General features: G+C 39.3%; 2 protein-coding genes and 2 long non-coding RNA genes across 8 annotated transcripts; all 4 read left to right on the forward strand.

Annotated features, from left to right (window-relative positions):
• Positions 1–39,706: 39,706 nt before the first annotated feature.
• LOC148041228 (uncharacterized) lies at positions 39,707–44,584 on the forward strand. The gene is made up of 3 exons (XR_015692345.1): positions 39,707–39,841; positions 44,113–44,262; positions 44,349–44,584. It is a non-coding gene; the product is annotated as an uncharacterized LOC148041228 (long non-coding RNA).
• A 27,896-nt stretch (positions 44,585–72,480) lies between these two features.
• Positions 72,481–75,396, forward strand: LOC148041229 (uncharacterized). Of its 3 annotated transcripts, none has more exons than XR_015692349.1 (6): positions 72,481–74,195; positions 74,311–74,398; positions 74,508–74,590; positions 74,706–74,791; positions 74,895–75,218; positions 75,315–75,396. It is a non-coding gene; the product is annotated as an uncharacterized LOC148041229 (long non-coding RNA). The 3 variants fall into 3 exon arrangements; XR_015692348.1 differs by having other exon boundaries at positions 74,900–75,218; XR_015692347.1 differs by having other exon boundaries at positions 74,706–75,218.
• Positions 75,397–75,546: 150 nt separating this feature from the next.
• Positions 75,547–82,800, forward strand: LOC148041230 (uncharacterized). 3 transcript variants are annotated; one of them, XM_087687749.1, is made up of 5 exons: positions 77,163–77,285; positions 77,383–77,741; positions 81,095–82,125; positions 82,222–82,323; positions 82,416–82,800. In XM_087687749.1, the coding sequence occupies exons 3-5, from the start codon at positions 81,112–81,114 to the stop codon at positions 82,470–82,472; spliced, it is 1,173 nt and encodes a 390-aa protein (XP_087543875.1). In that variant the 5' UTR covers positions 77,163–77,285; positions 77,383–77,741; positions 81,095–81,111; the 3' UTR covers positions 82,473–82,800. The 3 variants fall into 3 exon arrangements, with proteins under 3 accessions (XP_087543864.1, XP_087543875.1, XP_087543884.1); XM_087687738.1 differs by lacking the exons at positions 77,163–77,285; positions 77,383–77,741 and adding an exon at positions 75,547–75,778; XM_087687758.1 differs by lacking the exons at positions 77,163–77,285; positions 77,383–77,741 and adding an exon at positions 80,628–80,989.
• On the forward strand, positions 77,845–79,791 carry LOC148041231 (uncharacterized). The gene is made up of 3 exons (XM_087687725.1): positions 77,845–78,552; positions 78,638–79,242; positions 79,332–79,791. The coding sequence occupies exons 1-3, from the start codon at positions 77,847–77,849 to the stop codon at positions 79,524–79,526; spliced, it is 1,506 nt and encodes a 501-aa protein (XP_087543851.1). The 5' UTR covers positions 77,845–77,846; the 3' UTR covers positions 79,527–79,791.
• Positions 82,801–144,179: the final 61,379 nt, after the last annotated feature.

Genomic DNA, 144,179 nt, shown 5'->3' on the forward strand with positions numbered 1-144,179 from the left:
GTGGAGAAGAAGAAGGAGGATGAGAGCTCGCTCAACGCGATCTAAGTACGAAAGTGGGAGCCGCGAAAGGGGAAAAGAAGCCGACTAAATCAAGTGGAACTATTAATGTCTCAACTCTTGCGGATCAAAGTCAGGTTTTTCTAAGACCCGAGATGTATGGTAAATTATAAGTTCGAAAAGATAGTTTAAATGCAATAGCATCCTAAGATTGCAAACCAATTTTTAATGTGCAAGGATGATAGAGTACATTAGAGTAACAGTTAGATCATGCACATGTCGATATGTGTTAACTTGCACACACAATGGGATTGCACGATAAACATTAGTAGAATAGTAGTTCTAAAAGAAATTCCGTTTAGAGATCCTTGTCCGAACTCTAGCCGATAGATGAAGACTAGATAACCTATGGCTAATCAAGTTGGAATCTCGTTAATGTACTCTTGGTGATGTACTAGCAATATGGGTTAGCACTTGGTGACCTGTAATATTAGATAGCTACTCTAGGAATTGGGTTGATCTTCTACCCTAAATAGGTAGCCAGAATTAATAAAGGTCAAGATGAAATCACTTAGATCATTTAAAGGATCTAGAAGGAATTTGTTAAATTGTCATTGCAAAGCCCTAGCCCAAGGGGGAGAGCGGACTTTATGGCAGTTGATTTATGCTAATCATGTTGCTTGGAATTGTTGAAATGGTTTTAACGAAGGTTGATCTTGTTAAAGATGGATTGTTGACCCAAGTTATGCTTGGTTGTTTGAAAAGGTTGTAAAAGTGTTTTGAAACATCCAAGTTAAATTCTGGTTGTGCATGCAATGGGATTGCGATGCCTTGAAGCAAGAGGTTGTGCATTCAACTGTTTGTTAATGTGGTTTTGGATGTTAACCCAAGTGGGGTGTGGTTGATGATTTCATCACCGGGTTTGTGATGACTGATTGCCATGGAAACAAAAGGGATGTTTTCCCTAGTATTTGTTATTAAGCTGGTTGCTTCAATTGTGGTTGATTTCCTAAGGGCATAATTAAGGAAGGATGGTGCTAGCTACCCCCCGCGAACCACCAAACCCTAACCAAGGGGGTTATGAACTCGTGCTGGGAATGTGGACCAAACCCGCTGTGAGAGATCTCTCCGTGGAAATTACTTGGCGTAGGAGGATGCTTGGGTGCCAGTGGGGGCTCTGGCCATAAATCCCAATGCTTCCGAACCCTACACAAGTATTCTATGTGACTCGAGATGGAATCTCAAGGCCTTGATACTAGTTACAAGGCGGAATCTTGGTAGGATAAACCTTCGGGTTTTGTTGCCGAGAGATAGAAGGATTTTTTCTGCGGCGGAGGCAGAAAGGAACACTTAATTCTCCTGTATGGGCGGAAGACAAACATTAATCTGAAGATTAGTTAAGGAAGTGTTTGATCTTCTTTTATCTTGTCTTCGTGTCAGTGGCCTAAATTATGTAAAGGAACCTGTGATTAACGGGTTAATTAAGAAAGTTGCTTTTATGTGTCAAACATAATGTGGTAGGTAATTAGATAACTAAAACAACCCCCGAGGGAAGTGTGGTGGATGTGACCAATGGGTCTATCCTACGGAAGGGTGGTCTCGGTTAGCCGAGAGCTTTCCTCAAAGAAAATGTTATCGAGGAATATTAGGAAAAGTCAAACGATGACCCTAGACAATGTTGGTTAGAACCTTGATTCATATAGTTTTACGGGACCAGAATGGGACTATGTACTACGGGCAGAGAGGTCGAGCGATGCATCCCTCTCGTTTCCCATTCTCTTTGAACCAAGTGCGATATGAGTCTACTTTGGCACAGTTGCGCTTGCGCAAAGTGAAGCAGTTGTAGAACGACGCTAGAAGTGATGCCAGGAGGCATATTTCACGGTGGATTCCGTGCCATGGTGGATTCGGTGAGGTTTTACGGTGGATTCCGTAAACTTTGTTGACCGTGGCTTATACACAAAGTGGATTCTTTGTGCGAGAAGTCGATGGGGATGCCTATCCTTTTCGGGCGTTTCGTTAATTTAGTGTGTACATGGGTGATTCTGCAAAATACATATTAAATTAATAAACATTTATGAGTTTAGAGTGCGCACTCATGATAAATTAAGGTTAGGATTGATTTCTAACCAGTTGATTTATTTATGTAGCTGAAGATTGGTAGGTATTCACTTTTGTCGGTTTAATTGTATTATTTTACTAACGATTGTGAATGCTTCAGTTGATGTGTAGAGATAGCAGCAGTGGCGGAGGAAAGCATTGGAGGATAGCATGTATTCGAGTTATCATTTATATTTTGATGGGCACATATCTTAGGCATGGCACCTATATTTTGTCGTGCCTATTTATTAAGGCGTTGGATATTTATTTATTATTTATGTATGCGCATGGGTGCAAGATTATGATATTTGTATTTGGACATTGTATTGGGTATGCTTGACTCTTTGGGCGCCCACCCATTAGCTTTATTTCTATTTCGCACTAAAGCAAACTCCAAAGCCAAAAGCGTGCTATTTTGTAATTTGGGCTATTATTTGAGCTTGAAGATGATTAATATATAAAATACATGCTTTGTGGAGTGCTCACACAAGGCATGGGGGGAGATTGCTGTCACAACTCTATAGAAACAGAATTTGTATCCTTTTTCATTAATTTGTCTATATAATGATTTATTAAATTTATTTCCTTTGCACTAATTAGATATAAAGAAAAGTGCATTGGAGCTGGCCACCACTGATGAGTGGTCACAGGTTATGGTGGACCCACACGGTGGGTTAGAGAAAAGATAGTTCACACTTCCACCTATATGACCCGATTGGGCGCCTATGACTAGAACTCACGCATATCAGGGTTAGACTCGCACACAGAAAGGATTGATGCCTTGAAGTGTGGGCTAGATCCACCAGAACACACAGTTACAATCAACAAGATGGCATGATCATGAAATGCTTGTATAATGTGCATGTGTGGGCTGAAAGCTTGAAATGCACATTTCTTTGCATAGGAAAGTCACATGAAGATTCGGATACCATTTTTGCGATGTACACGAAAAAAGCTTTCATATGATACCCATATTGGGGGGGTCCCTAAATTTTAGGAGATCCCTAAATTTTAAGAGGCCCCTAAATTTTAGGAGCCTCGAATTAGCCTAAAAATGCTAGTCCTAAAAAATAGGGATGTCATTCTAAAAATAGTAAGTTCTGTACTCTGACTGTGCTTACTAAATTTGGTTGTTTCTATTCTTGACAGTATTCAACCCAAAAAGGAAGGCCATAGAGAAGAGACAAGTGTCAAGACACTTGTCACACAAGTTTCCAAGTGTCCCACCACTTGTCACATCTCATGACATGTGGCTGGACACTTGTCTTGTGCTACTCCATTTTCCCCTTTTGTACTAGCTCTTCCCTCTCCTATAAATAAGAGCTCATTTTTCTTTATTCAACATCATTTTTCTTTGCTGTAAAATCATGTACAGCACCCACAGATAGCCAGAAACTGGCCCCATCCATCCCCATCATCATCTCCCACTTCTCCATGATCAAATTCCTCCATATTCCCTCTTCTATCACTGTTGTTTTACAAGACAGCAAGCCTGTAAATTCATTACAGCACCTCCTTCTTGAGCTCTTTCTTCCATTTTAGCTACAAGAAGAAAACCCTATCCATGTACTGCTGATCAACGATGGAGAAAGGCTGAATTTCCCTTTTTCTTCTCTCATTTATCATTGCATAATAGATAATGCATGTGTGTTTGTACATCTTTGCATGATCTTGTGAGAGTGAGAATTACTTCTTCTCACTCTTAGGTTGATTGTAACTGAGCTCTTCCCTAAGGGACTTGGGTTGAGCAGAAATACATTCCTTCGGGGGGGGGTTGCCCATCTTCAACCCTCAATCTTGTCTCCATTACTTTTACATTTTCATGGCTGTAATTTTGTGAGTAATTTTCATTTTCAGCTTTAAGTGTTCATTCTCTTTTATATTAAATCTCGAAAACAAGTGAATATCATAATTGTTAAGCATACTACGTTGTTTGGGGCACTTACAGTGGTATCAGAGCTTTGGCTCGGTCCTCACCCCCAACACTGGTAGTGCTTACAACTATAAGTTTGTTTGTTTCCAGCCCTTGCATTGAGTGCTTGAGCATATTTTTTTTCTTTAGTCTCAATGGATCAATCGAGTGCTATCCTTCAAGCCATTCAAAGTCTTAGAGAGGAGAATCAGCAAATTCGTGAGCAACTTCTCAAACTAGAAAAAGTTGAGAATCCCAAAGAATTCAAGGAAAGAAGCCCATCTACTTCAAGGAGACAAAGCCATACCAATGAAAGGAGCCGATCAAGAAGTCCAACTACTTCTAAGAGGCAGTCCCATTCTACTTCAAGACAAAGAAAGAGATCGCGTCGAAGCTCATCCTCTTCTTCAAAGTCATCTGGCGCCTATTCTGATGGATCCTCTTCTAGTAATGAAGAGTCACACCCTTCTCGTGGAAGACCTCATCATCGTCAAAGGCGTCGACATTCTTCACCCTCGTCTCCATCTTTATCCCCATCAAGCACTTCATCATCTTCAACCTCAAGATCCGAGCATGGACGAAGGCATAAGAAGAAGAAGAAGACTAAGTCACTATCTCAACTTGAAAAGAAGATCAAGTTCAGTATGTATGATGGTTCCTGAAATCCTGATCTTCTTCTGAAGTTTATTCGTCAATTTCAAATTTTGTATGGTCGTGACAAGTATAAAGAAAAAGAAAAGATTAAGTTTGCAGCTTTACATTTAACCGACTTAGCCCATACTTGGTGGACGGGGTTGGAATATGATCATGCTGCCCCAAAATCATGGCGGTCCTTTGTTCGCCTGATACAAAGCCAATTTCTTCCTGTTCATTTCAAAAGAGATGTAAAAATGGAATGGGATCGGCTTTGGCAAAAGAAAAATGAGTCACTTGGTGACTATACCAAGAGATTTTGGGAGCTACTTTTGAAGGTCCAACATTTCAAGAAGATCAGCAGTTCGGAAAAGCTTAGGAAGTTTCAAGGAGGTTTGCATTTTAAACTTCGTACTGCTCTTAATCATTATCATTGTTCTAGTCTCAGGGAACTCATTGACCATGCTGAGACATGGGAAATGGAGCACAATGGCAACAAATCATTCCAAAAGAATGATAAGAAGAGAGTAGCTGATGATGAGGAGTATTCAGCCCCAAATGAAGGACAAAAACAGTGGCAAAAGTAGCCATCAAATCAAAAGAAGATGAAGCCCTATGCACCTCCTAATGCTCCTCAATTTCGCTCCAATCTATACCCACAAGCAAAGCAGCTTTCCGAAGAAGAAAAGCAATGCTTCATGAAAGAAGGGAAGTGCTTTAAATGTGGAAAAACAGGCCACATAGCGAAGCAATGTCCAAACAAGGGACAAAGCAAGGTTTCTGACAACAAGCCTAAGTCGCCAGTGAAAATCAATGCTATTAGTGATGTAGTTGCAAACACAACTCACACTCCAGAGACGCGCAATTTATTAAAAGCTTGGGGACAGTTGCAAGGTAAGCAAGCACTATTCTTGATAGATCTTGGGACGAATGAAAATATCATTTCCTTGCAATTAGCTAAAGAGCTTGGATTAAAGAATGAAGAGATGGACACTCCGGCAGAAGTTCGCCAAGCTTTGAATGCTGATGAAGGTGACACAGTGAAGACTGTGATACCCTACATTGGCAAGCTTAAGTTTCAAATTCAAGGCTACAGTGACGAAGATACCTTCTGTATCGGAGACCTTGATGGTTGCGATGTGATTCTTTGCATGTCCTGGAATCATAGAGTAGATTCAACCATCTTCTCTCAGAAAAAGAAGGTAGAACTCACCAACAAAGGCAAGAAGTACGAGATCCAAGCTGGAGTTTCTGGAGACACCATACCTATGGTAAGCCATATGCAAGTCTCTAGAGCAATTAAGGATTGTGTTCAATGTTGTCTGCTTTATGTCACTGATGTAAAAGATAATATGAATGCTGGAAACCAAGAGCAACTTCAGCTCTTGGAAAAGTATAAAGATTGTTTTTTGGAAGATCTTCCTTATCAGCTTCCCCCAGAAAGGCCAGAAGACCATCATATTGATATTATTCCGGGCAGTTCTCCTCCTAATATAGCACCATACCGTGTGAGCCGTCCTCAACAAGAAGAAATCAGAAAGCAAGTCAAAGACCTACTCAACCGTGGGCTAATTAGGCCAAGTAGCTCACCATTTTGTTCACCGGTTCTTCTTGTTCAAAAGAAAGATGGCACATTCAGGATGTGCATTGATTATCGAGCCCTCAACAAAATCACCGTGAAGAATCGGTTTCCTATTCCCAGAATTGACGACATTTTGGATCGTCTAGGAGGCTCAAAGGTTTTCAGCCGCATTGATCTAAAGAGTGGTTATCATCAAATTAGGGTAATACCACAAGATGTACACAAAACTGCTTTCCGCACTTCATACGGTCTTTATGAATTCTTGGTGGTTCCCTTCGGATTAACCAATGCACCAGCCACCTTTAATCGAATGATGGAGCACATCTTTAGAGAGCATCGACAATATGTCGGTACTTTCTTTGATGATATTCTTGTCTTTAGCAAGAATGAAGAGGAGCATCATCAACACTTGGAAATTGTTCTACAATTACTACAACAAAATCAACTCTTGGTAAATGGTAAAAAGAGTGAATTTTTCATGCATAAAATAAATTACCTTGGGCATGTCATCTCTTTTGAAGGGATTCAGATGGATCCTGAAAAGATCAGGATAATCCAAGAATGGCCTCATCTTCGTGATGTACATGAGGTGCGATCGTTTCTTGGCTTATGTTCTTATTACCGCCGCTTCATCAAGCATTTTGCACATATGGCCTCTCCACTTCATGACCTTATAAAGAAGAAGATCTCTTTCCAATGGAAGGAAAAAGAGAAGGCAGCCTTCACAAGGCTGAAAACAGCTCTTACTTCTGGACCTGTTCTTATCATTCCAGATCTGATAAAACCATTTGTGGTGGAAGCAGATGCTTGCGGTGATTGTATTGGGGCAGTGCTAAATCAAGAAGGCCATGCCGTAGCCTTTGAAAGCCGCTGTCTAAATGATGTGGAGAAAAGGTATGACATTTATGAAAAGGAGCTCTTAGCAGTGGTTCATGCTTTAAAGATATGGAAACATTATCTTTTAGGCAATGAATTCCTTATTAAAACCGATCATCAAAGCTTGAAGTATTTCAAGACTCAAAAGCATTTGCAGGAGAAACATGCAAGATGGGAAAATTTCTTGTCTATGTTTCATTTTCAAATTATGTACACTCCAGGGAAACAAAATGTAGTTGCTGATGCACTTTCTAGAGTGCCTCGCATTGCAACTATTACAGTGGCTCATCATGAAGATTTTCAAACGATGAAGAATACTTATGATGAAGATACTGATTTTGCAGCAATTTGGTCAAATTTACAGCAAGGAGGTTCTCATCCAGATTATTCCATCAAGGACGGTTACCTTCTCATGAACAATCGCCTTTGTGTCACTCTTCCTGTTCGACAAAAGGTGCTTAAAGAAAGTCATGAACCCCCTTATGCAGGGCATAGAGGGAGGGCAACCACTCTAAGTGCAATTGAGTGCTACTTTTATTGGCCAACATTACAAAAAGATACACATAACTTCATTGAAGCTTGTCTGGTATGTCAAAAATCCAAATATGATAGGCAGAAGATTCCAGGATTGTTGCAACCTCTTCTAGTGCCCAAAGATCCATGGGAATCTATCACAATGGATTTCATCTCAGGTATTCCAAGAACACCTCAAGGTCATGATATGATTTGGGTCATAATTGATAGATTCAGCAAACAATCACATTTTATTCCATGTCATAAAACATTGAAATCCGCACAAGCTACAAGACTTTTCATTCAACATATCTTCAGATTACATGGTATGCCTTCTGAGATCATTTCAGATAGAGACTCCAAATTCACAAGTAACTTTTGGCGTGCTTTATTTGAGAATTTGGGAACCACTTTAAAGTTCTCCTCAGCTTTTCATCCTCAAACTGACGGCCAAACAGAGGTGATGAATCTCACTCTTTTGGATATGTTGAAAGCTTATGTTAGTGAACATAAGTCACAATGGGAGAAATATCTTCCATTATTGGAGTTTGCTTACAACAATACAGTGCACTCATCCACAGGGAAAGCTCCAAATGAAGTAGTACAGGGTAAAGTGATTGCTCCTCCAATTATTTGCACTAAAGATAAGATTTTTGCTGCTGATGAGTTTGCTTCAGATTTAAAAACCACAATGGATCAAGTTCGAGCCACTATCAAAGTTGCCCAAGGGCGACAAAAGAAGCAAGCAGATAAACAAAGAAGACCTTTGACTTTTGAAAAAGGTCAATATGTCTTGCTAAAGTTTGATAAAAACAGGCTCAAACAAGGTTCTGGTCAAAATTCATCTTTTCCAAAGCTCTCCAGTAGATCCTTTGGACCCTTCAAAGTGATTGAGAAAATAAATGAAGTTTCTTATCGACTTGAGTTTCCTACTCATTGGAAAATACACAATGCTTTTCATGTAAGTTTGCTAAAACCTTACATAGGACCAGAACCAAAGGAACCCATTACTGAAGATCCCCCAGAAGTTGAAGAAACAGAGCAACTCTTGGAACCTGAAAAGATTTTGTTTCTCAAGGATCGAACCACGAGAAGTGGCCTTGTGACACGAAAATTCTTGCTAAAATTCAAGAATCTACCTCACCCACAATAGATGCACAGTGGGTAGATGAAAAATTCATGCAAGATTACCCAAATATTCTACAACAATATCAAGAAGCTTTTCAGCCGAGGACAGCTGAATAAAAGCCAGAGGGCTGTCACAACTCTATAGAAACAGAATTTGTATCCTTTTTCATTAATTTGTCTATATAATGATTTATTAAATTTATTTCCTTTGCACTAATTAGATATAAAGAAAAGTGCATTGGAGCTGGCCACTGATGAGTGGTCACAGGTCATGGTGGACCCACACGGTGGGTTAGAGAAAAGATAGTTCACACTTCCACCTATATGACCCGATTGGGCGCCTATGACTAGAACTCACGCATATCAGGGTTAGACTCGCACACAGAAAGGATTGATGCCTTGAAGTGTGGGCTAGATCCACCAGAACAGACAATTACAATCAACAAGATGGCATGATCATGAAATGCTTGTATAATGTGCATGTGTGGGCTGAAAGCTTGAAATGCACATTTCTTTGCATAGGAAAGTCACATGAAGATTCGGATACCATTTTTGCGATGTACACGGAAAAAGCTTTCATATGATACCCATATTGGGGGGGTCCTGAAATTTTAGGAGATCCCTAAATTTTAGGAGGTTCCTAAATTTTAGGAGCCTGGAATTAGCCTAGAAGTGCTAGTCCTAAAAAATAGGGATGTCATTCTAAAAATAGTAAGTTTTGTACTCTGACTGTGCTTACTAAATTTGGTTGTTTCTATTCTTGACAGTATTCAACCCAAAAAGGAAGGCCATAGAGAAGAGACAAGTGTCAAGACACTTGTCACACAAGTTTCCAAGTGTCCCACCACTTGTCACATCTCATGACATGTGGCTGGACACTTGTCTTGTGCTACTCCATTTTTCCCTTTTGTTCTAGCTCTCCCCTCTCCTATAAATAAGAGCTCATTTTTCTTCATTCAACATCATTTTTCTTTGCTGTAAAATCATGTACAAAACCCACAGATAGCCAAAAACTGGCCCCATCCATCCCCATCATCATCCCCCACTTCTCCATTATCAAATTCCTCCATATTCCCTCTTCTATCACTGTTGTTTTACAAGACAGCAAGCCTGTAAATTCATTACAGCACCTCCTTCTTGAGCTCTTTCTTCCATTTTAGCTACAAGAAGAAAACCCTATCCATGTATTGCTGATCAACGATGGAGAAAGGCTGAATTCCCCTTTTTCTTCTCTCATACTGTAAAGAAATCAGTTCTTATCATTGCATAATAGATAATGCATGTGTGTGTTTACATCTTTGCATGATCTTGTGAGAGTGAGAATTACTTCTTCTCACTCTCAGGTTGATTGTAACTGAGCTCTTCCCTAAGGGACTTGGGTTGAGCAGAAATACATTCATTTGGGGGGGGGGGGGGGGGGGGTTGCCTATCTTCAACCCTCAATCTTGTCTCCATTACTTTTACATTTTCATGGCTGTAATTTTGTAAGTAATTTTCATTTTTAGCTTTAAGTGTTCATTCTCTTTTATATTAAATCTTGAAAACAAGTGAATATCATAATTGTTAAGCATACTACGTTGTTCGGGGCGCTTACAATTGCACCTAATTGGTCTCTTGTTCATGTCGTGCATGATTTCTACCTTGAGTTTTGTGCAAAAAGTAGAGTTTTTTTGTTCTTGGGGACCTTCCGGCACTCACTACGCGAGCATACAGTATCCGATCTGTGCACGAGTGGTATCAGAGCAAAGCTGAGATCGAGAGCTTCCAATCGCTACCCATTTTGTGCGAAGGCGTAGCTCCTGGAACGATCGAGCTCTACAATTAGTTTCATCGCGAATGGTCAATAAGGGTGGATTCCTGGTGGTTAAGAACCTCTGTTTACAGTCTTTGATTGCAAAGGACCGGCCTGAGGAAGTGGAGGACCACTCCTACATCTTCTTCAACAAGTCGTTTTTTCTCAGACAAAACAGAGATAAGCTTCATCTTTAATCTTCAAAGTTTAAGCTAAAGCTTAAAACTAAGCTTTTAAAAAGCGTAGTGATTGAAATTTTCAAATCGGCGACATCAATATATCCTCGACGTGATTTTTGGTGCATAAAAAACGGCCCTCCCTAAAATTCATCGACTGTTAATAAGCTCAATTAGAGCTTAGTTACATAAGCCACAAGTAAAAAAATTTCAAAGTTTATCAAGTCTTGCAAGTTTCATTACTCTGCAAGTTCTGCAAGTCAGCACAGATCAAAACTGACTTATTCCAAAAACTCCCATAAGGACTGTTCCTGCGCAGAAGCACAGAATTGCAAAGTTGTTCCCTGGAAGACTCTGTTCGCATACGCAGACTTGCTGAACCAGTATTAGCACATGCAGAAGGTCATATGTAGATTTTACGAAGACTTCGAATCCTACAATCGCAAAAAATCGAAGACCGTGAAAGCCAAACAAAAATTTATAAGCCTTGTATACTCAACTTTGAGCTACGCTCATCCTGCTAATTGGATTTTGAGAGTGTGAGGTCTTTTGGATTTTTACAGGATGATGGAACAAAATATGGACGATTTAATGGCTAAAGGCAATCTTCCTGAACCTACGATGGAACAAAAATTGGATTTAATTATGATGCAACTTGATGAAGAACGAAGAGGCCGACAAGCTTTACAAGTTCAATTGGCCAATTTACAACGAATGACTACCGACAAAGATGGACCACAACCCGAAGATCTTATCCGACGTACCATAGATGCGACTCTCAAAGCTCAATCCATCCGCAAAGAAACAAAGGTAAGTAAAAGAAATTTCAAATTCCGTACTTTCAATGGAACTCGAGATGGAAAGACTGTTCTTGCATTCATCAGTCAGTTTGATGATTACTTTCATAAAGAGACATACGCTGAAAAAGACAAAATTAAATGTATCACTAATAATTTAGTGGATCGAGTATCTCTTTGGTGGACCGTGGTTCGTACGAGCATATATTATTCCACTACCTGGGAGAGTTTCAAAAACAAGTTTATACAGAATTTCCTTCCTCCACAATTCCATGAAAAAGCCATAAAGCAATGGGACCTTCTTCAGCAAAGAGATCGTGAGCCTATTTCCCAGTACACCGAACGCTTTTGGAATGCCTTACTGCAACTACGCATGCTTGAAGACGTACCTGAAGCGACTAACAAGCGCAAGTTTATGTCTGGATTACTTGGGCATTACTATGTTGAAGTCAATATGTTCAAGCTAGCAACCCTTGAAGATGCAATTTCTTTAGCTCATGACACTGAAGACAAGATTCGAGGAAGAGACAAGTGTCCACAACAATTTCAAGCAAATGGTAACTATGGTTCTAAGAAATTCAATTCAAAATTTAGAAGATTCAATTAAAGTCGATTTCCATCATCATCTTTCCATAAGTCTTGGACGAAACCACCTGCTCTACCATCAAATACCAATCAAAACCCTAAGCCATCCTCAGCCAAATCCTAATATTCCTAGACTTTCTGCCATTGCCAACAATGTATCTAAAGCCAAACCTATAGTGTGTTACAAATGCCATCAACCTGGACATCTAGCAGCCAATTGCCAATCGAAGAAGCCACCTATCCATATCAATTATCTTGGAGCAATGGAAGATGAAGAACATGAGAAAATGCCTGACTTTACGGAAGATGAGGATGACATTACTACTCCTTCGGATACTTTACCAGGTATGCTAACTCCACATTCTTTGTTGACAATGAAATGTTTAGTGAATGGAAAAGAAAAGATTATTTTGCATGATGATGGTAGTACACATGATTTTATTTTTGCAAAGTTAATGAAAGAATTGAAATTACAAACTGTACGCATTATCGCATTAAAGCAGCATTCTTAGGAACAAGGTATAATGGAACACAAGAGGTGCATGATTTAGAAATTCAAATTGGTGAATACATTGAAAGAAGGAATTTCCTAGTTGTACCTTTACAGTCCAATGATATTATCCTAGGTATGCCTTGGCGTCATCAGCATAATCTTGACATAGATTATTCCACGCATTCAATTAAAATTCATTTTCAAGGAAAACAAATTACATTGTATGGTATGCACGCATCTAATAATTTTCCACTGCTTACTCATACTCAAGCTAAATGTGCATTGCGTAAAAGTAGTAAATCTTATCTAATTTGGGTGAATGAACTTCAAGCTAAAGAAAAACATATGCACCCTAGGCATAAAGAATTCCTTGCACAATTTAAAGATTGTTTTGTTGAAGATTTACCACCTGGACTATCTCCTTCACATCCTGAAGACCACAAAATAGATTTAATTCCTGGTACACAACCACCTTGTAAAGCACCATATAGGCATAACCAGATTGAACAAAAAGAAATTTCAAAATCAAGTTGAGAAATTATTAAACAGAGGATTAATTAGACCTAGTAGTTCTCCATTTGGCACACTTGTTTTGTTGGTAAAGAATAATAATAATACTTATCACATGTGCATTGATTATCGTGCCCTAAATAAGATTGCTGTAAAGAATAGATATCCAATTTCTAGGGTAGATGATCTTATGGATAAACTACAAGGTTCTGCCATATTTAGTAAAATAGATCTTAAATCTAGTTATTATCAAGTGAGATTAGATAAATCAGATATATTCAAAACTGCATTTAGAACACAATTTAGACATTATGAATTTTTAGTGATGCCTTTTGGATTGACTAATGCACTTGCTACATTTAGTAGAATGATGAATCACATATTTTTGAAATATCGGCATTGTGTTATAGTATTCTTTCATGATATCTTGGTATTCAGTAAAAATGAAAAAGAGCATTATGAACATCTGTCTTTGGTTTTCAAGTTGTTGAAAGATAATCAATTGTATGCTAATCCAGAAAAGAGTGAGTTTTTTCAAATAGAAATTGAATATCTAGGTCATATTGTATCATCAGAAGGTATTAAGGTTGACCCTAAGAAGATAGAAGCAATATTAAACTAGCCTATACTCAAAAATGTGCATGAGTTATGCTCTTTTCTAGGTCTTGCTAGTTTTTACAGGAAGTTTGTGCGAAATTTTTCATTACTTGCTTTGCCTTTGACTAAACTTTTAAAGAAAGGTATTGTTTATCATTGGTTTGATAATCAACAGAAATCTTTTGATTTATTGAAACATGCATTAACCCATGCTCCTATATTACAACTACCTGATTTCAATAGACCATTCTTTTTAGTAGTTACTAATGCTAGCGGACTTGGAATAGGAGCTGTACTTATGCAAGATAATCATCCCATAGCCTATTGTAGCTATAAACTGAAACCATCCGAACTTAAATATTCTACTTATGATAAAGAATTATTAGCTGTTGTACAAGCTTTAAGACAATGGAAACATTACTTAATGGGTTCTGAGTTTATGATTAAGATTGACCAACAAAGCATTAGACATCTCCTTAGTCAACCCCAAATCTCTGACCGACATATCAAATGGGCAGCTTTTATTCAGAGTTTTCATCCCCTTATCCAATATCAACCAGGTAAAGAAAATGTAGTAGCTGATGCTTTAAGTAGAAGACCGACCATTCATAATATCTCTGTCATATCATTTGATTCTCTTATCCCTATGAAAGATACTTATCATCAGGACATTACTTTTCAATCTGATTGGAATAAATTAGTTGGAAATAACTCGATTCCTATTGATTCACTGTCTTACAATGATGGATTCATGTTTTATGAAAAGAGATTATGTGTTACAGTTCCATTTAGATCTTTTCTTTTAAATGAGATTCATTGTCCTCTATATCAAGGTCATAGAGGTATCATATCTACTTTGCATATATTGACTGAAGATTTTTATTGGCCACATATGGACACTGATGTATCTAACTTTGTTTCTGAATGTTTGGTTTGTCAAAGAGTTAACAGACATCATGGTAAACAGTATGGTTTACTTATGCCTTTATCTATTCCATCACGACCATGGAAACAGATTTCTATGGATTTTATTACTGGTTTACCTAATACTAAAGCTAACCATGGTATGATTTGGACTATTGTAGACAGGTTTAGTAAACAAGCATATTTCATTCCATGCAAGAAAACTTTAACAGCATCTCAAGTAGCACAATTGTTTTTGAAAACTGTTTTCACTAATCATGGTTTACCAAAAGTTATTATTTCTAATCGTGATTCTAGATTCTGTAATGCTTTTTGGATTACTTTGTTTGCTAACCTAGGAACAAAGATTGATTTTTCATCTGTATTTCATCCTGAAACTAATGGTCAAACAGAAGCCACTAACAGTACTATTTTAGATCTTTTACATGCTTACACTATTTCTAAACCACAGACATGGGATACACATCTACATTTACTTCAGTTTGCATATAGCAATACACCACACACAGCTACAAAGAAAGCACCGTTTGAAGTGATTTATGGTTATATACTGCCTACACTTGTTGCATCTTTATCAAATAGAATTCAGAGTGCTGATGATATTGCTAGCATGCACGTTACTATTTTTTATGAGATTAAAGACGTGATTGCCAAAGCCCAGCAATCATATACAAAACAAGCTAATAAGAAAAGACGGGCCATGAATTTCAAAGTTGATGACTATTTTTGGTTAACAATAGAAAAACGTAGATTACAAAGTGTAGATAAACACCCAGTTGTGAAATTAGCACTTAGATTCTATGGACCATTCAAGATCATTCACAAAATCAATGACAATGCATTTAAGTTAGAACTACCACCACATTGGAAAATTCAAAACACCTTTCACATTACTTTATTACGACTTAGAGGCCAATTACCTATATACCCTATTTATGAAAACCCACCTTTGTTAGATGAAGAGACTGAAATCCTTGAGCCTGAAGCTATCATAGATACTGACTTTATGATGACTAGAACTGGCCGTACATATTCTAGATGTTTGGTTAAATTTAAAAATCATCCTGTTGAAGAGGCCCAATGGATGCACGCTAGAGACTTAAATGCTTTCCCCACTCTGTTAGCTCCACATTGAGCTAATAGCAATTGAGGACAATTGCTATCCCACCCTGGGGGTATGATGCTAGGAGGCATATTTCACGGTGGATTCTGTGCTACGATGGATTCCGTGAGATTTTACGGTGGATTCTATAAACTTTGTTGACCGGGGCTCATACAAAAAGCGGATTCTTTGTGCGAGAACTGGGGACGCCTATCCTTTTCGTGTATTTCATTAATTTAGAGTGTACATGGGTGATTCTATAGCGGGTGATTCCGCAAAATACATATTAAATTAATAAACGTTTATGAGTTTAGAGTGCGCACTCGTGATAAATCAAGGTTAGGATTGATTTCTAACCAATTTATTTATTTATGTAGCTGAAGATTGGTACGTATTCACTTTTGTCGGTTTAATTGTATTATTTTACTAACGATTGTGAATGCTTCAATTGATGTGTAGAGATAGTAGCAATGGCGGAGGAAAGCATTGGAGGATAGTGTATATTCAAGTTATCATTATATTTTGATGGGCGCATACCTTAGGCATGGCGCCTATATTTTGTCGCGTCTATTTATTAAAGCGTTGGATATTTATTTATTATTTTTGTATGCGCATGGGCGCACGATTATGATATTTGTATTTGGACATTGTATTGGGTATGCCTGACTCTTTGGGTGCCCGCCCATTAGCTTTATTTCTATTTGGCACTAAAGCAAACTCAAAAGCCAAAAGCATGCTATTTTGTAATTTGGGCTATTATTTGAGCTTGAAGATGATTAATACATAAAATACATGCTTTGTGGAGCGCTCACACAAGGCATGGGGGGAGATTGCACCCAATTGGTCTCTTGTTCATGTTGTGCATGCTTTCTACCTTGAGTTTTGTGTAAAAAGTAGAGTTCTTTTGTTCTTGGGGGCCTTCCAACGCTCACTACGCGAGCATACAGCATCCGATCTGTGCACCAAGAAGGCTGTTAGGAAGTCCCGATTACAAGAAACCAAGAGTAGGTCGATCCTAGTGGGAATAGCTGGATAAGTTTCGTTGTAGGGCAGACTCGAGAGACCCTAGTTGGCAAACCCCGTGTCATTCCTTGGGAGTACCGGGCGGCGTCTTCTCGATTGATCTCTCAATGGGCTGCTATGACGTATCTCGAAATTTGAGGGGCGGGTACGTTACAAAAACTGTAGACAACTTCTAGATTATGATAACATGTAAAATAAAGCATGCAGCTTTCAGCTAATTTGAGAGGATTTTATGTAAAACAAGAGATTGGCGAAATCATGTGACGCGCGATCACTGTTTTCAAGCAATGAGCAATACTCAAAAGTGCGAGATGAAGAATGAGTGATCTAGATGAATTCTAGGCAGGTGTCCTGATATTTTACCCCCCTTTTAGAGTCAATGGAGGCATCAGATTGGGGATTTGAGCAGCATAGAGGAAGCTGGAAGCTCTATCAAAATCTTTAAGAACTTGGCTTGAAACCTTCAAGCCTTCACTTATCTCTATCATCTCTCGAGTCTAAGCTCTTGAATCCCCATACATTCTTCTCTCTCAAACCCCTCTGATTGACTATGAAGTACCTCTTGAATCTTTAAACATTCACTATAATCTACTTATCTCTTGAAGACACATCTCTATCTATCTTGTCCAGTTTTCTTGCCAAACCCTTGTGGTGACCTTCAACCCTATGCACTGCAATCCCTAGGTCCTTACTACTAAGGATAATTTTGCTTTTGATGAGGGGCAGAAGCTCCTAGATAAAGCCATCATGGAACTGCCCGAGAAGAGGCAAGATATGGAAGATCCTCTAAGAAAGGATCGGAATGACCTGCTAAGAGATATAAGCCTCCCTAGACCACTCTGTGAGTTGGCAGATGTTGGAACTGCCCGAGAAGGGGCAAGATATGGAAGATCCTCTAAGAAAGGATCGGAATGACCTGCTAAGAGATATAGGCCTCCCTAGACCACTCTGTGAGTTGACAGATGTTGGGGGTAAAGGTGCCTCTGCCTAGCCGCCCGTGTATTACTACAATGATAGTCACCGCCACTGCACACTGCAGGTGGCGGGTGCCCGTCACCGTCACTTTATTCTTTATTCTTTTTAGTGACAGTTTGAATAAAGGAAGGCGCGGTCACACATTGTGACTATTGGAGTTCCCATTTCTAGTCTCTCCCTTTCTTGCTCTCCCACCATAGCTCTCGAGTCCAACCTTCGATCCATCGCTCCCTTTCAACTGGTATCAGAGCTTTTCTTTCTGACTCTTGAGCTTGGTTTATGGCATTCTCAGCATCCCATTGACTCCCTACTTGCATTGGGTCTGCTTCTCGGCAGCCATATCTGACTCCTTCGAGCTCGCGTCACTCCCCGGCTTCCCGAGCACCTTTTCGACATTATTGGACACCTTCTCAAGGCATTACATCAGAGGTATTTGATCATTTTCTTCAGGTTTTACTTCAGTTCTCAGGTCTCACGGGCTGTAAATAAGTTGTGAGCAGCCATAGCTCACACCTCTTGGAGCTTCCTTCACCTAGATCTTGCTTCCAGCCTATCAAGGCTTGCTGAGGCTTGGTGTAGGCCTTCTTTGGCCCTCATTTGTGCCCCCTTTGGGCCCCATTGTTGACACGTGGGACAGTAGACCCCCCAGTCAGCTCGTGCTTTTTTGCACCTGTTTCAAAATCTGGCCCAAAAATCACTCTTTTTGTCATATCTCGGGCATTTGGAACCCGATTCAGGCAAGATAAGAGTCTAAGTTGGGATTATGGCATGCTTCGGACGTGATGGTGATGTTGGATTTGCCAAATTTTGATGACAAAATCTTTTGCAATAGATTTCAAGTCTGAGACAACATGTATTTGTATGCCTATGCTTGTTTGGGCATGACTACATAACCGGTTTGATGCCTATTCCATCCCGATTGATTGGGGGATTGAAGCTACATGTAATGCTATGATTTTGAACTAATTTTGGGGCTGGAAATACATAGTTTATAACATAAATGCATGTTGAATACTCTTGGACTGAAGCTATCTTTCATGCTTTGACATATGCCTATTGGTTCCGGATGTATGTTTTGGGTTATGCTATGATGTATTGATCATCGAGGGACGACTTTGAGCTTGTCATTGAATCCGGATGATTTTGGAAGCTTGAGCATATTTCAGCCCACACTTATTGACATTGGCATATGCTTTGACAGTGATGCTTCTTGGGTTTATGCATACTCGTTGCCTACGGCTTGATGCTCATGTCACGGTTGATTCCCCTATGCATACGTTGAGCTTGAGTGCTCATTGAAGCTCCACCTTGGATGCATTTTGGATTATCTGGATTATTCTTGGATGTTATTGGCTTGTCAAAGTTTGGATTGGGATGTATTTGATGTCTTACATGCTTACAGATGCTACATACAGATGCTCTACCGCCTACATGTTCGGGATGTACTATTGATGTATTGTCTTGAACTTATATCATTGGCACTATGTCTTGCCTTGGCTTGCGCTCTTGACTTTGTACATATGACTTTTGTGCCTGTGGGAGCATTCTTGAATGCTTATCAGACATTGAGCAGGCGGTACTTTTATGCTTTGAGTCGTTACATACCATTGAGCAGTTATAGACACTTGAGACTTTGGGACTTATTACCTTTTGGGATGATACATCATATGTCTTGGTTCACTGTATGCTTATGAGCTAAGTATTAGTTTTGGATCCGTATCTTTATGAACTGACACCTACTTGTATCAAGTTTTGGTAGTGGCACGAACACTTTGCCTCGTTGACTGGGGGGTGTGCCTACTCACTGGCAGATATTTGTATGACATACTTGGATGTTGGATTCATGTTTATCGACCGTCATATGCTTATGCTATGCCCGCATGATGCCGGCTTTGGTCTTGACAATATCTGATTACCTTGGGATCAGATTTTGGCACTGTTAGCTCTCTTTTACTGAAATTTGAAATTTATTATAGCAAGCATAGATGTATGGACTGACATGGATTTTTCATGCTGAAACACTCTAAAATGATGTACTTTCACTAGTACTTGGTGGGTAGTAGCTTTGGTTCCACTTTCTTTGCCATCTTTCCTTGATTTTGGTGATTTTTTGGTTATTTTTTGCAGTAAACAACAAGCAATTTTGAACTATCTACAGTCTTCCAGCCTGCATTCTGGAGAGTTCATCCACTGATCATGCTATTTTCAACATCACTAAGCTTGATGGTACGAATTACTCTTATTGTAAGAGCCAGATTGGTGCATAAATCGTAGATCAAACCTTTGAGGTTATGCGGTCATCCACCTGCAACTATGCCAGATGAGGAATGGCTTGAGCTTGATGAGTTATGCAAGTCCACTATTGTATTGTCTCTCACAGAACAAGTTCACTATAATGTCTTTGAGGAAGAACAGAGTGCATGGCAGTTGTGGGAAAAAATAAAAAAACTCTATGACAAGAAAATTCCAGCGAGTTAGATGTATTTGGTTGAAGCAGCTTATGGATCTGCGCATGAAGGAGAATGTGACTATGTCTGCTCACTTGAGCTAGTTCCATGCTATACTCAAGAACTTGACTTCACAGGACATCGCTTTTACAGAGGATGTCACTCCTCTTTTCTTGCTTGGTACTCTTAATGAGTCATGGGATGTATTCCACACTGCATTATGTGCCTCTACGGCTACCTTGAAATTATCTAATGTTGAGAGTGCTCTTCTGCAAGAAGAGGTTAACCGTAAGAATTTGGATATCTCTTGTGTGTCGCATGCTATGACAGTTAGAGGCGGGAATGATGGATATGGAAAGCATGGCAGTGGCAGTGGCTGTGGACAGGATTCTCAAAAATCTTGGTCCAAGTCTCGTGGAAAGTCACGTAGAAAATCCCATGGCAGGAATGCAGATATTACTTGTCACCATTGTGGGAAAAAGGGCCATATTAGGCCACAATGCCATGAATTGCGCAATGAAAGGCCCAAAGATAAGGGAAAAGACGAAGTGCAGGATAAGTCTTCTAATCGCAGCATAGTGCCTACTGTTACAACTATATATATCATCTCTCACTTGACTTGGGTCTCACCTATATATACTAACTCTATATCAATATGAATCATTCTTTGGGAGCATGTCTTGTGTATCTCTCTCGTACTCTCTCTCTCTCTCTCAACATGGTATCAGAGCTATGGATGCGTAGCAACAACAAGGAAGATAAGTTGTTTCATTGTTTATACTTGATTGAATTATTTGCACAAGTGATGATTCGATACATGAACTTGTTCAAATTAGAAGTCTGGAATCCTGTCAAAATCGCTTGTCAATCGGAGTTCTGGATCAAAAGTAATGATAGTTCAAGATTCAAGACAGCAATTCTGCTCGAATCTGCGATTCTTTATTTAAAACTGTAATTCTAATTACAATTCGTTAATCCCCAATTACAGTTTGTTAATCGCTCGTCTTCGTTAATGATGTTGATTACGACAAGCAAACATCTTGCTATTTTTAGCGATGTTTTATTATCGTTCACGTTCTTTGCTCGACCGAAATAGCACTTTTCTTATATGCATCATCTCGTCTTGCACATTACGCATCTCTATTTCGGGCTTTCTTTTTAGTCTCTCAATACTTTTCGTCGTTCTTACGTGCATCTTCCTATTTTGATTGTCATGCGTCTCAACTACACTCGTCTTGATCATGGTTTGCACATTCTGTGATCTCATCTTATTTGTTTTCTCTCAACATACAGGCATGGCCAATTGCGTAATTGTTAATGGATATCTGTCTGGCCAACGTTCGGTTCCCTTCTTCCAAGGACAAGGCTTTCCTGGGTGGAAAGCAAAGATGATGCTAATTCTTGAAGGTGACAAATTATTTGATATTGTTTTGGGCGACCTCTCTTGCCCAGTTCAACCTATTGATGTGATGAATAACAATTCTGTGATTACTGATGGTCCATTATTTGAACAATGGAAAATTGATCATACTGATTGGATTCTTCGTGACAAAGCGGCTCGTCGTTATATATTGTCTGCACTTCCTGACTCACTTATGTTGGATGTCTTTCATCTGGAAACCTCTCATGCTATTTGGGAGTATCTTATCTCAACGTTTGAGAAGAAATCGGTCACCGAAATTTTATATCTCCAAACTTGTTTGAAGAATCTTCAATATAAGTTTGGTACTTCTATGCACTCTTATATTGAGGCTTTTAAAGACATTATCAATCAGATTGGTGCTGCCAGTGCTCCTGTTGCTAAAAATCAGATTGTTACTTAACTTTTTCATCAAAGATCCTTTATATGACAATATCATCACTATTTTGTCTAACAAGGATGATATCCAATTTGACAAACCATGTATATCTCTTATTGAATATTCTCAACGTCATGAGCATCATTTGGAAAAATCCGATGCTGTTTTGGTCACTCGCGAACAAAGGGATTTTGATGCTGCTTTTGTTGCTCGCAAGCGTCCCGCTTCACGTTTTCAGCAGGGTGGATGCCCTAATCAAGCTAGTAAATCTTCTCGTCTTGCTTATCCTAACAAACATTGTTCTTATTGTGATAAGAAAGGCCATGTGGCTTCTGATTGCTGGGCACGTCAATATGATGAGGAGCATGGAGTTACTACAAAGCAACCTCGCTCGTCCAAAAGTTTTCCTCCTTGTGATTATTGTGCACATACAGATCATCCATCTCGACATTGTTATAAACGCAGATATGATGAAGAACTTTCTCGAGCTTATATTGTTCAACAAACTATAACTGATGATGATCATACTCATTAGGAGCTCAATTTCGTCCATCATGATATCTCTCCAGAAAAGGTATTTCATGTTCATGATGGTTCTCTATTCATTGTTGATTCAGGTGCCACTGGAAACATGACATACCAATCCCAGTGGCTTCACAATTATTATTCTCTTCCTGTCAAGAAGTTTGTTTACCTTGCAGACGATACGACTTGTCAAGTCAAAGGAGTGGGTGATTTATATCTGGGGACTGTTTCATCCACTAGAATATTAAGAGGAGTTCTTCATGTTCCAGATTTGCAAAGAAATCTTCTTTCTGTTGCTCGTCTAGTTGATCTTGGTTTGTTTGTTGGCTTTGATCATAATCAATGTCGTATAGAGAAAGACGGGCATATTATAGCAGTGGCTCCTCAACATGGTAATCTATTTGAGCTATCATTGAACGATAGAGTTGCAAATGTTGTTACTGCCCCTGGAGATGCAAATTGCAAATTATGGCATATTTTGCCAAAATTATTGATCTTCATTGTCATGGTCTTGTGCAAGGTATGGATCTTAGATTTCTCACGGTACACACATGTCTATCTTCTTCGACATTAGTCTGAGGCTTTATCTATATTTAAACAATATAAGATAAGTGTGGAGCTTCAAACTGGATTCTCTATGAAGACGCTTCGCAGTGACAATGGCGGTGAATATGTATCCAATCTATTTGATGACTTCTCTAAGGATCAAGGTATTCATCATGAGTTTGCAGTTTCTTATTCTCCTCAGCAAAATGGTGTTGCTGAGCGCAAAAATCGCACTATTCTTCATGCTATACGTTGCATGCTTATACACTCTGGTTTGTCTCGAAAGTTTTGGACTGAAGCACTTCTAACAGCTGATTTTATTCAAAATCATCTTCCAACTACTACACCTGCTGGTAAAATTCCTATAACAATTTAGATAAGGAAGACACCTTCAATCCCTCACTTTCACACATTTGGCTGCATTGCTTATATTCATGTGGCCAAGGACACTCGACATAAGTTGGATCCTCCAGGTTTGAAGGTTATTTTTCTAGGTTATTCAGATCATTCCAAAGGTTACAAATTTTATGATCCTTCTTCTCAAAAGGTTATCATTAGTCGTGATGCTATATTTGATGAGAAGACTATGGGTGGCACATGGTCGTCAGATGTTTCAGATGATACACAGTCTTTGCTTAGTGCATTTCCTTACTTGCTTTGTGATTCTACTAATTCTGATGATCATAAACCTCCTTCACCTCCAAAGAAGATTGATGAAAATTTGGAGATTTATGTCGATCTTCCTATTGAGATAGAGCATGGATTCTATTCTATTGAATATGATGTCTTTGATGATGCTATGTCTGTCCAAGAGGATCCAATATCGTATATGGAAGCTATCAATTCGTCTCAAAGGGATCAATGGCAAGAAGCTATGCAAGCTGAGTACGATTCTTTAATCTCCAAAGGTACATGGATTCTTATTGAACTCCCCCCAAATCGTGTTCCTATCAAATGTAAATGGGTTTATAAAACCAAAACCAAAGCTGATGGCTCATTTGATAAGTTCAAAGCACGACTGGTTGCAAAAGGTTACTCACAGATTGCAAGAGTAGATTATCAAGAAACATTTTCTTCCGTTGTGCGCTCCACAACTGTTCGTATGATTTTGGCTTTTGCAACACTATTTGATCTAGAAATTCACCAAATGGATGTTAAAACGGCTTTTCTCAATGGGGATCTTGAAGAAGAAATCTATATGGAGCAACCTGAAGGTTTTATGATTGCAAGAAAGGAGCATCTTGTATGCTAGCTTCATCGTGCATTATATGGATTGAAGCAAGCCTCTCGTGCTTGGTATATTAAGATTGATCAGTTCCTCACATCTAAAGGTTTTGTTGCATGTTTTGCTGACCCAAATCTTTACATCAAAAGGGAGGACAAATATTTTATTATTCTTGCTCTATATGTTGATGATACTATTCTTGTGTCAAATAATATTGCTTTCTTGGATGCTATGAAGAAGCTTTTATCGACTGCATTTGAAATGGTGGATCTTGGTGAGATACATTCTTGTTTGGGTATTCAAGTTCAACGACACTGACAACAAGGCATTCTTCTTCTTCGCCAGACAAAGTTTATTAATGATATTTTTAAGAAGTTTGGGTTGACAAATGCGCACTCTGCCAACACTCCCATTCTTTCAAGCTCTACCAAGGGTACATCTACAACACGCAATGCAGAATCGGCCATTCATCAACCTTTTGCTAATCTTGTTGGTTGTCTTTAATTTATTGGCTTAAACACAAGATCAGATATTTTATTTGCAGCTAACTTTTTGGGACAGTATCTTTCTTCCCCTTCCACTATTCATTGGAGTGCTGCAAAACGTATTCTTAAGTACCTCAAGGGTACTAAGGAATTTGGTCTTATTTATCATCGTCGAGAGGATCTTCTTTATCTTCTTCAACTTCTCTTGACCTTATTGGATATACAAATGCTGATTGGGCAAGTTCACACTTATCCATGCGATCTATAAGTGGGAATTGTTTCTTTGTAAATGGATGTTTGGTTTCTTGGTCCAGCAAGAAACAACGATGTGTTGCGGTTTCTACAACTGAAGCCGAATATGTTGCTGCATCATTAGTAGCTCGCGAGCTAGTTTGGCTTCGACAACTACTTGTAGATTTGGGACATCCTTCATCACCTAGTACACCTCTTCGATGCGATAACCAAAGTGCTATTAGTCTTACCAAAGACTATATACAACATAGTAAATCAAAGCATATTGCTATTCATTATCATTATGTTCGACATGAAGTCAAGAAATGTTCCATTATGGTGGAGCATTGTCCCAGTGATCAAATGGTTGCAGACACCTTCACAAAAGCTCTTAGTGAAGCTCGCTTTAGCTCATTAAGACATGCAGTTGGTATTGTTCCAAGTTCTTGTCTCACTGATTGAGGCATGTATCATTGTATTCAAGAAAACTTTATAGTAAATCATTTTTGTATCGTAGGTATGTGTAGGGGCTCGGGTTTTTCCCTTGTTATCCCCAATGGCTTTTTCACTCGCAGCCAGAGACCTTTGTTTGAGTGGGGATGTTACAACTATATATATCATCTCTCACTTGACTTGGGTCTCACCTATATATACTAACTCTATATCAATATGAATCATTCTTTGGGAGCATGTCTTGTGTATCTCTCTCGTACTCTCTCTCTCTCTCTCTCAACACCTACAAAGTCCAGTGTTAAAATTGAGGAGATCAATGTTATGCAACCTGAGGATGTTAATGATGATGATTATATCCTTGCAGCTTTTTCTAGTGCTTTGGAGATGATAGAGATATATTCTATGTATGCACAATGTTGGCTCTTGGACTCAGGTGCATCCTTTCATGTGACACCTTGCCGAGAGTGGTTTCATTCATACCATACTGTTTTGGGTACTGTGCGCTTGGGTAATGATAGCTCTCTTGATATTGTGGACATTGGTGATGTTAGGCTGCAGTTTCCTTCTAGCAGCAGTTTTGTTATGCAGGATGTACGTCATGTACCTGCTTTGACACACAGTCTCATGTCAGGTGGACTGCTTGATGACGCAGGATATCATGTATGTTTTGGAGACTCTGCATGGAAGATCACTCGTGGTAGACTTGTGATTGCGAAAGGTGCCAAGGTTGGTAGTCTCTACCCCTTGATTGTATCAGCTTTTTCCCTTGATCATGTTTTGTCTATGGGTTCTATCCCACATGTATCTCTTTGGCATGCCCGTTTGGGCCATATGTCTTTGAAGGAAATGAAAATGCTTTCTGGTTTGCAGTACTTACCGCCCCTTGATTATGCATGTTTTGATTCATGTGACCATTGTCTTTATGGCAAGCAGACTAGGTCTATGCATAACAAGTCTGGTAGGCGACGCATGAGTGAGCCCTTGGCATTAGTACATTTGGATGTCTGTGGGCCCATGCCTTGTCAGTCTATGGGTGGTGCAAAGTATTTTGTTATGTTCATAGATGATTTTTCACGAAAATTTTGGGCTTATCCCATTAAGCTGAAATCCGATGTCTTGGCTGTGTTTTAGAGATGGCTTGCATTGGTTGAGACCCAGTCTGGGTGTATGCTAAAATGCCTAAGGACAGATAATGGGGGTGAGCATGTCTCACGTGCTTTTGAGTAGTTATGTGATGAGAGGGGTATTAAGCGTCAGTTGACTGCCCCCTACACCCCCTAGAATGGTTTGGCTAAGCGGATGAATAGAACCATCCAAGAGTGTGTACGGAGTATGCTTAGCCATGCAGGCCTACCACAGAGCTTTTGGGCTGAGGAAGTTAGTACAGTTGTGCATGTCATAAATAGATCACCCTCTAGCAGTTTGGATTTCCAGGTTGTAGAAGAGGTATGGACTGGAAAACCTCCCTCTTATGCGCATCTCAATGTCTTTGAATGTGGGGCATTTTGCCATGTGCCCAGGGACAAGAGAAGTTGGATCCCAAGAGTGTCCAATGCATTTTCCTTGGTTATGGGGATGTAGGCAAGATGGGTTACCGTCTCTGGGATCCGCAGGCATGGAAAGTCATCCGCAGTCATGATGTAGTCTTCCATGAAGACAAGATGCATCTGCAGCCTAAGAGAGTTGTTGAGATCCGCAGGGTCATATTTCAGGAGGAGCTGAGAGCTCCCGCACAGTCAGTTAGACAACCTACAGCTGTAGTAGATGCTCATGGTTAGGGCATTGGATAGGCAGCTGGGCAGGCAGCAAAGCCTGCCGTGAGATGGTTTACTAGAGATAGATGTCCACCTGATAGATTTCAGCCCTTGATGCATTATGGCTTTGTTACAGATGCAGGAGAGCCTTTCACATATGATGAGGCTATGTGTAGGCATGACAGTCACTCCTGGGGGAGGGCTATGCAGTCTCAGATAGACTTCCTGCATAAGAATGACACTTGGGATTTGGTTTCCTTGCCTATGGGCAAGAAGGCTTTGCCATGCAAGTGGGTGTACAAGATAAAAAGTACCCCTAGACACCCCAAGCATACAAGGCTAGATTGGTAGCAAAGGGTTTTAAGCAAGAGCATGGTGTAGACTTTGATGAGGTCTTTTCTCCTATGGTTAAGATGACCACCCTACACTTAGTCTTAGCTTTGGTTGCTTAGTTTGACTTGGATTTATACCAGATGGATGTCAAGACGGCTTTCTTACATGGGGACTTGCATGATGAGATTTATATGGAGCAGCCTAAGGGCTTTGTAGAACCTGGGATGGAGCACCTAGTGTGCAAATTGAAGAAAAGTCTTTATGGCTTGAAACAGGCACCTAGGGAGTGGTATCATAAGTTTGATGCCTTTATGCAGTCACAGGGCTACAACCGGAGTGCTATGGATCTGTGTCTTTATACGAAGAAACCCAGTGATGGTTCTTTATTGATTTTGGTACTCTATGTGGATGATATGCTGATAGTAGGGAAAGCTCATGATGAGCTAGATGCTCTTAAGGCTCAGCTCAAGAAGAGCTTTGAAAGATCTGGGACAAGCCGCTCATATACTGGGTATGTGCATTAGACGCGACAGGCATCAAGGGCTCCTCTACTTGTCACAGAGGGAGTACATTCATAAAGTCCTTGAGCGCTTCCGCATGTAGGACGTAAAGCTTATTGGCTATCCATTGCCTTCTTATGTGAAGATATCACAGGCTGATTGTCCGTAGACAGATGAGCAGAGGATCGAGATGGCCAAGTTTCCCTATGCATTCGCAGTGTGGGTAGTCTTATGTATGCCATGATAGCCACTCGTCTAGATATTGCCTTTGCAGTTGGTGTTGTGGCACGCTGTATGGCTACACCTGGCAAGAAGCATTGGGATGCCGTGAAGGGTATCATGAGGTACCTGAAGGGCACTGCAGATATGTGCATATGCTATGGTAGCTAAGATACAGGAGTCGTGGGGTACACTGACTCTGATTATGCAGGACATGCAGATAGTAGGAAGTCCACTTCCGGCTATGTATTCACCTATGCTGGAGGTGCTGTTTCTTGGATGTCGAGGTTGCAGAAATGCACGACCCTTTCTACTATAGAGGCCAAGTATGTTGCAGCCACTGAGGCTTGCAAGGAGGCCATTTGGTTGGGTCGTTTAGTTGCTGACCTTGGTATTGATGCTATCCCTACACTACATTTGGATTCTATGAGTGCTATTCAATTAGCCAAGAATCCGGTCTTCCATTGGAAGGAAAAACACATTGAGGTGAGGTATCACTTCATACGTGGGTTGTTGAGGACAAGTCTGTTGATCTTGTCAAGATCTCGACTGACCAGAATCCTGCAGATCTACTCATGAAAAGCCTCTCTACAAAGCGCTTTGCCTTCCTCAAGAGGTTGATGGGCGTGGGATGAGATGATGTCTTTCCTCATCCTGTTGTACATGTGTAGATGTTGTCGTGTCTTTTTCTTTTTCTTTTAACTCCTCACTAGGGAAGATTCACCTTTAAGTGGCAGGTTGTTGGGGATAAAGGTGTCTACTAGCCGCCCGTGTATTACTACACTAACAGGCACTGCCACTACACACTGCAGGTGGCAAGCGCCCGTCACCGTCACTTTATTCTTTATTCTTTTTAGTGATAGTTTGAATAAAGGATGGCCTACTCACACATTGTGACTATTGGAGTTTCCATTTCTAGTCTCTCCCTTTCTTGCTCTTGCTCTCCCGCCATAGCTCTCGAGTCCAACCTTCGATCCGTTGCTCCCCTTCAGCAGAAAGGAATGGCAAGGATAATATTAACCTTCTTACACTAATAAAGGTGGAAACGGAAGAGGTTAGGGACCCTAAGACATTGGAGCCATGTCATGTTGAATATGAAAATTTTAATGACCCAGTGCTAATCCAAAAGGAGAGGACTAAATTCCCTCCTCCTTATAGGGATCTCCCAATGTTTCGTGGACTGGTAAATAAGGATCCAATGGTGCACTTAAAAGAATACGGCCTAACTTGCCTTGCAAGGGGGTATGATGATATACATCGGATGCTCATATTCTCAAATACCTTGAAGGGAGAGGCTAAAAAACTGTAGTGGAGCCTCCCAAGAGGGTCGATTAAATCATTTGAGGAGCTGCATGATAAAATTTTAGATGAATATGAAAAGAAGGTGCCTATGACCTAGGTCTTAGGGTAGCTTATACAGGCTAGACAAGAGTCCTATCATTCTGTTAAACAATACGATAAAGCCTTTGATGATATTCTTAGGCTTTGGCCAAGGACTACTATGTTGCCAGGTGATGTGCTGTGTGTGAGCTCTTTATGAGAAGCTTAGAGATGAATATGCAAATCCAAGTGATGATGCGAGATCCTAAGTCATTTAATGAGGCCAAGAGGCATGCAATTGACTATGACCAATTTATTCAAAGATGTTGGGAAAAATTTTGGAGTTTTCCCCACTTGTTGCAAGTGCATCCAAGTATCCAACTTTTTCTCCAAGGAGAAAATTCATTTTCTAATATCAAGACAACCTTAGCAGGGGACCTTGGTAGCCAAAATCTCCAAGCAAAAAATGACAATTCGATGAGTAGTGATAATATGCATCTTGGGGATAAAAAGATCTCAAGCCGAGCGAGTCCTATCAAGGCTTGCAATGCTTCCATGAGAGGTAGTTGCAATGGCAACACTGATAGAACCAATGGGCCTACCAATGTGGATGTGTCCAATGAGCGGTTCCAATTTTTCTCTTAGTAAGGCTCTTGAGAGACCTTTCCAATTTAGTGATAAATCATGCTTTCGAGTAGATGCTATTCCTTTTAGTAAAAGCATGGGTCCTATGGTTAAGTAATTGGAGAGTGGACAAAGGAAAGGGAAGACATCTCACATGAAGAAGATGTACCATACCAACGCAAGGTCCACCTATGCTGAGTAGAAGCCCTAAGGATGTGAGACCATCTGGCTATAGTAATAGGTTTGTTTTGAGTCCAATGTTTTGAGTCCATTAGGCCAATGTGGCAAAATGAGGCAGTCTAAGAATATGAAATAGAAAATGAGATGGGTTTGGAGACCCAAAATTTCTAAATGTATAGTTGGTGTGTCAAGATGAAGGGCCAGGAGTTGCATGTGGACATGCTTTGATGGATTCCCAAGAGGATGTGACTAAAGCCCATAATGCTACATCTGACAATAGGGATTGTCCTGAGATGCATCTATGTGATGGGTCAAGGCTTGAAGCCTTGTCTAGTTTGGATCATATCATTGACATATGTAAGGGTCAAATTAGAGAAGAGTTGAATGATCATAAATCCATGATTCTCCCTGTAGGAGTTATTGGAAAGTTGGGACAAGCGATGTTTTTGAATGACAACCAAGAAAATAAGTTATATCAACCTAATGATGTCATTCATTCAGCTCATAGTACCCAAGAAGAGATGGCCATTATTATTGAGATATAAGTAGAAAGGCATCCGCTCGGATCTACAAAGGGAATAGATCAAGCTTGACTTGCACGAGTAGCATGGAGCAGCCAAATGAGCTACTTTTGTTAGGCCAAGAGGGCCAATTCCCTTGCAATGAAATTTGTTATTTCTTTAGGCCAAGAGGGCCATATATCTATTTGGTGGAGGTACGTTTAATGGTTTTCTATTTTAATGATTGCATCATACATGTTGACGTAGTCATTCGATTGAGCCTTTGCTATGGAGGAGCTTCTCGTGGCCATTCCAGGTGGTGTCATCCCCTTTCCACGTCTTTTCCCTTACACTGATAAAGATATATGTATATGCAAGGATTACTCTCATTTTGTTTGTTGGGGAGATCGGCAATCAAGGCATGAAGTCCCATGTATAGGTTAGTATGTCTTTGGGAGGTATTGTTGCCTCTTGCAAAGGCATTGTCAAGCATGGGGCATTTTTGAGTTGCATGAAGGAAAAAATGGGGACGCCATGTTTCACGTGACAAATGATGGAGGGAGAGGGAGTCATGGCACTTAAATGCACCCCCCTGATTTGATCTTGGCAACAAGATGAAGAATCTCTTCGCCCTCTATCGCATGTCTCCGCTCCTCCAATGGCTTCCCGGATTGAAAGATTCTATTTTAGTATTTCTCTCTCCTCCCTCTCTCTCCCCTAAGAGGCAATTCATGTGGAAGAAGCCCGATTGATGAATGCTTTGTCCGTACCTGATTGCTTCCAAATCGTGAAGATGGATTATTGGAGAAGGGCTGAGCATCGACGTGGGACTATTTTCCTATCATGAATCAGATTTTTAAAAACCCACAACAGGAAAAAACTAGTAACTCTCTTTTATGAAGGAAAATGACTCTTTTTTAATATTTTATTGGTCAAATGGTGTTCATATTGGATGAAATTTGGTAGGAATGTTGTTTGTTGTATGTTTGATGATTCTATGTCAGAAAAATTAGAATAAATAATGCCATAATACTGAAAATAACTTTCTAAGACTCCAAAAACACACATTTTAAAAAGAAAATGGGGTTTTTGTCATTTTGAGTTTGATTAAAAAAGATATGTGAGGGATGAAATGTAAAAAATGAGTGATTCTCAGTTTTCATAATTAAAAAAATGAGAAAAACTAGTAAATACTCTATTTTCTTGATAAATAAATAGCAAAAAATAGAAAAAAATAAGTTTTTGTGCTTCGCAAAATAAGAAAAAATATGGTTAATGTTCGTGCATGTTTGGTAAGGTTGAGGCGTATAGCCTCAATTCACCCTTGTTTATATGTTTTAGTTTTTTTAATTGCTTTATACATCGAAAAAGACAAAAAATAAAACCCTACACCTATGGAACGATGCAACACATAAGCGGTAGGGGAAAGAAGTGTTTTGGAAGCTTTTAAGTGCTAAAAATGAAGTAAAATATGATCTTTTGATTCTACATGTCATATATGACGATATTTTATTTAATTTTTAAGAGGCTAGTAGCACGAGGCAACTCGGTGCTAGCCTCTAGCAATGCAGCAACAATGAGTAGATTGAAAATTGTTAAAGGGCTGATTTTTACACTCCACTTTGCTGATTTTTAATGGTAAATGTTTGTGTACGATAAGCATCCACATTTGCATTTTACATGCCACATGGTATAAAATCCTAGATGCATAACACTTATATGCTGAACATTGACCAACGCTGAGAGTCTGAGAAAGTCCTTTGCTAAAGGTTAGATGAGCGGTTCCTTGGGGTACATTCACTGAGGAAATGTCAACTCTTGGATTGTTTGATAAATGAAAGAGTGGAGCTTGTATGCTTGTTCTTTATGTTGAAGTAGCGCATCTTGGGGCCAATCCCCTTGATGTAGGAGAGCTGCAGTGGGGCCACGGTGTTTCAACCAAGAGGTTGCCTCTTGTTTATGTGATACGAGGTGTTCTACCTGTATGTTATGGGATTTCCCTTTAAGGAGTAGGGGAAGGTAAAAGTTGGAGTAATTTCCTATTTCAAACACAACATCAATATTAGAGTTTAGTGTAGTGTGAGCCTTAGATGCTCATGGGCCGCGAGGCCATGTGGGGTGTCTTGTGTGTCTTAGAGGTCCGGCTAGTGCTAGAGTGCCAGTGTCAGGCCTGTTTTAGGTCCCAACACAACAATCTCTCTTGCTCTCTCTTGAAAATGCTTGCGAAGAATGCAACTTGGGTTTTCAGTGCTTTTTTTAAAAGATCGACATCGCTATTTGCGTCATAAATAGCATTGCAATTGCAATAGTCACAAATAGCATCGTAAAATAGATTGTGCAATGCAAATAGCGATGCCAGTATTTTACATCACAAGCCACCGTCGCTATTTTCCCATTCCATTGTAGTGGGTGTAAACTTGTGTGACCTTCTTTGTTAGTACCAACGATCTCATCTTCTAGTGTCCCATGTCCTTTTGACTTATATTATGATCAATATATTAATCTATCCTCTTCTTTTGAGTTGTTTTATGATCAATATCTGACATGGCTTTTTGTAAACAAGGAACATCATTTCACTTTCTTATAAAACCTTCAAGTCGCATGTCTTCAATAAGAGTTTGGATGTTTGTAACCATGTTTAGTTGGTAATATATTGTATATGTGTAACATAGGTCTATTGGGTGTGAGCAAATCACTGAATCTTTAATGATTTAATGATCCTTGGAGCCTCATAAAATGACATCACAACACATTTAACAAAGGAAAAATGAAAAATAAAATGAATGCCACTAAGTATATTATTGATCATGATGTGTTTAACGTTACATCAATCCTGAGAGATTTCATGGTAGCTTTTAAAACAAGATTTCTCAACCCATTTGATATCCAGATTTATATATAATCTGTATATATATATAGTTTGTGTGTGTGTGTGTGTGAAGAGAGAGAGAGAGAGAGAGAGAGAATCTATGTGTGTATGTGTAAAGAGAGTGAGAGAGTGAGAGAATATTCTAATATGTTTCCATGGAAGGATAGAGTATACAAAACTTATAAAGAAGCCATCTGAAGGAACTCTATACACAAATCAAAACCAAGGATGTATTTTCTTGTCAGGTCATGCTTTCCATACTGATGTCTTGTTTCACATTTGCTTGTGATACCATCTTGTGGATGCTTCCTTGGAGACATCTTAGTAGAATTTTTACAAGGAGAACTCATCACTACTTTGTAGTTTTTTCTATAGCTCTGGCGAAGTGAATTCTTAGAATAACTAGCATCCTCCTTTATTCCTCCTTCCCCTCCCATTCTCTTTGAGAACTCATAGTTCTTCTTCTTGAGTTATGCATGTAGGTGCTTGTCCTTCATACCTTCTCAATTTGTAACACATTTTGGGATGAAGCACATAGATGAGAGTTGTGGTTCATGGAGAGTTTCTACTTGCCTGGGAGGTGGATACTTTTGTTAATCACAACTCTAAGAATGGCAAGGTGGGGCTATTAGCCCCTAGACTAGATGGGTCCTTCTTCTTCTAGGATTTTCACATGGTGAATGGTTGGAGCATGTTTTAGAGGAGGTTTCCAAGTGGATAGAAGAGGGAGGATTGGAACCATTTTGAAATTGGTGGCCCAAATACATGATAGACATCAATTGGTAATGTGGTATAGAGTTTCCTCACCTATCCTCATTCATACCATAGCACAATAGCACCTACCATTGGATATGATTGAGTTGCCACTAGCCTAGGTTTTTGGATATTATCATGTCTCAAAGGCTTGCTTGATAGATGGCCTTGGGAGGCATACTCACTACTTTAGGGTGCGAGGATCACCCCTCTTCTATGTGCATTGGCCACCCTCGTGAGTGAAATGCACCCTCCAAAACAAATGTCAAGTGCCATTTCATGTCTCGGATTCTCCATTCTCTTTGTCTTTGACCAAGCTTAAAAGAAGACTCTTTGGAAACTATTAAGAGTTTCTCCATGACCATACACCTAGCATTATCAAATTTTAGCTGCTTTGGAAAATATTTAGAGTTTCTCTATGATTGTACAGCCAGGATTATCAAATTTTAATAGCCATGATTTTAGTGGAACACATGATTCTAGGACGCTAATTGACTAACATGAGCTATAGCTACCTCTTGTAGGTTACATCCACATCCCTCTTCTTTGAGAACATAAGATCTCCCCCTTCCAAATCAATAGCATGGAAAGGTGATTCCAAGAGGGTATCACACCTATTGGGAATACTCTATCAATGCCCATGGTGGGTATGAGGGAGAATGCACTCAATTACCTAGAGCTTACTATTCTATGAGCAAGATCATGTGACTATTTTTGCGGGTAAAGCCTTATGGGTGAGGGTCAATATACAGGTTTCTTGCATTAGAATTCTCAATCTATATGTACATATGGAAGTTTGCACACAAGATGTCTTCTGATTAAAGAGCATGGGTGGATTGCTTAAGGTGGACTCAAATTCTTAGAAGAGACTTCAACAACTTGGAGGTCTTTCAAGATTACTAAGCAAGATGCATGGACCTATTGGGCATAGTGGATGATGAGAAAGAGGCTTAGGAAGCTTCAATTTTTTCAATAGGAACTCATGATGTCTTGGTCATGTCTCTCATCATATGACTCATCCATTTAATGCTTTTGCACTAAGGGACAGTCAGTGTTTTTGGTCACAGCCAAGCAAGACAGTCATAAAGATCCTATTATAGAAAATTCTCCATTGCATCTAGAAGTAAACCCTATAGCTCATCTTGAAGAGTATATTTTCCCCTCGAATTTGAATTTTAAAAAATCGGAGCTACAATCTAAAAGTTATGCCCATTTTTGTACACTAGAGTCACTATGAATGGGGTGCAGACGACACAGAAATCCCATTGTAGAATATTTTGATCATTTTTTGTCACAAAGATTAATAGCTCATCTCAAACAGGGCTTTGTCCCCTCCGCTCTGAATCAAAAATCTCACCAATCAAAGTCTCCTATCAAAAGTTACACCCTATTTACTGACAGTAGGTCATGTGGACTACATCAAGATGGTTGGCCAGAAAGGCAAAGTAAGGCCCATGAGGAACTCCATAGTGAGATTAGAGACTCCAAGACCTCCGTAATGATGAACCAAGCTCCGCACAAGATTACCATGGTAATATGTAGGAGGAAATGCCCGATATGAATCCTTACAACCTACTCAACCACACCGTATGTCAGCATGAGCTCGTCACATGGAACAACATAATGACATGGTCACCAACCACTGCCAAATGATGTTCAGGTTTGATGAAGAAATTGATCAAATGGCCCTCTCAAACTCGAGGAATCAACAGACCTTGGAGTAGCTCACTACTCTTGTTGCTCAATTAGCTATAGCTTCATCCCAAGAGAAGGAAAATGGCTCTAGGCATGAATCTATATGTCCACTACCTCAAGAGTCATTGCATGGTCTAGAGGGTGTACTTGGTGCTAAGGGAATCTCCTCTTCTACCTATGAGATTGGTGAACCCTCTCATGCGCATGATGAGCCTCCGTTGAGCTCCCCCATCAGTGCCATGTAGCCAATACCCCACTGAGGCCCTCTTCCACCCTTGGTTGAAATTCCCCCACTCTCCCTAGGAGCCCCCATGCAACCTATATGAATCAGCCCCATCATGGATAGTATGGTACCAATGGCCAGCATGGGATAAATGCACTACATGGTATGTATGGATAGCAAGTGTAGCCAATACCCCACTGAGGCCCTCCTCCACCCTTGGTAGAAATTCCCCCACTCTCCCTAGGAGCCCCCATGCAACCTATATGAATCAGCCCCATCATGGACATTATGGTACCAATGGTCAGCATGGGATAAATGCACTACATGGTATGTATGGATTGCAAGGTATGTATGGCTATCATGGCATGCATGGACAACAAGGGTTTCATGGGCAGCAAGGGTCTCATGATCTACATGACAAGATTATCCTCACTAAGTACAATGGTCAATCTCCCTCACCGTCAGACTTGGAGGAATGGACGTCCAAGTTGGAGTCCTACTTCAATATCTACATCCGCACTAATGATCAAAAAATTATAATTACTTCTCTTCACTTGGAAGGATTTGCCTACACATGGTGGCACTACATCGATCCACAGAATCATCAATTCATTGACTGGGAAGATTTTAAAATGCATATGGTCCAAGTATTTGTGTCCCCTGTGAAAAAAGAGTGGTTGACAAGACAGTGGTACACTCTTAACCAACATAACCTCACTATATATCTGAGTACACAAATTAGTTTATGAACTTGATTGTGTATGTGGAGAGCATTAGCGATGATGCTAAATTACACAAGTATAACTCTGGGTTGGAACCAAGTGGCCTATCAGCAAATGTCATTGCCCAATACTACAAGAGAAAGGCCCTATAGATGCACATTTGTACACACGAAAAAGCGGGCACGTTTACAAGCGTGTGTATCAGCGCGTCTATTTATGCTAGTATACAGAATGCGTCTATATATCCGCGTTTATAAGCACGCCTATAGATGCGAAAATAAACGCACATATTTTTCATTTCCCATAAAGTCCCTAAATATGACCAAACCTCTTAACAGCTAGTATTTGTTTGAATACATTACCAACTTTACTTCTTTCTGAGTATTACAAATATACATCCAATCATTCAAAGCTAATTATATATGCTACAATGAATGATCAATCTCATCTTCAATGAGATCAGCCCTTACTAGACTACCTACCTCTAGGTCTATGTTACCAATAGGCAATGAAACAAATAAGTCTATCCCACTGTCAGAAGTATTGCTATGCTCAATTTCTTCATCATCATCTGCAACCATATTGTTATCCTCTTCTGTGCTTCCTTGAACATCCTCGTGGGGATCATCTTGCACTGCATCATGTATATCATCGATCATGGCATCATCATGTACATCATCATTAATTGTTGGATTGTCATCAACTATCTCTATGTTGGTAGCATTGCCATATATTGGTTTTGAACGATTAGATATGGGGATGACATGCCACTATCGATTATTATTTACCATTGGGTGATACACAACCTGTATTTAAAAAACAACCTACATTTAAACCACTTCACATCTAGCACATATATAAAAAATCGCATAAAGTCAAGCTTCAAAATATCTTGGATCAAGCCACAATAACCTTTCATGGTGCCATTGGTATCCTGGAAGTTTTCAAGGATACCATAATCCTGGGTATTTCTCTTCTCATCTATACGTTGAGTTCGAAAATGTTTGCCTTCACACCAAATAGCATTGAACAATGTGCACTAGTAGTACATTGTTGAGATCATATTAATGATTTAGTTAAAGATGAAACATATGAAATTATTATATCATATATAACTAAAGATAATTTAATTATAAGTATGTCTCACCTTTGATAAGCAACCTCGTGCGTATTCCCACTCTTGCGATATATCCATCGCCTCCTCTTTTTCCATATTCTCCATTTCTTCATGTAGCCAATCTATATCAATATGACGTGGAAGCGTACTTAAATGTTCTGGATATGGGACATTACGTCCATGTCTAGCACGAAATACTTGCCTTTCGCTTACTCTTCTTGCGCTTGCTTCTTTATATAGTGTCACCCATTTGCTCATTACTTCGCTGTTAAGCACACAAAATACATTTAACTTACGAAGTTCCTCTTTCATTAGCACTTTGCTCCTTCCTTTTCCTTGAGGTATTATAGAGGTCATCCTCAAATCTTCATCATCTTTCCATAGTCGTGGTAAAGAGGAGTCCACTTTAGTAAGATATTCAGAGATTTGTATAAGGGATGATTACACTGACCAACCCTCAACTATGCTTCCCTCGGGCCGTGTATTTTGCCTTACAAAATCTTTTAGGGTTTTCATAAAGCGCTCTAGAAAAAACATCCACCTTGCATGAACTACCCCACAAATTGCAATCTCGTCAATCAGATGTACGAGTAAGTGTACTTGAGTAGTCAAAATGGAGCGAGGAAAAGTTTCCTCCACCAAACAAACCACCTTAATGGACAATACTCGAGCCTCTTGCAATGTATTTGGATCGATTTTCTTCAAACTCACAGATCTACCAACATGCAATTGAGAACGATGATTAGTTTTGTCCATAAATTCAAGTGGGTTTACTATGTAATGTACGTAATATGTAAACTAAAAAATAAGTATAAAGTATACATACCTCGCGAGCTCACCCATCTTGTAAATGATATCACGCACATCTTTCGAAAAACAATGGGATATTCTAGTAGGAAGGATGAGCTGTATGTAAATATACATACATTCTTAATTAGTCTACATAGTTACTCCACTAATTAATATATTTATGGTTATGAAAATCCTTACCTGAATTTCATACATTGTTAATTAGTCCCATACTAGTAGAAGATGATGACATAATTACACATGGATCATAAGGACAAATGTAATTTCATTTGGTATATATGTCATATTCTCTAAATGCATGCATTGATACTTACAACATGGAGGCAAACATTTTGATATTGAAAGACTAGGAAAGTCATGTCATGTTGATCCAAAAACAACCATAAGCTAGCATCTAATCAGTTTAATTGTTACTACATGTCTATCAGCGCGTGCAATATGTATTATCTGCACATATACACACGCAATTACATGTGCTTACAGACGCACTACGCAAATTTAAAAATTTAAAAAAGGTTTTGGCTTTCTTTTCAAACCAGTGCTTTCTTGCGTTTTTTGCGCGTTTTTAGCAGTTCGAGCTCGACATCACTAATCATGTCTATCTATCACTTCATGAAGACAATGAGGGAAGGAAATAAGAGTAAAAAGAGGACAGGAGGAAGGAAGAGCCAAAGAGTAAAGAACAAGAGCCAAACAACAAGGAAGAGAAGAAGATTCAAGCAACTTACCAAGGGAAGGGAGAAGGAGGACAAGGAGCTTGCAACCTAGCCACCACCCGTCGGAACAAGCAAAGAAGGTGAGTTCTTCTTCTCTCTCTCAATCTTGTTTGCTTTCTCTGTCTATTTGTCTCTCTCTCTCTCTCTCTCTCTTTATATGCTATAGATTGTCATCTATGGAGGTTTTTTTGCACGTTTTTTAACCAAGTTTGAAAAAAATGATCCGACTGTGCGCGCTGTCGAAGGGTTTCGAAAGCAATGTCGTGACTTCAGAAGTCCTTGATAGATTTCAGGATAGAAGATCAAGCAAGTGAATGAAGTCCAATCTGTTATCACAGTTGGAAAGATAAAAAAATGTTCATGATCATATATAATTCTTTGTATTGAATGAACCAGTAATCCTTCAAAAACATAGAAGAGTTCTCTGTGCTCCTTGGTAGTTTAGATAGGCTTCAATTCCACGAATCTAACAAGTGCGATTATGAGTATGGAGAAGACAATACACCAATACATTAGAGAGAGTAGGAATGCCTTGAAGGTATATGTTTAATAGGTGGCGCAAAGCCTGTTGCGCAAAGGCCTCGTACTACTGCTGTTGGAGGTTATTAGTACATCATGTGGTGCTGTGAACATCCTCAGACCTTGCAGACATATTCAGACAAGTGTAATGCCCATGTTACAAGGCAAAGCCAATCATTCCGTTTGCAATGACCACGAATATGTTTCACAGGTCTGCCACTTCATTGACATATTCTCATCATCCTGAAATGTCTGCTAAATTTTCACCTAGCCCTGTGGTTTGCAATCGAGCTTGCAGAGCATTATCAATCCTCCACCATCTTCTTAAAATCAGATTACCATATTATGGGTTGTTTTTGCGGATTTGAAGATTACAGCAGATTACAAGTCTGTCGATGACATTGATTGGCTACGGATTTAAAGATTAGAGCGTTTTATCAGCAGAAATGGCAACCTTCCTCCATATCTCTGATAATTGTTGTTTCAATAGAGTTCCAACATATATTCCAACTGACCGAGCTGCCCTGAATTCTGCACATCAGGTCCCAGAATCCCTGATCGATCCTTCTTCGTCAACTTCTTCTTAGCTTGCCTGTGGATCCTTTCTCTGCTCTATGGAGAAATAACATGGAATAGGAGGTTGAGCAACGGCAAATCGTAAATGTCCTGGAATTCATCACGCTGCCAGTCGTGTCCTATCACTCTGCAAAAGAACTGTTGCTGGCCATGCTCAGAACCAAGGACTGAGCAGCAATTAGAGCATTCCCACACTGTCTTACATGATCGGTTCGTGTGAGGGACGGCTTCTTCTATCCATTCTTCATGTTGAGGAGAGAGATGGGGTTACGATCCTTGCTGTGCACATTATCATGGTGAGAGTGCAAGATCGTGTGCTCTGCCACTCAGGAACTGGAAGATTCAGGGTACAGGCACTATCGAATTTCCGCCAAGGAAGTATCAAAGAATGCAATCTGCATCAGAATGGAATCTGCATCTCATCGATGCAATAACAATCAGTTTTGCCCCTCCTCGTCGACAGAGTAATGTTTGCCCTCCAATTGACGACTTCCAGTTCAATTTCTGATACGTGCAGCTTAGGAAGCAGAGGACCCAATTGATTAATCTCTTGCACCTTGACAAGCTTCAATCCATGTCAGGATTGTCAAGCCACGAGAAACATCACAGTTATCATCATCGACAAAACTCGGATGTACTCGATGCAGATTAGATTCGCCACATATCAAGCGTGGATTCCAACATAGGATTCTTTTTGTGCTTGTTTCTGCAGAGACGAGCAAAAGAAGCTCCTGCCTGTCTCTCACTCCAGCTTTTCTTCCCTTAAACTTCAGACCAAACGACGATCACCCAAAACTTCTCCCCTCTCAGATGTTTATAGCTTTGTCATACTGACGGAATGCAATTCAGTGCTGTTCCATCTTTCGGTCCCTTCTGAGCTTCATAAATTGCTTTTTCCTCCCAGTTTTTCTCAACGCCTGCCCCTCTCTTATACGTGCAGTCCTTTGAGAGAAAGCAGAAGTTTTTTTTCCTGTGTTTGCTATTGCTGTAGCTTATTGTGAGGGAAAGTCCAATTGTCAATTCGCTCTGGGTATCCCTCCTTCCATACAGAAAATCGTCCTCTTTGTCCTCGACATCATGATTAGCAAGGATCCTCCCAATTCACATAAAGCCCTCTGTTTTCCTCCGGACCTCTAAAATTCCCGTAGGCCTCTCTATTTTTTTTCTCCTCACTTTTTGTTGCTGCCGTTGCTGTGATTCGTTTCCTCTTTTCCTCAGTCTCGACGACAATCACCATGTCCCTCTCAAAATAGTTTCCCCCCAAAAAGGCTCTTTAAAAAATTAGTCCTCTTTTACTTTTTCTTTTTTTTAATGCCCCCTTTGTCCTCTTCCCCAGCACAGATATAGGCATAATGGTAGGCACTGCCAGCCGATGGACATCAACTGGTCAGTTCTGCATAACAAAAAGCTGAGAATGCTGCTGTTAAACCAACAATTAAGAAAGACAGAGTTAAAGCTGTTCTTTCTCCGGCTACAGTACCAACAAGTACATACACTCCAGCTCCAATCGTTGATCCCACACCCATCTGCTAGCTTGTAGCCAACCCGCGAAATGCATTTCCATCATTCAATTTGGGATGGTGTCCATAAAGGTAAGCCAAAGAGATAGCCATTGCACTCCATGATACGACATTTCGAAACGGTAAGCCAATAAACATACTCTCTGCTTCTTGTATGGTCCCATGTGCTCCATACATACTCACAAGGCCATTACCAACAAAGACATCTGAAGTATAACCCCTCATACAAGCATCATGATGCAATGTCTAACCAATTTCCAGAAACCCAAGTAGAGACAATTGTCCCTTCCAAACAATAGCTTCTGCATCTGTAAGTGCACCACAGGCTTGAAGGGCAGTCATGTATGTCAACTCATCACGAATTATTTCTTCCTCTTGCTTCAAACCCCTCTTCACTATATTACCCACATAAAATAAAAGAGCAAACATAATGACTAAGTATGTACAAAGTATCAAATCACACACACAACTTTTGGGTGGTTTTCACACCTCAAATGCGCAGCAATACGACAGCGCGCGCGCCCAGATGACAGTGTAGACGTAGGTATAGACACGAAAATAGATGCGTTGACAGACACACATAGAGACGCAGATATAGACGCAGCATGTAATATATTTTATCTACACAGGGTAATATGATTTTTCTTGTATAGATGTGAAATCCTGGATCTTCCAGCACTGATCTTGAGTTGGAACGCATGAACAACACCTTAGCGAAGTTTTCATGAGGTGTTAGTAGCTTTTTTGGAGGTTTTCCAAACAAGGAGGAATTCATGGGGGAGATGACCAATTATCTTAATCGCCCTCCCACTGCAGAGGAGGTTTTTAGTGTCATGTATCGGACACCTATCACATCTTTGCCTAGCACTGCCGCACAAATACCAAACCTTGGCACACCTCTACTAACAGGTACTCCACGCACTATATTGCATACACATAGATCAGCTGATGCATAGGGATCAGCTGAAGTACATGGATTGGCCGAAGCACGTGCATCTGCAGAAGCACGTGCATCGAGTGAGGTAGAGGGTAGTGCTTGTCGAGGGAGGAGGGAGAGTCGTGCGGGAGGACGAGGAGGTCGAGGGCTTTGTGGGGGTTGCCTAAGAGGTGGCTCTCGATCACCCTCACCGGGAAATGAGAGAGGTGAGCCTCCACAAATGTACTACTTTGTCACTGATGTTGGTGGTATCTTGCATGACTCGGAGGGAAGGGAAGTGATAGCCTACTTGAGGAGTGTCGTGCATGCCACATACAAAGATTGCATGATTCCCTTCAACCACAAAAAAAAAGGTTTGTGCCAAGAGGTGTTGCATGCAGTACATAGAAGGTACCCTAAACCTGAGAATTCACGATTCTCAGATGATTGGGGACGGTCAAAGGTGAGAGATGCGCTTCATAACAAGAGGTCTCACCTTATGACACGCGCCAAGGAGTCACTATGGAGACAAGAGCAGGGGCACCCTGGATATGGCCAACCACCCAATTGCCACCATAGGGAGTGGAAAGAGGCCAAGAAGAGAGCATCAGAGAAAATGAAAAGTTGCCAGCATGCAGAGGCGCGACGTATCCAGATGGCAACCATGGGATCATCGCATTATGGATCGGGTGGCAGGTAGTCATGGGAGACTGAGTTTGTAAGTATTATTTGATTTCTTTTTTTAAAGTAAATTTTTTAATTTGTTTTACTTCATTATGTAGTGTGTTCTAATACGTTGTATGTTCAAATTGTTTTGTAGTATCATATCGTTGGTAGGATGCCTACTCCTAAAGAGGTAGGCTACCATCGAGGTCATAACTAGGCGTCCACTTGGCAACATTTCTACGAGGAGGGACTCATCACGGAGGAGCAATATAATCGTGCCATGAGGATTCCGCAACCAAAAGAGGTATATTTTATTTTTTATATGAAAAGTATAGGTAACTCTAATTTATTGTTTGTAATGGTATTTATATACCTTAATCCTTTGTGTAGGCGAACCCTGATGCAATTGAGGATAGCGAAGGGGGAACTAGTAGTAGCGGTGGCGGCAGCGGCAGCAGCACAGGAAGCAGTGGTGGTAGCAATGATGATGCCTCTTTTGAGGAGATGTAGAGGAGCCCCATGCATGCATGCCTCCCCTTGGCTTGTAGTTTTCATTTTTGATATGTATTACTTTTAGCTAGTGCTTGCGACCATGACCATGCTTGAGGTCACAAGTACTAGAACTCATCATGTAAAAATATTTCATCTATATATATGAAATTTCGTATTCTACATACATTGTTTTGTTTTCAGTACAAAAATCTTCGAAATAATCTTTCTCTGTTTTCCCTAAGCATACAATTTGATGTTGATGGGGGGAAAAAAACCAGAGAGCATGTGGCTTGCATAGACGCGCATTTATCCTGCAATTTAGATGCGCTGATAGATGCGTAAAACAGAGGTGTGAAAAAAAAACCAGAGAGCATGTGGCTTGTTCTTCACACCTGTGTTTTGCGCATCTATCACGCCTCTAAATTGCAAGATAAATGCACGTCTATGCTCGTCAAAAACTTGCATAGTAAATGCTTTTTTAGACGCTGTCGAAGGGTTTGTGAAAGCAATATCGCATCCACAGAGGACTTTGAATAATTTCAGGATAGAAGACCAATCAAGTGAATATTGTGTGTATGGTTCAGACTTCAAAATAAAGGGTGAAATCTTGTAAATTCAAGTATTTGTCCAGCTCATCTTATGAGATAATTGACAGCTGCAATTGAGGCTCCTATAACAGAAACACCAAGAAACAAGCCCGTTTTGTACCTATGATGGATGTCATGAATTTGTTAGAACCTCCATTATTGCTCTCTTATCCACTGTACAGGCTATAAAGGATGTGGTTGAGAAGTTGAACATGGATAAATACAGGATCTGAATACGTAGCTCAGAAGCTCCTAATTCACTCAAGAAGCCATGGCAATAACATTACAGAAATGCAGCAAAGTTCACTGCCAAAATTCAGTAGCACTTCTGTCTATGTTGAACTTAGCAATCTCTAGTTCACTGTTTGATCAAATCCAATCCTTGAATTAAAAGCAGTGTATAAACAAGCTGTTAATAGAAGAGATCCTTTCTAATTCAAAGACTGGCGGTTCCAGCCAAAGTATATGCAACACCGTGCATAAGGACAACTTTATTCTCAGATCAATCAATGACAATCTTCCCAACTAATTCCAAACTAACAGGAAGCCTCCTCCAATAATCGAAACACTATTTACTTTATTCAACTTTTCTTGCTCCGATTGAAAATGCTGAATACATTCTGTTTTCTTGGCAGGTCCGGTATGGACAAAATCTGTAAAGATGACAAGGAAAGACAATATTTTGCCAGTACTAGTCACAACTTCAGTGTTAGAAGCATTCTCTGCAATTCTTCCACATGCCTGTCTTTCTATAGGTATTCGGAATGAAGAACGAGACACTCTTCAGTAAATCGGGTTGATCAATGGTTCTTAATCAGTCATACAGGATCGCAAGTTGATCCATCGGATTGATAAGAACAACATCACTGTGATGTTAGAGAAGCTTTGCAGTAAAGGCGCCATCTACAAAAAATTCGATCCCCCATGGGAATCCCATTCCTGACGAGGTGATGCTTTCGTTTTTCTCCAGACTTCCCAATTTTGTAAACCTTCCTATTCATCTCGGTGCGGTGATGACCATTCTGTCCAGCCCTGGCCACAGTAAAGGAAACACGTGCAGGGTGCCAATGTCCTTATCAGTTTGATCAAAATCAGTTAATGCTTTGTGCGATTCATCCACAAAATTAGATTTAAAAAAAACTCTATTCTCTCTTCCTCAGTAGCGCCGAGAGCCAGTCCTTGCGCTCCAATCCATCTCTTGGGAAATTGATGCCTAGTACAGGCTCTGGGAGCTTAGGTGGAACCTCTTCTTTTCTGGATCGCATTCGTCGTAGAACTCCTCCACATCTAAAGTAAGAACTTTGATCAAGCCTGCCCGTCTACCTTTGTAATCCAGAAAGATATCCTCAATGCTTCTCGGAATGACGCTTGCTCCTCCACGAAGTCTGCTTGAATTTCAGCTTCTAGATCCTCAGCAACGTGTGAATGGCCTGGTTGGCTTCATCAAGAGCGCTCATGGCAGAGCGTATGCGTTTCTCTTCCCACTACTACTAAAGCTGTTCCCTTATTTTCTTGCTTTTGCTCTTCCTCCCTTGTTCTTCTGCGTTTTTCCCAATGTCTTCTCTCGTCGATCCTTATTACCTCTTCCTTCCTGGAAGGCACACGCCAAGAACTGGAGCAAAATCCTAAGAACCTTTCTGCTATCTGGATGACTGTTTACAATCAGTTACCAGAAAAATTCTGTCATCACGAGCATATCTCCTTCCCCGTGAAGCAGCAGAGTACAGTATTTTTTTCCGATTGAAAAAACTCTCTCCTTCTTTTTCTGTCCCCATACGCCTCTTTTTTCCCTCCCTCTTTAGCTCTTTTGAAAATCCCTCTTTAGCTTTCTTCATTAGTGTTTTCTTTTTCCCTTTTGTTTTCTTTTTATGAACCAGAAAAAGCCCACTTATTTAGCCACACTTTCCTCCCTTACACACACAGAAAAGCAGCGTCTTTTCCTCTTCACATTGCATATCCCTTCAACTCTAGGTCTCTTGCTTTGCTTCAAGCTTGGTAAAAGTACGAACACAAAGCATCTCAGAAAGTCCCCAAAGACTCACAAGAACATCTGCACTCCCATTGCAAAGTACCTCCCAGTCGGATCAATGGCAAATCAATAACAACCTGTTGTGTGAGCATCAAGTGTGTGTAATGTAGAAAGAGATGGATAAACAAGATATCCACCTTTCCATTCTCAGTTGTGAGGAAGAACAGTTCACCTCTTAAGGAACTTACGCTTGTTTCTTCTGTAAAATTGAATCATGAACCAACTGAAAGGAAAATGTTCAAGCAAAGCAAAGCACAACGTCTACGTCAAAGTATGTACAAAGTAACAAATCTCATGCACAACTTTTGGGTGGTTTTCACACCTCGAATGCGCAGCAATACGACAACGCGCAGTTACACGTGTGTATAGACGCACAATATGAATATATCCACTTTTTTATAAATATGATTATATATTTGCGTAGCGCGTCAATACGTGCATCTATATGCGCGTTTATATGAGCGTGTAACTCTGACTATAAGCGTGCTTTTAAATGCGAAATTTTAGACGCAGCAGTAGATGCAGTAATAAATGCGCCCGACATTTTTTAACACATTTCAAATATTGCGTCTACAAGCGCGTCTATGGAGCCTTTTTGTTGTAGTGCAAAAGCCTACCACATTATTTGAAGCACTTGAACTAGTTGAGAGATATGCAAGGAAGTACCGTAAGAATGAACATTTTCAGTAAGGTTCTAGATAGCCCTGCATCCCTTCAAGATCAACACTATATAGAGGTGGTTTTCAAGGCACTTCTACGCTTAATAATAGCTCTAGAATACCCACTTACCCACCTTCCATGCTCAAAGAAAGCATGGCACTTTTGGGACAGCATTTGGCTCTAATGTTGAGAATGAGTATGCTGAGAATAAATAGTCCGCTACATCACCTTCCAATGGCTCTAGCGGCAACACTTCATTTCTCTGGATGTTGTGAAGAAATAGAAGGAAAAATTCCTATGCTTTAAATGTGGGGATAAGTACATTGCTGACCATGCCCTCAAATACCCTTACAAGACAGCTAATGTCAAGGTTCATGGCATGTACATCATGTAAGATTGGCACAATGATTAGGATGACCTACCCACCGATCATGTTGAGCATGTTGAGTGAGGATGTAGATCATGAGTACTTCTGTGACCTAAAGGATGGGTTTCCTTTTGACTCGAGTGGCTATCTATGACATATACTTGATCTGACATCCCACCCACCTACCACCTCCTCTTTTTATATCTCCTTGGATGCTTGGATGGGTTCTCAAAGCCCCAACACCATGCGCATTCAAGGAAGTATCCATGGGAAGCATGTCTTCATCCTTGTGGACAGTGGTAGCACTCATAGTTTTGTCAATAAATCAACGGTTGAAATTCACCCCTACGGAATTATGCCACCCCTTGAAGGTCTAAGTAGCAAATAGAGAAGAGGAAGCCAGCACACATGTATGTCTTGCAATCCCCTTATGGTTGGCTGAAATTATGTGACTTCAGTTGACATAATTGCCCTAGACTCATGGGCCCCATTGATGTTGTCTTAGGCTATGATTGATTGAAATAATTGGGAAAATTTGCTATGGACTTCTCTCAGCTCCACTACATAGAGTTTTGATGCATAGACAACCCATCTGTCTAGAGGGAGTTCAAGATCATGCTGACTTTCAGCTCATTACAACAAATCAACTCAAACGGGAGTTTAAGAAATGCTCACAAATCTTTGACTTGCAATTAAATAAGCGCTTAAATAAGGGCTTAAATAAGGGCAACTCAGGTCAACCCTCTAAAATATCTAATGATTCAACTTTGCAAGCCCTACTTGAGGAGTATTTTGATCTATTTCAGATGCCTACTGTCCTTTTCTCTACGAGACAAGTGGGCCACCCACTTGATTTTGAGCCCCATTCCAAGCCAGTAAACAAGCCACCTTACAGAATCTCCAAGTGTGAACGTGAAGAGGTTGCTAAACAAGTCAAGGAGCTGTTGGAGATGGGTTTCATTGAACTGAGTTCTTCCCCTTATGCATCCATGTCCTATTAGTCCAAAAGAAATATGGCTCTTTCTGCATGTGCATCGACTACAGAGACTTCAATAAAATCACATTGATGAACCACTACCCCATCCCACGGTATCGTGACGTTGCGTGTCTACCACTACAAACCTGAGGGCAGAGTTTTTCACCAAGAATATGAAAACATTAGTGAGTGTCATTAAGATTTTATTTTTTGCTGAGTGTGTTTTTTTGTTTGCATTTTTGCATGACGCACGAGCACATGTAGAAGGGCTAGGCACATTTTTTTCAGTGCATTCATAAATTTTTGTGAGTATCGTTTGAATGATTGTATTACATGTTTTTTAAATAATTTGCAAACCCCATGAATGATTGGGCAAAAAATTCCATTTCAAAGCATATTTTTGTTAGGGCACAATGCATGGAAAAACATGTTCATAAGAAGATATCCATTTTGAAGGCTCAAAGACATTGAGGAACATGGGTTTTGCTGCTGAGAAGACTACACTAGAAGTGATTCTCTACTCTAGGAAGTCACCATCCATGGAAATGGAAACAAAGCCACTTCTAACAGTTGAGAACATGGAACAAGAAATACCTTCATCCTTTTATTATGAGACATGATGTATTGAAATTGAAGACCATTTTGTGTTACTCTCAGCCACCCATTACAACAAACCAAATTGACAACTTCTTTCATAATTCTGAAGGACCAATACAAGTCACTAATAGACCAGGGCATCAATCACTTAGAATAAATGGTTGTGATGATGGGGAAAGGATTGTAGTTATGTTTTACTACTCCTGATGATGGACTCCAGCTCTGAAATGATACTTACTGGCTGCTGCAAGGTATATGAATTGCGTGTGCTAAGTCAGTGACTTAGGTGCATGTGCTTGTAGACTGGACATGAACTTCAAACTCCCATTTCCAAGTAGAGACTCCAATCTAGCCGGTTTGTAGATATTGAAAACACTCCTATTCACAACCTTCTTATCTAGGTTAACTAATCAGTCCACGTAGAGGCAAGAGAGAACACACCCAACACACTGGAAAGAGGCATGTTGATTATTACTGACAAGGAGGGATTGATCTTTGATTACATATTTGATAGAGTGGGTTTTGATAGCAGTGAACACAGATAGAGCATTTAGTGCTTTAAACAAAGTGTCCTTTGAACTCCTGTTTGAGACTTACAATGTCTCTTCTCTAGGTCTTGGAAGAGATGGTGCTTTCAGCTATTTGCAAAACCAACGACTTGGGAACTGCGTACTGATGATCTTGTGGTTTCTTCATGATACACTACCACACATTCTATCCCAGTGGTTTTTGGAGTGCCAATGTTCAAAGCATATTGTAGGACTAATGTAGGCGGATTTCATGTGACTGACTATCTTAAAAAGCTTCTAACACTTCAATATCCTTACCATATTGCAAGTGTGACGTGGGAACAAGTTGAAGCTTTGAAGTTGGACCATTGCTACAATGTAGATGATTACGGTTCTCAACTTTCAATTTTCCAAATAGAAAATGCACTTGTTGAACAGACAATCAGACATTTCCCCTTCTGAAGAGCAACCAAGAGTGTGGTTGATGACATTACTGTTATTCACGGCATTAAAAAACAAGATGGCATAATCGTGGCATGACGACTGTGGCACAGAACATGCAGATTTGGCAAGCTTTTGATAACGTAATGCTTTAAAGTTGAAAACGTGAAAATTAGAAAAGCTAAGGCCCAAAAGCTTTAAGCTTTTTTAGAAAAGCTAAAAACATATCAACTTGGGAGGGCATAATGAAAACTATTTAAGAGGATGAGTATGAGGGGTTCTCCATATACTCCTTGATCTCTTCATGAAAACCTTATATGGGGGTGGCTTGAGTTTGAGATTATATCCTTAGCCCTCTTCGATCTTGACATCAAGTTGGGTGTGTAAGGCTAGAGGTTGAGCTTGTATCCCTCGCCTTCTTCGAACACCGTCATCAAATTTTGGAGAAGGCTTGAGGACAAGCTTAAAGCCCCTTTGCCTACATCGAAGTTATGTCATCGCAAGTCGCTATGAAGATTTGCTCTAGTTGAGCTTAAAGCTTCTTGCCTACTTTTGAAGATCGTCAACAAGTTCCATGAAGTGGCTTCTGAGTCGAGCTTCATGCTCCTCGCCTTCCTTGAAATTCTTCCATAAAATTTGGCATCCCACCTTCTTCTATTCTCTCTCAAATTGAAAATTTACCCTTGTCATTCCTAAAATCTCTTGTAATCAAATCTGAAAGTCTTATGAAATTGTATTTTGGCTATATCTTAAATCAAGAATTTATCTTTATATTTTAACATTCTTATGGATAAGTTTTATTTCATTAAATTCTCCCATCTCAAAGCGTACCAGCGGCAAGAGACTTTCACAAACCCCCACGCAAATCCCGTATGACAACGGATTGAAGACTTGTTGGATGAGTTGAAAGAGGTATGTTTTAATTTTTACTAAGATTGACTTATGCTCTAGCTACCATCAGATTCGTATGAGGGAGGGAGATGAGATCAAAATAGCCTTCAAGAATGATCATGGGCTTTATCATTTTCGAGTGATGCCTTTTGGGTTAACTAATGTTCCTGCCACATTTTAGAGCCTCATGAACAAAATTTTTCAACCCTTTATGTTCAAGTTTGTGCTTATTTTCTTTAACAGTCTTTGATGACAGCATCCTCATTTAAAGCAAGTCACCAAAGGAGCACTTGGCAGATAGGGGAGTTATGTATTGCCTAGCAAACAATTGACCAATCAAGTTGGGTCGACGAGGTTGCCCAGGATTTACTATCTTAATTTAAGGAACCTAAGGTGTTGGTTAATTTGGGTTAATAGGGTATAAACCCTAACCCAAGGATAACAGGGTAAACAAACAACAAAACCCTTGGGATCTTACCAAGTCGCAATTGATCCCGGATCGAATGCTGGATGCATTCAAAGAGAATGATTCACACCTTAGCAGTTGGCCAAACAAACGACCACTGGATTGATTGTGTTTGTATAGCTAGGAGCACTGTTTATACTTCTTTGCTCAATGAACTAAAGCTGGAAAAATAACTAATGCTTCAGGTTGAAGGCCTGGAGGGAGAGGCAACTTCAGTTACCCCTGAATGTCTGCCTGGGTGACCCTATCCACAAGGGGGTTGTTAGCCGCACCGAGTACGTGGACCGAACCCCCCGCCGCGAGAGGTCTCTCCATGGGAGATTGCGAGTAAAATTGGTATACACATACTCCGAAGAAGGTGCAATGTGTTAGGGGCTATCCCACTCCATCCACCAGAGCCAAAAGCTTGATGGGAAGGAGATGCAAATGAATGTGTATGACTAGGAGATGTTGGCCATCCTCCATGCTATCAAGAAATGGCACCGTTATTTGTATGGTAGCATCTTCCGAGTAAAAAGTGACCACTGAGTCGTCTAGTACTTCTTGACTCAGTCCACTTTGACTCCTAAGCAAAGGCGATGGATGGCAACGTTACAAAACTATGACTTTGACATTTATCACACTTGGGGTAAAGATAATATCGTGGTTGATTCACTCTCTCAAATGTGGGCATATAAAGCATCCTCTATTTTATAATTGCATAGTGATTGGATTGAAGAACTTCAAGAAGCTTATTTGTTAGATGATCACTTCAGCCACATCTTCCAAAAATTATAGCATAGGGTCATGGCTTAAAGCTCCCAATATCAACTCAAGAATGGTCTTATTTGGTCCCATGGCAAGATCATCATCCCACACACTTTCCCCTTCACACAAAAGATCATACAAGAGATACATTCTTGCCCCACTGCTGGTCACTCAAAACATATGAGAGGATTGCCAAGAGCTTTCATTGGAAAGGCTTATGGAGGAATTTCAAGGACTTTGTGACCAAATGTGTTCCATGCCAATAGAACACGGACAATGTACTCAGACCTGCTAGCCTCTTATAGCCCCTCCCTATTCCTAAAGGGAAATGGACTCATATCACAATGGACTTCATCATTGCCCCCATGTGACCAAGAAAGGGTGGAATGGTATATATGTGGTAGTTGATCGCCTCACCAAAGCTACCCACTTTATCCCCACTAAGACCCAATACACTGCCTCTTAGGTGCCACTCAATTTATGGAATATGTCTTCAAGTTAAATGGCTTACCACAAGTCATAATACATGATCGGGATGCTAAGTTTATGAGAAACTTTTAACAGAGATTTTTCATATCCATAGGTACCAAGCTTGCCCCATCCACTACATACCACCCTCAGACTAATGGCCAGACTAAAAGAGTGAACAAATGGCTTGAGAAATATTTGAGGCACTTTTGCCACGATGTACAACACAGTTGAGATATGTGGCTCCACTTAGCTGATTTTTCCTAAAATAACTTTACCCACTCTAGCATTGGAGTTTCCCCTTTTAAGGCCATTAGGATAAAAAAAAGTTAAAACAAAACTTTTGTTAATCAATGGATTAAGAAAAGGTCCAAATAGATTTTTCCACGTGGACAAAAATATGGTATTCTTGTCTCCTTTGCTTTTGAGATAGTAGAGTTCATTTTGTGGTTCTCCCCTTCTATTTAGCCGAAATCTTCAAACCCTGATAAGTTTTGGTAGTCCCAACAACCCCTATTAACTAATAAAAGCTTACAAAACCTCTGACAAAGACATGACAAAGTTATGTTAATTAAGACCATTTTGAGAATCAGGAGAATTTTCAAAGTTCTTGGCACTTGTAGTATTTTTAATCTATCTTCTTGACCTCTCTCTTTAGGTTTCTTTCTCTACACATTATGTGCATACTCATTGTCTTTTACATAGAGTCCACAAGGCGTTCTTCTTGGGAGAATTTTGAAAGTTCTTGGCGCTCATAGTATTTTTAATTTGTCTCCTTGACCTCTCTCTTTAGGTTTCTTTCTCTTCACATTGTCTACATACTCGTTGTCTTTTACATAGCATCCACAATACGTCCTTCTCATTCTATTAACTCTTGCACCATGTATAGCAAGAGCACAAATGAAGAATGGGAGCCCAAAACATTTACTATAAATGATTGGGCTACCATCTTGCAGGGGTTCTCACATAGTGAAAAAACAAAACAAGGGGATATCAAATATCATTGGAAGGGATGTATCTTTGCCTTCAAAACCATGCCTCAAGGCTAGTTTGCTTTGGTGCAACATGTTTACATGGCTAGAGATATGTACTTGGCTGCACAAGAACGTTTTTCCCAGCAAGCACAATGTAAGTTTGAGTTGCAAAATATACGTGAGTATATGGTTGTGTTTGAAGGATATGCTAAATAATGGATTGTTGGTTGTAGATATCTTTCCATCAATAAGTTTCGAGTGGCAACCTGTGGAGAGCCTCAGCGGAACATTCCATGCTATTCATAAAGAATTTACAGATATTATTTATGCTAATCAGACCATGATTTTTTTTTAATGAAAGTGGAATTTTTGTGTATTATGCACAATATGTGGTTCCTTCAAGAGCAAGTGTGTATGGATACCTTGAAGATCTGCAGTTACCAAGCCTCTCATCTTTGGTTTGGGAGATGCCTAATGAAGAAACAATGGAGAGTTTTAAACTCCAAATTTCTCAAGATATTCAAAAGGCTATGACTCCTGGAAGGATCTCAAGAGTACGCTTATCGTGGTTTTTACCATTGCATGTTTTTGTAGCTTGCTTTAAAACAATGTTTACAACAGACAAAGGTTTCATGGCTAAACAGAAAATTTTCAAAGGAACATTTGGACAATTTTTGGTCTATGTTGGAAAGTCAAGAAATCCGACCACAAAGGTGACTTTATAAGGTGGAATGTGTGCCCTAATTCATTGGGTTTATCCTATAATATATCTCGACAATCTCTTATCATAGGTTTTGATTATAGAAGATACAAACTTAGATTGGGTGCTTGGGTTCCTTTAGATTCAGATATTGATTGTAAGGCATTGAAATTTACACTGGAAGTTACCACACAAGAAGTAAAAGAGGTGAACATTACTTCAAAGTGGAGTTTTAAGGATGTAAGAGACACCTTGGAGTTTCTAAACAATGTTACTCCTGGATATAATTTCAAGGTAAATGGTGTTGTAATTGGAAAAAGAGCTAAGAGCTCTATATCATATATGAGTTGTTTGCATCCTAGTGTTGTGAGTTTCGAACCATAAATATGCATGTACAAATAATTTTGAATATTTCTTTTGCTCACAAATATTGCTGCCAGAAACATGGAATTATACACATTGAGAAGTACTATTTAAAAAAATATTGGTATAAGCTTTGCAATGATTCTATGAATAACAAACCGTTGTTTTTTGACCAAAATGATTTCATTATATCATGAGTTACTTACTTTAATAGGAAAGACTTGGTACAAGCTTTATAATTCTCTTTGATTCTATGAACAAAAAATCGTCTTTCATGGTTAAGATCAATATGACATATCATTACATTTTGCGTTAGAATATTGCACTACAAATGTATATACAAGGGGAATGTTAGTTCATTACAAATAGACAAATTGATAATTATAAGGTTATTCTTTAGCTTCTCTTTGATCTTTAGCTTCTCCTTGATTAATAGCTTCTCCATCCTTAAGACTTCTCTCCCTCTTTGGAAAAGTTTCTTCATCTTCCATACTTTCATCCGTCAATCCTAGTTTCCTCTTAGTAGGTATTTTCTTTCGTTGCTCGAAGAAATTAATTACCTCATGCACTCGTTTTTACTTAGGCTTTAAGAGAGATAGACTGAATTTCGATGGGGAAAGATTAGGCATGCCCTTCATTTTGTGTCTCTTTTGTTTGGACCTTGGAGACTTCTTTTTCTTGGTGATTGCCATTTTCTTGCCTTTGCCCTTCGTTGTTGCCTGTCCTTTGGAATTTTTAACTGGGAGAGGGGAATCTAGGTCCACCGGTGTAATTGCCCTATCTAAAACTAGTTCAATACACCTCTCCCATATCCACCACATGTATGCCTCAGGGTAGTCTCTACATTGTAACAAAGCACACAAGTTATTTGAAGTAGCAAGAGACTTTCACTATAAAAAGGATAAAGCACAAGAGACTTACATTCACCCCCTCTACATTCAGTAACTTTGAATATATTATCCTCAAATCATTTGAAACCACTCTCAAGTCACAACTATGTACGTCATTTTGCAATGGGACCTATTGAAGTAGAAACTTGAAAGGTCTCTAAGGATCAGCAATGCTTTCAAAGCTAGTGTCCAAGTGGGTAATAACAAGTCTAGCAACACTACACATATTAGCTTATTAGCAAATATTATAAACTTTATCTAATAAAGATAAAATAAAGAGTGTTTATTGACAATACATCTTTGATTGGCTATGGATTCCTGAAAGAGAACTCATAAAAATGACCTCTCTTGCAGGAATGTCGATATAGATTAGGCTTCAACGTCCTCTGCTAACCAAAACACAACTGAGCAATAATAACCCGAAAGACAAATCATCAAGAGATATAATGTTGAAGAAAGCACCTTTCGATATATGGAAAAAAATATGATGGTTTGTGATACTATTGAAGTTCTTAAAAAAGCTTGCAATATTTTAATCAGATTTTGAAAAAAAATTCACTAAGAGAAGTGGATTAAAAACAAATATACTCTTAGCAATATTAATTCTAAGAGAAGCAACATATGCCTTGTATACAAAGTAAAGAATGAATAAGAAAATGAGTACAATATAAGGACCCTTGGAAAAATTCATTATAAATAAAGAGAAGTGAAAGACGTTACCTCAAATAACAATAAACTACTAAATTTGTTAGTTGAATATCCTTTTTTTCAAATAGGATCTTATCCTCTAGAGAATTGCTGAGGTAGTCTTCTTTCTCAAGACTAACAGAAACATTCACGACCATTTGGCCATACACTTTCCCAATCCTCTCATAGTTCACTGGGCCAAGGGTCAAAATATTTATCTGCTAGATCAGATCCTCATTTTCTATTACCTCTTTCCTTTTCTCCTCCATGACAAATTCTTGCTCACTTGCAACCCTTGTAGGATACAAATGGGTAACCTCTTCAATCTTGGGTGTTGGTGGCTCTTTCTACTTTCTCCTAGGTGGAACATTAAGGATTTCAAATTCATTTTGATCAGTTGATGGAAGAGCCTTCAAAACTTTGTCAAACATATATCTAAGTCTGTTAACCATACTAAAGTCTTTATTCATTAATGTAATTTGATGTTCATGGGCAACTGCAATATAAGCATCATTCATAGAATCTATCAAAAAATCCTATGCAACCTCTTGCAAGCATAGGAGGGCAGACAGCTACCATCTCTTGTTGAGGCCATCCACAGAAGCAATAAGGGACAACCTATCAGATATCCCCTTGATAAGTCTAAAAAATAGAGCCTTAGGAATGCAGTGCCTAGTTGACTTTTGAGCTTTCCTAATCTTTGCAAAACACCTCTACATGTAAAACCATCTTGACTTTCTCTTTTTCCTCACATGGGCTTCCTTGGCAAGCTGAGAGTGAGGAGAAGCTGAGGGCTCAAACTAACCAAATGACTTGTTCTCTGAGGATTCACCTAAACATACTTTACCAGTTGTTGTAACAGGGACAACAATTTCTTCAACTGTCTCCTCAACAGTTAGTTCAGCACCTCGTTCAGAAGATTTCTTCACCAACACTTTCCTTGCTGTTTGTTTGGTCCGAGCCATTGAAACCAATAGGCATGATCATGAAGTTGAATACAAAAGCTACTTACTCCTCTCGCGCGATATGGAAGGTGAAATAATTATTGGCCCAATACAACATAATAGCGTGGATCTGAGGTTGATCCTTTGACCTTATCGCTTCTCGTATGGAAGCCGAAAGGATGCTATTCCTTGATCCCCTTCTCCTTACTTCGGATTTCCAATACAACGCGCTTATGAATATTTGACATCCTTATTTAATGTTATCACTTCGTATTGAAGCTGAGATAGTTGCAAGCCTTGGACTCGTCTTCCTAGCTTCGGACAAGTTTGCCCAATACAACGCGATTAGGCGAATTCGATTTCCTTCATTCCCCTTATCGCTTCGTATTGGGGACTTCCAACAAAATGCGAATGAATGAGCAGCAGGGATGTATGACACCTTTGTCGATCGGATACGTCAGTATCGTACAACAATCGTGACGGAAGGTTTTTTTGGGTGAATGGCAGTCGTGACGTAAGGTTTGAATTCACGCTCCCGCCATATGAGAAGTTCTTATATACTTGGGTTGCTAGTGTCCACGTGTCATGTTCTCATTTGCTGTGATATTAGGATTTTTGGAACATTCCCTCATGCCTATTTAAGTCCACTCAAAATTTTTTGCGCCTTTTTTCTCCAGATTTCCTCCCGTGCCAAACATCTTCCTCTCCACCCTACTTGAAACAACGTCACTTTCTACTTCTACTTCCCCTTGACTCCATCTATGTTTCCTTCTCCCCTCCGCTCCTTTCAAGTCCGAATTCTATGTCTCCATCTCCGTCCCCCTTTTAGTCACAGACGCGTTTCCGTCCATAATCCCGTTCCCTGGACGTCACCCACTCTATCAGCCCCACATCCTATACTCCATCCATAATCGACGTCACACCCCCCGTTCATAATATTGTTCCCAACCCGCACGTCATTTTGTCCACTTCACTGTAGAAATCACCACATCCACCCCTATGAAAGTGGTATTTGCTTCTCGTCCAAAGTTCTTCTACAATTTTTAAAGTCCTTCCACAAGGCGCGAGAAGGTGAATACGAAGGTGCTAACTTTTCTCTAATCGCATCGTATTAGCCAGTCCTTGCTCAAGGTTTTCTCACACATCTTTCTTTCTTTCGCGTTGTATGTGTAGAATTGCAACTGACTTGCAAACCGAAACGACACGATGGTGGAGTTTTGAGATTTGTAAATGCTTCTATTCGCATTGTATAATTTGATCTTCCAACATGGAGCAAGGGTTGTACTTTGAGATCTTTATACGTTTAGATTTGCGTTGTATAGGCAACTCGTCTATAGAGCTATTTATTCAAGAAGATGCCAGGAACTGAAATGTCACACATGTCTGCCTCCACATGTTTAAAGGGGAAAAGAGTCCTTGAGCCCACAATGACAAAGGAGTCAGTTTCTTCAAATGTTTCAATAGCATCTCATATGTTAGTGGCAAGTGAATGTTTAAGGAAGGCTTCAAAGAAGGGAAAGGCTTCAAAGTCTCCTATGAGAGTCCCAGGGCTTTCTCAAATTATAGATGTTACAGCCTCTAAGAAGCTCTTGGATTTTCTCGTAGAAAACCATATTGACATTACTTTCTATCCAACAACTAGGGAGATCAAGTTCTTGATTTCTCAAAGGACTTTTGCAGTGAAGATTTTGTAGAGTTTGAAGAGTTTGCATATCCTCTTGTTCAATTGGATTCCAAGGATTATGATCACACCCCTATTGGAAGGTCAAGCGCACGGAGAAGTCCTTGTTTACCAAGAAATGTGGTTATCAGATAGATTTTATGTAGCTAAGTTTTGCTCTTTACACCCCAAAAAATGCAGGCTTATACTTAAGTCTACTACATTCATTGTATTTGTCCTTGTGAAATACCCTCTAAAATCTAATGAAAAGCATAAAGAAACCTCAAAATTATCTATTTCTTGCCTTCTTAAAGAGATAGTCCTTCTTAAAGAGATAGTAGATGAAGTTGATGTTTGCAGAGATTCTATTTGAAAAAAGCACTATAGAGGTTGATGAGCTATCTGATAGTCCTTCAAGCCTTAAAGTTCCATCTTTGCCTACTTTCCCAATTATAGATAAGAAATACATATTATTGTCTGATCTCAAAACTCTTTTCAATGTAAGAAAATATTATTGCTTGATAGTTATTGCAGAGGCATCTGTAGATGCAAAAGGCATAGTGGATGTTGAAAATGAGTCCAAGGTGGACTTACTTAAATTAGATACTCAAATGTCCAATGATATGTTTATAGATGCATCAAATGATTTTTCCCTATGTTTAAGCAAGGTTAAAGATGCTGAGAGAGAGTTACTAGCTGTTGACAAAGAGTTTGACCAATTTCAAGAGAAGCTTGGAATCTCCAATTTCGAAAGGGAGGAGTCAGAATATGTAAAGGAGCTCAAGGATATCAAGGAGACATCAACTAGCTTATGGAATCCAAGCAAACTTGAGAGTGATGAAAATAAAATGGTAATGCATTCTTTTGTTTTTGTGAAATCACATACATATTTACATTTTTTTCATTCTGATTGTTACTTTTACAGTTGGATATTGCATATGAGGATAATTTCTTGGGAAGAGCCAAAAGATCGAGAGTTGGTGGTATTTCCCTAAAGGATGTTGCACTTGGGCATGACATATCGAGAATCGATCCCAATATTCTTTTTGTTTTGCATAGCACTTTCTAATTAGAGGAGGCCTCATGGTCAATTGTCTGTGTTTCTTGGATACTCAATTCTGCAATACAATGCCCACAAAGTTATGTTTTTGGAAAAGACAGTAGCCATCCGAATATTTGGTTATGATCCCGGCTTCTCTGCCTCTAGGGCTGGATACTTCCTTACATACTCATCTTATGTTTTAGCAGCAAACAAAACATATGTAAAATCCATAGATGGATACAATAGAAGAAAGTTTTTACATTATAGAGGAAAAATGCCCGAGGAAGAGGATGTAAAGGCTCTTAAAAGCTACCCATGTATATAACATTTTGAAAATAGTATCGGTATTTTAGATTCCACCACATTTATTGTGTTCTTTGAAGTTGTCTTCGAAAAACCCAATTGAATAACTCCTAAAGGGCATTGGTTTTTGTTGCTCCTCCTCCATGTCTAGTACTTTGAAAGAAACACATACGTGTTTGGTAGTGAGATTTCTCCATGCCTTGGCTATTGTAAGTTGCTAGGGGCCCTTGCTCTTTCACAAAATAAGGCCCATGAATAAGAAGAATATGTTGTGACAACCCAACAAGCAATAATCAGTTTAAATCATTAAACCTTGTTTTCAAAGCAAAAAGGTTCAAATTTATGTCCATCTTACCAAGTAGAAAGCAATATCCTTTTCTTCCCAAGCTTCCTTGATTGCTTAAATAAGATTCACAATTGAATGTTTATACTCTTCCAAATAGTTAGATGTTATCTTTTATTCCCTGAGAATTTTTAAAAATATGTCAAGGGTCTCCAAACCTCCATTCGTAGGAATGCAATTCATGGTGTGCTAGCCACATTTGTTGTGATTGCACACAACTCTCTCCAACACTCCCACAATGAGTTCATTTGTTTACCAATATGATTTCTTAGAAATCATCTATCTTTTGCACCCCCCACAAAGGCATCTGCTAAAACCTCTCTTATTTTCCCTGAGGCTTTTGGATCCTTTCTCAGGTGAACTTGACCTCCATGAAAACCCATTTTTGACAGTAAAGACTCACATTTATCAATGCAATCATCTGGCAAAGATACTGGTTTTATTGAGTATGCATAGTCAACATGCAATCTAAGCACTCTAAGCTTACATTTGATAGTTTTTAATTCAGCACTCATATGCCATTCAACATTAAAACTACCAACACCATCGACTATCAACATTTCACCTTCACTTTAAAACTTTATAATATCAGGAATACCTATATGAGAGAATAACCATTTCAAGATTTCATGACTTTCAGTTGGTACTTGGGCTGCACCAATCCACCAAAGCTCCATCTCAGATTGTATCTTAGATTGTTGTTCTTTCTCCCTGTTAGTACTGTAATCCAATGCCCTGTTCATGATACAGATGCTGACTCTTTCCATCTTTTGTCCCTTTTGAATCTGTGCTTCATCCAATTTTAGTGCAAACTTCAAAATACCACCACATTGTTGGATAGTAAATTAATACACATGGACCATTGCAATCTAGACTCTTTTAAGATCAATCTAAGTATTATTAGATGTTTTTTATTCAAAAAATGCCTTTGCTTTATATTTTTCATAGGGCATGGATCCTTCTATATGAATATACTCCCCAAAAATATCTGGAATCCTATGATTCATAGATATCCTAGCAATTGAAACTGCAAGAGGCTGAGGCAAACCAAATGCACTTATTCTATGACATTTAAGATTTGTAAACCATAAATTAGAGAGAGCACGATAACCTCTATGACTGATACCCATATTGTCACATGTCTCTACTATTTCATCTGGTTTAACTGTTCCTTTTAAATCTTTCACTAACTCTTTCAGAGTTTGGCTTCTCAAGTCTACATTTTCACATGATTTAAAAATCCTTATAATGTCCTTGTTTGTCATGGTTTCTTTAATAACCTTAATCCTCTCATCGTTCTCTCGAATATTAATACTTGAAATATTAGAGACACATATCTTTGCAAGATTTAGTCTCCTTTTCTTCAGGCGACTACACAAGTCCATTATATTTTTAAGTGGTCTTTTTCTCTGTCATCTAAATCCTATTGAAGTTTCTTTCAAGCGCAGTAATTTTTCTTGCAATGACTGATTAGAGTTTTCTAGATTATCAACCTTGTTTGTTAGCTCAGAAATAGTGTTTTTGTGCCAATGTTAATGCTTCCTTCATTTCATGCATTTGTTCTATAAATGTAAAAGGTGCATAATATAACCTCATGCAATAGCTAAGCATCCCATCACAACCATCTCCAACATACCTTATGAAGCTGTGAATATTGTAAAAAGGAGGATGCTTACTTGTAGAAGGGTTCGAAGGATAAATATTTCCATCCATCCATAAGTCTACATGCTTCTTTCCTTGTAATCGCAACCTATTAGCTTCATCATTTTCCAACAATGCTCGATGGTGTATACTCCTCCAAGATGAATAGAAATGATCTAACTAAATAGTAAGTTTATACTTGCATGGTGGGGCTACACTTGTATTGCTAGAAGAGGTATTGGTAAACATTTTGGTAGGGAATCCTAAATGGGACAATAATATCACAGAGAAGGAAATAAAAACCACAAGAAAGATAGGTGCAAAAAATGAACGTCCAAGAACACAAACGAGCGGCATTTTTTGGTGCAAAAATTCAAAAATACAAGATTTTACAATTTTCAAGAGAATAAGAGTGAGAAGGTAACACTTAACGTCCATTAAAGATTGAAGATATGTGATACCCGACCTCTTAAATGAATCATATATTCTCTCATTAATCACATCCAGATAGTCAAATTTTGAGGGTTTTTGTCTTCTAAACCTCTTCTAATTAGCAACTTAATCATTTTCTTATGAGTGCCATTTTGAAGCGTTTTTAGCTCTAATGCTTATACAGTTATAAGGTTCCCCTCCCCATAGTCTTATTCAATGATAAGATAAACCCTCAAAGTCAGGCCAAGTTGGATCGCATGCAAGCCCTACTTTAGCAATGAAAATTGAATCTTCAAAAGGCACAAATGCACATGAAACTCTATGCTAATGAAACAAAAAGGAATTTGGAATTCCAGGAAGGGTAATTGATCCTCTTGAAAGTGCCTTAGTCCTGCTACTCCACTCTCAAAGAGGGCAGTAGTAGCAAGTTGGCCCACTACTTTTATGGCCCCTACTAGATCCTGAAGAGAGTTGGTGACTTGGCCTATCGATTATTAGAGATTCTGCCTACCACCAAGATCCACAATGTATTTCACATTGTCGTAGCACGTAGGATTCAAGGTCACCACATGGGTTCGGTTAGAAAACTGGACAAGATAGATGGAGATGTGTCTTCAAAAGATAAGTAGATTACAGTGAATATTCAAAGCTTCAAGAGATAGTTCACAATAAATCACAGGGGTTTGAGGGAGAAGAATGTATGGGGGTTTAAGAGCTTAGACTCTAGAGATGGTAGAGGTAAGAGAAGGGTTGAAGGTTTTAAGCCAAGTTCTTGAAGATGTTGATAGAGCTTCCAACTACAATATGATGTCATATATCATAAACAACTATGCATCCCATCATTCATACATGATGCCATAGCATAAATCAACTTTGCATGATTACATTGAATGTAGACTATTAGGGACAAAAGATTATGAGTCAATTACAAGGCTTGTAGGGCAAAGAGACTTGCTTCAAGAGAGCTTCAAAATGAGTTTCTCATAAGGATAATTTACCACGACCAAGAAATAAGAGAAAAAGCTCCTCTTAATTCAACTCAAAGCATCTATGAATGATCTATAAACATTGCCCTACCATAAGGGCACATAATACTTGCATATTTTGACAAGATGTCTTCTGTAGAGTAAGAAATGAATTAAAAGAACAATGTTGTAGCCAATTCTCTGAATATGGCTGAAGATCAATCCCAAATAAGCCCGAATATCTTCCACACAGGGGATTCACTAGTAGTAATAAGGAGACGTCACCTACGTGCAAGAAATGGTACCATACGATAAACCCTAGTGGACCCCCCAGGATCTTCCACAATTCATCCATGATGATAGCATAAACTTCCTCTAACACGGTGTCAGTGCATTGGTGTTGAGAGTCCACCACGGGGGTAAGAGGTAGTAGAGTAAAGGTAGATTCAGGGAGAGGAGTAGATGGAAGAGAAGGGGTTCAGAGAAATTGAAGACGTAGAAGAATACTCCCAAAAAGAATTAGAAAATGTAGAAGAATACTAATGGAGATGAACCGTATCAATTTGTTTCTGCATTATGAGAAGATAAAACTCTAACAGACAAAAATGTGTATAAAAGAATACCTTTCTCTATGCTGCTCAAATCGCCAATCGGATGCTTCCATTGGCTCCAAAAGGGGGGTAAAATACCAAGACACCTGACTAAAATTCATCCAAATCACTCCTTCTTCATCTTCCACTTTGGAGTGTTGTTCATTGCCTAAAAATAGCGATCGCTCGTTGTGCGATTTTGCTAATCTCTCTTTTTACATAAAATCCTCTCGAATTAGTTGAAAGCTACATGCTTTCTTTTACATGTTATCATAATCTAGAAGTTGTCTACGGTTTTATGGAATTTTACAAGAAATAATATCTAAATTATAAAAAATTGGCTAAAACTTGTCCAAAAATCTAATATGTTTGAACCATGGACACTAACACTAATGTCTAAAATGGCATTGGCTCTCTAAATCAATAAGAAAGCCACACTCTAGATTTTTTTACAGGGTGTGCGTGTAGCGGCACGACATCCACCCCCTCCTAACTTACACATCCTCTAGCATGTGCCAAAGTCTTTACGGATCTGCAGTGTTAGAAGAAGTATCTTCTGCCATGTCAATGTCTTCATCTTCTACCTCTTCTTCTTCCTCTATGTCTTCATGCTCTTGAGTTATATCCAAGTCTTCTAACTCATATGTTGAACTTTATCTTCGTTTGAAGAGCTTGATTCTTTTTCCAGCTATGGGTATCTTCATGCGTGTTCCATCCAATTCAACCAATGAATATGTGGCATTGTCATGAATGACCTTTATCACATACAGGCCAAACCAAAGCTTTACCATCTTCCTAGAAGCACTGTATTGATTGTCTGGGCTGCTGTCATAGACAAGCACCTAGTCATTTTCTTGAATTACTCTTGGTCAAAGTCGATGTCGCTTATCAAATCTTCTTTTGTTTTTTAGTCTTGCTATCTTTAGCCTCTCAATAGCTGCTTGAACATCTTCAGGCCTTTTTTCTAGCTGCCATATGCGCAAAGTCAGCAACTCTTCTCTACTGATGCCTTCCTCCCAAGGTAGAAGACTCCATGTGAGAATAGATTCTTCAATTGGCATAATTGGTTGTGGTTTCAAGCCAAGTTCTTGAAGATGTTGATAGAGCTTCCAACTGCATGTTCTTAGCAAAGATTACAAGAGTATTATCTTATAAGTTTGAACTAAAATCAAGCTTGTTTTCTTCACTCTAAGAGCAATCACAAATTATAAAATCAAGTACAATATGCTGTCATGTATCATAAACAACTCTACATCCCATCATTCATACATGATGCCATAGCATGAATCAACTTTGCATGATTACATTCAATGTAGACTCTTAGGGACAAAAGCTTATGAGTCAATTACAAGGCTTGTAGGGCAAAGAGACTTGCTTCAAGAGAGCTTCAAATTGAGTTCTTGATAAGGATAAGTTACCATAGCCAATAAATAAGAGAAAAAGCTCCTCCTAATTCAACTTAAAGCATTCATGAATGATCTAAAAACATTGCCTTGCCATAGGGGTACATAATACTTGCATATTTTGACAAGATGTCTTCTGTAGAGTAAGAAATGAATTAAAAGAACAATGATGTAGCTAATTCTCTGAATATGGCTAAAGATATCAGCCCCATATTAGCCTAAATATCTTCCAAAATTCACCTCTGATGAGAGCATAAACTTCTCCTAACACGGTGTCAGTGCATTTGGTATCGAGAGTCCACTATGAGGGTACGAGACAATAGGGTGAAGGTAGATTCAGGGAGAGGAGTAGATAGAAGAGAAGGGATTCAAGAAAATTGAAGACATAGAAGAATACTCCCAAAAAGAATTAGAAAATGTAGAAGAATACTAATAGAGATGAAGCCTATCAGTTTATTCCTGCATTATGAGAAGATAAAACTCTAATAGACAAAAATGTGTATAAAATAATACCTTCCTCTATGCTGCTCAAATCGCCAATCTGATGCTTCCATTGGCTCCAAAAGGGGGATAAAATACCATGACACCTAGCCAGAATTCAGCCAGATCACTCCTTCTTCATCTCCCAGTTTGGAGTGCTATTCATTGCCTGAAAACAGTGATCGGGCGTCGCATGATTTCGCCAATCTTTCTTTTTACATAAAATCCTCTCAAATTAGCTAAAAGATACATGATTTCTTTTACATGTTATCATAATCTAGAAGTTGTCTACAGTTTTATGGATTTTTACAAGAGATAATATCTAAAATATAAAAAATTGGCTAAACTTGTCCAAAAATCTAATATTTTTGAACCATGGACACTAACACTAATGTCTAAAATGGCATTGGCTCTCTAAATCGATAAGAAAACCACACTCTAGATTTTTTTACATAATGTGCGCATAGCGGCATGACAACGTTAGCTAGCTGAAACCCTTCATGGACACCTTAGTGGACTATATGGAAGAACTTCCCCCCACATTGGGCAACGAGATAAGCACTTAAGGTCTCGATCCATCAAGGAGTATCTCATCAAATGGCAAGGCCTACCCCTAGAATAAGCCTCTTGGCTCCCAGCTACCATTGTCAATGAATTTTCTCACCTCCAAGAGGCCCAATGGACTGAAGACTAGCCAGTTATGCCCTCATTTGACCACCCTCTACCTGCAGACAGCCCATTATTTTAGAACAATTTTATACTTTCCCAAATCTTAGGCATGTGCATCTTACCTAGGTTGAAATTACTTGTCATAAGCTCTGTTTTGACATGCAAAACACCCCATTTGGAGCAACCTACCAAAATTTATGATAATTTTACCTCAACAGAGGCGGTCAATCATGGACAACATGCTATTCCAAGTCTTTATCCAACCATTTTCATTGTAATGTGGCTCCGAGTAGTACTCTGCACCCTTCCCTAAGCCCACCCATCACCCCCGTCCATTTCTCTTCATTTCTTAGGGCAAAAACCTTCAGGGTGGGGGGGAATGGACTCGAACCCAATGAATTGAAAAGTAATTGTAACAAGTGGGATACATAGAAACTAGGGGTTAGACACCCAGTCACACTGACCAAGGTACATAAGATGTAAGAGTCCCAGATTAGGGCAACCACTTATTATCATGAATATACTCTTCACCTTCATCTTCAGCTCCCATTGCTTCCTCCTTCCTTCTCTCCTCTTCTAGTCTTCTTTTCTCTTCTTCTTATTCTCTTTCTTTGTCTTTAGCTCTTCTCCTCTCTCCTCTTAGCTGCATTCATTACAATATCAATGATAATGAAATTCTTGAGGAGTTATGCATTTGGGAGGTAAGGTAAGATTTTTTCAATGATATGATAAATTCACAAACAATGACTTTTATAAATAGGAATCTAATGCAAGTAATCCATAGGTTTATACATAAGGAAATCATGAGATGGAATTTTAGATTCATATTTTGGTGAGAAAACTATACAAACTTAGATTTGTAGGAGGTATTTTAAAAACTTATTTCCAAAACACCCAAGTTTGTGAAGAAAAAGGGACAATTCAGTGTATGGTAGTATATCAATATAAGGGGTTTTTTTAATACCCCTTCAATGCAAGTGATTTTGTAAATTGCTTATTCTCTTCAAGGCATGTAATATAGAGGTCTCCTAGTTAGTAAAGCCTTTGGGGAGATAGATGATGAGGACTCAAATACTTGAGTTTTACCATGAATGAATAATTTTTTCTTATCTATTACACATGTCATACACACCATTCATGGTTAGTCATGACTTTGTAGGATAGAAATGCATCTAACTATAATGTAGAGCACACAATATGCTTTGATAACATGAATGAGTTATCATATAGTATTTTTGCTAATATGCTTTCATGAAATTCTGGCTTTTAAAAATCAAGGTACACTATTAGAACATTGTATTTGCTAAACTATGTGTCTCCTATCATGGTCCCAACTAAAGCTAGTAATTTAGAGAAGCCATTTACTTTGGATGAGATTGTGTTATCATTTTCAAAACTAAGAAAAGTAAAATGCCTTGGTTTGGATGAGAGCATGACAATGTGGCCAACCTTATTGCTTAGATAATTGTTCACACGATTGAATATGTCTTAGTTTGGATGAGAGTGTGACAACATGGCCAAACTTATTGCTTAGATCATTTGTTAACATGGTTGAAAATGTACTTTTTGACAAATTACATACTATATAAGATAGATTTTCACAATATAGATCAATCTATGATACCATCATCAATAACAATTTTTTGATGCCTAATATAATGAGAAATATAGTAATTCAAGTAGATTTGCAAAAGGCATTTGGATGACTGCAATGGGATTATCCTAAAAGATATGCCACAAGCATTGGATTTTGGAAGGAAAACGATCAATGTGCTTAGGTTATTATTTGAATGCACAAATCTGTTTCTTTATGACTTGCAAACTACATGTAGCACCTTCTATTCAAAGGCTAATGACAAATGGGTACCCCAGTAGCCCATAAATCTCTTGTAGTTTCTTTTAACCCTTAGTGATGCATAAGGTTACCTAGAATAGGTTAAGAAATAAAAGTTGAATGTATGTAGATTCATTATCTATATAGAGAGAAGGTATTATCCAAGTGGTTGCATGTTGTTTAATCTAAACATAATAGTGTTTTGTAAGGTCATAATATTTCTAGACACATTTATCCTAAAGAAAATAACATCAATTACACATAATATCCATGTTTCAAATTTTCATCTAAAATTTTATCCTTGCTATTACACATCCATAAAAATAATTTAGAAGGTTTAAATTATGAAGTGACTTAAGTTTTCACTGGGGTAAAAATATAGTTTGCAATTGCCAAGTGGCCAAATTTTTCCCAAGAGAAAATAGTGGCACCATATTCATCATTGCTAGAGATTAATCTCTCACACCTTGCGAACGTAAGAGGTTTCAAATTTTGGTTCATATAAATGAATGCTACTTATAGTAGGTGTGGGATAATTCAATGTCTGAACGGTCTCTTTGACTTGCACGATAATTGATTAGGATGCCATTTTTTGGATTTCTTGTATAGTACCGATTGTATAGTTGAGCTAATGAAAAGCACATGTCTCCTATGATAGTAGTAAATTAGCACATAAATTACCCCACGATGGAAATTTATATAGCAAACTTTGAGGGCACAAATTCAATATTAAGATAAAATGTGGAAGGTGTGTGGACCTAGTTTTATGGGAACTTTCAAAAGCTAAGAAAGAGTAGAATGATTAAAGGCAATCTTTATAGATCCAAACACTAGAAAGTGGAGGTGGATGTGGTTGGTGGAGATGCTAATAGCTCTTAAATCTTCTTTAAATGCTTATTGGTGTCATGTTGTTGTGATATAAAGTTGAATCCAATTCACATTACAACATTTGTAAAGGTTTATTTCTCTAATGTCCAACATGTATGAGACAGTGAAGATCTTTTTGGGGAAAGCACAAGCTCCTATTGCACTTCATGAGGGCTTCATTAGAGTTTGTCTCTTTTCCACTTTGTTTCATATAATGCAAAGTCTTGTAAGCACAATGTATCTTCGAAAAGGGTATCTACATGTGTTAAAAATAGTGTAAGAGTTTGTGTTACTTGCAAATGGATTTGGTTTTGGTCATGCATATGTCAAATAGATGTACATGTGTTAAAAATAGTGTAAGAGTTTGTGTTACTTGCAAATGGATTTGGTTTTGGTCATGCATATGTCAAATAGATGTAGGCATTCAATGTTCACAAAGTTTTAGAAAAAACACTTGTCCAAGTATTCAAGGAGTCCTTTAGCACTAGTGTAGTGTCACAAAAAATCAAGGGTTAGTGTTAAGAGAATTCTAAAAAGTAGAAAATTAAGAATTGATCTACAAAAAGAGAGGTGGCTTTCAAATGGTTAAATATGAGGTTTCATACCGGTTCTCACAAACATTTTCCATGAACACAGTACCATCCCTCTAATGATGAATATGGAAATTTATATTAAGTAAATCTCAACGTTTGAACAACTACTTTAGTATCATAGAAAACTAGTTATGGTGTCCTCGGAATTGTTAAATTTGAAAAAAAAACCTTGAAATTCTTGGAGCAAAGGTCTAGGGTTGTTTTAGTTATGATATAACTTAAAAACTTATAATATCTTTTCAAAAACCTAGAAATTTTCAAAGCTGAAAGTTTGTATTTTCACTCTCAAAAATGCTTTTCATGAATACTATTCTAGTTCCAGGTAATACATGACTAAGGCATTCTAGTACAAAGTTAGATATCTGTTTGCCCTCTCTCATAGGAACAAAAGCATACATATGTATACATTGGTCTCTTCTTACTTCTCTTTGACTTTATAAGGTATGTTGATAAGGCACACAAAATGTTTATGAAAAATCGAGCTTTACATTTAAAATAAATTGTGAATATTTCAAAAAGACCTTCAAAACTCGATGATAAAGATTGTAACTAATTTAACAATAATTTTAGTATAAGAATGGAAGTTACACGTAATGTGATGTAAAATAGCAAATACATGTAACGTGTGGCGAAATCCCTCTTTGTTCTAAAATTTGAGGTAAATTTTTTAAACTACCAAAAATATTTTTGTGGGCATCAAGGCATCTCTCTCTCTCTCTCTCTCTCTCTCTCTCTCTCTCTCTCTCTCTCAACATAGAATTGTGGGATATCCTTTAAAGGTAACTTGGGTCTACTCCTACCAGTTAGAAAATGCTATTCCTACCACTTAAAAAAATGTTGCCCTCACATACACACACTCTCTCTCTCTCTCTCTCACTCACTCACACACACACACACACACACTCTCTCTCTCTCTCTCTCTCTCTCTCTCTCTCTCTCTCAACATAGAATTGTGGGATATCCTTTAAAGATAACTTGGGTCTACTCCTACCACTTAGAAAATGCTATTCCTACCACTTAAAAAACTGTTGCCCTCACATACACACACACTCTCTCTCTCTCTCTCGCGTCTAATCAAATATGGTTGGCAAATAAATTATGAAGGCACACAGTGACACGAGGTCTTTTCAAAACGGACGTGCTGGAAACAAGGGTCCAAGGAGTTGGTACGCTGTCGATGAGCCTAATCGGAAGTACGAAGAGTGCGGTGTGGACACGAGAAGACGAGAGAGAGACAGAGAGAGAGAGAGAGAGAGAGAGAGATGGGGAGGTACAGCCCTACACTACCGCCATGTAACGTGTCGAAGCAGCGGTAGGAATTCACGAGTGGACAGCCATCCAAATGGCGTTGTGGGACAGACAGCCAATCATGGTCCGTGCCACTCCAAATCTGAGTATCTTGACTTCTTCTTCACCAGGTCATTAACGAATCCTTCACATCCGCTCGGGCGGTGATGTCGCCAACCTTTCTAACGCAACGTCCCACTTGGGCAGCGCGCTTCGTGTCAGCTGATGCATAACGTTTCTTATCAGATTAATGTCAGTTCATGCACTTACGAATACGCACTTTGCTTAGTGCTCATCACTAGGCTTCGTGTCATCTGCATAACCATTTACATTAACTTAAAGTTAAAGTATAAAGTAAATCATATCACCGAGAGGATAATCACTCCCATATCTAAAAATGACCAACATGATAGGTGTATGGCATAATGATAACCTATCCAAAAGGTAAAGGTTTAACCACTACATGATGCCATACTCATCATCCACAAGGCATGTAAGCCTAAAAGGTTGAACCATACATGATGTCATTTCCAACATCATCCTAGCACTTAATTTGATGTCACTAAAACTATATCTCAAATAGAAAGCCGGCCAAGTTGATACATGATGCCATCCTCAAGGTATGGACACCTCAAACATAGAAATATGTGATGCCATTCTCAATGGCATAATAAATCCTTTGTTGTTATCTTATGGAAGTGACAAGCTTTTACTCCAACTTCATCTCATGAAGGCTTTCATAGAGTGCTCTAGGATTATTCGATAGACCACACTTTAAAATCACTTGCCTCTCACCCAAAAATATGCACCTTCACTAAGCTTCTCTACTAAAAATTTTCATAACATCTTGCAAATGGACTATGTTGGATCATGAAGCTCTTCAAAGAGTTATGAGGCCTATCCCTTAAGTTCTCTTATATTTGCTATTATCTCATGCCTTTTTTATGTGCTTTTTGAAAGACTACATATGAAAGCAATTATTTGATCTCAACTTTCGTAATATGAATTGGAGTCATACATATATCCTCTCAATACTTGAAGCCAAAACAAAATTGGATATGCCCATGCATATTATGAAAGCGTTTATAATATGTCAAACTCGAAAGGAAAATATCTAATAAAGGGGAACTAAGAATGGTTTTGAGATTCCCTACAGGGATTGACATTCCCATACTTTATTACATGGATATTAGGTAAAGGTGCACAAAGGATGGATGAAGATAAACTAATGTTGCATGGTGTTGATTAGCAAATTTTAAATCATATTTCACTATTTACTGTGTTTATTATCTAATAATTATCTCTGTTTGTTGCTTATGATACATTGTGCCTTCCTTAAGATATTACATCCATCTTTGGTGGTTGCTCAAAATGTCAAATTAGTAAAGTGGAGTTTTGGTTAGATGTCTTTTATGGTCCAAGGAATTTATAACAGATTCCTACCTCACATCTTTTAAAGGAAATGTCTTATTCTAAAACACTTTAAGAGTTAATATTGTTCCGTTGATCTTTAAGTCTTGCTTCAAAGCATTTGAAGTCAAAGGGCCATGTGTTATGATGATGTTAAACTTTGAGTGCTTTACTATATGGAACCAAATTGTTTTTTGCTATGCTTTTCCTAGCTTACTATAAAGCCTCTGGTATACTTAGGACACTAATGAAATCACGGACTGTTGTATAACAAGCAACCAAGTGGGATACTACCTCAAAATAATCAATTGCTTGGTCTCGAAATAATAAATGATGGCCTTCTCTAATGGTTTAGTCTTGGACTCTAAATCTGTTTAAAAATCATGCTTTTGAATTTACAGAAACATGTTCATTACTAAGGGTTTGTTGGAATTGTTATCATGAGTAATCACCAACATTAGGAGAAATATGGACTCTCTTTTTTGCCCCTTAAGGAGTGAATAAACAAATATAAGCCTAACCAATGAGAGAAATGGGATTCCAGATTCATGTAACATGAATCTTCTAGCCATATCTTGGCCCAAATCTTCCCTCAGCAATAAAATAAGGGGAAATGCGGGGAATACAATGCAGACACTTCCTGGAAGTTTGTGACTCAAGTTTTCATTTTCTTTTTTTTTTAATGTTTGACTTTTCATTTCTCCTCTTTTCAGTTTCCCCCTCTCTCTTAGGCGGATCTCAAATTTATCATATCTCTTTTCCTGCTTCTTCTTTCATGACAAAATTTTACAGCCTCATTGTTGCTTGCCCTATCTGTAACCCTACGAAATTTCATTTCCTCTACACAAACGTAGAGTGAGTTTCACACGTTTTATGAGAGCAGAGCTTGTTCTACCAAAGCCTTGAGATTTTCTTCACAAAACTTTACAGGTATATTGTTCTCTTCCATGGATGTTCTATGCTAAAGTTTTATCTCGTTTGGACAAAACCTATGCAAGTTATGCGTATTCTCTAAGATGTAATTTCTTTTGTTTTGGTACTCTAGGAGTCTCTTACAGTCAAGAAAAATGATCTTTCGAACATTCAACTTCTTCTTGAACATCTTACGGTTTCTTTTGTAAACAAAGTTACAGGTATGTTGTCTTGTTTTTTTGCTACTCCATGGTTAATTTTTTTCTCATTTGGACAAAATGTATGCAACCTATATGCATACTGAGTTTTCCTTTGTTTTTTTACTCCCAGAGTCTTTGAGAGTGGAGAACAATGATTTTTTAAAAACTCAACTTCTTCAACATCTTTGGGCTTCTTTGCAAAGAGAGCCATAGGTATATTGCCACTTTTTTCTGTTGCTCCATGGTTAAGTTTCAACTCATTTGGAAAAAGCCTATGTAAGTTATATGTATGCTTTGACTCGATATTTCTTTTGTTTTTGCACTCTAGGAATTTGTCAGTGAAGGAACAATGGTCTTGTTATAAGCCAACTTCTTGTTCAACATCTCTAGGCTTCTTTGTGAAAAGAATTGCAGGTACAATGTTTTTTTTTAATTGCTCCATTTAAATTTCATTTCATTTGGAGAGAACATTTACAAATTATACACACGTTGATAAGTAACTTTTGTATTTGGTTAGTATAGATGTCTTCACGGAGGAAAAACATCAGTAACATACTTATAGTGGAGGTCTTCAATAGGAAAGATAGTGTCGGTTATTGGATTTGTGATAAGTACTATAAGTTGGATTGGATTTTGATGCACCCAAGTACTTGAGGGAGTTTCAAGGTCAGGCATAAGGATGTTGCAAACCCTAGCAAACATTGGAAATGTACAATTTTAGAGTTCAAAAAAGTGTTCAATGGAACAAGTACAGTAACAGAAGTGTTGATCCAACATGTTTATACGCACAAACAAATCTCTATACACGACAAAAACTATATGGCAAATTATAAACAAAACAGTAAGTTTTTAAATTTTATCATTGTTTATTATTTTGCATCAGAGTTTTTTTTCAAAATCTTTGTAGTGTTATAATTCAATCTTGTTTTACTGACAGCTCTATATCCATCAACTTTGCATGAATGGAAGAATGTGAAATGTTTGAGCGGCAAGATACATGCACTACAAGGGAATGGGGCAATAGCGACGCCGATTAGCGACGGCGGATATCGGCGTCGCTATAGGCGTCGCTATATGCGTCGCAATTGGCGTCGCTATATGCGTCGCTATTTGCGTTGCATTTGCGACGCAAATAGCGACGCATATAGCGACGCCAATTGCGACGCCGCAGGGAAAAAAAGCGCGGCCGAAACCAGAGCGCCGTTTTCATTTTGTTTTCTTCGCCTTTTGAGAGCGAGAGCGAGGGAGAGAGCGAGGGAGAGAGCCAAGGCTTTGTGAGAGAAGAGGAGGAAGAGACTTGCCGCCGCCGCCGCCGCCGCCACCGCCACCGTCGTTGTTCGTGAAGGAGAGGAGGAGCCCTCGTTGCAAAGAGAAGCCGCCCACGCTCGCCATATCTCATTGGTGAGTCTCCCTCTCTCTTTCTTTTACTTGTTGAAGGTTTAAATCGTTCTCTTTTGTTTGTTTAGGAGAGGAAATGAAAGAGAAGGAGAGGGAGAGGGAGAGAGGGAGAGGGAGAGAAAGAGAGGGAGAGTGCATTCTCTCTCTCTCTCCCTTTTGCTTGTTTAATGTTTAAATTACTTTCTTCTTTGCTTGTTTAGGAGAGGAAACGAGAGAGTAAGAGAGAAAGAGAGGGAGAGGGAGAGGGAGAGGGAGAGGGAGAGGGAGAGGGAAAGAAAGAGAAAGAGAAATAGAGGGAGAGGGAGAGGGAGGGGGAGGAAATAGGAGAGGGAGAGAAAGAGAAAGAGAGGGAGAAGGAGGGAGAGTGCATTCTCTCTCTCCCTCCCTCTCCCTTTTGCTTGTTTAATGTTTGAATCACTTTATTTTTTGCTTGTTTAGGAGAGGAAATGAGAGAGAAAGAGAGTGAGAGGGAGAGGAAGGGGAAGGAAATGAGAGAGGGATAGAAAGAGAAAGAGAGGGAGAGTGCATTGTATCTCTCCCTCTCCCTTTTGCTTGGAGGATGTTTAAATCACTTTATTTTTTGCTTGTTTAGGAAATGAGAGAGAAAGAGAGATAGAGAGGGAGAGGGAGAAAAAGAGAAAGAGAGGGAGAGGGAGAGGAAGAGGGAGAGGGAGGGGGAGGGGAAGGAAATGAGAGAGGGAGAGAAAGAGGGAGGGGGAGGGAGAGGGAGCGAGGGAGAGGGAGAGGGAGAAAGAGGGAGGGAGAGGGAGAGGGAGGGGGAGGGAGGAAATGAGAGAGGGAGAGAAAGAGAACGAGAGGGAGAGGGAGAGGGTGAGAGAAAGAGAGGAAGAGAGGGAGAGGGAGAGAAAGAGAGGGAGAGGGAAGGGAAGGAAATTTAAGATAATATACATATTGATAATGGTATGCAATGTGCTTTGCATACGGCCACGTACTTCATCAAAATGAACCCAAAATTATTGTTATAGAAGAAGAAACCCTTAAATTGAGTATATGATAATTTCTCTCAGGTCTTATGACTATGAGTAGAATTGATTGAAATAAATTTTATTACTATAGTTATAAAATTTCATAGATGGCGCGCATTAATTTTAAAATGGATTACTTATACTCAAAGCCGAGATATAACAAAAAATTATCTACCGGGACAAACAAATCGTTGAGCATGATACAAGGCCGAGATGTAACATCGGAAAATCTCTCGACTACTATATACAATGCAAGGTTTATGGTCAACTTGCAACTTGACGTACATCTCCATAAAGCTATCCATTTAAGCCTTGTTTGCTGTAATGTAGATAAGATGGCAAACGAAGAAGGTCCTATTGTTCAAGACCGCGAGTCGTATCTTAATCAACGTGTCCCATGTCCTTGCTCTCAATGCAAGTTGGCAATTAGACGAAAACGCCGATTGTCTATAGAACACGTACGACGATTTGGCGAGTTTCAATCTGAGATCATTGATCAGGCGATTGCAGACTTTCAGCAAACGGTAATTTGAAGTTAGCATTTTTCATGCATTGTACTCTCAAGCTAATTGAAAACCATACACAATAAGATTGGGCCTTGTTGGTAAATTTTGTATCCAGGGGGGTGATGTCTCGACCCAAGGGGGAGTGCACTCTTTGCGGTCAATTAGAAGAGTTCGTGGACGTGCGATGGATGGATTGCAGGAGCCAATCGACCACTCGCAAGGCCCATCTATACTGTCAATGCCATAGGAGACAGACAACCTTCCCGACTTGCCTACAATCTTGGAGCCTGAGATGGATGCAATGATCGATGCATTGATTCCCATGGATGTTGAGACATCTGACCCGCTTAGAGAGGAAGCATCCATACCATTATATGATGGGTGCCGAGTATCTCGGTTGAAGACATTGCTTGCACTCTTAAGTGTGCAAGCAAAATACGGTTGGAGCGATACGAGTGTGACTGAGTTATTCAGGTACCTTGCACACAGACTTCATTGTTTTTTTTTTAAAATAGTATTTTTTTAAAACAGTATTTTTTCAGGTTATTGAAATATCATATATTGCCACCTGCAAACACCATGCCTGAGTCTCGTAATGATGCGCGACATGTTTTACGGAAGCTTGGCATGGACTACAATAACATCCATGCATGTATCAACGACTGCATATTGTTTCGAGATGAATACGAGACTATGGAGACATGCCCAAAGTGTGGTGCTCACAGGTATCGACAGGACTTGCAAGGGCAGACCATCCCTCAAAAAGTCCTCAGACACTTTCCGCTCATCCCCCGCATAAACCACATGTTTCACACGTCTGCCATGGCAAGCTTGACAATGTGGCATGTGCAGAATAGGTCCACGGATGGAGTGCAACGAATATCAGCAGATTCGCGCGCATGGAGCCACATTGACTCTACCTTCCCAGGCTTTGCGCGAGAGCCAAGGAATCTTTGGCTCGGTCTCGCCATGGATGGTGTGAATCCATTCGGTCTGCGCTCGACTTCTTACAGTGTGTGGCCTATAGTGCTTGTCAACTACAACATTCCTCCATGGCTTTCTACGAAGAAAGGACATCTCATCCTTAGCTTGCTCATCCCGGGCCGCTACAAAGTAAAAAATATGGACGTGTATCTTCGTCCATTAGTCGATGAGCTTAAGATTTTGTGGGAGGAGGGGGTCACGGTGCAAGATATGAGCAGGCGTGATGGTCGGCGGTCAGCCAACATTCGAGCCATTCTCATGTGGACGATGCATGACTTTCCGGGATTGGGAGAGTGCTCAGGTGAGCAGACCTTTGTTGTCGCCGGTAATATCTATATTTTATTTCATTCAATCAAGTATTCACTAGGTCGTGGATCGCCTTGCAGGTTTCGTTACCTCAGGTTATCATGCATGTCCATTGTGTGGGCCACAGTTAGACTCCCGAAGGTCACGAACCATGAAGAAGATGGTATATCAAGGACACACCGCTTTCTTGCCGGAGGATCATGAACTCAGGGAAGGTTTTCTTGGACGACCTCTAGCACGTATGAACGCTGCAAGCTGGTACGAGCTGAAAATGGTAAACCCGGATTCACATCCAAATGGAATGCGGCGGTTCTCAGTTTTCTACGAGTTGCCATATTGGACCCACTTACAGGTCAACCACTTGTTGGATCCCATGCATATTTTCAAAAATGTGGGCAGCTTGCTATGGGACAACATCACAGGAAAGAGAGACACTATAGGGTCACGAATGGATTTAAAGGAGGTAGGTAAGATGGAGGCGCTTTGGCCGCAGTCGAGTGCTGAAGGGGGAGTGCAGCTTCCTCGCGCTCCCTGGGTTTTGTCTACCAAAGAAGAGCGCATTGTGAAGCAAGTAATCAAGTCTATCCGCACTCCGACGGGTATGATGCGTTCTCTCAGGTCCGCATTTTCTAAAGATGACCAGATTTCTGGGCTAAAATCCCATGATCGGTATAAGATATGTCAGGTTTGTGAACAGAATGGATTTTAATTAGCGTGGACATTTTGAAATTTGAAAAGTGACCATTATTCTTAATGCTTTCTCATTTGTGGCAGTTTGTCCTACCGATCGCGATCGCGGGATGCCTAACTCCAGAAATTCGCGGGGCCATTTACAAGCTATCGACTTTGGTGCAATGGATCTCACAGAAAGAGATTAAGACGTCCTCTATTGAATCCGCAAGGCGGGGAGCAGTTGAGATGGTCTGTCTCTTTGAGAAATACCTGCCCACTAGCATGCTCACGATATAAGTTCACCTTCTTGTGCATCTTGTGGATGAAGTGGAGATTGCTGGACCTGTCCATACGCGATGGATGTTCTTCTTGGAGCGCTTCATGAAAACCCTGAAAGGCTTTGTGCGACAACGAGCTCGTCCGGAAGGTAGCATGGCGGAAGGTTGGTTGGTGTCAGAGGCGTTAGTGCATATCTCACAATGGCTACCAACGGTGGAACCAGACAATGAAATGCTATGGACGCTGAAGGACGATGACAGGCTGACTGGAGATGTGGTGGTTGGAAATGGGGTAGAAAAAAGAATGGATGCCTCAATGGAAGAGAAGGTGAATCGCTTTTGTATGTTGCACCATGCCTCCATGGAGACGTGGCTCGCCAAGTACCAGATTGCAAGGCAAGATCGAGAGGAAGCACGAGCTGAATTCCGACGCAATATGCATCACCGACCGATTCGATATCCCGAAGGCATGGAGGAGATGCCGCGGTTTATGTCAACACGATGGTTGCATGGAGCCTTGACCGCAGCATCCAGCGAAGGGACAGAGGTCTCAATGGAGGAGTGGGAGTTCTCGAGGGGATGTAGTCCAAAGGTAATGAGGGGTTTAGAATGTGTCGTATCTAAATTTGCTTGCTACATCTAATTTGAGTGTTTCAATGTGCAGTACAAAATATATAGTGCAGCGTGGTCGCGCGGACGGCATTTTCGGGTGGAGCGTATTGACAAAATGCGCTCCACAATGGACTGTGGTGTCATGGCAAGGTTTGAGCAAGAGAGCCGGCGACGAGCAACGGATCCAAACACGGTTGTGGATGAGATGGAGTATTTTGGGAATTTGCAAAGTATTATTACGGTGGATTACCGTAGCTTCTCCATGATAATATTCGACGTGCAGTGGTTCAAAGTGGTACTTGGAGGAGCTGGCGCAACAGTTCGACGAGGTCCATCTGGATTTCTCGAAATAGATTCCGAAAAAAAATGGATGGATTTGCGCGACACCTTTGTGTTGCCGGCCCATTGTGAACAGGTGCAACTAGGCATTTGCTTGCTAATTGTAATACGACATGGTTTATGTCACAATGGTTTGAAGACGGTTTGTAAGTGTTTGTGAACATGTAATCTTCTATCCAAATCCCCGACAACCTCAATGGTGGTATGTTATACCTTCAACTCCTCGAGGTGCGAGAGTATACGATCAAAGCGATGTTCCAAGCATAGATGAAGAAAATATGCAAATAGAGGGATCAAAATTACAAGGGGTGGAGGCCACCGCAAGCTTGGAGCCTGCATCGGCTAACAATGATGGAAATACAGAAGTCGTAGAATTTTTTGAGAACGAGACAGACTCGTTGTTTTGTGGTGACATGTCTATCGACCTTCCAGTGTATGCAGAGTTGTGTCAGGAGATTAACATGGGACCATAGAATACTTCATTCTTGGAGAATTGTATTACTCAATTCGTTGTTTAGATCTTCCATAAAGGTAGATAAGATATGCATTTTAAGAGGGATTTTTCAAAAATGATTTTATTAATGTGCTTTGTATAGTTTAAATTGATTATTCTAACATTACTTTTTATATGTGCAGGTATCGACATTTTCAGGATGAGTCGAGGGATGAGCGATGAGGAGTTTCAGGAGATGATGGCACGTATGTCTCCAGATCAGCTCGCGAGATTCAGAGAGATAGCAGATCAGGAGCTGTCTCGTTCTTCGTCAGGGCGCTCTGCTAGATCAGCTTCGGCGCGATCAGATGCTTCAGCTTCGAGTAGACGATCTCGACGCTCGCGACTTGGGCCAGAGGGAGGGACTGCGACTACAGGAGGATCAGGGGGGTGCTGCTGTGGAGACACGGACGCGGTGTCTCCGTCTCGTCATTCAGCTGGAGCTCGGTCACCTCCAGGATTTGTCACACCTGTGGGGACGTCCACTCCAGTTACTCTGGCTTTTGCGCAGCCGTCGGCAGATGTCACGCCTTTTGGTGGCACTCCTTTTGGTGGCACCCCCTCTAGTGGCACTCATTTTGGTGGCACCCCTTTGTGTAGCACTCTGGGAGAGGGTACCCCCGTCGGTACACCGGATGTTCAGGGGTCTCCTGGATATGCCCAGGAGCGTGGACGGAGATGGGAGAGGGCCCATACAAGGCACACTCCTAGGGATTATGGATACCTAGTGGATGGCAGGTCAGGAGCCATCATCATGAATGATGAGGGGAGAAGGGTGATGGCTCGCATGAGGGAGTTGTGCCAACAAGTTTTTCGGCACAACGTCCTGGATCATTGGAGGAACATACCGGAGGGGAGCAAGGAGTACATAGTAGCATCCTTGCACGAGGAGTTCCCAGTGCCAGCCGCAGTGGATAGATTCTCTACGGGCTGGATGATGGATTGCATGCGTGCATACATGTCACATAGACGATCGGACGCACGCAAGGCAATCAAGAGTGGGGCTCCAAAGCCCGAGTGGTTAGATGCAGACGACTGGCACCGACTGAGGGAGGAGGCTACAAATTCGCCAGGACGTTGGAGTCAGCAGCGGGAGGCGGCGAGGGCACGAATCGAGGCCGGATCGGTACATCATCTTGGGAGTGGCGGCCACAGGACATATTTGGAGGACTTTGTAAGATTCTCTTTTGTTTTGCTTATTTGTTTTTTTGAGATATTCTTTGTACTAACAATCATGTTTCTAACAGTTAGCATTTTGTTTTCTTTGTAGCACTCCATTACAAATCGCTATCCGCAAGGCCTTGAGACTCGATATACGGAGAGGCACGGTCTCAGATCATTGATCGACCGATTGTATAGACGCGGCGGCCCAGTAAGTGACTCATCTTTCTTGTCCGTAGTTACCATGAGATATTTGAATGCATTATTGTATGGTGGATTGATATGTTGTTTCTTTTTCTGCAGAATCCGTTTGATGCTCCTTTACAGCGGGAAGAGCTTTCGGGGGACGACGATTTGTAGCTCACCCTTGGATCCTTAGAGCTCACATACCTTTAGTTTTTAGTCGCTCGATCTATGTAGACATTTTCTATGTATTAGTGATATTGTTTTATGATTGTACCAATCGCATTTTATGCGATATCATGTATTTATTTCATCCATCAGTTTTATGATTTCAGTATACATTCTTTTTGTTTGCAAACGCTTTGTATGAAGCAGTGCAGAAACTATTTTGTATGGCTCTCATACAGCACACAGTGCTATATGTGGCAGGGCAGCTTGCTGCCCTGCCACAAATTTTTTTTTCTCTCTGTTACCGTCGCTATTTGCGTCGCAAATTTACTGCACGCGTCGCTATTGCCATCACTATCAGCGTCGCAAATTCTCTGTAACCGTCGCTATATGCGTCGCTATTTGCGATGCATATAGCGACGCATATAGCGACGGTTATAGCGACGATTCTATGGCGTTGTCAATGACGACGCTTTTTGCAACGACGGGGGCAAATTTTGTTATTTGTATTTTCGTCGCTTTAAACGTCGCTATAAGGTCTATATCTTGTAGTGATGTTTGGCATGAAGACGTAGGTTCTTTGATTTATGATAATAACTTTGCAAGTCAACTTACAACTCAAAATATCTTTTTTTATAATTCATTGTATGTAGTAGAAAGCCAGAGATTGCAGCATGTCCCATTGCCACCACTATCTAGTGGTGAATGGTTGATTGGTAGCTTGGAGTTGTTAGGAGCATGTAAGTCGAAGATAAAATCTGACATCAATAGTGCTATGAAATCCACCATAGGCTCCAAAGATGTGCATCTTAGTTGGATTATTCTATTCTCATTGTTTGCACATTTGTTTGGTTCATGTGATGTTCTAAAGAAAACAAAGATTACTTATCAATGCAAGTGTCCATCCAAGGAATGGATGAGTCAGCTATTGGGTGAGTCTTGGCAAGTCAAAAGAACACATTTTGATGAGACGATTGAATGCAGGGTCAAGCAACCTGATCTCACTTTCATGTAAATCTGTTTTACTACTTTGAATGCCTTGATTTGATTGATATAGGTATTGCTTAGATGAATTGTTATGTTATTCACATTTACTTACCATTATTTTTATTGTTATTATAGGTATTTTATCACTAGACAAACTCTGTGCATTCGCTTTCGATATAGAAGATGGCAACTTTTGCGAGGGGAGTGGATCAGCTTGGATCAAGATACCCGAGATGAGACACATTTAGCTCTCATAGATGTGGTTATCTTGTGGAATCGTCATAATCCTTTTGTGGTCAGTGCAGAGAGCCATTGGCCCATTTCTTTTCTGAGACAAAAAATCCAATTAATGTCTAATGAGCCCCTCTGCAACTTCTATTTCAAGTTAGATAATAGAAAGGTTAGGATTCGTAGAGCGAGCAATCCATGACATGTAAACAATGTGCTTCTCCACATATCCTTGAGATAGTGGAATCCTTGTAAATTTTTTAATATAAAGAACGAATATAAAAAATTTTTAAACTTCTGAGTACTTTCAATTTAGATAATCTTAGTTTACTATGATCCAAGCCAGTGATGATACATACTGTAATTATTCAATCGTGCTAGTTAAAATCATAATTAAATTTCAAGCTAGAGTTCTATAATCTGTGCAATATTGTCTTTGCATAATGATATATTATAGCTCATCTCTTCTAGTTATTTATTAAAATTAAATATTAAATTGGATCCAAGGGATTTTAAAGGTCTTTCATATTTCTTTTCTTAAAAATTTTCTATATTTTCTGTATTGGACTTTCATATACTCACCGATCCAAGTATATTCAAGGATATAATAATGTAGAATGAAGCATTTGTGTGTATGAGTAATTTTAACGGTTACTTTAAAGTATTGAAATAAAGAAACTAAGGTAAGAGTTTTAATTTGAAACTTTAGTGTTAAAAAATAACCTTAATTTAAAACCCTAGATACATAAAAGCTATAACTCCAAACTCATTTTTACTTTCATTCTCTACTTCCCTACACTTGTGCTCTCCTCCCTTCTCTCTTTGTGTGCCATGGCTACCACTCCCGCCTTCGCTGCATGGATTAGCTCCATATGCTACGCACACATATAGGAGACCAAATATACCCTAGGTTTTGTGCGACCTTGAGTCTAGAGAGCTCGCTTTCCATTGTAGACCCTAGCTCTAGTATACTGGCATCATTTTGTGATGCGAAAAACCCTCTCACCTGCTCTATTCCGAACTCTACTCTCAGATGGGTCCCCATAGATTTCCTATATAGTTTACGTGTTGGATCAAGCCATGCAAAGGTAATAAATTGAGCCCTCGTGCATGTGGGATAGTATCTCCATGCCAGAAAAGTGCCCACCTCATCCCACGACCACGCCACGATGGATCTCATCGAGCGCGATGCAGCATTTGCCATATATGTTTTGTGCACTGAGGTGCAAGAGGACAGTGAGGAAGACATCGACACACCCTCTTAGCCACAGCTAGAGTATTTCGAGATGGAGCCTGAGGAGATCACACTCGATCCAAGAGTAGAGGCAGCACAAAGCTTAGCCATTGTGCACCCACCTCCTTTCCCTGTTGAGATGCCAACAAGCGATGAGCCACCCCTCACTTCTCTCCATGCTATCATCATCAAGGGGATGGAATATTTACTTATGTAGGATGTACTAGAAATTTTGGAGCTAAAGAAAGAAAAGCTATATTGTATCATGGTGTGTGATGCACCTGATGATTTTATAGATTTTGATATACAAGATGCGCCAGCACATGTTGATGAGGTGGCTCGATATGATGGCACGAGTGTCAATGACATCTCTGCCATTGTGAGCATCCAAGAGCCGATTGAGAATGCGGCACCACAGTATGAGATCTCACATGAGGAGTTCGAGCAGTTACATGAAAGCATTTTTGGACCTTGACTCGACTACATAGTACCTTTCCAAGAGAGAGATGAGGGTGGCCCAACTGCAGGAGCAGACCTGGATGCTCCATTACAACAACAGATAGATGATGCAGATAAGGTAATGTTATCGGATTAATGTTATTGAATTTGCATCAAAATTTACCAGTAGGGCCTCTAGAGCATTAGGAGTATGCACATCAAATTTTGCTAGGATCGGGCCCCCAGAGCTGCCCTAGTCGGAGGCATATAGATTCAAGCCCCCAGACGCGAGCCTTTGGCCAGGGCAGCTCTAGGGGCCCAATCCAGAAAAAATTTGATGTGTTTAACACTGAGTCTGACACCGAACTTGTGTGATGCAGGACATTGTCTATATAGATGAATTTTCATCTAGACAAGGTGGCCGATCTGGTAGCCAAGGAAGGGTGCAGGACTAGGCATTGAAGGAGTATATCGGCCAGCTTGTGAGCGACATTTTTGTATTCCCTAAGACATGCTCTCCAGCTTTTTCTAAGAACTTCTTAAAGTTGAGGGCACTAACAAAGGCTGGGCCCTTTAAGACCATCCCAACAAACTCTAGCTTGGAGAAAGTAGTGTTGCTTCGATGTTTGAAGCTCCTCTACTTATTCTCTAGTACTAGATCTGGGCTACTTTTTTCCATGGTGGCTTGTGGCATGGTTGCTCATGTTGAAGACCCTAAGGTCATTAGGTAAGAACTACTAGGGAAAAATGTGTTACTGCCTATGATCAAAAATAGCTCTGACCATGGAGAGTCTAGCTCAAAGAAGCCTAGGAGAAAGTAGATATACTTAGTGCCAAATGATATCTCATTACCAATGTAATGTAATTTGTAATCTTCTCTTTAAGTAATTGTTGAGATATTTGCAATCACACCTACTTTATTCCCTTTGTGAGAAGCACTGAGGGCTCAAGACCAGAATCCCATATGCACAGTAGGAGAAAGTACCACCACTCCAATCCTATAAAGCATTGTACTTGCACTCTTTTTCTAATGCAATGATAGTACTCTTTTCTTTCCAATAAAGTGTCATGTCAATGTCAATACACAAGATTGTGTTTATGAGTCCAAGTCTCAATCTTAGAACCTAATTCACTTGTGTAACAATTTGTCCTAGTCAGGGTCAATGCCTTCATGAGTTTCTTTTTCCTCTTTCAACCTCCATAGCTTCCCCATTTTCCATGCTCTAGATCCCGCGTATTTCACATGGTATCAGAGCTCAATTGAGCATGGCCCAACTCTCCTTTCACTCCTCTCAGCTCTTTTCCATCTCTACTCAACTCAGTTTGAGTACTGGACCCTATCTCCAACTTCATTTGCATTCCTACCTTCAATGAAGCTTCCATGGCAGCCATAGCCAGCAGCACCCTATCAACTTGAAGCTTTCATATCTCTCTCCACAGGCCAAATCTCTTTGAATTTCCTTCTAGAGAAGTGTTTCTATACTTCCAGAGCTTCTCCTTGGCACCTCAATCATTGAGATTGGTCAACTATAGCTTCAGTATTACCTCTTTTCAGAGTTGCTGCCATAATTGTGTTTGTGGACAGCACCTACTTACCTTTGTTGGAGCAACCATATCTCATCAACCAGGCCATATCTCTTTGAGCTTTCTTCTCGAGAGTTGTTTTTCAGGTCAAGGTGCAACTTTTTGGCATAAAAATCAAGGAGATTGATGCACACCATGCCCGAAATTTGCATTTTCCCAAATCTTAGCACAATTTTAATAGTAACCACTTTGAAGGCTTAGATCTCTCAGCTCAGGCAAAATGAATACAAACGCTCTTAGGGGGAGTTATATCCATTAGTGAGGGTCCTTGATCTCAAAGGGTTTGAGCAGATTTGATGTGTGGAGCTCGTGGGAGCTCATTTACCAGTCTCGCTGGTCCCTGTTTTGACAGGACAGCCATAGCCAAACCTCACCAAGCTTAAAAATCTCATCATTTTCTCTCTTCTGCCACTGGAACAACCCACTGCCACTCAGACCTGAAGGTCCCAGCATCAAATCAAGAAGGGTTTGATCTAGATTTGAAAGAACTTGAAGGATTTTTGCAAGTTTGAAAGACTCGTGAAAGAAACATAGTGTCTATTGGCACTCATTTTTAGTGATCTAAACACTTGTGTCTCTTGACACATCTCAACCAACTCTTCTACTGCTGGTCTCTCAAGTCGAACATGGGCAAAGATTCCCCAACTTCCCGTTTCAAAGGAGTTAGGATTCATACCTGGCAGACCCGCATCAAGTTGATCCTGATGAAGAAGGGCCTCTAGGCCATTACCACTGGAAAAAAAAAGAAGCCTCGTGATATGGATCTTGCTATCACTTTGGCAAAAGAATGATGATAAGGCTCAGGCCATACCACCATTCTAATAATTGCCTCATAGAATTGGAATCATTGATGCCGCCTCCATGATCAGTTGCCTTTTGAAAAGCACAACGAGCTTGCTAATGAGATCATTCCATATCTTGAGTTGACCATACTACCAAACTTCCTTGATCTACAAAGTATGGACCATGTGCTTCAAGTATATGTTGCACAAGAAGAGATATTAGAAACATAAAATAATTCCAAATGATGATATTTTTTTGTAATGGTGACAATACTGACCATGTAGTGTGTTGTACTATTTGTAGTCCATGCCTCCACTATGGACTTATGAAATTTAGCAACTATCTCTTTAAATGTATTGGCATCACCATCCCTAAACCTCAAATTTTGTAAGAGAGCTGCTAATTTATCTAGGTATATCCACACTTCTGCCTTAACAATCCTCATAATTCATCCCCCATTGCTCCAGTCTGGAATAGCAAGGTGCAACTTTTTCCATACTTCATACTTCTCTGGTTGTGTTACAAGTATATTGCCTTCCTCATCTCGAGGTGGAGATATAAAATTCCTAGCCTTGGGTCCACCAAAGCATGTTTTACAAGGGATATTTCCACTATTTCCCAATTTTTTCTTGTCCTTTTTTATTTCTACTTGGCCCCCGTGCAATCCAACTTCAAAGAGGACTGATTCTACCTTCTTGCATGTAGCATGAGCTTCTAACACAGATTGCATCTTGGATGCAAAGCATATATATTCATATACTAGCTTCTCAATTATTCTAACTAAACAATGCAATGTGCAAAAGTGAACCCTTGTTAGTGGTATTTCCAAAATAGGGCACCATTTTGGATCCACTGGAACTAGCATTCCATTTCTCATGACTTTTTTATCACGTGTTGGAGCACCTTGTTGTCCAACCTTGGCAAGCCATTCTTTCTTTCCATCTTTCCCTTTATTCCTAGTTTGCATGCAGTATATGCACGGAAATTTTGCACTCACTGCATTTGACAAACCAAACATACACTTCAATGTTTTTAAATCACTTTCAAGATGCCATTCAACTTAATAGTCCCGAAACCCTTCGATGTGTAAAATTGCTCCATTATTTTGTTGTTGAATAATACTAGGTATATTAGTGAGGTTTAAAAAAACTTTAAGTACTTCATGGCCCTTCTTTGGTACTTCAAATGCAGCAAGCCACCATATTTAATTCTCTAACTGTACACTGAAGTATAAAGGATGGTTTTCATCGATGTTGGGATCCAATGCTCGATTCATAAGTGTTATACTCACATGTTCAAGTTTTTTCCCCTTAATAATTTCACTCTCATCAAGTTTGAGGACATCTACATTCTTCCATAGACATATTGTAGAACATGACCATAGCAATTTGAACCCTACATATATCCAATACAACTGAAACTTCTTTGGAACCATACTTCAATATGTGTGTATTTTCTAGATGCGTTGGGTCACCAATTAGTTCTAAAACTTTCTCATTTAGTATTTTTCAAGCTTTCTTCAAGTGAAATGGTTTTGGCAGAGGCATTACTCGCTTAGTTTTGAAGACTTGCTTAAATCCTATATCCAATTGTTGATAGAGCACACTATATGACTCAGAACTCATTCCCACCTTGTCACATGACCCATGAGCATCTGTTAGCAGTAAACAAGTTGCTCACATCCCTAAGATGTTCACTTGCGATACCATCTACAATGTCCTTGAATTTACGATTTTCCAATGCATTTTTTACCATATCCTTGCTTAGGACTTTGGCAATCATATCATTCTCTACATCAAGGAATATATTTCTCATTGTAGCAGATTGAGCATATATCCGTCTATAATAGGTGAATTGGTTTAACTAATCGGATGTGCCGACGTGCTTCTTTGGTTTTGAAAGTGGGCCTAATCTCCAAAGTTTTTGTGAGCTTCCTCTTTATGTTTCGATTCTCCTTCTCCAAGTCCATAACTTTAGACTGTAACTCCATATTTTGCATGTGTGTAGCCTTCATAGCATCTTCAATGATAGACATTGCTTATTGTAGGCTTTGGTTCTCCCTATCCTTCTCAGCTAATAATCTATCATTTTCCATCAAAGATTGCATATTCCCTTGTAATCTTGTCTACATATTTGTCAAGGCTTGATGAACCCTTGCTAATTCTTATGTGACAAGTCTCCATGTCTATCCATACAATCCTTCATTGCCTTCACAAACAAACTTTACAAATGATGTAAGCCCTTCAAATTGTGGTGGCCTTTGAGTGACTGGATCGACTGGATAGATGCACCCATCAACCTAAAGGTCCACGTTTTTTACCCTATATTTCTTTCTTGTTGCATCCTGTATCTTATTGCATCATCCCTTTTTGTAGTTCTTTTGAACATTGGTGCATATTTATCCTCTAATTTAAAGTGAATATCTCTCTTTCTCTTGGTACATCCTGCAAAGAAAAATATATGCCAATTTTAACATTACACAATTACACCCATTTGATTAATAGTAAGCTAAGGAGTCGATGCCAATTTTCTGATCAATAGCAAGAACGTCTAAATATCTGGGAGCAGCAGGTCAGCATCAATCCAGCAGCATGGAACTAATTCTGGATTGTCTCAAATTACACAATTATACCTCTTTGATTCACTATATCTGTGTTCTTTTTTACCCAATTGGATATTTTCTCTTTCTCTTGATTTCAGTCATGATAGACTAATCAACCCCTAATGTGCCTATAAACTTAGCTTTTAATCTACCTCTAATCAACATCCAATCTTATATTCTAGTCTATCCAAAATATTCTCTCTCTCTCTCTCTCTCTCTCTCTCTCTCTCTCAAGAAGAATTGATTAAAGATATTTAAACACATTTATACAGAAGCTTAGCTAGTGGAGAATAATAACATCATCTTATCTTCTACCCTAATTTACTCTCTATCACTCTATCACTTATTTTCCTATTTCATCTCACACAAGCCTCTCTCTTCTCCCCCTCCCTCTCCCTTTTTCCCTCTCTCTCTTTCTCTCTCTCTCTCTCTCTCTCTCTCTCTCTCCATCTTTCTCTCTCTCTCTATGAATTGACACTTAAGGATTAAACAACAACTATGAAGAATAATAACATCATAGAGATTAAAAAAATAAAGATACCTCCATTATCAATTGATTGCTTGTAGTATAGAGTCTTGAAGAGGAAGATATCTTATAGCACAGTATTGAGGAGGGAGATTGCTTTAGCAGGGTAGAGAGTGTTGTTGATAGAGATTATTTGATTTCAGCAAATGCTATCAAAACCACTCATGATATTGCTTGTAGTAGGGTAGAGAGTGTTTTTTATAGTATTGAGTATTGCTTCAGAAGAATTCGTATGAAAAAAACCATATTCTGGAGGGAATGAGAAGAGTACACAAAATTTTGGACAAAACTAGAGCTTTGAGAGGGAATGAAGAAATGCCCAAAAATGGGCATATACTTGTCCAAAAATAATAAAAATTTACAAAGAAAATCTCGAGTCAAAAAGGTGTCTCTGGGTAAAAAGTAATCTTAAAATATGATGTGTACGTCATTTTATATCATTTTTTAAACTTCCGTCCCTTTAAGAAGTAAGAATGAGAATGATTGTAATATATTTTCATGTTGAAAAGTCATGAGGGCATTAAAGAGTCGTATATTAATGATTGGCTCCATTCTTACAAAAACTAGAATTGTATTTTTCTAGTTATGAGGATTTTGAGAAAAAGTGACCTTATCCTACAGTTTGAGAATCAAATAATAGGTGAAATTTATTGAAAATACAAATACGAGATTTTCTTGATTGTAGAAGATCTCTTATTCTAATATTATTTTGAAATCTCTTTTTAGAGAGAGAGAGGTGAGAGAAACCCCTTAAGGGGCAAAAAAGAGAGTCCATATTTCTCCTGATGTAAAGGATTAGTTCTCTATTATTCATCATTTCATAAGTATTACTAAACAAGATGTTTGTAGGGTTATTTTTGGGGGGGAAATAGCTAGTAGATAAGTTATAAAATCAAAGGAGGGAGGGGGAGGGAGACACACACACACACACACACACACACACACACACACACACACAGTGTGTGTGTGTGTGTGCATAAGAAGAAATATGGAAAACCCATAAGCAAAGAGTGGAAGCAAGATAGATGGAACCAAAATCTTATATAATGATAGACTTGGCTCATAGCTCAATGCAATGAAGTAATAGTTATCTATATTTCTACCTCTCAACTCTTCAATGCTATAAAGCGATTTATTTTATATGAAGTGTCTCATTGTCTATTGGTCACTAGTTGTGCCTCATTTTGCACCCACCATTTCTTAGTGTAACTCTTAGACATCATGTTGTCTAACATGTTATAAGAATGATGAGATATGATTAGCTATAGTTGGATAAGGCTCTCAATAGAGTGTGTCATTTATGTCCTCAATTCTAAAATGGAAAGCTATTGAGAGCTAGGCTCATACGTGAGATTGCTTTGCTTAGTCATGGAATCAATATGGGATTTAGTAAGCTTAGCCATCTAATCTCTCTTCCATATACTCTTTCCTTTAATCTTTTTATAACCTATTGGAATCTATTATCATAGTTAATTGAAAAGTGAACTCAAAGTCATGAACTAGCCCATCAACTTTTCCATTCTAATAAATTTTTATAACCTATTGGAATCTATTATCATAGTTAATTGAAAAGTGGACTCAAACCCATGAACTAGCCCATCAACTTTTCCATTCTAATAAAATTTTGTTAGCTCTCGAGCTTCCGATAGTCATCTATTCTATAATTCATGTTGATGATGAGCCTGGGAATACTATCCCTAATTAATAGCTTCCTAAGATATTATTGAGAAAGAGAACTAGATAAGAAGGAAAAGAGAAGGTAAAGGAAAAAGAATCCACCTCATACTGCCCTATGTTTTTAGCTTGAGCAATGACCATTTGTTGCCTTATTACTTTGCCAATAGTGATCCTAACTGTAACAATAGTCTAAGGAAAGAATAAGGACCAACTTTTATTCATTAAGTTCTTAATAACATCCCATCTAGATTAAGCCTAGACTAAAAATGAAGAAAGAAGCTTGTCTCAATTGCTCATTTTTTGGTGCGCAGATCGGTCGCAGATAGCTCACGTGGTGAATCCCGGAAGGTCCCCAAGAACAAAGTACTCTACTTTTTAGCACAAAAATCCATGTAAAAGCAAGCACGACATGAGGCAAGAGACAAATTGGGTTCAATCTCCCCCATGCCTTGTGTGAGCGCTTCACAAAGCATGTATTTAATGTATATTTCCAATCTTCATGCTAAAAAATAGCCCAATTACAAAAATATAACAAGCTTTTAGCTTTTGAGTTTGCTTTCTACCAAAAATAAGAAAATAAAGCTAATGGACGGTGCCCATAGAGTCTGGCACGCCCAATCTCAATGTCCAAATAGAAATAACATATCCAGGCACATAAGCGCATACAAAGTAATAATAAATAATCAATGTCTCTATAGACATAACAAAATATAGGCGTGGCGCCTATCAAAATATAGTCCAAAGGTCGAAAACCCGCTAGACTCCAATGCTTTCCTCCGCCACTGTTGCTATCTCTACACATCAACTGAAGCATTCACAATCGTTAGTAAAATAACACAATTAAACCGACAAAAGTGAATACCTAGCAGTCTTCAGCTACATAAATAAATCAACTGGTTAGAAATAAATCCTAACCTTAATTTATTACGAGTGCGCACTCTAAACTCATAAACGTTTATTAATTTAATATGCATTTTGCGGAATCACCCGCTATGGAATCACCCATGTACACACTAAATTAATGAAACGCCCGAAAAGGACAGGCGTCCCCATCAACTTCTCGCACAAAGAATCCTCTTTGCGTATGAGCCCCGGTCATCTAAGTTTACGGAATCCACCGTAAAACCTCACGGAATCCACCGTGGAATATGCCTCCTGGCATCATACCCCCGGGGTGGGATAGCAATTGACCTCAATTGCTATTAGCTCAATGTGGAGCTAACAGAGTGGGGAAAGCATTTAAGTCTCTAGCGTGCATCCATTGTGCTTCCTCTACAGGATGGTTCTTAAATTTTACTAGATATCTAGAATACCTTCGGCCAGTTCTAGTGGTCATGTAGTCAGTGTCTATAATGGCTTCTGGTTCAAGTATTTCAGTCTCTTCTTCTAGTAAAGGTGGGTTTTCATAGACAGGGTGGATAGGTAATTGTCCTCTAAATGGTCTCAATAAACTAATATGAAATGTATTATGAATTTTCCAATGTGATGGCAGTTCTAACTTGAATGCATTGTCATTAATCTTATGAATGATTCTAAATGGTCCGTAGAATCTAGGGGCTAATTTGACAACTGGATGTCTATCTACACTTTGCAGTCTACGTTTTTCTATTCTAAGCCAAACATAATCATCAACTTTGAAATTCATGGCTTGTCTTTTCTTGTTGGCTTGTTTGGTATATGATTGTTGGGCTTTAGCAATCATATCCTTGACCTCATCAAAAATAGTGTTATGCATAACAGCAATATCATCGGCACTTTGTATTTTATTAGACAAAGAGGCAACAGGTGTAGATAATCTATATCCATAAATAACTTCAAAAGGTGCTTTCTTTGTAGATGTGTGTGGTGTATTGTTATATGCAAACTGTAATAAATGCAAATGAGTATCCCATGTCTGAGGTTTAGAGATAGTGTATGCACGTAAAAGATCTAGAATGGTGCTATTTGTGGCTTCTGTTTGTCCATTTGTTTCTGGATGAAATGCAGATGAGAAATCAATCTTTGTGCCTAGATTTGCAAACAGTGTAATCCAAAAATTATTACAAAATCTAGAATCTCTATCTGAAATAATCACTTTCGGCAACCCATGGTTAGTAAAAACAGTTTTCAAAAATAACTGTGCTGCTTGTGATGCTGTTAAAGTTTTCTTACATGCAATGAAATATGCTTGCTTACTAAATCTATCTACAATTGTCCAAATCATGTCATGGTTAGATTTAGTATTTGGTAAGCCAGTAATGAAATCCATAGATATATGTTCCCAAGGTTTAGATGGAATAGATAAATGCATTAATAATCCATACTGTTTACCATGATGTCTCTTTATTCTTTGACAAATCAGACATTCAGAGACAAAATTAGATACATCTGCATCCATATGCGGCCAATAAAAATCTTCAGTTAACATGCGTAATGTAGAAATGATACCTCTATGACCTTGATATGGGGGACAATGAATTTCATTCAAGACAAAAGATCGGAAGGGAATAGTAACACACAGTCTCTTTTCAAAGAACATGAATCCATCATTATATGATAATGAATCAACAGGAATGAAATTATTTTGAACTAATTTTTGCCAATCAGAATGAAAAGTAATATCCTGGTGATATGTGTCTTTCATAGCAATTAAAGAATCAAAAGATATGATAGATATATTATGAATTGCAGGTCTTCTACTCAATGCATCAGCAACTACATTTTCTTTTCCAGGTTGGTATTGAATGATAGGATGGAAACTTTGAATGAATGAAGCCCATTTGATATGACGGTCAGAAATTTGGGGTTGGCTAAGTAGATGTCTAATGCTTTGCTGGTCGGTCTTTATCATGAATTCTGAACCCATTAAATAATGCTTCCATTGTTTTAATGCTTGGACAACTGCTAAGAGTTCCTTGTCATAAGTGGAATATTTAAGCTCAGAGGGTTTCAGCTTAGAACTAGAATATGCTATTGGATGGTTGTCTTGCATAAGCACGGCTCCTATTCCTGATCCGCTAGCATCGGTCACAACTAGAAAGAATGGTCTGTTAAAGTCAGGCAATTGTAGAACAGGGGCATTGGTCAATGCACGTTTGAGTAAATCAAAGGATTTCTGCTGGTTTTCAGTCCATTGATAAACAATGCCTTTCTTAAGAAGTTTGGTCAATGGTAAAGCAAGTAATGAGAAATTACGTACAAACTTCCTATAGAAACTAGCAAGACCAAGGAATGAGCGTAATTCATGTACATTTTTAGGAACAGGCCAATGCAATATTGCATCAATTTTCTTAGGATCAACTTTTATTCCTTCTTCTGATACAATATGACCTAGATATTCTATTTCTGTCTTAAAGAATTCACTCTTGTCAGGATTTGCAAACAATTGATTTTCTTTCAGTAATTGAAAAACTAATGATAAATGTTCATAATGCTCTTTTTCACTTTGACTGAACACTAAAATATCATCAAAGAAAACAATCACACGATATTGATATTTTAGAAAAATACGGTTCATCATTCTACTGAAAGTAGTAGGTGCATTAGTTAATCCAAATGGCATAACTAAGAATTCGTAATGGCCAAACTGTGTCCTGAATGCAGTCTTAAATATGTCGGATCTATCAAGCCTCACCTGATGATATCCAGACTTAAGGTCAATTTTACTAAATATAGAAGATCCTTGCAGTTTGTCCATAAGGTCATCAACTCTAGATATAGGATATCTATTCTTTACAGTGATCTTGTTTAATGCTCGGTAGTCATTACACATCCGATAAGTATTATTCTTTTTCTTGACTAGAAGCACAGGTGCACCGAATGGGGAACTGCTAGGTCGAATTAAACCTCTATTTAGTAATTCTTCTACTTGACTCTGGATTTCTTTTTGCTCTATTTGATTGTGCCTATATGGGGCTTTGCAAGGTGGTTGTGTGCCAGGTATTAGGTCAATCTTATGGTCTTCTGGACGTGATGGAGGTAAACCTGGTGGTAGGTCTTCTGCAAAACAGTCTTTAAAATATGCAAGAAATTCCTTATGCTGAGGGTGCATATGAGTTTCTTTTGCGTGCAATTCATTCACCCAAATGAGATATGATTTAGTATTCTTGCGTAGTGCACGTTTTGCTTGAGTATGCGAAAGCAGTGGAAACATATGAGATGCATGCATACCAAATAATGTAATAGATTTTCCTTGAAAATTTATATTCATTGTGTGTGTGGAATAATCTATATTGGGATTATGTTGGTGTCTCCATGGCATTCCTAGAATAATGTCGCTAGACTGTAGTGGGACAACTAAGAAATTTCTTCTTTCAATATATGGACCAATTTGAATTTCTAAATCTTGAACTTCTTGTGTGCCATTGTACCTAGTACCTAAAAATGCAGCTTTTATGCGATAGTGCGTAGGTACAGTATGCAATTTCAATTCCTTTACCAATTTTGCTGAAATACCATGCTTGAGTCTCGTGATGATGTGCGACATGTTTTACGAAAGCTTGGCATGGACTACAACAACATCCATGTATGTGTCAATGATTGTATGCTGTTTCGAGGGGAGTATGAGACTATGGAGATCTGTCTAAAGTGTGGTGCTCATAGGTATCGACATGACTTGCAATGGCAAACCATCCCCCAAAGAGTTCTTAGAAACTTTTCAATTATCCCCCTGTATATGTCACATGTTTCATACGCCAAGCATGGTGAGCTTGACAACATGGCATACACAGAATAGATTCATAGATGGAGTCCAACGAATATCAGTGGATTCACGTGCATGGAGACACATCAACTCTACATTTTCAAGCTTTGCACGAGAGCCAAGGAATTTCACATCAGCCCTTGCTATAGATGGCATGAACCCATTTTAGTCTCCGCTCAACTTCTTACAGTGTGTAGCATGTAGTCCTTGTTAACTACAACATCCCACCATGGCTTTCTATGAAGAAAGGAAACGTGATCCTTAGCTTGCTCATTCCTAGCCTGCTACAAAGTCAAAAATATGGACATCTATCTTTGCCTATTAGTCGATGACCTTAAGATTTTGTAGGAGGAGAGGATCACTCTGGAATATATGAGCAAGAATGATGATTGATGATCTACCAATATACAATCCATTCTCACGTGACCATGCATGACTTTCTAGGATTCGAAGAGTGCTCAGGTAAGTAGGCTTTTGTTATAGTTGGTAATATTTATCATAGCTCATTCAAGTTTGTGTTTACTAAATAGGGGTGTTGGGATAGGTCTGGTTACCTCAGGTTATCATGCATGTCCATTGTGTGGACCATTGTTAAACTTCCAAAGGTCACAATGTTGAGAGAGAGAGAGAGAGAGTACGAGAGAGATACACAAGACATGCTCCCAAAGAATGATTCATATTGATGTAGAGTTAGTATATATAGGTGAGACCCAAGTCAAGTGAGAGATGATATATATAGTTGTAACATCCCCACTCAAACAAAGGTCTCTGGCTCTGCAAGTGAAAAAACCCTTGGGGAGAACAAGGGAAAAACCCAAGCCCCTACTCATACCTACAATACAAAAATGATTTACTATAAAGTTTTCTTGAATACAATGATGCATGCCTCAATCAGTGAGACAAGAACTTGGAACAATACCAAGTGCATATCTTAATGAACTAAAGTGAGCTTTACTAAGAGCTTTTGTGAAGATGTTTGCAACCATTTGATCATTGGGACAATGCTCCACCATAATGGAACCTTTCTTGACTTCATATCGAACATAATGATAATGAATAGCAATATGCTTTGATTTACTATGTTGTATATAGTCTTTGGTAAGACTAATAGCACTTTGGTTGTCACATTGAAGAGGTGTACTAGATGATGAAGGATGTCCCAAATCTGCAAGTAGTTGTCGAAGCCAAACTAGCTCGCGAGCTGCTAATGATGCAGCAACATATTCGGCCTCATGTTAAGAGAGAGAGAGAGTATGAGAGAGATACACAAGACATGCTCCCAAATAATGATTCATATTGATGTAGAGTTAGTATATATAGGTGAGACCCAAGTCAAGTGAGCAATGATATATATAGTTGTAACACACAAAACATGAAGAAGATGATATATCAAGGACATGCCACTTTCTTTCCAGAGAGTCATGAATTGAGGGAAGGTTTTCTTGGACGACCTCCAGCACGAATAAACGCTCAAATTTGGTACGAGTTGAAAATGGTTCGCACGAAGTCACATCCAAACAAAATGCAACGGTTCTCGATTTTCTATGAGTTGCCATATTGGATCCACTTACAGATCAACCACTTGTTGGATCTTATGTATATTTTCAAGAATGTGGGTAGCTTACTATGGGACCACATTATAGAAAAGAAACATTGTAGAGGCACAAATGGATTTGAAGGAGGTAGGCAAGATGGAGGCACTTTGGCCACAGTCAAGGGCTGATGGTTTCTTGCAACTACCTCATGCTCCTTGGGTTTTCACTACAAGGAAACGCATGTATAGCGACGGCGGGTAGCGACGCAGGAATAGCGACGTCGCTATTTGCGTCGCTATTAGCGACGCTCCACAGGGAAAAAAAAGAGGGTTGAAACCCGAGCGCGTATCATTTCACACATTCGTGAGACATTTCGAGAGGGATACTTTCTTTAATATAATTTGTCTATATATATTGAGAGAGGGAGAGGAAATTAGAGAGAAAGAGAGGGAGAGGGAGAGGGAGGAAATGGGAGAGGGAGGGGGAGGGAGGGAGAGAGAGAAAGAGAGGGAGAGAGAGGAAATGAGAGAGGGAGAGGGAGAGAGAGAGAGAAAGAGAGAGAGAGGGAGAGGGAGGAAATGGAAGAGGGAGGGGGATGAAATGAGAGAATGAGAGGGAGGGAGAGTGTATTCTCTCTCTTTTTTATTTATTTTTTGTATAATTTGTGTATAATGAGATAGTGAGAGGAATTAAGAGAGAAGGAGAGGGAGAGGGAGAGGGAGAGATAGAAAGAGAGGGAAATTAAAGAGAGGGAGAGGGAGGAAATGGGAGAGGGAGGGGGAGGAAATGAGAGAGGGAGAAGGAGGAAGAGAGAAAGAAAGAGAGGGAGAGGGAGGGAGAGAGGAAATGGGAAAGGAAGCCGGAGGGAGGGAGAGAGAAAGAGAGGGGGAGGGAGAGGGAGAGGGAGGGAGAGGAAATGAGAGAGGGAGGAAATGAGAGAGGGAGAGGGAGGGAGAGAGAGAAAAAGAGAGGGAGAGGGAGAGGGGGAGGAAATGGGAAAGGAAGAAAGAGGGAGAGGGAGGGAGAGAGAAAGAGAGGGAGAGGGAGAGGGAGGGAGAGGAAATGAGAGAGGGAGAGGGAGACATTAAACATAATAGGGAAATGAGAGAGGGAGGGAGATATTAAACATAATAGGAAAATGAGAGAGGGAGAGGGAGAGGGAGACGAAAACATAATAGGGAAATGAGAGAGGGAGAGGGAGGGAGAAGAAAAGAGAGAAGGAGAGGAAGAGAGCAAAAGCGAATGAGAGAGGGAGAGGAGAGAGAAAAAAAGAGAGATTGAGAGGAGAGAGAAAAAGACATAAGATGTTAAGCATAATAGGAAAAGAGAGAAAGAGAGGGTGTAGGTGAGGGTGAGGGCGAGGAAGGGAGAGGAAATGAGAGAGGAAGAGGAAGAGAGAAAAGGAAATGAGAGAGGGAGAGGAGAGAGAAAAAGAGAGAAAGATCATTAAACCTAATGGGAAAAGAGAGAAAGAGAGGGTCAGGGTGAGGGAGGGAGAGGAAATGAGAGGGAGAGAGAAAGAAAGAAAGGGAAATGAGAGAGGGGGAGGAGAGAGAAAAAATGAGAGATGGAGAGGAGAGAGAAAAAGAGAAAAAAATCATTAAATCTAATAGAGAAAGAGAGAAAGAGAGGGTCAGGGTGAGGGAGGGACAGGAAATGAGAGAGGGAGAGAAAGAGAGAAAGTTAAATGAGAGAGAGAGAGGAGAGAGAAAAAAATGAGAGAGAGAGAGAGGAGAGAGAAAAAGAGAGAAAATTTATTAAACCTAATAGGGAAATTAGAGAGAAAGAGAGGGTCAAGGTGAGAGAGGGGGAGGAAATGAGAGAGGGAGAGAAAGAGAGAAAGGGAAATGAGAGAGAGAGAGGAGAGAGAAAAAGAAATGAGAGAGAGAGAGAGAGAGGAGAGAGAAAAAGAAATGAGAGAGAGAGAGAGGAGAGAGAAAAAGAGAAAAAGAGAAAAATCATTAAACCTAATAGGAAAATAGAGAAAGAAAGGGTCAGGCTGAGGGAGGGAGAGGAAATGAGAGAGGAGGATAAAGAGAGAAAGGGAAATGAGAGAGGGAGAGGAGAGAGAAAAAGAGAAAAAAATCATTAAACCTAATAGAGAAAGAGAGAAAGAGAGGGTGAGGGTAAGAGAGGGAAAGGAAATGAGAGAGGGAGAAAGAAAGAAAGGGAAATGAGAGATGGAGAGGAGAGATAAAAAGAAAGATAGAGAGAGAGGAGAGAGAAAAAGAGATAAAAATCATTAAACCTAATAGGAAAAGAGAGAAAGAGAGGGTCAGGGTGAGGGAGGGAGAGAAAATGAGAGAGGGAGAGAAACAGAGAAAAGTAAATAGGACCTTACAATAAGCTTAGGGTACTACGATAGTGTGTACTAAGAATGAGTCCACCTCATTAAGAATAGGATTGGCGATTCACCTCACTAAGAATGAATCCATGTACCTAGCACATACCATCATAGTACCCTCTTAGCATCATCCCCATAGCCTCATAGTACCCTAGAATGAAGCTTCCACTTGTGTTAGCACAAGGGTACCATCGTATTTTACCCTCTTAGCATCATCCCCATAGCCTCATAGTATCCTAGAATCAAGCTTCCACTTGTGTCAGCACAAGGGTACCATGGTATTTTACCGTTCGGCTCTCTATATTTGTATATGCATCTAGGTACAAAGGGTACAAATACATTATCCTAGAAACTACATTATACAAGCTTCCACTTGTGTTGGCACAAGGGTACCATCATATTTCACCCTCTCCCTCTCTATATTTTTGTATGCATCTACGTACAAAGGGTACAAATAAAAACAGACAGAAGAGAAGCCAAATAGACAAATGTAACAATATGTGGGTATAATAGTTAGTGTTACAACTTCTCTTCTTCTTTACTATCCATATTTGCTATTGTACCCAAGTATTATGAAGGTAGATAGATAGATAGAAAAATAAATAGATAGATAGATAGATAGATAGGTAGGTAGGTAGATAGATAGATTAATAGATAGATGGATAGATAGATAAAGAGATAGATAGAGACATAGAAATATAGTTACATAGATAGATCTAGTACCTTCTACCTATTACATAATATCATGGTATCCTAATATTTACTATCTATTCAATATCATTATGCTAGCAAAGTATTTACTATCTATTGCATAATATCATGCTAACCAAGTATTCACTATCTATTATATAGTATCATAGTACCCTAGTATGTACTACCTTGTACCTATTGTCAAGATTGTGGGAGAGAAGGAGTCTCACTTGTAGCTTTCTTGCTTGCACAATGGGGGAAGACACACAAGGGTGGAGACTGAAAAACAGTTTTCCTCTTCTTAGTTGTGTAAGCCAAAAGAACTCTCATACAAAGAAATAGAAGAACCCTATATATGGGTCTCAAACCAAAGACAACTAACTAAGGTGGCATACTAACTGAGCCACGAACTAGAGTAGATAAGGATAGCTGTCGTCTAGCTATTATTCATGGGCCGTGTACCAACCGCATCTGCAACTGACAAGTCGGTGACATAAATGCACAACGGTCACCCTGGCATATCACGAGTGGAGCTCAATATCTCAACACTCCCCCTCAAGCTCAATCCCAATTCCTGCACACCAAGCAGGTCTCTGAACTTGCGCAGCTTCTCTGCGCCCCATGCCTTCATAAATATGTCAGCTACCTGATCCTCTGTGCTGACATAAACTAGATCAATAAGACCTAGTAAAACCCTCTCCCGCACATAGTGATAATGCACCTCAATGTGCTTTGTTCTAGCATGATAGACTGGGTTATTTGCCAAGTGTATACTACTCATGTTGTCACAATAAATGACAACTGGCCCATCTGTAGACTGATGCATATCATAAAGTAGCTTATGCAGCCAAGCTACCTCACATGCAGCCATTGCTGCACCCTTGTACTCAGCCTCTGTGCTCGACAAGGCAACTGTAGGCTGTTTCTTGCTGCTCCAAGTGACTGCAGCACTCCCAAAAGAGAACACATATCCACTGGTAGATCGTCTATCAGAAATGCTACCAGCCCAATCAGCATCAGTGTATCCATGCAAGTGTATTTGAACCCCAGTCTCATAAAATAGTCCATACTGCAATGTGGACTTCACATACTTGAGTATGTGTCTAGCCGCATCCAAATGCGGTTTCCTTGGAGCCTGCATAAACTGACTTACCAATCCAACAGCATAGCTCAATTCTGGCCTAGTCATAGTCATATAAATCAAGCTTCCTACTATGCGTCTGTACATAGTAGGGTCTTCCAGAAGTTCACCTGCATCTGTGCTCAGCTTTACATTCTGCTCCAAAGGAACTGAAATAGGCTTACAGCCTGTCATCCCATATTTGGACAGCATGTCCAATCCATACTGCCTCTGCAAGAGTTGTATCCCACTTGGTAATCTAATCACCTCAATGCCCAAGAAATAACGCAGCTCTCCCAAATCCTTCATCTCAAACTTTTGCTTCAATAGCATTTTCACATGAAGGATATCTTCATCACTGTCACCTGTCATAATCAAATCATCAACATAAATGACAAGCAGCATAATACCTTTCTCTGTTTTTCTCACATAAAGTGAGAAATCTGCCTTGGAAATCTGAAAGCCAATAGTGACAAGATACTGCCCTATCTTGTCAGACCATGCTCTAGGTGCTTGCTTCAAGCTGCAAACAAACTCATGATGAACAGCATGCACATAACCTGGTGGCTGCTCCATATAGACCTCTTCTTGCAAATCACCATGCAAGAAGGCATTCTTTACATCCATCTGATGTAAAGACCATCCCTTTGATGCAGCCATAGCAATGATTGTTCTTACGGTTGCCATCCTTGCAACCGGACTGAACGTTTCTTCATAGTCAATGCCATATGTTTGTGCATACCCCTTGACTACTAATCTTGCCTTGTATCTGTTCACAGAACCATCTGCATTGTCCTTCACCTTGTAAACCCACTTACAGCCAATTGCATTCTTACCTTTAGGCAAAGGTACCAATTCCCATGTAGCATTTTCTTCCAAGGCATCCATTTCTTCATCCATGGCTTTCTCCCATTTTTCTTTTCCCATGGCTTGCTCAAAAGAAGTGGGTTCCGGTTCCTGTATCACTTTGACCATATATGCATAGTGAATGGCTGTAAATCCATCATATTTCAGCCTATCCACAGGATACCTAACTCTGGTTAACCTATGCAAAGTAGGTTCACTCCCAGGTGCTCTCAAAACATCCCTGGTCTTCCTTACTCCAGGTGTAACAATAGAAGGAATACCCAACTCATCATCAATGCTCTGTTCTGAGCCACTGGATTCACCATCCACATAAGAGTGACCTGCATTCACATCAAACATGGGCTGATCTACCTTCTCTTTTCCTTTTCGTGATACCTGCATACCATTATTTGCACTGCCTTGAGAAGATTCTCCTGATCTCAATCTGCTTGTCCATGGCAAAGAATGTGAACCACTGCTAGAGGACGCTCCAGGTCCACTAATATCTTGTGACTGCTGTTGAGAATTCTGTGCAACATTACCATTTTGTGCATCTACATTATCAATCACATTTACTGGTTTATACCAGCTACTCATCTCATAAAAAACAACATCTCTGCTCACGATAAACTTACGAGTAGAAGGGTTATAGCATCTATACCCTTTTTGCTGCAGAGAGTAACCAATAAAGATGCACTTCTCAGCTTTTGGATCCAACTTGGATCTCAACTCATCTGGCACATGTACATAGGCAATGCAACCAAAAATTTTCAAATGAGAAATATCTGGTTTCCTACCAGTATACCTCTCCTCTGGAGTCATCCCATGTATTGCTGCAGTGGGAGTCATGTTCATTATGTAGATTGTTGTAGCAACTGCTTCAGCCCAGTAAAAATCTGGCAAGTCTTTTTCGTTGAGCATGGCATGAGATACCTCTCCAATATGCATGTTTTTCCTTTCTGCAATTCCATTTTGTTGTGGGGTATGACTACATGAATATTGCTGCTTTATGCCATGCTCCTGCAAGAACCTTACAAACTCATTTGAGAGGTACTCTCCCCCTCCATCTGACCTTAGGCATTTTATTTGCAGACCTGTTTCTTTTTCAACCATAGCTGTAAGAGTTTTGAAATGCACAAACACTTCACTTTTCTTCTTCATAAAATACACCCAAACTTTTCTGCTATAGTCATCAATAAAAGTGACAAAATAATGACAGCCTCCAAGAGATGCAGCTTTAGTAGTCCACACATCAGAGTGGATTAATTCCAATGGCTTCTTACTCTCTTGAACATGTCTAGGAAATGGTTTCCTTGCCTGTTTTCTAAACTGACAGGCTTCACATACCTTATGCATTTCTGCAACCTTGAATTTAGGCAATCCTGCAACAATATTTTGGGCCTGCATTGATTTAAGTCGCTGTACATTAACATGACCGATGCGTTTATGCCAGATATCAATATCTGCAACTACACCGGTCCCATGTGCAAACATTGCTGCACTCAATTTAGACATGTCTGCATCCAACGTAAACATTCTGCCCTTCTTCTTTCCTTTTGCTATCAAGCGACCTTTATTTTTCATATCCTCAACAAAGCATCCATGAGGATTAAATCTGACCTGCAAGCCCTGCTCAACCATTTGACCAACAGAAACCAGATTCTTGGTGATATTCGGGACATGAAATACATCTGACAGGTATTTCTTTTTCCCATCCTGCATAGACAAATGAATTTTTCCAATCTGCACAATAGGATGTGCAGTATCATCACCAGTCTCCACAAATCCTGGTTTTTCCATTTTCCTTGCATCCTCCATCCATTCTGCATGACCTATCATGTGGTTTGATGCACCTGAGTCAACATACCACACTTTGTTGCTTTCTTCTGCACTTGTCACATAATTGTTCATGTGTTGCACCATAAACAAATGTTCATTTCTGTCATCACCATGTCTACTAGAAGATGCATAATTTCCTTATTGCAGTTTTCCATTCATGATGTCATTCTATTTTTTATAGCAGTCTTTAGCCATATGACCCATTTTACCACAGTAGTAGCATTCAACATTACTGTTTGCATTTTGGCCTCTTTGCCATCCACCACGACCTCTTTGGCTCCCCCTGCCTCTAGAGTTACCACGTCCTCCTCCATAGGACTGGTTTTCTTGAGTTTGCTGCATATTCTGATTTCTACCATGGCCTCCAAATCGGCCTCCAAATCGGCCTCCTCTACCTCTGCCTCTACCTCTTCCAGCATTTGAGTAGAAGACAGCTTCTTTTGAAGTTCCTCCTGAAGAAGATGCACCACCATTTCTCTGCTCCTCAGAAATTAGAAGAGCAATCAACTCCTCAAAATCAGGAAATCTTTCATGAAATGAAATGGATGTCCGAAACTGTGCATAATCCTTTCCTAGACCATTCAAGGTCACATAAACTAAATCATCATCTTCCACTGGCGACCCAATGGAAGCAAGTGCATCTGCAATCTTCTTCACCTTCATGTGGTAGTCATTGATGCTCATACTTTCTCTTTGCACATTGTGCAACTCTTGCTTGAGCTGCATTTTCCTGGCTTTCGTATTTGTGCTATACATTTTTGACAAAGTATCCCATGCCTCCTTTGGCGTACTTGCATCTTGAATATGCACAATCATAGAGTCTGAAATACTGATAGACAGCCAGTACATAACTTTCCTGGCTCTCTCATGCCATGCTTTGAATGCCTACATTTGCTGTTGATTGGGAACATCAGGAAGAATTGGTTCTTCTTCATTTCCTACAACAAATTTCCAATATCCTTTTCCCATAAGGAAATTCGTAATTCTAAACTTCCATGCCTGGAAGTTGTTCTTGTCAAGCTTTTCAGTGACAATCTGTGAAAGAGAATCAGACGCCATTACAGAACACTGCAAAAAACACAGCTTCACCCTCACAAGGGCAAATCTGCAAAACTGGCGAAAGTGGTATTTGACCACACAGTCACTTCCTAGTGACGATTTTGCATCAACAGGCCACAAGGATGATTTTGTAACTCCCAATGTCTCTGCGCACAGGCATACGATGCAATTTCTACAGTAACTTTTCACCGACATGTAGAACAGTGGTCGCACAGCATAAAACAGGGCTCTTGCTTCACCCCGAAGGGCATCTCAACCTGAGACAATGCACTCTTGCAATTTCCGGCTATGTTACCTACAGAGATCTGGTCCCAAAACAGAAAATGAAAGCAACGCTGCTCCTCTTACCAGAACATCGCTAGCTTGGCTTGCTTTCTTGAGCTCCTTACCACGAACAAGGCTCTGATACCATGTCAAGATTGTGGGAGAGAAGGAAGGATTCTCACTTGTAGCTTTCTTGCTTGCACAATGGGGGAAGACACACAAGGGTGGAGGCTGAAAAACAGTTTTCCTCTTCTTAGTTGTGTAAGCCAAAAGAACTCTCATACAAAGAAATAGAAGAACCCTATATATGGGTCTCAAACCAAAGACAACTAACTAAGGTGGCATACTAACTGAGCCACGAACTAGAGTAGATAAGGATAGCTGTCGTCTAGCTATTATTCATGGGCCGTGTACCAACCGCATCTGCAACTGACAAGTCGGTGACATAAATGCACAATGGTCACCCTGGCATATCACAAGTGGAGCTCGATATCTCAACACCTATTACATACTATCATAGTACCCTAGAACCTCACATCTACTACATAATGCTTAAGGTACCCTAACACCTGCTACATAGTATCATAGTACTGGGTACTTGGCACTATGATACTAGAGTACTAGGTGCTAGATACTAAGGTGCTATGATATTATGTGCTAGGTATTGAGTACTAGGTACTAAATACTAATGTTCTATGATACTATATGCTAGATACTAGTTACTAGGTACTAGGTACTAGGTACTATATGCTAGGTACAATGTAGCTGTGGTCATAGTCGTAGTCGTGGTTGTGGTCGTAGTCGTGGTCGTGGTCGTGGTCATGGTCGTGGTCGTGGTCGTAGTCGTGGTCGTAGTCGTAGTCGTAGTCGTGGTTGTAGAAAAAGAGAGAGATGGAAGGAGAGGATAACAATCTAAGAAAAAAAAGAATGATAACAAAAACAAATTGTTTGTTGTAACGTAGACAAAATGGAAAACGATGAAGGTCCTGTTGTTCAAGATCGCGAGGCTTATCTTAATTAGCGTGTCCCATATCCTTGCTCTCAATGCAAGCTGGTGATTAGATGAAAACATCGATTGTCTATAGAACACGTACGACAATTTGGCGAGTTTCAATTTGAGATCATTGTTCAAGCAATTGCGGATTTTCAGCAAACAGTAAGAAAAGTTAATATCAATCATGCATTGTACTCGCAAGCTAATTGAATACCATATACAATAAGATTGGGTCTCGTTGGCAAATTTTCTATCCAGGGAGTTGATGTCTCGTCCCAAGGAAGAGTGCACCCTTTGCAGCCAATTAGAAGATTTCGTGGGCATGCGATGGATGGAATGTAGGAGCCAATCCACCACTTGCAAGGTCAATCTATACCGTCAATGCCAGAGGAGACATGCAACCCTCCAGACCTACCTACAATCTTGGAGCCTGAGATGGAGGCAAGGATCGATGCATTGATTCCCATGGATGTTGAGACTTCTGATCCACTTAGAGAGGAAGCATCCATACCATTATATGATAGGTGCCGAGTATCTCGCCTGAAGACACTGCTTGCACTCTTAAGTGTGCAAGCAAAATATGGGTGGAGCGATACGAGTGTGACTGAGTTGTTCAGGTACCTTGTACATACGCTTCGTTGTTTTTTTTTTCGAAACTATTATTAAAAATATTTGTGCTTTTTCAAGGTGTTTATGATTTTTTTCAGGTTATTGAAATATCATATATTACCACCTGCAAATACCATGCCTGAGTCTTGTGATGATACACGATATATTTTACAAAAGCTTGGCATGGACTACAATAGCATCCATGCATGTATCAACGATTGCATACTGTTTCGAGGAGAATACAAGACTATGGAGACATGTCCAAAGTGTGGTGCTCACAGGTATCGACAGGACTTACAAGGGCAAACCATCCTTCAAAAAGTTCTCAGACACTTTTCGGCTATCCCCCGCATAAACCACATGTTTCGTACGTCCGGCATGGCGAGCTTGACAACGTGGCATGCACAGAATAGGTCCATGGATGGAGTTCAATAGATATTAGTGGATTCACGTGCATGGAGCCACATTGATTCTACCTTCCCAAGCTTTGCCCGAGAGCCAAGGAATCTTCGGCTCCGTCTTGCAATGGATGGCGTGAACCCATTCAGTCTGCACTCAACTTCTTACAGTGTGTGGCCTATAGTCCTTGTCAACTACAATATCCCTCCATGGATTTCTACGAAGAAATGACATCTCATCCTTAGCTTACTCGTCCCTGACCGCTACAAAGTCAAAAATATGGACGTGTATCTTCGTCCATTAGTCGATGAGCTTAAGATTTTATGGGAGGAGGGGGTCACCGTGCAAGATATGAGCAGGCCCAATGGTCGACGGTCAGTCAATATTCGAGCCATTCTCATGTGGACGATGCATGACTTTCTCGAAGTGCGAGAGTATATGATCAAAGTGATGTTCTGAGCATAGAAGAAGATAATATGCAAATAGAGGGATCAATATTGCAAGGGCTAGAGGCCACCGAAAGCTTGGAGCCAGCATCAGCTAACAATGATGGAAATACAGGAGTCCAAGAATTCTTTGAGAACGAGGTGGACTCATCCTTTTGTGGCGACATGTCTATCGATCTTCCAGTATATGTGGAGTTGTGTTAGGAGATTGACATGGGACCATAGGATACTTCATACTTAAAGCATCCACTTACTCAATTCGTTGACCAATCGCTTATAAGGGTACAAAGATATGCATTTTAAGTGAGATTTTTTTTAAGGGTTTATATTACTGTGCTTTGTATGATTTAAATTGATTATTCTAACATCATTTTTTGTCTCTATAAGTGACATTTTCAGGATGAGTCGAGGGATGAACGATGAGGAGTTACAAGATATCTTCACACGCATGTCTCTTGACTAGATTGCAAGATTCAAAGATATAGCAGACCAGGAGCTGTCTCGTCTTCGTCAGGGCTCTCTACTAGATCTACTTTAGTGTGATTGGATGCTTCAGCTTCGAGCAGATGAGCTCGATGCTCCAGACTTGGGCGAGAGGGAGGGAGTGCTTCAGGGTTAGGGGGATGCTGCAGAGATATAGATGCAGTGAGCCCGCGGTTGACACAGGATACATGTGCGATTCCTCGCTCTCATGGCCCTTCCAAGGAGTGTGGCTTAAGCTTAGGTGGATGCTATGGAGGCACAGACGTGATGTCTCCGTCTCATCATTCAGCTGGAGTTGTATCACCTCAGGGATTTGTTACACCTGTGGGGATGTCTACTCCAATTACTCCGGCTGTTAGCAAGTGACACTCCTATGGGTTCCACTCCGAGAGATATTACCCCAGTCGGTACCCCGGATGCATAGGGGTCTCCTGGATATGTCCAGGAGCATGGATGCAGATGGGAGAGGACCCATATTAGGAAGACTCTAGGGGGATATGGATATATAGTCGATGATAGGTCAGGAGCCATCATCATGAATGATGAGGGGAGGAGGGTGATGGCTTGCATGAAAGAGTTGTGCCAACATGTTTTTTGGCACAATGTCTTAGATCATTGGAAGAACATATCGGAGGGGAGCAAGGATTACATAGTAGCATCCTTGTATGAGGAGTTTCCGATTCTAGCCTCAATAGATATATTTTCTACGGTCTGGATGATGGATTGCATGCGTGCATATATGTCACACAGACGATCTGATGCACGCAAGGCAATCAAGAGTGGGGCTACAAAGCCCGAGTGGTTAGATGCAGACGACTGGCGCCGATTGAGGGAGGAGGCTACAGATTCTCCGGGACGTTGGAGTCAGTAGCGCGAGGCGGCGACGGAGTGGGTCATCATCTTGGGAGTGGTGGCCACATGACATATTTGGAGAACTTTGTAAGTTTTTCTTTTTTTTTACTTATTATTTGTATTTTTGTCGCTTTTAATGTCAGTGTAAGGCCTATATCTTGTAGTGTTTATCCACTAAAGAAGAGTGCATTGTGAAACAAATTATCAAGTCTATCCACACTCCGATGGATAGGATGCATTTCCTCAGATTCTCTTTTTCTAAAGACAACCAACAGTTGGGGCTAAAATCCCATGATTGGCATAAGATATGTCACGTTTGTACTGGCCTCAATTGTAAGTGGGATGTGTATTTTGTTATTTGGAGTCTAGTCAATGTTCATAATACTTCTTCATTCATGGAAATTTGTACTACCAATCGTGATCGTAGGATACATCACTCCAAAAATACATGGGGCGATTTACAGGTTGTCAAATTTAGTGCAATGGATCTCATAGAAGGAGATCAAGATACCCTCTATTGTCTGTCTCTTTGAGAAGTACCTGCCCACCAACATGCTCACGATACAAACCCACTTCCTAGTGCATCTTGTAGATGAAGCGGACATTGCATGACTAATTGTCCATATGCGATGGATATTCTTCTTAGAGCGCTTCATGAAAACCTTAAAAGGCTTTGTGTGGCAACGAGCTCAGCCAGATGGTAGCATGGCTGAAGGTTGTTAGCTGGTGTCAACAGAGGTGCTAGTGTATATGTCACAATGGCTACCAACAATGATGGATTCAAACAACAATATGCTATGGTCACTGAAGGACGATGATAGACTGACTGTAGATGTGGTGGTTGAAAATGGGGTAGAAAAAAGGATGGATGCTGCAATGGAGGAGAAAGTGAATCGTTTTTATATGTTGCACCATGTATCCATGGAGATGTGGCTCACTAGGAATGAGCAAGTCAAGAAAGATCGAGAAGAATCGCGATTGGAATTTTGACGTAGTACATGCCATCAATTGATTAAATATCTTGAGGGCATGGAGAAGATGATGTGATTTATGTCTATGTGATGGTTACATGGAGCTTTGATTACAGCCTCTCGCGAAGGGGTGGAGGTCTCTAGTAAGGACTGGAAATTCTCGAGGGGATGTAGTCCAAAGATGAATACAAGTTTTATAAGGTGTCATATCTAGATTTTATATGTAACAAATAATCTAACCATTCCAATGTATATATACAAAATATACAGTGCAGCATGGTCACCTGGGCGATATTTTCACATCGAGATCATCGAGAAAATGAGCTACACAATGGATTGTGATATCATGGCAAAGTTCGAGCAAGAGAGCCGACGGCAAACCACAGATCCAAACACCATTATAGATGAGATGGAGTATTTTGGGAACTTGCAAAGTGTTATCTCCATGGATTACCATAGCTTATCCATAATCATATTCGATGTGCAGCGGTTCAAAGTGGTATTGGAAGGAGCCGGGGCAATCATTCGACGAGGTCCATCTGGATTTCTCAAAATAGATTCCGAGAAAATATGGAAAAATCTTATGACACATTTGTCTTGCCAACCCATTGTGAACATGTGCATTAACTATTTTTTAACTTTTTTATACGACACAGATATGTCACAAATGTTGAATCTCTCTTATATGTGATTTTGAACACGTAATTTTCTATCAAAATCCCTAATAACCTCGATGTTGGTATATTGTGCCTTCAGCTCCTCGAAGTGCGAGAGTGTATGATGGAAGTAATGTTCCTAGCGTGGATGAGGACAATATGTAGATGGAGGGGTCAATATTGCAAGGGGTAGAGGTCGAAGATGACTTGAAGCATTGTAATAGATACCAAAACACTACCCGCATGAACCCCTTTTTTTTGGGATAATGATATATCAATTTTGCCAAATTCCTAAGGATAATGCAAAATTCTTTTTTTCTCTTCCTATCCCTCTCCCAGCCGACTGTTGTGCTGGAAGGGGAGGGGAATAGAAAGGATGAGGAAGCTCCTTGGTGGAGCTCACAAGTATGATACGCCATGTCGCTCGACACGTAGAGAGGGAGGATCTCCCTCCCCTTCCCCCTATAAAAAGCCAATCGCGACGCTGTGCAAGGACGGGCAGAAGGAAGTGCTGCCATACGACGCTAGTTGTTGTTGTGAAGGGACAAAAGGGAGGACTGAGGCTGCCAATATCCGTGCGCCGCCCTGCAATAGTGAAGGAGGGAGGGCCGCCTCGTCGCCACTTTGTCTGGACAAGGGCCGGGACAAGGGCTGTCAGTCCGCGCGCCCCAGCTGCTGGTCGCTGCCAGTCGAGGGCTGTCGAACCCCCTCGCCACCTTCATCAGCCGTCGACGGACGGCCGTATTACCCCCTCCCATGTGGAAGCTTTAGAAGCTTCCTCAAGGGATGCTTCTAAAGGGCCTTCTTAGCCCCCTTTCCCCCTGGCTTTATCACCCCCCTGTGTGTAATCCTTAAGCCCCCTTTCCCTAGGGCTCCCCCTCCGAGTTTAAACCCTTCGTCCCCTTCCCTTGTGCCATTTTGGTAAACCCCCCCTCCCCCTGTGTCTTTAAAAAATTATTTTTTAAAAAAACCCTTAGGGCCCTTCTTGTGGGATTGGAGATTTTCCCCCATAAAAGGGTTTTTGACCTTAAAGGTCTTATCTCTCCGGTTTTTATTTCCTCCTTGGGGCCCTTGCTCATTATAACCCTCACAATACCCCCCTTATATCTTCTCCTAAGACCTCCTTAGGCCCCCTTTTTCAATAACCTTTAAGGCTACTTTTCCCCCCTTGGAGTTCCTCCCTTAGGATTCTATAAGGCCCTTTTTCCCCCAAGAGAATTTGTCCTTAGCCTTTCCTTTCAAACTCACGAAATACCTTGGAGTTTTGTTCTTCTTCCCCATTCGTAAAAGAGAAGAGAGTGTTGAGGGCTTTTCAACACCTTCCTTTCCCACTCAAAAGCCTTGAGGGAGCCTTTTAAAAAATAGACGGTGCAAGGAAGCAACGGTGGAATTCTAGAGAGGAGTGGTAAAGTTGCTTCCACGTCCGAAAAACTACTATTGCGATGCCTCCTAAGAAAGTCCAAGGCAGAGCTGCGGGAGGGTCATCTCCAGGCATCCACATGGACATCTCACCCCAATCCCAGGTTTTCCTTCCTAATTTTTAAATGTTGAAATTCAATCATGCAAGGTTAATTGTTGGATATAGGATATATTTTTGTCCTAGATGTTCACGACAAAGAAACTTAATCATTAATACTTTTATTGAATCATGCAAAATAAAGAAAGCATAAATGCAATTCTGGCAAATAGCTTTATGCATTCAAATGAATTATAAGCTAGATTATTATTCATTAAAATAGTATACTTCGGTTAAGCCTAGAAGTATAAATTGCATCTCGCACTATTAACCCATATCGCAATGAATCATCATGGAAAGTGCAAAGCATGAAACGATTCTTACGATGCATAAACTCTATGAAATTATCGTTGTCAACTGCATAAATTAGCAAGGAAAAGGTTGCTTATTTAGCATGAATTTTGTTCGCAAAGAAAAGGGAAAATTAGTTGAAAGTAACCTAACCTATTCCTGTCCTCAAACTGATAAGTTAGGATTAAAAAATAAATTTACACATAGTCAACAAATCATGTGGAAGTAATCTCAAAATTATCTTCTAGAGTTAACCAAATTGGCATAAACCAAAAACACCTAAGCCACGGAGTACTCGTTCGAAATAAGTTAAAATTCTAAGAAATGCCTATACCTTAAATACTTGCCCACATTCACTGAATGTAGGGACAGTGAAATGTAACCGTAAAGTGAGCTAGGGTTTGTCCCTAAGAATCTTACAAGATGAAACTTGAAAACCCTAGGACTAACGACGTCAGCCTAGTAACCTGGAACATATTGTTTCGCGACTCCATTGTCTCATAGTTCGATGCCACACTCGCACAACAAGTGTGGAGTCATATGATCTTGTGATTGGATCACAAGAGAATGCCAAATTCTCACAATAAGGTTGGCGAATCCTTACGCAAGTTATCTTGCAAGAGGATGAATACTTTAGTATCCTTCTTGAGTAAGGAAGATTAATTGGAAACTAAAGACCAGCCGATAAACTGAAATAACTGATGAACTTAAGGTTTGACCAAGTCAGGTTAATAGGGTACGCCCTAACCCAGGATATAGGGAATCTTGCCAAGTCGCAAGTCATCCTGGATCGAATGTTGGATGCATTCGAAAGGAAGGATTCATTCCTTAGCAGTTTGCCAACAACAAAAATGATCAATGGAAATGTTTGTGCTTGCTACAGATTTTAAAGCACTGTTTGGCTTTGTTTGATCAATGAATTAAAAGTTAAATGGATATCTATACTTCAGGTTGAAGGCCTGAAGGGAGAGGCAGCTTTAGTTACCCCCGATTGCCTACCTAACCCTAACCAAGGGGGTTGTTGACCGCACCAGGAAAGTGGACCGAACCCGCTGCGAGAGGTCTCTCCGTTGAGCGCTGCTTGGAGCAGGAGGACGCTTGGGTGCCAAGGGGGGCTCTGGCCGTAAATCCCTTGCCTTTCGGGCCTTGCACAAGAGGATAACGTGACTCAGGATTGGATCTCAAGGCCCGCGTAATAGTCTACGAGCAGAAACTTGGAATAGTGATCCCTATGGATTGCTGGATAGCCTTTGGGTGGTTTGTGGATAAGCCTACAGGCTGGACTCTTTGTATTTCAAAGATAAATATAATAACCTATTAATAAGGAACTTGTCTGATATTGTTTTTCTATGTCAAGTGATAAGATTACGTGAAAGAACCAGTGCCTAACGGGTTAATTAAAGAAGCTAGTTGTTACATGTCCAACTAATGTGTTAGATAATTAAATAACTAAAACAACCCAAGGAAAGTGCGGAGGATGGGCCATAGGTCTGTCCTACGGATGGGTGGTCTCGGTTGGCCAGGAAATTTTCTCAAATCACGATGGATAGCAGAAAGATCGTCAAAGAACAGAACAACAAAAGCGTTGACCTAGAGTTATGATTGAACCCGATTTACGTTGTTTTAGGGGAACAGAATGGGACTATGCCTTATGGCAGAGAGGCTGAGCTTTGCATCCCTCTCATTTCCCATTCTCCTTGAACCAAGTGTAGCATGAATCAGCTTCGGACCTGGCATTTTTGTGTAAAGTAGTTCGCTTGGGTCTAACGCTAGTTGCTGTTAGGAAATGACCAATCAGGAAAACCCTAACGATCCTAAGTGGGAATGTTCGAAATACTTCCGCTACATGGCAAACGAGGAAAGCCCTAGATCGCAAACCCCATAACATTCCATGGGAGTGCTGGGCAGAGCTTTCTAGACATCCTTTCCGATGGACTGCTAAGACGTGTCCTGTAAATACAAGCGGACATGTTACAAGCATGTAGAAGAGGCAGAATCGAGTAATAATGAGAGAAAGATAGGAGGCAAGGAATTTTTGAGAATGAGATGGACTCATTCTTTTGTGGTGACTTTTCTATCGACCTTCCAATGTATGCATAGTTGTGCTAGGAGATTGACATGGAACCATAGGCTACATCATACTTATAGCAAGACCATATTGGGGAATATGGGAATTTCCCATAAGTTTGGGACACATGGTCAAATCTTTGTATTTGTCATAACTTGAACACTATAACTCCAAATTGAGTGCTCTATAGCTTAATAGATTCCATTTTTCAAGTGCTTTCCAATGATAGGTCACATCATATAGTTTTGAGAAACTTATGGGCATGTTATTAGGGTGCCACCTTTTTAATATTCAAAAAATGGGAATTGGGAGATTCCCAAACTCACTAATATTGTGTTTAGCATCCGCCTATTCAATTCATTGATGAATCGCTTATAAGGGTACTCTAGAATATGCATTTTAAGTAACACCATTTTTTCAAAGTTATATTATCATTCTTTTCCTGAATCTTTATATTGATTATACTAACATCACTTTTGGTCTGTACAGGTAACCTTTGATGATATTAGGAGAGCAAGATGAGCCAAGGGATAAGCAACGTGGAGTTGCAAGAGATATCTACAAGTATGTCTCCAAATCAATTAGCTCAATTTAGAGATAAGCAACGTGGAGTTGCAAGAGATATCCGTAGGTATGTCTTCAAATCAATTGGCTCAATTCAGAGATATGGCGGTCTTGGATACCATCAATCTGTTTTATTAGATCTACTTTGGCACGCTTTGATGCTTCGATTTCCACTAGATGAGGTTGATGCTCCAAATTGGACCTGGATGGAGGGACTGGTTCTGAGGGGTGCCATGGAGACATGGATGATGTGAGCCCATGGTCGGCTTGAGATATAGGTGCTACTCTTCGCTCTTATGTAGGTTTGAGAGAGGATAGCTTAGCTGGTTTGGAGACACCAATGCATTGTCTTCATCTTGTCGTTTTGGTGGAGTTGCATCACCTATAGGATTTGTCGCACCTGTGGAGATGTCTACTTCAATGACTCTAGCTTTTGCTCAGCCATCTATAGTTGGCACCCCTATGTGTGCTAATCTAAGAGATACCACAGCCATGGATACACCAGATGTATAGGGGTCTCCTAGTTATGCCCAGGAGCACGGTTATAGGTGGGAGAGGACACATCTTAGACATACCCCAGAGGGGTATGGATACCTTATAGATGACAAGACAGGAGTCATGATCATGAATGATGAGGGGAGGAGGGTGATATCTCATATGAGAGAGTTGTGCCAACAAGTTTTTGAGCACAACGTCTTGGACCATTGAGAGAATATACTCGAGAGGAGCAAGGACCACATATCAGCATCCTTGTATGAGTAGTTTCTAGTACCCATTGCGGTAGAGAGATTTTCATTGAGGTTGGATGATGAAGTGCATGCGTGCGTACATGTCACACAGATGAGCAGACGCATGCAAGGCACTCAAGAGTGGTGCCTCAAAGCTCAAGTAGCTCGACGTAGATGACTGGTGGAGACTCAGGGAGGAGACTACAGATTCTACAGGACGCTGGCAACATCAACGGGAGGCAGCGAGGATACGATTGGAGGCATGGGTAGTCCATCATCTTGGGAGTGGCGGCCACAAGACTTATTTGGAGGAATTTGTAAGTTTTTCTTTTGTTCCTTTTGCTTTCTTATTTGCAATATCACTTGTACTAACAATCATGTTTCTAACAATTATATTCTATTTTCTTTGCAACACTCCATTACAAACCTGATCCCACAAATCTGGAGACTCAATATACAGAGAGACACGGTCTCACTACATTGATCGATAGACTATATACATGTGGTGGCCCAATAAGTCACTCATCTTTCTTGTCCGTAGTTACTATTTTTATTAAAATGCATTATGTATGGTGAACTGATGTATAGCTGTTCATTTTGCAGACTCCATCTGATGCTTCTTTGCATCGGGACGAGCTTTCAAATGGCAAGGATCTATAACTCGCGCTTGGATTTATGGAGCGCACTTTTTCTTTATTTTTGGTCTTGTGATTTATGTAGCCATCTTCTATGTACTATGTTATTATCATCCTTTGTATCTTGCCTTTATTCCATGAGTTTTCATCAGCAATCTTGTATTTATTCTATGTATCAGTCTTGTGGGTTCAAGTACATTTTCTGCTCATCTGACGGCCATTACACACTTAACATGTAATCCATTCGTAGAATATAAATACATCTCCACATTTTTTTTTCTTTGTAACCATTGCTATTAGTGTCCCAAATTTATCTACACGTGTCGCTATTGGCATCGTAATATGTGTCACAAACCATCACAATTTGCATTAGTATTTGCATCACAAATTCTACACAAAATGCGATGCTAATACCGACGCAAATATCAACGCAAATTGCGATGGTATGAGGTATGCATCTTGTAGTGTTTGCATATGCAAAATGATTTAGAAGTACCAATAAACTTGTAATTTACTATTATAGAAACCTCTCTCTCTCTCTCTCTCTCTCTCTCTCTCTCTCTCTCTCTCTCTCTCTCTCTCTCTCTCTCTCTCTCTCTCTCTCTCTCTCTCTCTCTCTCTCTCTCTCTCCACTTTATAAATCTTGGAAGCCCAAAACTTAACTAACATTTGAAATGCAATGAATTTGTCAAGAAGAATGATACTACAATAGATCTAGGGAATACTAATGGGATTTTCCAATAAAAATATGAAAAATAATTTACATCTAGTATAGCCTTCAATATTTTTTGTGCTATTATTACAAAAATAATCATTAGTATTTGTGTCAATAATATATAGTTAAATATTCCAATGTGTATTCTAACCTAGATATCAACACATATTTCGATGCATAAACCACCACATACTAGAGTGTATATTTTGACACAATTACTAGTATCACTGAATTTTTCTCTAAACATTTTGTAAGAATATGTGTACTAAGAAAAAATAAGATTTAGGGTAGCAAAAACACTATGGGAAGAGCATTCCCTCCATAAGTTTCATGTTTTTTTGGTTTTTTTGCTTGTTTATCTTCTAAACACTCTCTCTCCTCTATAGTATCATTGAGAAAAGCCATGGATTGAAGGTAGTTTTCTTTTTTGTGTAAAACTTAGATTTTGAGCTTTCTTGTGATAAATTCTAGTGAGAAAATTTAGGGATGTGTGTGCAAGCTTAAGAGAAATAGAGAAAATAACAATGTACTTTTTTATTTTTCATTTTTAGTTACTTCATCATGAAATCTATATGCAAGCAATAGATAGAAAGAGAAAGAAATGAGGTATATGGTTTAGTTACGTTAGAGAAAGAGAGAAAAATATGAAAGATGATAGTTTGGTTGCTTTATTTGTTTAGTTTCTTTCTTTAGAATATAAATATAAATATATATATATATAAGGATCTTAGAAAGAAAAAGATTAGATAGAGATAGAGAGAGATTAATAGAGAGAGAGGTGTGATGTCTTTTAAGCCTAAATATGAATTATTTCATAGACCATACATGATGAGAGACAAGTTTCTTATGCTTGGAAGTAGCCAAAGAAGAAGGAATTTGACATCAACATGTTCATTCAGAATTCATTGAGTATGCTAGTTCAACATTATTCAAAGCAATATGGATAAAAAAGCTACCATTTAGTTTAGGAGTGAGTGGTTGCCCTAATGACAAGAGACTTTAGAAGGAATGACCTTTAGTTATTCTTTGATCATGAGGCCACATGGCCCTTGCTCCATAATGGCAATTCACAACTTTCTATAGCCATAAGAAAAGTGATGGATTGCCACACAAGTAACTATTATGCTTGGGATCTCATGATTACATGCCATAGTAGTTATCATCATAGTATTAAGGCCCCACCCCTTTTATTAAGAAAATTCATCTTCCTCAAGCCCTAATAAAAAACATTACAAGGCTCTTTCTGAGTTCATAATCCACCTAATGGCTTAGGTATCGGAGCCAAGTTTTAAATTACTTTAAATAAATCAAATACTTAAACTTGAATTTTTAGATACATGGATAAGCTCATATGGAAAAGTTTGATTATGCATTAGGTTATAGTCTTGGGAAAATGGAAATGCAACACTTAGGCATGGGAAAGGAAGATAGTCTTAGGCTAGTTTAAGTAAGGGCTAGACCAAACTCTCCCAGAAAGGGGATTGGAAGAGTGAGAGAGGGAGTACAGGAGATCTAAAGAGGTAGAGAGGGGGTTTGTGTAGGTGGATGTGCTAAACTCATCAGCATAAGCAATCACATGATAGATGAGAAGATACACCACTTCATGCTTATCGTGAACCCTCCATGAACCATAAGACTAAAAGATCCGTGATATCTGTAATATAGCATAGTAGTCCTTATTACAAGCATAGTCAATGCACTCATTCTCATTACCTCTCAAGTTCTCATAGCTTCAATGGTTGTAACCCTTCCAAAGATGATGGTGCTATGTTACCATCATGATAGTGGTACTAATCTCAATGAAGCTCCCTTCCCCCATTGTAATAAGCTAGAATACCATCAATCTCCTATTTAGTCCCTTTGTCTATTGGGCTATTAGGGCCTATTTCAACTACTCTCATACTGGGGAGAGCAATGCTGGAGTTACCTTAATGGTTTGGTGCCTATTACTACCCTAAATTTGAGCTCTTGCTTTCCCACCCCCACTATGTGGCACAGTCAATGCTCTTCGAGTCCGAGGAGATTGCTTTCACAACTTATAAGAGAAGAAATTAAACCAGAACTTGATTGCAAGATGACTCAATTATAAGAGAGCTCAATCACAAGAGAATGCTCACAAGAGTGTGGCTTTGTTACAAGACAAGACCTCACGGAGTCCACCTTATAGAACATGTAAGATACCATGTGAATTCAAAGGAAAGGGTATTTTATTTAGTAGAATTTACAAGATTATATTTGAAAAATATATATATATTAATTATAATTTGAAAAAACATTTAATTTTATTAAAGTAATAACCTTTGAACACATGTTATATAGATGATTTCTTATAGGTGCACCCCTTGAGAACAAGACTTTATACAAGATAAGAACTGGAATAGGACAATTACCTTATAGGAACCTCACAACTGGTGTTGGCAAGATTGAAAGGCTTGTAGCCCATCACCCCTATTTATACCAAAGCCTAGGGAGGTTAAAGGGGACACATATCATTACAAGAGGATGCCACATGGCATGACATTTGTGTTGACACATATTATGACATGCATATAGACATGGCACACTGACATTAGTGATGATATAAGAAATGATGTAGATATCTCGTAGAATGTTCTAGAATCCTCTAGAAACTTCATGGAACTAAGGTTGTCTAAGCTTGTATATGATTCATTTGAGCATCTATTACATTACCCCCTTCTAGCATTGAGTTCCATGAGGGATAGTAATGTGCTTTTGAATAGGCTTGGTTGTGTGTTAAAGATGAAATTTGTGAACCTTAATAGGAGCTCTTTGAAGATGTGAGGTTGGTTCCAATGTTCATTCACTTACATCATAGCCCCTCAAGGGGGTACATCTTATAGAACATGTAAGATACCATGTGAGTTTTTCAAAAAATAAAGGATACTTTATTTAGTAAAATTTATAGGACTATATTTACAAAAGGGGTTTTTGAATTATAATTTGAAAATCAATAAGTTTAGTAAAGTAAAATGAGTCATTTTATTGCCTTATAGCATATAAAGAAAGGGTATTTTGTAATACCATTGGAACACACGTTATTTAGATGATTTCTTATAGGTGCGCCTCTCAAGCATAGCCCTTCTAATGGACAAGATACTATAATCTGCATCTTGGAATTCTAAAATCCAAGATTTTTACTTCATATTCTTTGTCCTATTCAATGATGGGTTTGATCTTCTCTTTTAGAATATTCATGGAACTAGGAGCTGTCCCAAGTTGCATATGGACAAAGGGTTGTCCTTGCATACAGACCAAGGGTTGTCCTTGCATACAGACCAAGGGAAAACCTATTCTCAAGCTCTTTGCTTCCTTTCTTTGACACCCCAAAATCTTAGGATACTTATGAATCCTTGAGGATTCTTCTACATTCTACCATAAAAGTCAACTTATCATGAACAATGAAGTAAGGAGAGTCACCATAGTCTACATGAGCTTGTTATGAATGTGTGAATGTATAATAGTAGAGAAATTGAGAGATCAAGAACTTGAGAGTATGGATTATATTATAAAAATTCTCCATGAGGAGTTTCCATAGCCCTCTGCTACAAATAGATTTTTCAATGATGATATGCAAACACATATTGTGAAACACCTTTCACACATTTATTCAAAAGCATATGATGCCTATAATAATGTATTATGAAAACCTAAGTGGCTCAATTTGGGGCAATGGGAGAAGATAAGGAAACAAAGGAAAATCCCACTAGGTGGAGGTAGTAGAAGAAGGAGACAACACATGCACATTATAGGTGGCTCATCATCGCACCTTGGGAGTGGTGGTTGAGCCTCCTTTGAGACACATTTTTTAAAGTGTATTTCTAAATCTTATAATTAGATATTTATATTATAACATTTTTTCTAATAATTTATCCATTTTTCTTAATATCTATTGTGTGTGTACTATTTTTCTAATATGAAAAAACTAGTCATATGATGATCAAATTGGAGTATGAGATGTACCATTAGATTACCACACTACTAGAGAGGCTAGGAGCTCGTGGAGGAGAGATAAATGGATTTTATATACTTAAATGCTTTCATTTTATGTTCCCTTCAAGATTGACTATAAAGCTTGTACAACATCTAACAATTCTTTATCATATGTGGAATATTTAAGTTTGGATGGTTTTAGTTTACAACTAGAATAGGCTGTGGGATGATTATCTCGCATAAGTACGGATCCTATTCCAGATCTGCTAGCATCAGTAACTACTAAAAAGAATGGCCTATTAAAATCAGGTAGTTGTAATACGGGAGCATGGGTTAATGCATGTTTCAATAAATCAAAATATTTCTGTTGATTATCAGACCAATGATAAACAATACCTTCTTTAAAAGTTTAGTCAAAGGTAAAGCAAGTAATGAAAAATTTCGCACAAACTTCCTGTAAAAACTAGCAAGACCTAGAAAACAAACGTAACTCATGCACATTTTTAGGTATAGGCTAGTTCAATATTGCTTCTATCTTCTTAGGGTCAACCTTAATACTTTCTGATGACACAATATGACCTAAATATTCAATTTCTGTTTGAAAGAACTCACTCTTTTCCGGATTAGCATACAATTGATTATCTTTCAACAACTTGAAAACCAAAGACAGATGTTCATAATGCTCTTTCTCATTTTTACTGAATACCAAGATATCATCAAAGAATACTATAACACAATGCTGATATTTCAAAAATATGTGATTCATCATTCTACTAAATGTAGCAGGTGCGTTAGTCAATCCAAAAGGCATCACTAAAAATTCATAATGACCAAATTGTGTTCTAAATGCAGTCTTGAATATGACAGATTTATCTAATCTCACCTAATGATAACTAGATTTAAGATCTATTTTACTAAATATGGCAGAACCTTGTAGTCTATCCATAAGATCATCGACCCTAGAAATTGGATATCTATTCTTTATAGTAATCTTATTTAGGGCACGATAATCAATGCACATACGATAAGTATTCTTCTTCTTCTTTACCAACAAGAAAGATGCGCCAAATGGAGAACTACTAGGTCTAATTAATCCTCTGTTTAATAATTCCTCAACTTGATTTTGAATTTCTTTTTGCTCTATCTGGTTATGCCTATATGGTGCTTTACAAGGTGGTTATATACCAGGAATTAAATCTATTTTGTGGTCTTCAGGACGTGAAGGAAGTAGTCCAGGTGGTAGATCTTTAGCAAAACAATCTTTAAATTGTGCAAGGAAGTCTTTATGCCTAGGGTGCATATGTTTTTCTTTAGCTTGAAGTTCATTCATCCAAATTAGATAAGATTTACTACTTTTACGTAATGCACGTTTAGCTTGAGTATGAGTAAGGAATGGGAAAGCATTAGATGCGTGCATACCATACAATGTAATGTGTTTTCCTTGAAAATAAATTTTAATTGAATGTGTGGAATAATCTATGTCAAGATTATGCTAATGACGCCAAGGCATACCTAGGATAATATCACTGGACTGTAATGGTACAACTAGAAAATTCCTTCTTTGAGTGTATTCACCAATTTGAATTTCTAAATCATGCACCTCTTGTGTTCCATTATACCTTGTGCCTAAGAATGCTGCTTTAATGCGATAATGCGTAGGAACAGTTTGTAATTTCAATTCTTTCACTAACTTTGCAGAAATAAAATCATGTGTAATACCATCATCATGCAAAATAATCTTCTCTTTTCCATGCACTAAACATTTCATTGTCAAAAAAGAATGTGGGTTTGGCATACCTGGTAAAGTATCCGAAAGAGTAGTAATGTCGTCCTCATCTTTCGTAAAGTCAGGCATTTCCTCATGTTCTGTATCTTCCATTGCTCCAATATAGTTGATATGGACAGGTGGCTTCTTCGATTGGCAATTGGCTACTAGATGTCCAGGTTGACGGTATTTGTAACACACTATAGGTTTGGCTTTAGATACATTGTTTGCAATGGCAAGAAGTCTAGGAATATTAGGATTTGGCTGTGAGGATGGCTTAGGGTTTTGATTAGTATTTGATGGCAAAGCAGGTGGTTTTGTCCAAGACTAACGGAAAGATGATGAAGGAAATCGACTTTGATTGAATCTTCTAAAATTTGAATTGAATTGCTTAGAACCATAATTACCATTTGCTTGAAATTGTTGTGGATGCTTATCTCTTCCTCGAAGCTTGTCTTCAGTGTCATGAGCTAAAGAAATTGCATCTTCAAGAGTTGCAGGCTTGAACATATTGACTTCAGCGTAGTAATGCCCAAGTACCCGACATATACTTACGCTTATGAGTCGCTTCAAGTACGTCTTCAAGTATGTGTAGTTGGAGTAAGGCATTCCAAAAGCGTTTGGTGTACTGAAAAATAGGCTCACGATCTTTTTGCTGAAGAAGGTTCCATTGCTTTATGGCTTTTTCATGGAATTGTGGAGGAAGGAAATTCTGCATAAACTTCTTCTTGAAACTCTCCCAGGTAGTGGGACAATCTATGCTCTTACGAACCACGGTCCACCAAAGAGATGCTCTATACACTAAATGATTAGTGACACACTTAATTTTATCTTTTTCAGCGTATGTCTCCTCATGAAAGTAATCATCAAACTGACTGATGAATGCAAGAACAATTTTTCCATCTCGAGTGCCATTGAAAGTACGGAATTTGAAATTTCTTTTACTTATCTTTGTTTCTTTGCGGATGGATTGAGCTTCGAGAGTCGCATCGATGGTTCGTTGGATAAGTTCTTCGGGTTGTGGTCCATCTTTGTCGGTAGTCGATCTTTGTAAATTGGCCAATTGAACTTGCAAGGCTTGCCGGGCTCTTCGTTCTTTGTCCAACTGCATCATAATTAAATCCAACTTTTGTTCCATCGTAGGTTCAGGAAGATCGCCTTCAGCCATTAAATCATCCATATTTTGTTCCGTCATCCTGTAAAAATTCAAAAGACCTCACACTCTCAAAATCCAATTAGCGGGATGAGCGTAGCTCAAAGTTGGGTGTACAAGGCTTATAGATTTTTGTTTGGCTTTCACGGTCTTCGACTTTTGCGGTTGTGGAGTTTGAAATCTTCATAAAATCTGCGTATGACCTTCTGCATGTGCTGAAACTAGTTCAACAAGTCTGCGTATGCGAACAGAGTCTTCCAGGGAACAACTTTGCAGTTCAGTGCTTCTGCGCAGGAACAGTCCTTATGGGAGTTTTTGGCATAAGTCAGTTCTGACTTCTGGTGACTTGACTGACTTGCAGAGTTGTAGAACTTATGAAACTTGATAAATTTGCAATTTGAGGGATCCATGACAGATGATTGGCTAGGACATGAGAACGCCCAGGCTTAGTGACCACTTCAAAATCAAACTCTTAGAACAGGAGCAACCATCTCATCAGTTGTCCTTTCACATTTGCTTTGTTTGTCTAGAAGGACAGGGCTTCATGATCCACGTAGAACTTGAAATGCATTGACAGTAGATAGTGTCAAAACTTCTCCAGTGCAAACACCATTGCTAAGCACTCAAGCTCTGTCATTGTGTAGTTCTGCTCGCGGTCGGTTACTTTCTAACTTGCATAATAGATTGGTTGATCTAATTTAGGGGGGCCCTTTTGACATTGGACAACACCTAGTCCTTCAACTGATGCATCTGTGTGCATATGGAACTCCTTCGTCCAGTCAGGAGGTTGCAAGATAGGTGCTTGGATGAGGCACTGTTTTAGGATATTAAAGGCTTCTTCAGAGTCATAAGTCCAAAGGAAATCCACATCCTTCCTTAGAAGCTTGTGCAAAAGGGCTACCTTGGTTGCAAAATGTGTAATAAATCTTATGTAGTAGCCCACATGGTGAAGAAATCTTCTCAGTTGCTTGAGGTTTCTTGGTGCTATCGCCAATCTTCTCAATCTTCACCGAGTCTGTTGCAATCCCTTGTGCAGAGACAATATGGCCTAGAAGAACTCTTGATGAGATGCCAAAGACACATTTTTCAGGGTTGAGAGGAATCCCATACTCTCCGCATCTGTCAAAGCATTGCTCTAGGTGTCCCCAATGCTTATGTATTAAGCTATAGACATAGAAGAAATCAAGATACACCTCATTGAAATCATGCAGATGATTCTGGAAGGCAGCCATCATTACTCGTTGGAAGGTGGCAAGAGCATGACAGAGCCCAAACGGTGTTACTCTATAGGCATAGGTTCCCTGTTCTGTGGTGAAGGTTGTTTTGGATTGGTCTTCTTCTATGATTTGGACTTGGTTATATCCGCTGAATCATCCAAGAGGGAATTGAGCTCATGGCCTGCCACTGTATTCAACACTTGGCCTGTGAAAGGGATAGGGAAATGATTATTCTTCGTCTTGAAATTTGGCTTTTCGAAGTCCACACATATTCAAAGTTTCCCGTTCTTCTTGGGTACTATCACAATGGGCGAAACCCATTCACTGTTAGCCACAGGATAAATGAACTCAGCTTCTAGAAGCTTCAATAATTCAGCCTTCACCATAGCAGAATAATTAGGATTCATACGCCATTGTCTTTGCCTCACCGGTTTCGCATCAGGCTCGAGATCAATGTGATGTTGGCATATTGTAGGGTCAATCCCCTTTAGGTCTTTGTACGACCAAGAAAACACGTCTAAGTTCTCTTTCAGTAGGTCTCGCAGGACCACTAGTTCTTCTTCTGGAAGATTTAGACCCACTTTCAGGTGACGTTCAGTATTGTCAATATCCAAGAACGTCACTTGCCTTTCACCTTCTACTTCGCAGATAAATGTCCCACTGATTGCTTCTAGTTAGAGGTCTGACTCCTTCAAGGCAATAGTGTCAGCGTGTCTGATGTTCCACTAGAACCACTGTCTTCCTTCTGAACAGATGACTCATTTGTCTATTGAGATTATTAGAAGGATATATTGTTTCTGTATGAGTGGTGATTTCTTCTGGACTTAGAGATTTATCTTCAAAGGATGCGTCTAGGAATATCACATAGCATGGACCTTCTAGAAGCCGTGACTCTGATGGCTCTGTTGGCTTCTGTTTGACAAGGGGCATCATCATCATCTTTTCTCTAGAATGACTGGTCATGGCGACAAGAGCCACTGGTGAACTTAATTTTTATACCTTTGATTCATTGCTTATGCAGATTCTACATACTTTGTGGTCCATTGGTCAACCCAAATGGAACCATGGTCATTTCATCCAACACCCCAAGATCTTCAGCCTCTAAGGTCTCTGTAGGGACATCAACAAGATCATCCGCTATCAAAGGAACTTTTTCATCCGCACTTTCATAATCTGCTTCGTTTTCTTCCTCATCATTTTCATCCTCTTCCTTTGGAGACTCTATCTCTGCTTCTATAGAGGCTATGTAGGAGAAAAACAGATCCTCTGTCTTTGTTTCTACTTCTACTTTTGCCTCTATCTCTGGCTCTGTCTCTGCGACTGCCATGTAACAGGGAAAACAGTACATCCATGCTTCTATCTCACTGTCAGAGGTGATTTCAGTAGTCACTTCGAGTTGAGGCAGGAGGTATTCTCCCATGGACAAAGACTTTGCTTCCTTCGGTAGTTGGCTTACAGTGCCCACTGTTAGGTATTGTGCCTCTATTTTCATGGGAAAGATCTATTTAATAGCCTCTTTGTCTCCTGATGTACCATCTGTTACTTCATTGGAGGAGTCGGTTATGACTTTAATGGATGTGGATCCATTTCCTTTTTGTGATCCATACAATTTCAACACCACTTTATTGGCTCCTCTGCTTAGGGTTAGGGTTCCTTTGAACCAGTCCGTCCTGGCTCTTGCTTCAAAAAGCCAAGGTCTTCCCAACAATAAAGGATATGAGGTCCCATAAGAATTTGGGTTTGACCATCAAATATGTCAACCAATAGTCTCTTCCTGCAAGGGTTGTTTTTACATATGGGAGGATGCCCAATGGTTTAATTTTGCTTTGGTCTGCCAATCTGATAAGCCACTGTGTAGATTGAATTCCTTCCAAACCTAAGCCCTTCATTGTCACATCCATCATTATATTTACTGATGAGCCTCCATCAATCAATGCATCTGAAATAAAGCATCCTTTTATTCATACACTAGTCTCTGGAGTTCCAAGATCTAGGAAGGCGTTAGCCACATCTACTTCCTTCACAGGTTCTGAGGCTCTGTTGGACTTTGTTGTTGTTGGGGGAGTAATCCTTAGGCCATGTCTTCTTGTCAAGATGCTTTTGAATCTTTTTTGGCAACTGGGAGATAGCATCAACAACTGTCGGAAGGTTAGGTTTGGTTTAAAGGTGTTTAGGTCTTTGACCAAGTCATAATCTTTGATAGGATCCACAAGCTTTTCCAATCAACTGGGAAATGGGGCCACACCCACTTTTATTTTTCCTTTTTCTTCCAGGAGTGGCAACATATGCGCTTCATCTTCATGAGGAGGGACTTATGCATCCTCTATTTTCTGGACCTCTGGCCGTAGCTTTGCAACTGTCTCTGTAGCTCTCTGTGGCTTTGTGGTGCTCTGTAATTCCTTATTTTGGATTGCATTGTTATGTTTTTCTCGATGGAGGTTGAATCTCACCGTCTTTGCAAAAGGAACATTCTCTTTTGGAACTACGGGTTATCCTTTCTTTGCTCGCATTATTGCGGCCATTTCCAATTCCACCAAATTGGGAGCAGGTTCTTGGGTCTTCTGTTGGGTATCAGAAGTAGATCTCACAGGGGCTGGACTTGGACAATATTTTGCAGTATGGCCTTCTCCTTTGCATCAGCTGCATAAGGGCTTATAATCCAAATATCTTCTAGGGTTTGGATAATTCGGGGAGATATAACCCTTTTCTCCACATCTGTAACATTCCACCTCTAATCTCTGACCACCACTAAACTATCATCCTCTGTAACTTTGAGAAGGAAACCTCTGTAACTTTGAGAGTAAAACCTCCATGGACCAAAATTAGGACCAAACTCCCTAGGCTTTGGTTCAATGTCCTGCGTTGTCATTTTAGATTCTAATAAGTTGAATCTTGTGTTTTCATCTTTCTGTCTTCGTTCATACATCTCTTTCAAAGAGAATATATCCTCTGTATGGTTCTTCCTCAAACAGTATGAACAGAAGGCTCCACAAATGGTTGGTTTTCGGGTATATTGAGTAGCAAAATGTCCCACTTGATGGCACTTTTCGCACCATGTATTAGAATGCATCACATCTCTCCCACCTCCCACTTGCAGGAGTGGATATATTGGCAGTATTCACCTTTAGCATCTGTAGTTGCTCTGTAATCACATCCATAAGCTCTTTCTTGATACTAGCAACTGAGTTGGATAAGTAGTCCTTCAGATTTTCACCTCCTGAAGTACTTGTAGTAGGGTTTTGGAAAGCTTCTATAATTACTGCATATATAGGTTGGGTTGATCCAGAGGGTCCTCTATTCTAGTTCTAATTCAGAGCTCCTGTTGAGACTTGGGGTTGTTGATTCCACTTGGTAGGGTTCCACTGTTGTTGAGTACCATTGGAGGAACTATTTGAGGCCACTGATGTTGTGGTTGAACCATTATTTGAGGCATTGTTGTTTGCGGCCACACTGTGGATTAGGTGCATTGTACTGCCGCACTGTTTGCATCTGGGAATAGGGGTAGGGAACTGTCCCTGAGACTGCATTTGGTGGGTATACCATTCTTGGCATGGGAGGAGGTAAGACTCCTCTTCCTGGAGTCATTGACAACCTTTCTTCAACTTCGTCATACAATCTTGCACCTTCCATTGCAGCTTGCAGATTGACTGGTCTTCTCAATTCCACGAACTTGCAAACTTCTGGTTGTAGGTCTCTAAGGAACACTCCTTTTTGGATACCTTCATCCAAATGATGGTTAGTCCATCTCTTCAGGATGGATTCCATTCATGAGACATAAGCTTCTACTCTTTCTCCAGAGGACTAACTTAGGTTCATGAACTCCTCTCGTATCTGCTCTTCAAAACCTTCACGCCTGAATTAGTGAGGAAGGCCAACTTCAAGTCATCTCATGTGCCAAAACTTCTTTCTGCTTGTCTCTCATACCATTGAAACGCCACGCCTTTGAAAGTGGCGGGGAAGATTGCTAACCAATGCTCAGGGGTTCTAGCATTGTTGGCCACACATGCTACCATAAACTCTGCTACATGAAGATCAGGGTCTTCATTGTACTCTCCCTTAAAAATTGGCAATGGGACTACATTTGTTGGCCTATCATCAATATTCCTAGGATGAATTTGACTCGGAAGGGGACCTTGAGTCGCCATAGGGACTTCTGTAAAGAGTGCTTTTATGGCGTCAAAAGAGGCTTCTGCTACAAGCTTGTTCTCAGCCTTGATTCTTGCCTTCTCTCTTCTCACGTACCTCTGGACTTGTTCTAGCGCTTGCCTCTTGATTGCCTCATTCATCAGGGGGTTGGCTCCAACCAGTTGGTTTATACTCAGTAGAATAGAATCAGAGAGGGGCTTCAGTCTCTGGAGGAATCTCTGGCCAACATCTCTTCTACTTCCTTATTTTCAACATCTCTGAATTTAGCTTTCAAACCATTACAGAGGGGGAGATATTCCGTTTTGAAAGTATCAAAACTCCTTGTTCTTAGGATCGTTGTTGTGCCATCATTATAATAATGCTAGCTTTTGAGGGTTTCAATAATGTACGTTATGAAAAACACTTTGTCTACCAACTTCCAGTGGGTTGCTAATTGGACAAACAAAAGGTTGTCAGAACACAAAGCATCCCATGTATCTTGCTATTGAGCATCCACTAACAAATTCCAACTCTTTTCTTTCTTGTTTTTATGAACCTCCACAGACCACAACTCGTGAAGCTTCTTCACGATCTCCCAATTGATGATGTCTGAAAACTTCTCAATGAATACCAAATCTTCCATGGATGGTCATTCTCTCTATTTTTATCCTTCAGTTTGTTCCCAAACAATTTGCCACCAAGATGCAAGTTTTTGCTGCTTCAACAGGAAGAGGAAATAGTCCACCACATAGAGCTTGCATCATGATGGTAATATGTTTCCACCATTGTGGAATGAAATTCTTGTAGAAAGTGGCTTTTACAATAAGAATCTCTAACTCTTTACTAGAAGAAGGGATTTTGCAAGCATCCATTGAATTTTTCTCTTCTTGGCAATGCCATTTTCTTCATTTTCAGCCTCTTTTAATGCTTGTTGATGGCAAGTTTCCCTGATTGTGCACCAAAAACATGGAGCCCCAAGAGAGATACCAAGGAAAATAGGTTTCTACTGCAAGCAAATCAATCTTGTAACATCAAAAAGTTTTTATTTTATTCCTTTGATGACCAAAACAAGGAAAACAACAAATCTTCATGCAGCATCATAGTAGATATCTCCCACGAATTTGATAGAATCAATCATAATCTTCCACATCTTCACATACTCCATCATAACAAACAAGAACACAAAGGAACACGCCACTTTTGAATGGAAATCAATCACATTGTATTCATCTTCATTGTCTTCATAGTTCTCTCTCTCAATCTCTCATAGTAGATACATTGTTTTGATAGAATTGGTTATCTCTCTCTCTCTCTCTCTATCAATAGTACATCATCTCCTCTCTAAAATACTCAAGAATGGTACTTAATAATCCTTCTTATGTTGTGGAAGCACCTCCCAAGAGGTATGGGAGTTATGAAAGGGCACTAGAGCCACTACAGTGTCTCTTCATAGCTCACTACTATCACTGTCACTTCAGTCTTCTCTTCAGTCTTCAGCAGCTGCTTCTGTCATTTATTTTAGCTCTTTTGAACTTAGATTCATCCTTTCCAAAAGTTAAAAAAAGTTTCCAACGTCACACATACATTCTACATAACACTTACAAAAGATCTACAAAACAAAACAGAACAAGAACATAGCAGAGACAGAGGCTCTACAGAAGGTCTACAGAGGGTTACAAAAGGTCATCAGAGGACAACAGATCCTCATAACTCATAGTAAAACCATTCCAAACTATCAAAAAATATTCAATAAGCTTTCAAAAGACCTCAATCTTCATTAATCATCAATCCATACTTCATACACAAGAAAATCAAAACAAAACAGAAGCTAAACAACAGAAGGAATCTAAACCAATCAGAACCTCAACAGAACCTGCCAGAACATCATAGAGCTTCATATTTCCACTTAGAATCATCATGAGCTTCCAAAACATAATCAATATCATCTAAAACACTCTCAAACACTTCCAAAAACAACAAAACATCACTAAAATTCCATCAAAATCAACCATCCAGGCCTCAAAAACAACAAAAATTAGTCAAAATTTCAGTCTTTTTCCACTCTCAACATAAGGGTTGGGTGTGTCGGGTCCCCTGGAGTGGGGAAAGATGCCAGACTTTGGACAAGGCAGCTGTAAGCATCATTTTTTGCCAAGATTTCACCATTGGACTTCAGGGACTTGATGCACCCTACCATCAAGTTTTGTCACTTTCTGATAACTCTAGGTTAGTCGCTAAATATATTGTTTGATTTGACTTTGTCATTCAGGACATATTGTATATAGATGAGTCTATATCAAGGCAAGGAGGAGCTCGGCATGCGGATCAATGGAAAGATTCAGCTCTGAAGGAGTACATTTACAACCTTGTTGTAAACTTGATCGTCTTCCATAAGAAGTGCTCACTACAAGGGCAAGAAAAAATCATGAAAATTCGAGCTTTGACCAAGTTTAGACCTTTTTGAGCAATACATGTGACATCTAGCTTAGAGAATATTGTGCTAATCAAGCGGTCAAAGCTTCTTTACTTGTTTGACCAAACATGTGGTGGAGCAATGTGTATGCTTGCTACATTAGGTGACCTTGCTAAAGTGTCGAATTTGCTTCTCTTTGAGAAAGAGCTGAAGGGGGAGTGCATCATTTTTGAAGCAAAGAAGAAAGCTAATCCCTCCTCTCTAGTGATGAAAAAGCCAAGGAACAATTGAGAGTTCCTATTTGCTCTATCGGCTTTTTGTATCTACCATCACTATCAACCATCGCATGTATTTTTCTTGATGAATATAATATATTTTACTTTGTTCCTATAAATAAATATTTATTGAATAAATGTGTGGTTCATGTAAATGTGATGATAATGTGTGATACGTGAATGACACATTCACATATTTTAACATAATTCAACGCGTAGTGCTGCACTTGCGATTGTGCATAAGTAATAACATAACTCGTATCTGTACGTATTACTACTTTTGATGTGTTCGTATGCTAAACAAAAATTAAGAGTCGTGCCTTTCAAAAAATTTAAAAAAAAATCAATTATTTGAATTCAATACACATTGCATGAGATATTATGTATATATAAATAAATATTCCAATGTAGCAAAGTATACAAAATTTTTTAGCCTTCCAAGATGCTATGGTGCTATAACACTCATTAGAAAACCTTACATCGTTAATCTCATAACCTATGGAGGAGTCCCCTTGATGTGTGGAAACCGAATGATAAAGTTCATGTCTTTATCTATGATTGTGACATGCTTTGCATGGATGGCTACAAGTTGTGTATCATCGAGCAAGTCGATGAGAAACCCTTCTATAGCTATTTGTAGGGCTTCCATAGCTGGAGGAGTCCACCTTCCTGCTGGCGGGCCATCCCACACTCGCGCCCAAAATCTTCCCATCCCTTTCAGCTCTAAGTCTTGCATGACTTCCCAAACAACCTTATGAAAAGAACTTTTCGGGATAAGAAGCTCGTATTCCTATTGGATTCTCCTTATCTCCCAAAGGGCAAGAGTGCGCAGTTTCCATCTCCTCTTCTTATGTGGTGGTCCTTGTGCTCTATGGGGAGCACCTGCTGCTGCACTAGAGGAGGCTCCACCTTGTGCTCCAGGTGGTGGGCCTTGGCATGAGGTCTTTCCGGGGCCGAAACGGTGACATGCTTGCTTGGTGTGTGCCTTGCAAGCTTGGGGAGGGCAAGATGGAAAAGAGATAGAGGTTGGGCATGTGAGAATAGAGGAAGCAAAGAAAGCAAGATGTGAAAATGCGAAGAAGAATGAACTTTTAACCCATTTAAATCCCAAAACCGGGTTAATGCAGCTTCATACGCACTGTATCCATAACCTTTTATCGGAATGCGACGAAACTTCACACGTGCACTCGTCAGGTGTCTAAGAGCCCAAATTATTTCTTTTGAAAAAAATACATGTAGACCCCTGGTCCGAAGTTTGGCGTCAGGAGCATTGTCCATCATGTGATCGTAAATCCATAACCTTTTATCAAAATGCGACGAAACTTCACATGCGCACTCGTTAGGTGGCCAAGAGCCCAAATTATTTAAAAACAAAAATATTTGCAAACCCCTGTTCGGAAGTCTGGTGTCTGGAGCCACTTTCCTAGCACCAAACGTCAAACTTCGGACTAGGGGTCTGTAGGTTTTTTTTTTTTTTAAAGGGCTCTTGGCCACCTAATGAGTGCGCATGTGAAGTTTCATCGCATTCCGATACAGTTAAGTATTTTAAAAATTATCCCACACCAAAATTATGGATGGATTGATAATAAAAAAATTGACATCGCAACTACTGGCCCTTGGAAACTTGGCATCACGTAGACTATATAGAGGCATCAAGAGTAAAGTCTGCAACAAGAAATGGTAAATTTTTGTATGTTTTTCCTATTGAAATTCACAATGCTAATAAAAACGGTAAGTAAGAATTAAAAATACAGCGAAGATGCATAGTCAAAGTTAAGATGCACTTCACATTTATTGCACAACACTGAGCCTCAACCATCAAGTCAAATAAAAATGCATTTGCAGCACACTGTAGAGCATGAATACATTATTTTGTGAAGGGATCATGTCTATCCTAACCTTGTGCCAAAAAACACCTCCTTCTTTCTATGCGGTAGAGGTCTTGCACAATCTCAAGAACAAGTCTAGAGAAGCTCACCTTTGGAATGATGAGATCAAAAGAGCATTGATACCTCATAATTTCTCTTAAGGCCACAATACCTGGCTTCCACTTGCATTTCTTATGGGGATACTGAGGAGGAGCCTTGTGAGGGCGGCTTGAGGAAGCTGAGTAAGGTTGAGAAAGGGGTGCATCTGAGCTAGTAGATACTCCAAGGGGTTGAACACAATATGGAGCTCTAAGCGGAAGCTTATTTGCAACTACCTTAAACCTAGCCATCTTTCCTGCACAAGAGATGTAAGAGCCCAATGAATAAGATAGAAAGTGAAACCCTCTTTTATATAACCCTAAATTGTAAGACTCATTCACATAGATGCACACTCTCTCTTTCTCTCTTAGACTATGAATTGCATTCATACTAAACACATTGTTCATCTTACGATTTTAGCTCTCTTCAAACCCATTTATTGCCTTGTTGAAGCCTTGTTTCTAGCCACTTGGCATGGTTTTCTTTGGCACTTGAGGCTTCATAATGCACTCTTTTAGTGACATGACGTGATTCCATCATGTTTGCAGCCAATTCATCAGAACTTTCATTTACTCTCTTTTGCGAGAGATTAGCTTCATCCACTACTATAATCCTATACCACCAAGATAGCAATTGGATCATTGAATTGCTACCATTCACCCCTCCACCATGACCGATTTTTCTTTGGTATGCACCACGCGCTATCCAATGTGAATTTTTCATCCCTTGTGTGGACCAAATTTTGATGCTTTCCTTTTCTGCAAAGTATGGCCCATGTGCCTTAAGAATATGCTACAAAGACATATATCACACATGATTTAAACTATGCTCAATAGTTTATACAATTCATACAATTTCAAAATATTAACTTAGTACACATCATGTAATGTGTGATGAGCTTTTGCCTTAGTACACACCATGTAATGTGTGATGAGCTTTTGCCCCAAGCTTCCACTATGTTTTCGTAGAAGCTATGCATAGCATTGATAAATTATTGCTTATCTTCATTGTTAAATACCATCTTGCGAAGTAAGGGAGCCAATTTGTTAAGACTTATCCAAACCTTAGCTTTGGCCAACCTTGTTTTTCCTCCATTACTTCAATCAGCAAACTGCAAAATGTAACTTTTTCCACTTATCGTAGTCATGCGGCCTATGAACCATAACATTTCCTTCCTCATTGATGGGTGCTAAGAGAAACTTCCTAGCCTTTGCTCCTCCAAAGCAAGGCTTTTTTGGCAAGTTACTAGATTTTCCTGATCTCTTCTCATATTTTTCAATCGTCACTTGATGCTTGTGTAGCCCAATTTTTGATAGCAGTTGCTCCACATTCCTACATGTTGCAATGGCTTCTTTTTTTGGTTGCATCCTATAAGCAAAGAAAATGTATTCATATACAAGTTTCTCCATGATTATGACAAAATCATGCAATGAACAAATGTGAATACGATCCAATGGAATGTTGAAGATGGGCTTCTAAGTGGGATCTTCTCTATTGTACGTCAGTGCAGCACTTGTCACCTTTTACTAGTTATTCTTTCTGTCCTTTCCTTCCACCCTCTCTATCAAGCAATATAGGCATGGATTCTTTGTATTTGCACCATTGGAGATAGTACACATGCATTTTAAATTTTTCAAGTCTCTTGCAAGATGCCATTCAACCAAGTATTGACCATACCCTTTAACCAAGAGCATCTCACCATGTTCCTAACAATCAATGATGCTTGGAATGCTTGTGTGCATAAAGAAAAGCTGCAACACCTCAAATGCTTCTTTAAGAACTTCAAATGCAGCAAGCCATCACACATGGTGCTTGAATTGAACACTAAAGTTCCCTGGGTTGTTTTTGTCGAATTGTAAAGCTCTATTCATCAGAGTTACACTAACTCTTTCAAGCTTTACTCCTTTAACGACCTCACTTTTATCTAATTTTATAACAAACTGCAATTTACAATTACATTCCTCAGCAGACATATTTTAGTATATTACCATTGCTGATTGCACCTTGTATGAATCTAAATAGTAATTATTGAGTTCGGTGAACTTCACTTCATATGCATTTTTGGTCCCAATGTTTAGTGTTTCCACGCATTAAACATGCATGGGATCTTCTATCAGCTCCAAAACCTTTGTATTAAGTTGCCATCGGGCCTCTATTAACTTTGAAGGTTAAGGAAGAGGCACGATTCTATTTCTCTTCAGCACACGACCAAACCTAGTCTTCACATCTTTGAATATCTTTGAGTAAGTTATTGTGCTAATATCGGCCTTGTCACAAATAGATTGTGCATCCATAGCTGAGAACTCATTTGACACATCTTTTAATGTGCAGTCAATCACATTTTCCTTCATAGCTTTAAACTTAGGATTGCTCAAAGTGTTTTCCAATCTACTTGCCTTCAGTAATCTACTAATACACGATCCAACCTCACCCTCACCTAGGTTCTCTTTTTGAGCTACCTTACATGCTTTGATATGTCACTTCCACTAGCCACTATTCACAATTAACTCATTGATTGGCTTCTTCTTTCGTTTGTGCTCTTGTGTTAGCTTGTTGTTGATCTTTCTCAAGTCATCCAATTGTGCCTTTGCCTCCTCATATGAGACACCAATGTCATGGATAGTGTCCTACATTGAAATAATTTGATTGTTTTGTTGAATTATAGTGTCTTTAGCCGTACCACTTGTCCTATGAGATGTATATAAAGTTGATGTGCAGCGATTACATCGTATCAAATTTTTATGGTTTCTTGGCAAGTTGCAAATACTTTGAGCGCCTAATCATTGAGCCGCCTAGTGTAACCAAGCAAACAATTTTCACCCCTGTACACATACTTCAGCAAATTTGTGATTCTGGAGAAAGTTGGAGGTCTATTTTTTAAGGGGTCAATTGGGTAGATTCTCCCATCAACCCGTGCATTCACATGTTTCAATCCCATTTGCATATAACTCTGCAAAATATAAGGGTTGACATTGGTACGTTGGGTTCTTTTGAATAATAGGGCGTATTCAATCTCTACCTCAATATGTTGCTTCTTCTTTCTTGTATTCATTTTACTATTAATACAAACGGAGAGCCTACTTGGTTGTCACAGGAGGTAGAGTGGAGATGCACAGAGAGGCACACAAAGATGCCAAGGGAAAGGAGGGTGTAAGTAATTCACTATGTTAATGAAGGTTGCATAAACACAGTAACGAGATCACAATAGAGCCATGAGAGAGCATAGATATGGGGGAAAATAGCTCAGAGGGTAGGGATGTCCAAGACTTTTTGTATTTTAGACATTTCTATTTTACCTCCAAAAACACGAAATTTGACCAATTGGTTTGTTTTTTACCAAAAGCTCGAATATAAAAAATCCACAAAATATCTTAAAAGGAAATTCCAAAATTTCATTTTCCTTGTTTTCGATTAAAACATCAATTACCTCGTATTTACTAATCATTTTGCATTGAAAACAAAGCACCACACTCTCATAACTAACTCATTTTTTAATATAAAATTTGGTTGAAAAAGACTTCTTGAATGAGGAGAGAGAAGGAATTTGAGAATATCTTTGTAGATAATATAAAAAAGGCAAAATGAAATTGCAAAAGTGGAGAGAAAAGAGGATTATTTTTTATTCTTCTCTCCTCTTTTCCTTGTTTTAAGGAGGAGGTGGGGGGGGGGACTAAAAGGTCCATTTGTGAGTTCATTTTTTTCCTAAAGCTTTCCTAGCATCTAGTTTTTTCCTTGGTGATAATTTCCATGGCAAGAGTATTCTACTCTAAGAAAATAAGGATGATATGCATTATTAAAATAATTTTTTCAGCCTTCAATGATATGTATAGATTTGATTAATGAAAAGAGAATCAAAAAATGAGATTGGTTGAGGGTCATATGATTGAAAATCAATGACTCATTGGTTACAATACTTACCCTTTACAATTTACTTCTTAGGTATAAGAGAATCAAATGATCATATCATTGTTACACATAAAATCACATAAAATGATAATCATGATTGAATTGAACTAAAATCAATGCTAAAATTCAATGTGGAAGCTTTGATTTATCTAAAAAGGCATTAATATCTAATTTATGGCTCATTCAAAGGCTCAAATGACCAATATCTCTCATAAGTAAATGGATAAGCTTGAGCAAGTGGATGTAGAGAGATTTCAAAGATTAAGATGGAATGAAATGCCTCTCATAAGCTAGAAGAAGATGAAAGATTCAATTAGAATCAAGCCTTATCCCATTGATAGAAGAAATTTCCCTTGATTCAATCATAAGCTCCATGCTCCATGATTCCTATAAAATCAGTGTGTTTTTTGCTTGAAGACCTGCTTGAAGACCTTAAATCTTTTGAAGGTGAAGCACCTTGAGCTCCCTCGAATGCTTAAATATAAGAAATTCAAGGTGATTGACCAAAATACCAAAAAATGGCACTCCATTATGCATAGTAGGTCTAAAATCTCTTCAATGTCTTCAATCTTAAGGTCAATGTTGCTTAATGATGGCTATAGAGAAGCCCTGAAGGTCCTTGGTGCATTCACTCAGTCAAATGCCTTCTCAATGGTATTCAACATGCTTGGCAAAATCTCCCCAATCTTTGCCCCAAGGTTCAAGAGGAGATGGAGTGATTGCTTGATCAAGAGAGATGAGTTTTTTTGTCCACCATGAAAGATTCTCCAAAATATTGAAACGAAGAGAAAAGAGAAAGCTTGTTTTGAAAAGTAACTAAACTTATTTAAACTCTAACTAATACTACGTCCCTATTTTTAAACCATTTTACCTCTAGAATGGTCTATTTGGACCTCACATTTTTCCATGATACCTCCAACCTGGTCTCAAAGTACTCCATTTAGCTTTGATTAGGCTAAAAGCCTCCTTGATCTTTGCACTTTCCTACTTCAAGGTTGATACCCTATCCTTGAGAAACTGATATGTAACTAGTCTAAGAAGGAAATCTAAAGAAGGATTGTAACCAAATGAATCAAAGACTAGTACTTTGATAACACTTGTTAAGAAGAGTACTAAGAGGTGAGAGAAATTAGTGCACAAGAGAGAGAAAATCAGAGAGAGAATGAGTGACGAGGAGAGATAAATACTAGAAAGATAGGAGAGAAGAGAGAAGCCATGGAAGTTGTGAATAAGGAGATGAGATGAGAGATAGTTATTGTATTATTTTCAAAAGTGATGAAAATTATATGTCTCATATCTTTTATACCTATGTTAGTGTGATAAGGTATTATTAATAAACTCTTTCTAAAATAATACATATTCCCAACTTCTTATAGTTTTACCTATTGCATCCTTTATAGCGGCCCTCCCATCAAGACTTGTGTCTACCATATTTGTGTGATTGCTCTTGCAAGTCATAAGACTAGGCCTCTACCTACCACAACATCTATCTCTACATGTGTTTGAGTAAAGCATGTGTTCTAAATTGTTATTACTTTTTGCTAAAGATATAGTAAGACCCAAGGTCTTCTCTTCCAATATCAGCATAAATAATAGGTCTATTAAATCAAGAATGATACTCCTTATGGTTACAGAGGTTTGGAACTACTTGTACTCCTTACTTAGACCATCCAAAAATCCATCCATTATATCATCATCATCCACTTGCACATTGATAGACATAGGGGCTTCAATAGTTCCCTTGATCTTCAATACATAATCATTGATGGATAGATTATCATGCTTATTCAGACTTTAATGAGCTTCCTAGCTTTGATATTTGTAAGAAATAGCTTGGCTAGATTATTCCATGCTTATATAGTACTATTTGCTTCTTGTGCATGCCCAATCATGTAATTTGAAACATATATAAAAAACCAATACATACTTTTTTAAGCACCTAAATTTGAAGCCTTAACACATTTTCTTGCTCATGCATAGAATGATACTCAAGTAACTCTAGAGTCTATATATTATCTCTTTTAGTATAGTGTCAATGACCTTTATCCTTAAGGAAGCTAGTTAATTTGAACTTTTAGGCATGGAAGTTATGTTTATCAAGCTTCTAATTATTAAAAATTTAATGAAACCTCTAAAAAATTTGACACAAAATCTATGAAATTGCTAAATGTGATAGCCTACTAATTTAGGTAGCCTATAACTTGTACTAACATCAATTAACATATATATAATACGTAGTGCTTGTAATACTCTAATAGTCTCTAGAAATTGCTTTCCACTGCCAATACATACATCTATTTGCAAAGTGAACAAGGCTTGCAAAGTTCTCAACCCTTACTAGACTTATATGTGAATAGCCACTAACTCTCAGAAAAAAGTTGAAATGAACCTAGAAAATGAATCTTCTTGCATAGGTTTAGAGCAAAGACCAATAATACCTCCTTGGACACTCCAAGCTTGCCAAGATGGCTCATTATTACATAGCTTCTCACCTAGAATTCTTAGGGGAGGATAGAGATGAGGAGAGAGAACGCTTGAGACATTGCAAGGTGAGTTCCATTCACACATTGATACCATAAAGAATGCAACAGGAATCTAAAAAGCTATTTTTTTCCCTTCTCCTTTTCCTTCTTCTACAAAAATAGTCTACTAAAGGTAAGTAAAAGATAAAACATACATAATAATATACAAGATCCATAATACTAAAAAACTGACTATTGAGATGGCTAAGATATGCCATAATATGGTAGGTGGATTAACTAATGTATATGTATAAAATATCATTGGAATCATACACTCATGCAACTGCTTGGGGGTCCACCCTATAGAACATGTAAGATACCATGTAAGATCAAAAGAAAGGGTATTATATTTAGTAAAATTTATAGGATTGTATTTACAAAAGGGGTTTTTAAATGAAAATTTTTGGAAAAATCATAAGTTTAGTAAGGTAAAAGGGTTATTTCAAGGCCTTATAGCATGTAAAAAAAGGGTAGAACGTAGTGTAAACTCAGGAGAACATACTTGGGAGAGTAGGAGAAGTCATAATAAATGAGCTTGCTTTTACAAGTCCTATTTATTATTTTGTTTGGGAGTTTACATTTGGGAGATCACTAGGAATTTTCACGCAATGAGAGGTAAAAGTGACTAAAACATCACTTTTATATGCTTAGCGTCTACACATCTGAACTAGAATCTCACTGGACTCCAAAAAATGCCATGTGGCATTCATGAATTAGAGGAGGAGCCTAAGATGATAATGGTATGTAAGGGTGTTCACAAGTGAAATTCATGATGCAAAGTTTAGTTTACCATTGTGACATGTTGTCATATGGTTTGTGAAGCAAAGTATGAAAACTATATGTGAAAACATATTTGGATGGTTCATCTAGTTTAAATAGAATTGGTCATGTGACATCCATAAAAAACCATCCAAATCTCATGGCATGTTAACCAGCACACCTTCAATATTGAAACATCATTTTGTCCATTTTTTAATTCTAAATCAAAACTCGATATATTTCTCCTTACATCATCTCTTCTTTGTGTAGCTTATTTACTTGGGAGATTCACTATAAATAAATTCTTACTATCACATATTTCAAACCTAATTTAAAAATCCCTTAGCTATAAGTTTATCATAAATTTAAAAAAATCATTTCTCTATTCAATCTATGAGCATTCCTATTAAATGTTACTCTTCTATATGTAGAAATAGTCTAAAAATTTTACTCTTCTATATGTATAAAAAGGTTTAAAAATGGGATTTTGAAAATCCCTTCTTTTGAACTCATGTGGTATATTATCATATTTTTGAGTGTTCCCCCACCCCCCTAAAGAGGTCATTCTTATGATATTTGAAATGGAGGCCCCTTAGGAAAAGAAGATTGGAAATGAACATATTATCAATGCAGAAGCCTCAAAATACGTATATTTAAAGAAGACTTAAAGAATAAGGGAATCAAATAAGAGACTATTATTCTTGATATGTAATCTAGAGCTAGCATAATTTTCATTCCTATTTAAAATTGGACATATTTGTTTCTTTGACAATATAAGGAAAAGTTTCAATGGGCTATTCAACATAGAACACTTAATTTTGTCAAAGATGTGTCATCAATCATTTATCACCTTCTACTCAAGATATTCAAAAACTCATGAGACTAGAGGCTTACATGGGCATAGTTGGAAAATCTAGTGGAGAGGAAAATGATTATTTGAATGGCTCCAATGAATGGTTCGCTTTTCTAGATATCAATACCACTAAAGTTGTAGAAGTCCTTGGTAATTTCTCCCTTTTCTTCCAAAAAGCTCAACAATACTCATAGTAGTGTTTTGCTTAAAAAGGCTTTTTCAAATTTACAAGAAGGGTTGGAGTACAAACTATAGAAACAAAGGTTGATAAAAATGTTAATTAGAGGAAACAATGTAAGATTCCATTAATCTTTAGAAGAAAGAATGGTTGGAAGAGGATGACAACCCATAAAATCTAAGCTCCACTATTACATTTAGAAATTTTCCTTTTTGGAGAGATTCCAATTTATCCATTGCAAAATCCTAATATGAACATGCTTTACAAT

The sequence above is a fragment of the Lygodium microphyllum genome, chromosome 1 (genome assembly GCF_053477565.2).
Source record: "Lygodium microphyllum isolate KBCC chromosome 1, Lygodium_microphyllum_v1.1.10, whole genome shotgun sequence".
In the NCBI taxonomy this organism is placed as follows: domain Eukaryota; kingdom Viridiplantae; phylum Streptophyta; class Polypodiopsida; order Schizaeales; family Lygodiaceae; genus Lygodium; species Lygodium microphyllum.

Bases quoted from the DNA above. Each gene is read 5' to 3' on its own strand.
- LOC148041231 (XM_087687725.1), top strand. From the start codon at position 77,847: ATGCCTGAGTCTCGTAATGATGCGCGACATGTTTTACGGAAGCTTGGC. The intron at 78,553-78,637 runs GTGAGCAGACCT...ATCGCCTTGCAG, and splicing joins GGGATTGGGAGAGTGCTCAG to GTTTCGTTACCTCAGGTTAT. The intron at 79,243-79,331 runs GTTTGTGAACAG...CATTTGTGGCAG, and splicing joins ATCGGTATAAGATATGTCAG to TTTGTCCTACCGATCGCGAT.
- LOC148041230 (XM_087687738.1), top strand. From the start codon at position 81,112: ATGAGTCGAGGGATGAGCGATGAGGAGTTTCAGGAGATGATGGCACGT. The intron at 82,126-82,221 runs GTAAGATTCTCT...TTTTCTTTGTAG, and splicing joins GGACATATTTGGAGGACTTT to CACTCCATTACAAATCGCTA. The intron at 82,324-82,415 runs GTAAGTGACTCA...CTTTTTCTGCAG, and splicing joins TGTATAGACGCGGCGGCCCA to AATCCGTTTGATGCTCCTTT.